Here is a 144,179-nt window from a genome sequence, read left to right on the forward strand (position 1 = left end):
CAGAGTGAGAATTAGCTATGCTCTAAGTTAGCAGACTATTATGAATCAGGGGGTTAGTTAGTTAGTTTTAATTTAATGTTATAATAGTATAGTAAATATATTTATATAGTACCTAGTATAATATATTATAATATACATAATTTTGTAGGACAAAACTGTTTCAAATTCATGTATATAACAGATATTTGGGAAATACTATTATTGGGAGTAAGTATTACACAATAATAATATGTAGGTTGGGAGTATTACTTACTATACAAAGAATTTTTGTACATTTTTTATAATTATGTATGTTACTGTTTATTTCAGAAAGAACTGACACACTAATAAAGAAAAGTAAGTAAGTTTTGAAAATCCCGTTGTAAAAAAATATAACGTCAGGTTGATTTGTTTGAAACTTTCGTACTGTACCAACAGTACAGTCTGTTAAATAATCATGAAACTAATTTAATTTGAGCTAAAAATAACAGCTTAGGATATATGGAAATTACCAACACCATTGCAAATTGAGCTCATATCGATGCGATTATAATACTAAAAGAGGGTTCATGCTAAATGCACGTTAGTCAGGCGTGAGCTATCACACTTGCCCCTTACATCGCCTTTATATTCATACCTACCTAGTACAAAGTACTAACCACGCTTATGTTTTAACCGACCTTTAAAAAATGGGGATATTAACTGTTAATGGCTGTTTAAACTGATTCCTGCCGCCGAATTCCACCTTCGCACGACACGCCACAAGTTAGGATATCATCCTCACCATCTGGATGTGTGGCGGTCCTCCACAGTGCGGTTTTCAAGGAGCTTTCTTCCACGTACTACAAAGCTGTGGAATGAGCTTCCTTGTGCGGTGTTTCCGGTACGACATGGGTACCTTCAAAAAAAGCGCGTACACCTTCCTTAAAGGCTGGCAACGCTCCTGTGATTCCTCTGGTGTTGCAAGAGATTGTGGGCGGCGGTGATCACTTAACAACAGGTGACCCGTACGCTCGTTTGTCCTCCTATTCCATAAAAAAAAATTAGTTACTGTAGAACTCCTTCTTATTGAACCGATTAAGTAAACTTTTACTTTGAAGAATCCGGGTTTTGATCATGGAATCTACGAGTAATCACGAATCGCGAATAAGAAAATAAAATCTGAAAAACCGAAAATGTGTATGTACACGGACGAGTAAAAAAAGAAGGACTCCGTGCCGTGATATTAGCAAGTGAAGCACCGTTTTGCTAGTGTGTGTGCGGTTACGGGGGATACTGGTTACACAATTTTTGCTCCGTTAAATAATCATATGTGGCCTCAAATACTTATATAGTATCGTTTTTACACTTATTCACAACACACAACAGCATTTTTAAAATATTTTATTGAGAAGCAAACAGTCACAGACGATGACAATTCTCATAATGGCTGCCTATCGGCCTGTAGTAGTGTAAGTGTGTGCGTGGGGCTATATATTTACACGTTAATCGGCTTGTTTTGTTGCTACACTGTTATGTAAGGTGACACGGAGTCCTTATTTTTTTTCTAGTCCGTGAGTATGTATTTAGGTTTTTAAGTGCATACAGCACTCCATTAGCGATAACATAAATCTTCTCAAAAACTAACCCTAATTCCCAATTACTACGTTTTAATACAAATAATATAGTTATACTAGTGGACCCAACAGACGTTGTTCTGTACACACGTCTTAAATTTGAAAAATCGGTCCAGCGGTTAGGAGGAGTTCACTAACATACACATGAGCAGGAGAATTATGTTATATGGACGGAATTAAGAATCTAAACCAATCTCAAATTCACTGAAACAAACAAAAAAATCATCAAAATCGGTCCAGCCGTTTGGGTGGTGGTTTAATTGTGAATTTAAACCATTCTCGAATCCCCTTGAACTCACACAAAAAATTTCATCAAAATCGGTCCAGCCGTCTAGGAAGAGTTCAATGACATACACACGCACACAAGAAATATATATATAAAGATATCTCACAAAATCCGACTCGAGCTTGACTTGTTTATAAAATATAAATTTGTACCTATAATAGAACTTACATTCAAACCAAGTTACAAGAAAGATAGTAAATTATTATATAATATTTCAAGTATTGGTATCAATTATCAGTTTTGAACGAAATTATTTGATTAGCCTATTTAATTCTAGATTGCTGTTGTTTAAAGTGTAAACAGATACCAATCGATCAATTAACCGTTTCAGCATTAATTCTATCTTTTATAACATGACATTTTATGCCGTTATTCTTTATTCAAAATTGATTGAACAACTTTATAAATGCATTTTGTTTTATATCTTTGTTTCTCGAGTTGACTTTCGTTGTCGATGGCACGATTGGTGCTCAGCGTGTCGTGCCAACCGCAATTAAGAACTTATGAGATTGTAATAGAGTTCATTATTGTTTGCTAATTACTATATCTAAACAGACGGTCTCTCATAAACTCAATGCGACTCATCCATGCAACAATAAGTACCTACTCTTTATATCTTCCTGTTGTCACTCAATTATTTCACACTACCCGCCCCGGCTTCGTGCACATAACATGTATGTAGGTACTATACTTATAAACCTTTCCTCTTGAAATACTCTCTCAATTGCTGCATTAAGATCCGCTGAATAGATTAAAATATCTAAGCGAACAGATACCGGAAGCGAATTCATTTTATACTTTGTAAAGATTGCATATTGTTATTAAATTAATTACTTTACAAAAAGGACAACCTCTGTGGTTTTGGTGCGTTAATTATGACGTGTTTAAGTTTTTAGGCTATTATATTTGTAGCTAACTCGGAGCTAATTACTATCTTTTTTGACGTCTACATACTTTATTTATGTTATTATTAGATAGTATAAATTATAATATAACTAGCTGACCCAGCAGACTTCGTACTGCCGCAATCGATAAATAAAATAACTTTTGTATCAAATAAACTTAAAACAAACAGAAGAAATCCTTTTTGATAAAAATAAAATACAAACAAATAAAAAAATGCTCGGTACGAATGAAATTTTATTATTAGTTTCGATTTATTACGCATTATATTCCTTACTTGCATAGATGGATAGTTTTGAGACAATTGACGACGGGCAATTGAACATAAAGTCCGGATGTGTAAAAACCAGTTGTGAGAGAGAGACCAGACCAAGATATTATCAGGGAGATTTTAATAATTAATTATAATATATAACTGGAGCCAGTTCTACTTCAAGTCATACTAATTGAAAAAATAGAAATCCATGTCAATATAATATTACCTAAGATCAGTTAGAAAAATCGTTAAATTTCCTTATTATTTAAAAAACTTGAAGGTTTGCGTTTTTATATCTTTGTTACTGGATCATAAAAACCAGCTGATTACGTCACAGTTATTTTATAACCAGGGTTAACAAATATAATTAATACTTTATAAAGAAAAAGAAAATACAATATTTTTTTGATTGGAGTTTGATTTTAATATGTGCATTTTACTAACGTTCAATTTAACGACAAATCACCAGAAACAAAAAACAATGTTTTATATCTCCATGATACGGAGACAAGCGACCCTTTGCTCTCAGACTTTGACTCCCAGTCCGCCCACCTCTACGCGGAATAACTCGAAACAGAATGTCAAAAGTGTCGAGTGTCAAAATAAATCGATGTGCCTTTGAAACTCCAGCTAACTTTTCCGGAAAATTCCGTTTAGTCACATGCTTGTGATTCGCTTTTCACATTGTTTGTTTCAAACAACACTCGTTTTATTTCAGGAATGTTTCACTACAGAATATTTGTTCTAATGTAAAATACTGGGAACACCCTTTGTTAAAAATACAGGATGCATTTATATTATATATGTAGTGAATGACAATATTATGTTTTTATGAATACGCTTGTCATTGTTGTGGGTACTCTCTGTTAAAAATAAAATAATAAATTTTAGAGCGTGCTCTGTGTCTACATGACATTAATACATACATACTTACATATAAATAAAATAGGAGTGTCTGTTTGTAATATTGAAATAACCGTTTTTTACTACATGTATGTGAATATATATACGGTACATAACCAAAATAAGATTATTTGTGTGTGTTTTTTGAGTGTCTGTTTGTTCCGGCTAATCTCTGAAATGGCTGGACCAATTTTGACGGGACTGATGATTGATTATTGGCAGGTACTTAGCTGATGTTACAAGGAGTAACTAAGGCTACGTATGTTTTAGAAAAATTCTTTTATTTAAAAAAAATAAAGTAATGTTGCAATGTCAAAGAAACGGTCTAACTCTAAAATTAATTTATATGGCAAAACAACGTGTGCCGGGTCAGCTAGTCTATAATATATTTAATACTTAAATGTTTCTTGATTTACTTATAAATTTTGAACGCATTTTGTTTAATTGTTGGTTTTTTCTCGCCTTCTTAGGATACTTTAGAATAATATTTATTGACAAAATGTAAGAAGGTTATAAGAACACTAAACGACACCGTCTGTCTAAACTACATAGTTACACAAATATGCTGTTAAAACTCCGAATTGGAAGTCGAGACACAACAGCCAATATGTAGTTAATAGGCACAGAAATATCTTCACTTCTATGAAGATATAAAAAAAGCATAAAAGGCATAAAAGGCATTTATTTTCTCAAAATTTATTCCTTTAGAAACTTTTTGATGTCATTTCTATTAATTTAATTTTTGATACTACTACCTCTTCGGAAACAAATAGCGCTCTGAGAGAGAAGAAGTGGCGCAAGAAACTCTCCCAGCATTCTTTTTTTGCGCTCTTTTAAAAAATATATACAATATTGTACAGTCATTTCTATCGCTATAAAATAATCACAATCTAGTCCCAGGCTGTCCGATCATTTAGATATTCAGCAGTGGAGTAATAGGATTTACGACAGAGCCATTTTTTTTTATAAAACATTCAAATTTATTTATAGATAATGCCTGAACAGTAGGTGGGACTATATTATAGAATTGAATACATTCACCCTTAAAGCTATTATGTATCTTATGAAGCCTACTAGAATTAGTGACAAGCAATCCCTTATTTCTAGTGTTATAATAATGAAAATCACTATTATGAGCAAAAAGGTGACGATTTTTGTCAACATAACTCATGTGAAACGATTCAAGAAGTATCGCTCTTTTCTAGCAAACAAAAAAGTTTTGCTCGACGAAAAAGTAAGCTGTCAATCTGCTTAGTCATGGTTTTCATACACCCCTTATGCAGACAACAAATTATATCGTATTTTGGCCACACAATGTGCAGACGCGATAAACTAATAGTTGTTGAAAATACCGAAGGCAAAATATCGTGCGTTTATTCTCCAATAAGATGGAATGACGACTCGTCATCCAAATTCTCGACGGTTGTCAGAGACGCACTGGACTAAATCGGGTGGAGACAGATCATCCGCTCCAGATGAACTCTACTGCTTAACCAGATCTTCAGACATGAGGGAGCGACCGCAAAGAGAGAGAGAGAGAGTATGTGGGAGGCTCCTTTGCACAGGATGCCGGCTAAATTATGGGTACCACAACGGCGCCTTTTTCTGTCTTGAAGCAGTAATATGTAAACATTACTATGTTTCGGTCTGAAGGGCACCGTAGCCAGTAAAATTACTGGGCAAATGAGACTTAACATCTTATGTCTCAAGCTGACGAGCGCAATTGTAGTGCCGATCAGAATTAATGGGTTTTTCCAGAATCCTGAGCGGCACTACATAGTAATGGGTAGGGCGTATCAATTACCATCAACTGAACGTCCTGCTCATCTGGGCCCTTATTATCATATAAAAAGTGATCCCTTGTGTAAGATAACCAGCCGCCCATGGATGTAAGCATATCACATAAAGGCAAAGAGATAATAAATGTCTAGAGACTGTAACCGATTTTTAGTGACAAGTCGTAAGGAGTAAAAAAAAATGTATGACTAAGAAGAAGGAAAGGGTTCCACCAAGAGTATCAAAAGACCGTCACTACTGGAGTTACCGTTCGTTGTAATCAGCATGGACTTTCCAGCTGGACTATGTCCAGTGTGAGTTTTGACCTGGTCACAAGTCACACACTACCCAAGCCTAGAACGAACCTTCATCTATGCTGCTGTACTCAGCACGTCGATATTAAACTTATATTAAAATAATAGTTAACATTAATAATGTTCCTTAATCTATACAAATATTATAAAGTGGTAAAGTTTGAGAGGTTGCAGGGGGTAATCTACTGAACCGATTTTGAAATTCTGTTTTCAATAGAAACCCACACTATTAGTGAGTGTTAGGCTATATTAACCCGAAAATTAAAAATACTTTTTATAAGTCGAGTTTGCAAAGTATCCAAGTTGATGAAAAAACGCTCTAACGAAAAAGCTTAAGAAATCGTTACCGATGAGAGATATATTATGATTGTTTTATATATATTATATATATGTGACAACATTGAAATACCAACTATTATGGTAACACTGGTAAATACGGAAGAAGTGGCCAAACAGCTAGTAATACTTAATATCAGCAAGCCATATATTTTCCAGTGGTCGAGGTTAAAAAAGCCTACCATCGTATGTGTCCGACCATCAGGTGAGTTTTACCATCGGTTGAATTATATTATTAGATGAGCCATACTATCAGGTAGGTCTATATCACAGTAAGACCGTAGTTGGTATATGCAGATAACTTTACACTTTAATCATTATATATAATATCTTTATCTATATATATAAAAATTAATTGCTGTTCGTTAGACTCGCTAAAACTCGAGAACCGCTGGACCGATTAGGTTAATTTTGGTCTTAAATTAATTGTGGAAGTCTAGAGAAGGTTTAAAAGGTGAATACATGTGAAAATGTCCCCCGTCGTTCACAAATCAAATCGAAAGATTAGTTTAAAATGAATAACTAATTAGAATCTTTATATCGTTAGAACTTTGTCCGGAGGTAAAAAAAAATTTAAGTTTTTATTCTTTTTACTTTATATGGCAATACAACGTTTGCTGGGTCAGCTAGTACATTTATAAAAGAGAATGTATGTTTGTATGTTCCCTAATAACTCCTAAACTCTGATCTCATTGAAATCTTTTGTAATAGATTCGTTGAAGCTCAAGGAAGGTTTACATATATAATTTATATGGCAAAACAACGTGTGGCAGGTCAGCTAGTTATATAATATAATAATATTGACACACTTTTACGCAAATTCAAAAGACTCGGAAACAAACATATACTATGTATTCATCATATAAATGTTTGCACCTACCGGGACTCAAACCCGAGACCTCCAGCTTAGTAGGTAGGGTCGCTAACCACTCGACTATAACGGTCCTCAAATGTCTATTATAGATATGTATTGCCAAACGTTCCATTCGTTCAATAAAACCACAATTATGCCAATGGAATGTGATTATAATTTGAGCAATTGTACTTGCAAGTGATACAATCGTATTCTACAATAAACACCTAAACTCGAAAGTACCCGGCAGCGTATAGCCCTTAAGGCTATCCCGAAAAATCTCCGAAATAGCGCATAATTGAAACCATTTCTAAACGGTTTGTATAAAACTTTTATTTTTACAAAAAATCATTATTTGTCTACAGAATATGAGAAGAAAATTCATTTTTCTTTACATTTCTATCTTTAATAGACATTGCGAAAAAAGTCACCAAAGTACCCCTAAATCTTACAGTTGGCGCCATGTTAATCATTCAATCTAGATTTAAATTGTATGAATAATTATTATTAACTGTTTACCAATACTATTTAATGCGACATAGTTTTGTTATTTTTGTAAAAAAAAATCTATTATGTTTGTAATAAATTAAAAATGCTTCTAATTCTGAATTAAAACTACATTGATGAGCGAGAGAGGTAACATAGTTCCGCTCGATTCCTTTAAGCCGGGTGCAGACCGAAAACTAAGCTATGCTAAGGCTAAACTAAGCTATGCCAAGCAAGCTAGGCTAAGCTAAGCTAGAAATAAATAGCATGCACACCAACAGCTAAGCCAAAGCTTAATCAGTGTTGCGTAGTTGCTGGCGAAGGATGTGCAAAGGGTGTGCGGGGTAGCGGGAGGAGCTTAGCTTAGCGCATCGGCATACACAACTAACTTAGCTTCGCATATTTTAGTTAGCTCATATAGCTTAGTTCGCATAGTTTGCGGTCTGCACACAAGTATGTAAAACTGCGTCAGCTATGCGAGCTAAGCTAAACTAACTTAGCTTAGTCTGCAACCCGTATAAGGCCTTTGGCTCGGTCCGCAACCCTTAATACAAGAAGTTGAAATGAGTAGGCTGAACATGAACAAACTGTTAAGAAATTAAAGCATTTTATCCACATTGATGCGTATCAATGTAGATATGAAAACTTTCCTACATGGTCTATTTAACTTAAAATAAAACAATACATATTAAATCGCCGTACATCGAAGTAATAACAACTTTCATTCGATTATACACTTTACAGATTGAATAATTACATTCCATATTCATGTCCAATAAATGAGAAACATATAAACATAATATAATATACAGTTTTTAATCACTGCACTTCGTATCCACTGTAATGAGGGATGGCTATTTGAGTTCAAAGCTTTGCCGACTTAATTAATTCAGGTAAATTTCGACGTACAAATACCGCCAGCGGATATTAATTTCAGGAAAAGCTGAAAGCAGGATAATATTATAGTTTTCCTCATTATATAAAGTTGGTACTTTCGTTTTGATGTAGTCAGTTTAGAATGTTTATATTTATTGACGTTATTCAGTTACTTTTGGGTTAGAGTACTGAGTGATTAGTAACATCAGCTCATCAGTATTCAAAAATTACAGGTACTGTAAGATTGTGATCGCGTCCATGAAGAATAAATATAAAAAAAATGTTATTGAATATGGATTGCATAATAACCCTAGCTTATAAAACCAGATTAATGGTACAGAGCTCCGTCTCTGCATGTTTATAGTCAATGCTGATATTAATATGTCAACTGAAGTTACAAGCCTACAATCTAAGTTGAATCTCTTAAATTTGAATCTATAAAAAAATTCTGATTTGAATCCTATAAACTTTTACAGAAAGAGAGATGCTTCGAGAATAGGATGGAACGGCCGTGCCGCGATTTTTTGCTCAACTTGGCGAGACATTGTATCTCTTCAAAATATGTTGAGTCTTAAGAGAAGTTTGCCTTCTACACGCACTTATAATAATGAATAAAAACATCTTGCCTACCCAGGTTATAACTGGCCTTTTCTACGTACTACATATGCTGTAAGATTTTAATCTACATGGACGCTGTCATTTTGAAGCAAAATTTGACTCTTGAAGCTGGTGGCATAAATGAAATGGTCGTGGAATAGTTGGCGATTTGTGTCGACACACTGGCTTCTTCTCAGGTTCGAGTCAAATTTGGTGATGGGAATGCTGCTTCTAGTGCCGATTAAAAAAGAGCACCAGTATATCCATCTTAATGGGTTTTATATTTTTGTGCCTTTTGGTGGTGCGATAATTAAGTGATCCCAGAGGAGCGGAGATGGTACAAATTAGATTATTTTTAAGTTTTTTATTTTAACGAATGGGAATGGAGCAACCGCCCTCAGGGTATTAAATAATACTTATCTCTGCATCTGTCTATGGAACCTAAGGGCGTATGGACATGAAATTTGGTGGGAATATTCCTTTCGCCGAGTTGAGGTCAGCTAAGAATTCGGATTTCACGAAAGTCCACCCGCAAGTTTTTTTTTATTATGAACAGAACAACGTCTGTCGGGTCAGCTAGTATTTAATATTTATAATATAAATGTTTATTTTTTTATGTTATCTTTGACACACTATCTGACAAACATGATGGACCCTTTTTGCCACACTTAGCAGGTGGACGCGTGACTACCATAAGAGCCTTTAGTACTTATTAATTATTGTTATATAAGTGTGTACTTACACAAATAATAATAATAATTATTATTTTTATTTTATCAAGAATTCTGTAATGTTGTAGTTACTATTTCCTATGAGGAAAGATTGTAATGTTTATAATAATAAAGATTTCTATTGTCTTTACATTTTTTCTGTTGTATAATATGGTCATTAATTTTAATGACAACTCACTGACTGTTAAGGGTTTTATCTATTTAAAATTAAACTTTTATTTTATTTAAAAAAAATATATCATTGGGATCCTTTGATATATTTTTTCTTTCTCTTCTTTTACATACTCCTCCTCTTTCTTTATTTAGAATTTTGTTTTGTTATTTTAAATCTATATTTGATATTTAAAATATATCCCCTGGTTTATGTCGCACTATTTTATAGCAAAATTATATTCTGTCAATGTGAGACCGCGATTCGTTGAATCGTATTAATTTTGTATTAGCCAACAAAACGGGTTGCGTTAACCCGAACGGCATTTTTCTTGTTCATCCCAGCGTTGAACTTCAAGTGGTAGAGGGGCATAAAGGAGCAAAGCGCACGCAGAGCTATTCATCCAGTACTCGTAAATGAAAACACAATAATATTCCATCCAAATTTTGTGCATGTTTGAAATAATGGATGTGGCAATGTGGGTAGCTCATACAGAAAAGGAATTTAATTTTTAACAGTTTATCATAATATATTACTGAAAGATAAAGGATTTTGTTAATTTTATATATATTATTAATATAATTAATTTTATGCCACATGCATAACCTCCACTCCATTCAAAACCTAAATACTCTCTTTAAAACTAGCGAAATTATAACAGCGCTAAGTAGAATTGTGCCCGTATGTTTAAGGTTGGCTGAAAAAAAAAATTGGAAACTGCCCAATATACATCCATCTCCAGAATACAGAGCGTTGAATTACTTGTGGCAATTATAATAACTAGTTTCAATATCTAATACAATAAGAAGTATACGATATATTATGATATATCATAAGATTATTATATATTATTTACATGAGGTTAATATAATCATTTATATCTTTAAAGCATATTTAAAATAACATAGCCACATTATTATTATTTCTTCTTTCTTGATTTTAAGGTGACTGATGTGCCACTAATATCAATAACATTATTATTTCTGGCTTCATAAAAATGACTGCAAGATTTTTGATATGAAAACTTCTTTATTGGGAAATCTTATATGCGTAGGGCAAAGTCGCCTAAACTATCTATGAATAAAAAAAAATTGTTCGAGGATTCAACTTGATGAAGTTTTCACATTTTCATAAATATACTCGCTTTTATAGTACAATAATTTAGACGAGTGTTGATAGAAAGATATAGTGTTTCAGAATTTGTTTACCAGTCTGAGTCGGATTGCTTTACAATGCCATAGGTTTTAATTTTTGTTGCATGTAACTTTGTAAAATGACAGTTTTATTACTTTGCTCCTTATAGTATGAGCTATCTCCAAGAGCCGTATAATTAGTGAGAACAAACAGACAGACAAAAATAGTTGCATTAAAAATAAGTATTTTGACTCTTAAAGCATATTTATGAGAAGCGAAATCATTGAATGATCACAATAAATATTTGATATGGTGCCGCATCCATTCTTGTAAACATTCATAATTCCCGTATGTTTATAGGTTCGACGACGTAAGTACCCGTCCTATAACAGAATTGGCCCACTCGACTACAATGCTCTACCCCGACTTCCCCAAGATACCACTTCAGCTATTTTTTAATATCTCTTCCTTTTTAACAAACATCAATGGTACGTTGAATAAAATAACGTATAAAAGAGTATTTAAAGCAAATTCTTGTTTATATACTAAATATATATATTTTATTGTAAACTTACGTTTGTACAAATGTTACAAAAAAGCATTTATTTTTTATAACATATTATAATCTTAATAAAACTTATAAGTGTTTATTTATTGAAGTTACAGCATTAAATAAAAATTTATTCTAATCGAAATAATGAATAAATAATAATACAAACATTGGCTTTACCGTGCAGACCCTTAATCTGGCCGTATGGCCATGAAACTATAGATAATCTGTACCATTTCCACGGAATATTTCGTCACTGCTGGTTTTAGCGATTTCTTAAGCGACTTGATGTGGGGGGAGTAGAGTTGGTATTGCTTCTATAACTGACTGTAATTTCTAGTCTAAAGTGTTCAGATCTAGGCCAAACGAGAGCTAGTCTTCAGCTTTCATAAAGTCTGGAACGTTAACTTTCAGCCAACCTTGAGTAGTTTGTGCCTTATGATCAGATATAGAGTATGACAGAGTCTAACAGTCCAAGAATTTTAAATAGAATATTGCTAATTTGGTTTCAATATACATTCTAAGGCATTGTCCAAATATTTGGCTGATGTCTTCACGCCTTTTGTACAGAAATGAGGCTTTGCGACTCCTTGATAAGACACCACTTTGTACTGTCTTCTATTATGAATTATTTTATGAATGGAAAGGATATTTTGTGTACTTTCCACCCATGCATATCGGGACAGCAAGGATTTATTGAGGGCATGTCCTATATATCAACGATGAGCATTAAACTTCAAGTCTTCTTTGATAATACGTGAAATAGCCTTAACGAGAATATTGACTTCTCACCATTTTTTTCCGAGTTCCGGCTCTTGCTAGCATCATTCTAGTTCCAACAGCATACGGCTGTTCTGGTCTTTTATGAGCTTCGATAGATGATGTATTTTTATACAAATTAAATATGTAACCAAAATTTATGAAAGACGAAGTGACCTCTCGGGTTCCGTGCGAGTGGTCTTACCAACCGAGCCAACCCTTCGAGTACGCCGGGGTCGTAAAAATGATTCCATCTACAGGATCTACTTTACAGTTGATAACCTGCTCAACTATCTAAACATATTGTTACTTAATATTATTAATCTTGAAAAAATATCTGAAATGACGAAAAGTGATCAAGTTTCTCTCATAATGAAAGCGTTCCAAATTTATATTTGAAAAAGTGTGTGTGAACTTATGTATGTCCTCAAGAAGTTATACTTATTTTTTCTGCTATTCTACGTTTGTAGAAAGAACAATAATGTAAAAATCTTTATTAAAATATTTTTTAAAATTATTAAAATTACTTTATTGAAATTAATAATTATTAAATAACGAATACGGCTGTATAGGCTTGAACCCATTGCCTGTCCTAACAATGGACGAAGAAACCAAAAAAAAATAAATAACGAATGTCGCAAACGTCAGAAAATTTTAGAAACCAACTTCACCGTGTTACTTTTGTGTTACAGTGATGATGAACTTAAAATGTCACTCTCATAATTTTTTCATAACGCGCCTAAAGAAGTATAACTTCCATAAAAAAATTTAGTAGATTTTCATTTGTAACAATATTTATGGTAAGACTAGTTAGATGTGCTTTTTCTCCGATTTTATCATAGAGACCAAGCAGGCTCTATTGATGGGATGTGATAAAATATGGGGTCCATTGAAAGGGTTTTTAGTTAAAAATTACCTAGCTTCTATATGGTAAAGTTTTGTGTCATAATTTCAGTTTAAGTCCTTCTGGTCATTATGCTTCTCACACATACCCAAGTAAATTTTTTCTATTTTGTTCCAGTACAACAGCTATTTTGAATTTGTCTGAAGTACCTTTTTATTATAACAAATTCAATACATATGAAAGGCACAAATTCACATCGCATCACATCTACAGATGCGTTTTCAATAAAGGCTGGGAACAAAATCGTTTTACTTTTTTTAACTATGCAGTAGCAAATAGGGCTGTGAAAACCGTAATAAAAGTCAGATATTGGCAATAAATAGCCAAGTTTCGGCACAGACTTTATTCCATTCTGCTCGAAGAGTTGTGTTGAGTAAAAAAGTGATCTAAACAGAACTTGCGAATTTGGCTTTGATATTTAATGCCTATCATATTTTATATATACAACATAAATGGATGTAATCTAATCATTTCATTTGACTCTCTACCATATTAGTCATCCATAACATAATTAAGTATCGAATTGCAAGAGAATCTCAACTCCATAAAATATACACGATTTTTTTTATGACAATAAGAAATGAGACGAGGAGAACGTTCGGCTGATGGTTATAGATACGCATTGAACATTAACAATGCAGTGCCGCTGAGGATTCTTGAAAAACCCACAATATCTACTACAATTGCACTCGTCACCTTGATACTTAAGATGTAAAATATAATTTTTCCAGTAATTTTACCGGCACCCTTCACACCGAAACACAATAATGCTTACACATTACTAATTCAGGGCAGAAATGGTCGGTATCCATTCTTCATTTCATCATTCTCAAATTTTAATGTTTAAAATTAAGTTGTTCTATAAAAATCGTCCTTATCACAAAAATCTATTCATTACATGAGAATTTTCAAAATAAATTCTCGTAATGTTAAAAACTTAAGTATTTTTTTACTCATCTGGCTGTTATGCATAACATAGCTTGTGCATTGTTTCTTATTCTTAACTCTACGGAGGAAAAGAAACTTACACTAAGTAGGTACTTGGGTACACAAAATAGATACAACCTTAAACCATATTCACTGGAAAATACGATTACAATTTAGAAAAAAGGGGGTAAAATATTCTCTTTGCAGAGAGCTGGTATAATGTTATTAGCAGTGGGAGGCTCCTTTGCACATGATACCGGCTAGATTATGGGTACCACAACAACGCCTATTTCTGCCGTGAAGCAGCAATGTATAAACATTACTGTGTTTCGGTCTGAAGGGCGCCGTAGCTAGTGAAATAACTGGGCAAATGAGGCTTCACATCTTATGTCTCAAGGTGACGAGCGCAATTGTAGTGTCGCTCAGGACATTTGGGTTTTACAAGAATCCTGAGCGGCACTGCATTGTAATGGGCAGGACGTATCAATTACCATTAGCTGAACGTCCTCCTCCTCTCGTCACTTATTTTCATATAAAAAGTGATGCCTTGTGTAAGATAACCAGCCGCCCATGGATGTAAGCATACCACATAAAGGCAAAGAGATAATAAATGTCTAGAGAGACTGTAACCGATTTTTAGTGACAAGTCGTAAGGAGTCAGCCACGTTTGGCATTAGCTTTTTAGTATCTTGAATATTAAACTAGCTAACTAGTAGCACACATTGACAAATCAAAATTGGGCACCATTATCGGTCTGTGAGGCCTTCTACTTATATACGTTTGGTATATTCTAAGTTTATGGGCTTAACATGTTACAGCGTAGTTTAGATGACAGAATAAGCAAAAGATAGGTCATAAATAAAATGACAATGAGTAGGTAGATATTATAAACCAAAGTCCACGGCTGTCTCTGTCTGTTCGCGATATACTCAAAAACTACTACACCGATTGTCATGTTGTTTTCACCATTGGATAGCATTGTTCTCGAGGAAGGTTTAAGTATACAATTTGTTAAGTTTATGTATACATATTTGTATAAAGTAACGAATTTGTGCGAGGTGTTGGTAATAACAAAATAATGTATGGTGGAATTGTGTATCTAATAAAAATCTATAGAAATGTCGAGGATGATATCTCTTAAGGATAACGTAAGATATCCATGTTAATACTCACCAGTGGGGGGCTCCTTTGCACAGGAAGCCGGCTAGATTATGGGTACCACAACGGTGCGTATTTCTGTCGTGAAGCAGTAATATATAAACATGGCTGTGCAAAGCGGTGGCCGTAGCTAGTGAAATTACTGGGCAAATGAGACTTAACATCTTGTCTCAAGGTGACGAGTGCAATTATAGTGCCGCTCAGTATTTTTGGGTTTTTCAAGAAACCTGTGCGGCACTTATAAAGCGCTAATGTAAAAGCTGTTTACACACATACGATATTAATCCTTATCATTTTATTACTACATGAAGTAAGTCATTCAGAAATGTATTCTTACACACTTCCGATGGCATTAGACTACATTATTCCCAAATACTTTTATCATTTTTTTTTGCAGAAAGGCGTCTGTTGGGTCTGCTAGTTAACTTTACTTTTGTGATGGGATACATCTATTATATGAGTAATTTATTATTAGCACTCTTTAAGGTATTTTTTTCATATCTTATATAATAAATTCACATCAACTTACAAGTAATAGGAAATAAGATTGAAATGGGTTCATTATAACCTAAATATATGGGCGGATTTGGTACGGCCGGACCACCGGACGGTACGGTGGGCTCTTCGCACCAATTAGTCCGGCGGGTTTTCCTCGGTACGGTACGGACAGTGATAATAATAATTTTGTTTTTCTTTTTTTTTATGGAAAAAGGAGGACAAACGACACCTGGTGTTAAGTAATCACCGCCGCCCACATTCTATTGCAACATCAGAGGAATCACAGAGGCGTTGCCGGACTTTAAGGAAAGTGTACGCGCTTTTTTTGAAGGTACCCATGTCGCATCGTCCCGGAAACACCGCACAAGGAAGCTAATTCCACAGCTTTGTAGTAAGTACGTGGATTTCTTCTCCTTGAATAGCTTTGCGCTTGTGCGACGGACAAAGCGACGCACACACAAATATTTTTATTGGCACAACTTGTTGTATACAACTGGCCACTATACCCACTCTTAAACAATTGACAACTAACAGCTGTGTTTAGCCACGCCTACACAGCTGGTTGAACGCTACTTCAGCGTTCGGTACAAACTTTTTTATCTGCTTTATTCCTTTTTATATAACTTATGATAAAATGTTTATTAATAACAGCTGTGTACCGTGTTTTCACTCACAGATTATATTTTCCGTCATAAAATACCAATTTTGGATACCAATGGAGTGCTTGTTGGGTATGGCAGAAGAAGCATAAAAGCAGAATTAACGCAGTTGAGATGCGATCACTGCGTAGTATGTGGGGTAAGACTGATTGATAGAATTACGAATGCGGTAATACGAGCGCGCTGTGGTCTGAAAGAAGATGTTGTGTCAAGGACTGAGAAAGGAATGCTGAAATGGTTTGGACACGAGGAGCGAATGAGTGAAGAAATAATGTCGCATCAAATATATAAGGCAAATGTGTGGGGGCAAGCCGGTCGCGGGATACCTCGTAGAACATTCGTCGACCAAATTGGGGCTGTTATAAGAATAGGAAAGATCCGAAGCACCCGGTACCGGCGAGCATGTATGAAAATAGTAATGATTGTAGAGAGAAAGCGCGTGGAGTTTGTAAGGATAGAAACAAGTGAATTCTATTGTCTCTGCCTAACCCCGACAAGAACAAGGCGTGTGTGTGTGTGTGTGTGTGTGTGTGTGTGTGTGTGTATACAAAGTGCAACAATATTGTATTGTGCACGCGGATAAAGTGGTTAGGAAGCGCTGTTAATTCCGACTCAGTTCTTAAAAAGACAAATCGACTTAACAGGGTACGTACGTGTAATTCGATGATGGAATACGGCGGCGGGGATGAGGCAAACAGCTCTTCTGAACACTCCCTGTGATGATACGGTACATGATGAAGTGATGTCGCTACGCATGTTGAAGCCATAGAGCAGCCTTAGAAATAAACAAATTAAAGTTAGCTAAGCTAGTTCGCACAATTCGATTTAAACGTTACAAGTCATTATTCATGTTCATTCGTGAATCGGTAATGTGTAAGCATAACTGTGTTTCTGTCTAATTGGAGGTGTAGCTAGTGAAATTACTGGGCAAATGAGACTTGAAAAATTATGTCAAATTAGGTTATTAGGTTTATTCTTAGGTTTTTCAATAATCCGGAGCGGCACTGCATTGTAATGGGCAAGGCGTATCAATTACCATCAGCTGGACGTTCTGCTCGTCTCGTCCCTTATTTTCATAAGAAAACACTAAGTAAATTAACATAATACGTATTTGGAGATATATTGCTTTACCATTAAAGCAAAGATGCTTAATTTATATTTGACTACATGAAGCACATTAGTATTATTTATTTATGCACGTTATTATCAAGGGGTTTGATGCGCATGGGTGACCTTTGAAGATCAATATTTTTCGGTCCCGAAATAAAGAAGATATTTTTTGAGACTTTTTGGTTATTTAAATCACTCTTTTTAAATCTTACCAGGACTAAAATTTGCCAAGAATAAGGCGATTACCTTACATTTAAAAGATTATAACGTTTTGGTTGCTCTGCAAAGATAATGTAACGTCACATTAAAAAAAATATGTTAACTTATATTGCCAAAGCACCAAACAAAAATTCAGTTACGTACACGCATTTTGTTTTAAGTGGAATTTCAGTAAACTGAGTTATTATGTACAAATTATGTTAGTATCTACCACAATGACATTATAAAGGAAATATTCGACTACAGAGAAGCACACTTTCTTTATCCCTTAGTCTTTTATGTTCATAACTGAAGAAAAAACACTTATCTGGCCATAATAGTAAGCGATACGCCACAACTAAGAATATCATCCCCACCATGTGTGGTGGTCCTTCACAGTGCGCTGTTCAAGGAGCTTTCTTCCACATACTACAAAGCTGTGGAATGAGTTTCCTTGTGCGGTGTTTGCGGGATGATAGGACATGGGTATTTCATTTTGTGTAGGTTATGGACTACACGAATAGGTTGGTAATAATGAAAGGTCTGAATTGTTTTAGACTGAAAAAAAGGTGTGTGTGTACTTATGTATGCACGCAAGAAGTTATACTTCTTTGACCTAACGAAACAAAAATAATTAAAATCATTTATTCCTCGTGCTATTTAGTAATTATTAAATAATTAATACGGCTGTATGGGCTTGAATACTTTGCCTGTCCTAATAATAGACGAAGAAACCAAAAAAAAAAAAAAAAAAACGAATGGCGCAAACGTCCGAAAATTTTAGCAACCAACTTCAACCTGTTACAGTGATGCGCGCGCATCTTAAAATTTCACTCTCATTATTTTTTCATAACGCGCCTAAAGAAGTATAACTTCAAAAAAACCCGTGACATGGCCTTGAGTATAGTAAGATAAATTTTGGGATGACTTTGGAGAACTCTTATTTTATGACCTTATGACAAGCGTACTTGTAATAAATATATCTAGTGAGTCAACTCGGCTACTAGTCGGAGCAACAAGGGGTGCGGTGTGGAGTTCCCAACTGCCCGCGATATCTGCGACCGTAGCGCTCCTATCGTACTCTCGGGTAGATAGATAGGGTTGTAGAAACAAGTTTTCTGAGACCTAAATATATAAGGCTTAATTGAATTATAAGTAATTTTGTATATATTTTATGAAGAAATATAGAAATTTGATTTTTTTTTTTCGATCGTACTCTCAACTTCGATCTTATTACTTAGTACCTACTTCTTACTTTAAATGATCGTCTTGACTCTGTTGTTGCATTGCTTCAATAGTACATTTTTGTGACAATTCCACCTTCGCACGACATGCCACAGGTTAGGATATCATCTTCACCATCTGGATGTGTGGCGGTCCTCCACAATGCGGTTTACAAGGAGCTTTCTTCCACGTACTACAAAGCTGTGGAATGAACTTCCTTGTGCGGTGTTCCGGGACGATATGACATAGGTACCTTCAAAAAAAGCGCGTACACCTTCCTTAAAGGCCGGCAACGCTCCTGTGATTCCTCTGGTGTTGCAAGAGAGTGTGGGCGGCGGTGATCACATAAGAACAGGTGACCCGTACGCTCGTTTGTCCTCCTATTCCATTAAAAAAAACCCTTCCATATTTTTAGCTACTTGATGTTCACGCATCGTTGTAGATTTTTAATGCCAGAACAAAGGAGTCCACCCAATATTTTTACACTTTATAAGACCAGCGAAACAGAAAATCACTCGACAAATTTTTAACGTTGCATGTAGGCAGTGGTATGGCACGGGACGTTGTTGGTTTTTGACGGAACGGTCTAGCGACCGTCATACCATACTTCTCAATGCAAATAATAATGCAAATAATCTTTTGCCTGAAATGATCCTAGCACTGCTTGGGATAATACGTTGTAGTGGGCATGCACCTTAATTGGGATCAGAGGCGTGCATTGGTTTTCTAGCAAGGTAGGCATTGTGGATCCAACTAGTCGTAGTTGAGCTTTAGAATAAGCAAAGATTGCTTACCGTAAGTGTTTAGTACCTATTTAGCGTAAGGAAAAATTTTATAAGTTTAATAGAAGTTTGGTAATAAAATAACGGAAGCAAATTAAACTAAATTAACTTTAACACTAGTTATATATATATTTAGTTTCATAACGACGTAGGCACTGCTTATTTGCCTACATTTTATGCACGCCCCTGATTAGAATAACTCTGAGATATCTGAAAATTTATTGAATTAAGCGTTATTTTGTGAAAATCAATAATTTTTATTCAAATGTGCGAGTCAACATCTCCCGAGGATGCCTCGAGTAGAGACGAAACACATGTCGATTTGATTAATAGACAAATATTAGCGGAATTTACACTCAATAAAAACTTACAACATTTGAATCTGAGATACCTATCTGATTTCGTACCCGCAATATATTTTTTAAGCGTTAGTCATAATTAATGGATCATAGACGCAATTGATTTGATCTCTATTATTTTATAAATGAAAAGCAACTGACTCTTCAGCAGACATTTTATTGTTATAATTATTTGAATGAGGCAATTATTTCAATCACATTCTTTCAATGTTAACTTAGTTAGTTCTAACGTTTTATCAAGTTTTTCACCAGTTTTTCATCTGCAGTCTTTACTGTCGAAATTTCTCCCGAAAAAATACATTTCACCGACGCTTTGCGATGAAGTGTAATAGCTTTCTGTATAATAGGTAGGTTGGGTTAAATTATGGGCGGAGTTTGGACAAGCAAATCTCATTGGCCAGATGAGGCAGGGAGAGTTTCGATTCAACCGTTGGGGTCGTTTCTTATCGGCATTACAAGTTCGGTCGGCGTTGAGCCCTGTTGTGAGTGCTGTTGTTTTTATGAAAAAAATGTTAGAATTCTATACGAATATTAATTCGGGATTGATGCAGGAAGCGATGCAGCCACCGCTCTCGTGTTCCGGAAGAGCAGGTTAGTACATAGTGTCAAGAATTTTTTTAAATATTGTGCTTTGCGAACACATTTTCGATATATTTGTAATTATTTGATCAACTTTTAACATCAAAATAATATATTAATAGATAACTGTTCAAATATTGAAGGTGCAATAATAAAAATTAATTTTATATGGGTACCTATTCTGCATATCAATCGAATTTTAACAGTAATTACTAATATAATCCCATTAAAGAATTTTCCATTATATTTCCACCAACAACTTTAATAATTACGTACCTATTATTATTTTCCCGGGAAACTAAACATACAAAGTTTGAGATAAAGCTTAAATTTTCTTTTAATTATTATTTCAATATTTGGCAATAAGTAATTTATACAGAGCCAAATTAATATTTTTGGTAAAAAAGTAGTTGTAGTAATGGTGTAGTTATCTATAAATAGCACCTCCACGTTGCTTGATAATGTAACACTAGAAATAAGGGATTGCTTGTAACTAATTCTAGTAGGCTTCATAAGATACATAATAGCTTTAAGGGTAAATGTATACAATTCTATAATAAAGTCCCAGCTACTGTTCAGGCATTATCTATAAATAAATTTAAATGTTTTATAAAAAAATGGCTCTGTCGTAAATCCTATTACTCCACGGCTGAATATCTAAATGATCGGACAGCCTGGTACTAGATTGTGATTATTTTATAGCGATAGAAATGACTGTACAATATTGTATATTTCTATTGAAAAGAGCGCAAAAAAAGAATGCTGGGAGAGCTTCTTGCGCCGCTTCTTCTCTCTCAGAGCGCCATTTGTTTCCGAAGCGGCAGTAGTATCTAGTAGTTATTTGAAATGACATCAAAAAGTATTCTAAAGGAATCAATTTTGTGAAAATAAATGCTTTTTATGCCTTTATGCCTTTTGGGATAGTTATAAATTAGAATATCTGTCCTTATAACAAGGCAACTTTGTTGTTCCTAATTCCTTTGTCATTTTATATAGTCATAGGCTTTAGGTCGCATCTATAGCTACGCAGTTAAGTATTCTACCTACAATTTACCTAATTAGTCTTTAACATTAGAAGGGGATGGTTTTCTCGGGAAATTATCAAAGATGTTGGGATGAATCAGGTTTACATGTTTTTTTCTATTGCGGTCTATGTTAGGAAGACTAAGACTAACGTTTCTAGTATTTTTAGGAGCTTAATTCCATTCACGCTAGCACCTTCAAAGTGCAAGGTCTTGTGATTTTGTATGACTGAAGGTTCTATGGTCATCTAGATTTTAATACTATATTGGCCTCGAAGAAACAAGTTGTCTTTAATAGAGGCTGGCAATATTTCACACTGACGCGACTCAAAATATCTGTCTAAAAAATGCAAGCCTAACTACTTGTATTGCCCTCATCTGCATATGGTGTATCCTAGTATCAACTCGAACCAATAGACCGCGTGTCACTAACTGACCAAGCCATTCGATAGTACCTATTCTTTGATCGGCGTGATTCCTGCACTACAAGGTAGAAACATAGCTAAAGATGCTCTTCCTTCATTGCGTCTTCTGCTGTAGATACGAAGGATGTTTCGAAGAGATACTTTTACTTATTCCTACTGGAAAATTCCGGCATCACATCACACACACGCAACTTTGATGATGAACTGAAATTCGCTTGAAAAATGGACGCCAAATATACACGAAAAGGCTCTGGTAATTAGGGAAGTGTTCTCAAATGGATGAGACATGACATAGTGAGACTTTTTGTCACTAAATGCTTTGGAACCTGTGTCTTTTTAGAGTCGGACCGTACCTTGTCAAGCCCGCTCCAATCCGCGATTTTGTATAGTAGTTTTAACTTCAGAAACAAATTTGTTTCCGCTATCTTCTATGCTATCCCGGGAGATGTTAGGCCAGTGTAAGAAGCAAACTCATTGCTATCGTCTAACTAACAAGTAATGCTCATTTGCAGCATATCACTGATATGCTGAAGAAACAGTGTAGGGCATAGAGCGCAACCTTGCGGGACGCCAGCGTTACTAAGTTTTGAGTCGGAGCATGTGTGTAATATTGAAAAAAACTATATTAGGTTTTTATTGGGGTGGGCACGCGTTACAGTGCAATTTTCAAGTCACTTTTTTTCACTTACAGTTTTATTATAGTATATTATTAACAATTAATGCCGCTGATTTGCAGCATATCACTGATATGCTGAAGAAACAGTGTTGGGGATAGAACGCAACCTTGCGGGACGCCAGCGTTACTAAGTTTTGAGTCGGAGCATGTGTATATTAAGAATATAATATGAGGCTTTTATTGGGGTGGGCACATGGTACAGTGCAATTTTCAAGTCACTCGCTTTCACTTACAATTTAATTATAATATATTGAGGAAGGAAGTACTATGCAGAGTTCATAAAGGCATCTGCAAATTCCCTATTACTCCGGTGTTGCAATAGATCACATATCGGTACGGTCGTTTGTATCTTATCATGTTCTCTAAAATACATTCCTGTCATAAGGTAAATTTCGCATAGTTTTATATATAGAACTACACCAACTTGGGTATGCCTACTAATTGGTTAAATCGAGTTAGTAAGTCTTTTGTTCGGCGATGTTATATGCTTTAACAAAATGATTCAAATTAATGTACAAAACAAATGTGTAATGCAATCGAACAACGTTACTTCAAATTATATGACTCACAATGAAACCATAGATTGGAAATGGAGCGACCGTCCCTACATACGCTATAAAATTGGAACAAAAAAAGAAAGACGCCGAGTTTCTTGCAGAACACCCGTTCTTCTCAAGTCAGATATACTTTTTGACTATGGTAGGTTTTTTAAATTTAATAAGTGATTTTAAATAAAAATATTCAAAATTTGAATTTGAACACATCAAACTGTTGCACTGTCAGTTATTCTATAAGAAAAAAACCAAATTGATACATAGCCGATCGAATGGACCGAAATAAAACAAAATTGTGAATTGTTAAATTTGCGAATACACAACCCAATTTCAACAGAGTGAAACCAATATTGACGCACTTGGGAAACATGCATTTTGACGTCATAAAAACAGATGCGCTTTTTTTTTCAATTTGCATCAGGTGTTAAAATGTTTGGTAAATCACGATTAAAGTGGAGTTTTTTTAACAGTTGTTGCAATGCGCAATATAACTTTATTATGCTAGTGATTATAATATAACTTAGTAGTGTAATAATATAATTTGTTATACTTCACACAATATATTGTCTAGTCGCAAATTATGCAAATTAAAGATAGCCTTGTACTTGGTGCTAGATTTTTTTTAATGAAAATAAAGGACGAGACGAGCAGGACGTTAAGCTGATGGTAATTTAAACGCCCTACCCATTACAATGCCGCTCAGGTTTCTTGAAAAACCTAAAAAATCTGAGTGGAACTACAATTGCGCTCGTCACCTTTAGATAAGATGTTCAATCTCATTTGCTCAGTAATTTCACTAGCTCCGGCGCCCTTCAGATCAAAACACAGTAAAGTTTACACATTACTGCTTCACGGCAGAAATAGGCGCCGTTGTGGTACCCATAATCTAGCCGGCTTCCTGTGCAAATGAGCCTCCCACTGGTAAAAATAAATATAATAAAATAAATTATAATAAAATAAATCTACTTAAACTTACATAAATACATGCAATCCGCAATGAATCTTAAGTTTTAAGTTAGGTACATGTTTAAGTTTGATGTGCTTAACATCACTACAACTTAACAACTTCTCTGCCGCGTCTGTCTGTCTGTTCGCGATAAACCCAAAAATTACTGCACAAATTTCTATTCTGTTATTACCAATGGTTAGCGTAGTCCTTGAGGCAGGTTTTGTAAATTATTATATGATTTATTAAGTTTTTATATACATTAAGGATATTTGTTGGAGGTGGCGGAGAAAATAGCCATCTAGGAGCTTTAAACTAAAACGCTATCAAATCTTTCAGATATAACAAAATAATGTATGGTGAAATTATGATTTAGTTATAACGCGGTAATATAAATAAATGCTGCTGACACAAATACGATATTAATTCTTATCATTTTATTAATACATCTTATACAGAAAATTCTCGTGTCATGGTGTTAAACATTGAAATCCTCCGAAACGGCTTGACCGATTCTCATGAAATTTTGAGTGCATATTGGGTAGGTTTGAGAATTGGACAACATCTATTTTTCATCCCCCTAAATGTTAAGGGTGGTCCACATGATTTTTTTTTTAAATTTGTTTGGTTATGAGTCAACATTTAAAAATACATACAACTACAAATTTTCACCTATCTACGATCAACAGTTACTTTTGTATCGCGATTAAATATCGGCAATACAACGTTTGCTGGGTCAGCTAGTAATATTATAAAATCATCCGGAATTTCTGTTTCATTTTTAAATCATCAACCTTGATAACCTACACATTTCCGATGGCTTTAGACTACATTATTCTCGAATACTTACATATTTTTTTTTATTGACAGAACAGCGTCTGTCGGGTAAAATTTGACCTGAATAATTAAATTATTTTTCACTTATAAGGGTCTTTACAGCCAATTTAGCTTTGCATTAATTAGTTTTCAATAACCTATATACCCAAGGGTAGATAGGTTATTGAAAACGGCCTTTAGACCCCTATAAAATAATATGTATAAAAAAACCTATTGAATCGATCGGAATAATACTTATACCATAAGGTGCAGTGTTTTGGAGAAGGTTTTAGTAAATGATATGTTGGTGATATAATACTGGTGATATTATTATTATTATATAATTGCTGTTCGTTATTCTCGCTAAAACTCGAGAACGGCTGGATCGATTTAGCAAATTTAGGTCTTGAATTATTTGTGGAAGACCAGAGAAGGTTTAAAAGGTGAATAAATAGGAAAATGCTGCTAAATTCAATAAAAACAACAAATTTGTTTTTCCTTTGATGTGTCCATACATAATTTCTATGAGAGAATTTATTGACGCACGGTTTGACAGTTCTGCTGTGAAACAATTTCATTACGACAGCAGGGTGCATATTTTACGAAGTAATTTTTGATGTTATGAAATATTATTGACAAATTCATATAAAAACATTATTTTATTTATTATATACAGAACAACGTCTGTCGGGTCAGCTAGTTACATATAATAATAATTCATACAATGAGCGGGCGCGGGGTATTCATTTATATATGGCAAAACAACGTTTGCCGGGTCAGCACTTGAATAGAATATTAAGGCCAAAGTAGTGCATAATTGAAACCATTTCTTAAAGTTTGTATAAAGTTTTTATTTTAAAACAATATTTATATGTCAAAAAAATACGAGAAGAATATCAATTTTTCCTTTACATTTCTTCAATAGACATTGCGAAAATGAAATCACCAAAGTACCCCTAACTCTTATAACATATGAAACAGTGATGTTTATACAGGTCAGTGATCTAGATGTATTAATGGTCTAAGCATATATTGATGAAAATATTACTTATCAATTAATGCTACTTTATACGTTATCTGATCGATATGTATATCAACTTATCGTCGCCCTGCTATTAGGTCCGTCACGACATATACCCAACGCTAAAGAAACTGTAAGCCGTACTGACGCAACAGGACGAGCGCGAGGGGGTGAAAGGGAGACGGGAGAAGGCATTACGTTCCAACGAGGTCCAGAGATAATGCAGACGTGTGGTAAAGACCGACACTCAAAATCACATGTCATATTTAATAAAAGAAAAGAGGGTTTATTGCTTGATTTATTTGTCGAAGTGTTTAAAATGGTGCACGATCTTCTTATTTTCAAAAACGGATATTAAAGATATAAATATTGATTAAGGATCAAGACTTTATTTGATATTTAATGTTTATTTAATATATTGGAATTAATTTTTGAATTGTATGAATATGATGTCCATTCATTTCATAGATCCTCACACTACTCGCTATAACTTCAACTAACATTACTCTTTGGGTGAGTGGTTCATAGTGCAGTTCAAGGAAACTACTATCATACCATACCACTTCTGGAGATTTTCCTTATTAATGATTGGAAACTTGAAAGTACTTGTTGTATAAAAGTAAGTGTACCATCAATTAATAACCATAAGGAAGTGAAAGGAAAGGCAGTATATTTAAAAGAATCAATACTTTGTTCACCATGTAATGACAACGTACTGAACCTAAAATTAAAATCATATCATTTTTCATATTGACTCAAAATTTAAATTTTTTGACACATAGCGAAACAAGTGCGCATGTTCATTTATAATTTGAATTAACGATTTATCAAAGTATTGAAAATGATAAATATATAGAATATTCGTCAAGATAATAAAATCTATACCAAAAATATCAGTGAATAAATAGAGGCTTTTGTTTTACTCTAACAAAGGCCTGGATTGTTGATAAACAATAGTGATGTGTTGGGAAGGTTCGGATTTAAAACAAACAAAATCGAATTATTTGCGTTTTCCAGAAATTTCGTAAATACGAAAAAACCCTTTTATTCCGTGAAATTTTTCTATGTGTGGAATTTCACAAAGGCTTTGGATTAAATGATATTTACGCAATCCGTGTGATGAAATTCGTTTTTCAATTTTTCATTGTTCAATATCTGGAAAATAAATAAATGATGTTGTATTAACTTTCAGTATAAATAAAAAGATACCATTCGTTTATGCTTCGGCGACATTGAGTGTATATCTCGATTAATACCTTAAATTGTCATAAAACACAAAATTAATAAATTGTTACAATAAAATATGGAAAAATACACACATCACTCTCGTAAAGGAGTGATTTTGAGAAAAAGCAGTGGTTCTTTTCTTTCAAAAAAAAAATCTGCTGTCCAAATTCGACGCTGTAAATGCAACCATATGGCCTTGTTTCAATATATATAATTTAATTCTTAATATTATTATATCTATAGAAAAATATTGTAGTTCGATAGCTTGACCTGGGTAGAATTTAATTAACTAAATGTAGGAAACTATTGACTAAAGACTTTCTTAGTGATAGTACTGATTGGGAATAGAGCGACCGCCCACAGGCTACTAAATAATAAACTTTATTTTACGTTTTTACATTATAATCATATTTTTATAAAAAAAAACCCGCTGAGTTTGTTGCGCCTGTTCTTCTCAGGTCTAAGGCATAAATTTGGAATGTGTGGTAGTTTGTGACTTTCAATAAGTGATTATATATCCCATTTTAAATAGAAATATTTGAATTTGAAGTCAATTAGCATTAACTTTTTTTTTTATGGAATAGGAGGACAAACGAGCGTACGGGTCACCTGGTGTTAAGTGATCACCGCCGCCCACACTCTCCTGCAACACCAGAGGAATCACAAGAGCGTTGCCGGCCTTTAAGGAAGGTGTACGCGCTTTTCTTGAAGGTACCCATGTCGTATCGTCCCGGAAACACCGCACAAGGAAGCTCATTCCACAGCTTCGTGGTACGAGGAAGAAAGCTCCTTGAAAACCGCACTGTGGAAGACCGCCACACATCCAGACGGTGGGGATGATATCGTAACTTGTGGCGTGTCGTGCGAAGGTGAAATTCGGCGGCAGGAATCAGGTTGACCAGAGATGACAGCAATACTCCATGTGAGGCCGGACCTGCGCTTTGTAGAGCGCTAGAATGTAGTGTAATGTAATTAAATCTAATATATAAAATTCTCATGTCGCGATGTTTGTAGTTCGAAACGGCTTGACCGATTCTCATGAAATTTTGAGTGCATATTGGGTTGGTGTGAGAATCGGACATCTATTTTTCCTCCCCCTAAATGTTAAGGGTGGTCCAAGAAAATTTTTATTTTTTTATTTTTTTGACATTTTTTTTAATTTGTTTCATTATGAGTCAGCATTAAAAAATACTATATACTAATAAATAGTTACTTTTGTATCGTGATTTTAATATCGGCAATATAACGTTTGCTGGGTCAGCTAGTACCACTATATAATATATTAAGTAGGTATATTTCCCAATATGGGACACCACTTGCAAAATCTAAATTTTTATACATCAGGTTGCATTAATTATTCTATGGATCTCTAAGTTTTTATTTTAATATAGAACAGTTCCTTGGATTTAAGTTATCACGCTGATGCCTAATTATACAATATGTAACATAAAAGTACCATAATTTACTTATAACATGTGGTATCTGCCTGTATAATTACCGTATAAATACTTAGAAACGAATAATAAAAGAATAACTGGTAACTACCGACAGACATAATAAAGAAATATAAAAGAAAAGTTTTCTGTTATAGATATCTACTGTGCAATTCGAATGGGTACCTACTATGTTAGGAGTATAAGTTATTTTTATATTGTCATTAAAATTGAAACTATGATTTTATTTATGTGGACTGTATTTTTCCAAAATTTACTTGTAGATGATGAAATGCAGACTTTTATGATCATCATAACTTAGGTAACTTAATTTAAAAAAATATCTTCTCAATAAAAATTTCATTGTAAAATAATGTGAAAAAGATTGGTAAGATTATAAAAAGTATCACACCAACTCCGTCCAACTATTTATTTTACTTTTGACATAGGCACGCCTATGAAGTTCCATGATTATTTATAAGACAAAAATAAAAAATACTTTATGGACTGCGGTGGATTTACAATAGGGGCAGTTGGGGCAAGTGCCCAGGGCGGCAAATCTTTGAAAGTGAAAAAAATTCTTTTTAGTCTTATCAAGATTGCTCAATATACTTAATTAATTCTGTTAATTAATAATTTTTGGTTAAATTGATAATTCAAGAAATTCAATTTATCAATTATTTGTAAATTCATGTTTATAGAATATATAGGTAACATATAATAAAGTTTCTGCAATAAATTAGTTATTTTAGTTTTCAAAAATAAAATATATAAACAAGAAGTTTAAGTAAAATTCCAGTATTGGGGCGGATTTTTTTCCGGTGCCCAGCGGTGCCATAAAGTTTAAATCCAGCCCTGTTTATGGACGTTGTTTTTTTTATATAATAGTGAAGAGTGCTCTAAGCTCGAATACTAATCGATATCGATATTACCTGTCGATACTTATTGAGCCCACAGATTATTAAACGAAGATTATTCAAGTTGATTCTTTATATTATAGTAAATTATTTTATATTTATTTATTAATAATTATTAATCAAATAATTATGGAGGAAATGGGAGGAGGCTTTTGCCAATAATAGTTAAACATATAAGGTTGTTGAGGAAAAATATTATTTTATTTTGTTATTTTATTCGAATCTAAATATTTTGGTTAAGTAAAACAATTTCAAAATTATATTATTTTTATTATTGTAGTATACTAGTATAGAATATATTACTAGGTATTATATAGAAACAGGTTATATATAGCAACTAAAACAACTAAACTAGTTATTTTGTTATATTTAGCAGTCAGATTTTTCTGTGCATATCTCTTGAATCCTCAATACATTTCAGATATACATAAGTAATTAAGTAAATAATTAGAATGTTTGGCGGATTTTTATTATTTAGATAACTACATTGTTTTATAAAGTCAAAGTTTTAAATTTGCTAGAAACATTTACAACTAAAGTTGTTATAAGTTTAAGACTTGGCACATGTTTTGTCTTGACAGACATGCACACATGTAGTATAACTTTTAGGTTATCAGGTAAATAGACTATGAAAAATCAAGTCCACATTTTTTTTTTCAATAAGGAATGAGACGAGCTGGACGTTGAGTTGATGGTAATTGATACGCCCTGCCCATTACAATGCCGCTCAGGATTCTTGAAAATCCCCAAAAAATCTGTGCGGCACTACAACTGCGCTTGTCACCTTGAGACATTGAGATATTAAGTCTCATTTGCCCAGTAATTTCACTAGCTACGGCGCCCTTCAGCCCGAAACATAGTAATGCTTACACATTACTGCATCACGGCAGAAATAGGCGTCGTTGTGGTACACATAATCTAGCCGACATCCTGTGCAAAGGAGCCTCCCACTGGTAAACACTAATTAACATTTATATACCTAGTAAATGAATAGGTTTACACTTATCTACGGATAATTACTTAGGCACCTATATTTAATCTAAAGATAGTGTGTTGTCATATATAGAAAGAGTCCCTTTCATCAATTCTAATAACACCATACTGGTCTGTGCCCACCTTTCGGCTTCATCACCAAATTTCATTGGTACTAAGAACTTTCATTCCCTTTGAATTTTGTGGGTTAAAGCAAAGATTATATACATAAAAGTACAAGTAGTTAAAGTTGCTTAACTTTCTTGTCACCGTTCTTAAAGTATACTAATACCTTCCAAAGTCAGCTTTACTTCACCAAATAATACTTTATTATAGAAATGCTATGCTGTTGTTGAAAAAAACCAATAAACCTCTTTTGTTTGCCTATAAATTCTGAGAAGTTTCCTCCATTCCTTATAGATCTATCATTACAACTGATAACCTTGAACTCTTGATATAGAACGCTGAATGTAGTACCTACCTACATACTATATTTCATTCGATATGAATACATATAAACAAAATAAATGTTTCGCGACGAACTTGATTGTCTACATTCCAGACCTTTCTATAATTAAGCATAAGTTGGTAGGTACTTATGCAGTCCGCGCCGGCAACGATGTTTTTACAATCATTTGGTATTTCATATAAGTATGGAAAAAGAGAAGGGACCCACTAGTTCGTGTACAGAATAAAAGCCATTCAAATATTAGCGATTAATTTTGAAGTACGCATTACCTACTTCATTATAGAAAGAAAATCAATATCTATGTTTCAATTTGAAGTAAAGCATTTCTTATTGACAAAGATATAGGATCGAGAATTACCCTCAACATATTTATCACGATCAAGAAATGTGCTAAATGCTTTAAGCGAATAGGTACCTACTAACTATTTATAGTTATCCTATCTACACTTCTCGTAGAGTGGCTTTGTATCGACGTTGCGACTCGGATGGAAAACCGTCATTAATTACATACAAATGTTCGAACAGTAAAGCTGAATGGAAATTCTTTTCTAACGCTTTTAATGTTTGTTTTTGTTTGTTAGGCTTTTGAATATTTTGATCGATAAGACACAGGCCAGTTACGTTTTATAAAAATATTATATCACAGATTTTACGTGTCATATTTAGCTAAAATTAAAACAATTTATTTTTATTCTCCTCCAAGGCGATTAATGTGCAATTCCCAACAACGGTACAATTTGTAGGTAGGTACGAGTCAAGGTCGACTGCCTCAATATACCTACTCGAGTAGCAAAACTAACTTTCTTTGTGAACTAATCTATTTAAATAATTTAATATAAAAAATATATCGGTGCTTTATGGACTAGAATGAAGATCTCGAAGTAAACATAAAAACTGGATCAGCAATGTGTTATAGTAATGAAGTAATGTGACGTGAACGGGTGATAACATATAAATTTATGCCCATTTACTACTGAAAATTATGAGCAAGTCGAGTATTTATGTCGTTGGCAGCAATTATACAATTTATTTAAATGAATAAATAAAAAATATATGTCATTGGGCTACTCAGATCTTAACGTCTTATCTCAAGGTGTATCAGCGCAATCGTGGTACCGCTCAGAGTTTAGTATTTTCAATAAGTTAGGTGAACGCCAGACTTGTCTCCTCTGATAATTAAAAAACGTAATAGGCGAATTCGTAGATTACAACAAAGCATTTGATACGTGGACCACAATGATATATGGTGGGCACTTGAACAACAAGGTGTACATCAGAAATTCATTCACGTCCTGAAAAAAGTATATACCGAGAGTAAAGCTATTATAAGACTGGACCAATTCAGTTCAGAGTTTGCCATAGAAAGAGGCGTCCGTAAAGGAGATCCAATCTCGCCAAAATGATTTTCATCAGTATTGGAAATGATATTTCGTAAGATAAATTGGGAGGAATATGGAGAGTACCTAAATCATCTACGCTTCGCTGACGACTTGATACTTTCCTCTGAAAATTGTAAAAACTTAGAGGTTATGCTTCAGCAGTTAGCAGAAGAAAGCATGAGAGTTGGACTCTCTATGAACACTGAAAAAACGAAAATAATGACCAATTCTGATAAAATTATAATAACAGAATGAACCCACAGAATATGTAGAAGAGGATATTTATTTCAGACAAGTGATAGCTACTGAGTCAAGAGAAAAAGAAATCAACAGAAGGGTTACAAACACTTGGAAGAAGTATTGGTCATTAAAAGAAGTGATGAAGAATATGGAAGTCTCTATAAAAGACAAGAGAAAAGTATTCAACTCTTGCATACTGCCTTGCCTTACGTATGGTTGTCAGACCTGGGCCCTTACCCAAAAACAACTAGATAAGTTAAAAGTTTGCCAAAATTCTATAGAACGAAGTGTAGTCGGGATAAAGCGCCAAGACAAAGTGCGATTGGATCATATTAAAGGAAAAACTAAGTTCAAAAGCATACAGAAAACAATACGCACTTTGAAATGGAGATGGGTAGGTCACTTTATGAGGGATGAAACACCAAAATGGACTAGAGCAATAACTGAATGGTACCCCAGAGGAGATAAGAGGAATAGAGGAAGACAGTTCGTACGATGGGAGAATGAACTGAAACAGATAGGAGGACCACTATGGGCTAGAACAACAAGGAACCGGAAAGAATGGAAGACCTTGGAGGAGGCCTTTGTCGAAGGACAAAAAGTTAACAGAAAGAGGACACAGACTGTTTAAAAGTTACTGCAAATAATTAAGTTAATAATATAGTTATGTAAGATAAGTTAATTAATTAAAATGTTTTATAGTATGTGTATTAGCTAGTAAGTAAATTTATGTTTTATTAACTGTAATAAAGGCATAAAAGGCATAAAAGGCATTTATTTTCTCATAATTGATTCCTTTAGAATTCTTTTTGATGTCATTTCTTATACTACTAGATACTACTACCGCTTCGGAAACAAATGGCGCTCTGAGAGAGAAGAAGCGGCGCAAGAAACTCTCCCAGCATTCTTTTTTTTTGCGCTCTTTTCAATAAAAATATACAATATTGTACAGTTGCTATAAAATAATCACAATCTAGTCCCAGGCTGTCCGATCATTTAGATATTCAGCAGTGGAGTAATAGGATTTATTTATTATTTATTAGTTACTATTATTTACGATTTATTTATTATTATTATTTACGAAAGAGCCATTTTTTTATAAAACATTTAAATTTATTTATAGACAATGCCTGAACAGTGGCTGGGACTTTATTGTAGAAGTGTATACATTTACCCTTAAAGCTATTATGTATCTTATGAAGCCTACTAGAATTAGTTACAAGCAATCCCTTATTTCTAGTGTTATAATAATGAAAATCACTATTAAGAGCAAAAAGGTGACGATTTTTGTGAACATATATTAAATTTTCATAAATGTACTGACAATAAACAGTCATAATATTTATTTCTTTAAATTTTTCTTTGAGAGACTGTCTATAACCAAGCTGATATATAGCACGAACAGCTCTCTTTTGCAGAGCAAACACTATATCAATGTCAGCAGCATGACCCCATAGTAATATACCGTACGTCATGATGCTGTGAAAATAACTAAAGTACACTAATCTAGCGGTCGCAACATTCGTGTACTCTCTAATCTTTCTAACTGCATATGCCGCAGAGCTGAGTCTATCTGCTAGATGGGTAATATGTGGACCCCACTGAAGCTTTTTATCTAACGTGATACCCAGGAAGACCGTAGTGTCCACAAGTTCCAATCTCTGGTCATTTATAAGTACGTTGGTTTGTACCTCCGCTGTGTTTGGTGTAATGAACCGTAAACACTTTGTTTTTTTACTGTTTAAGTGCAGATTATTCGTCTCAAACCAACGCACTATCTTTGAGAGTGCATTGCTTACCTCGTCATCAATATCCGCACGTCGCTTCACTTTAAAAATAAGTGAAGTATCATCAGCAAACAATACAATCTCATGGCTATCATCCACCACAAACGGTAGATCGTTAATATATATAAGAAACAAGAAAGGACCGAGAATAGAACCCTGTGGAACACCTATTCGCACAGGTTTACCCGAAGACCGTTTGCCATTTACATCGACTATCTGAACTCTTTCGCTTAAATATGATTTTAACAGATTTAGGGCTCTATTTTTCACTCCATAATGCTTTAGTTTTAGGAGTAAAGTTTCATGGTGGACGCAGTCAAATGCTTTTGACAAATCACAAAAAATGCCCAATGCATCCTGTGACTCTTCCCAGGCGTCAAAGATGTGCTCAATGAGTCTAGTACCCGCATTAATTGTTGATAAACCCCTAGTGAAACCAAACTGATTTTTGTTCATTAATTTACAAAAATGCATTTGTAGCTGTTGAAGCAAAAGTTTTTCAAAAATTTTACTAAAAACAGGCAGCACTGAAATAGGTCTGAAATTAGCAGGGTCAAAAGAACTGCCCGATTTAAACAAAGGTATAACTTTGCTGTATTTCATGAGGTCAGGGAACACACCCTCATCAATGCATTCATTAAATATTATTGCTAATTCAGGTGCTATAATGTCAAGTATGTATTTAACAATATTAGTCGAATGGCCCCATAGGTCTTTTGTATTTTTTAGGTTAATTAATTTGAAGATTTTTATTATATCGCTACCTGTAACATACTTAAATTTCTAGTCAGTAGAAGATACTGGTACGTGTAATTTAAGCATATCATATGCTGCTTTTGGCGAAGCGTTAAGGTATTTGGTCGTGACAATCGGGATTTCGGAGAAGTATTTATCAAATTCATTTGCAATTTCTATTTCCGAATTTATAACGCGATTATTAATATTTAAACAGATAGAGGTGTTACGGCAATTCGATCTACCAGTTTCATTGTTAATTACACTCCAAGTCGCTTTTACTTTATTATTACTGTTTTTAATTTTATCTGCAATGAAACGTGTTTTCGCTTCATGACAAACTATTTTAAAAAGCTTGGAGTATTTTTTTACATATATTTTAAATTCTTCACTATTATTGTAATGTTTCTCATAATAAAGGTCATATAAGCGTTTACGACTTTTGTGGATACCCATTGTTGCCCAATCATTAAAACTATGTTTGTTGTTTAATGTCACCGTTACTGGAGTAAAAATCCTGTCAAATTCCTCACAGAAGGAATTGAAGACTAAGTTATAGTGAAAATTAGCAGTTTCACCACAGTGTGAAAATGGTATCGTATTTACCAAATTATTTCTAAACCTCTCAAGACGGCTACCCGTAACTGGTATAATCGTCACCTTTTTTGGTCTGACATTGTCCAATCTTGTATTTACTTTTATAAGTTGCCCACTATGGTCGGACTGAAGATTATTAATTATGAGTTTACTAGTAATAGTAACATCTGTAAAAATATTATCTAAACAGGTTGCTGTTGTAGAAGTGATTCTAGTAGGTTCCCAAAATACATTGAACAAATTAAAACTTTGAAATAAATTTTTAAGGCTAGTACAATTGGCCGAAGGTTCAAGCAAGTTTATATTAAAATCTCCACACACTATAATTGACTTGCTAGTTTTGCTAAATTTTGATAGTACCTCCTCCATTCTATGTTGGAATTGTTCATATGATGCAGTGGGGGGGCGGTATACACTTACAATAATAAATTGCTCTAGTTCTATACAAGCTATCTCAATTAGTTGTTCTATAGAGAGATTAACAATATCTCTTCTATTTTTACATTTTAATCTATTATTAATAATAATTAGGGAACCTCCATGTATTGCCCTACTTCTACAAAACGAACTGACTACTTTATGTTCTCTAAAACTAAACTGGAGCTGATGACTCTTACGCCAATGTTCTGTAATACATAATATATCTAAATATAGCGGTGAAGAGCATTAATAAAAATAATAATAAAGGCTTTATTATTATTATTATTAATGCTCTTCACCGCGTTCGTTATCTATATATATATATATATATATAAATGAATTGCTGTTCGTTAGTCTGGCTCGTAAAACTCGAGAACGGCTAATTTTGGTCTTGAATTATTTGTGGAAGTCCAGGGAAGGTATAAAAGGTGAATAAATAGGAAAATGCTGCTAAATTAAATAAAAACAACAATTTTGTTTTTTCTTTGATGTGTCCAAACATAATTTCTATGAGCGAATTTATTGACGCACGGTTTGATAGTTCTGCTGTAAAACAATTTCATTACGACAGCAGGGTGCATATTTTACGAAGTAATTTTTGATGTTATGATATATTATTGACAAATTCATATAAAAAAATTATTTTATTTATTATATACAGTGTTCTGTATACGTCTGTCGGGTCAGTTTTATATAAATAAAACACTGTTAAAGGATTAAAACGCATGTAATTGTAACTGTATTTTTACATTAGATTTTTGCGTAAAAGTTACATTTTTATTTTGGTTAAACTGACATTTCAAGACCTTTCCAGATCTCGCCGTTTTGAGGTTAACTTTCACGCAAAAATCGAATGTAAAAACATAGTTACAAATCCACGCGTTTTAATCATTTAAAAAGTGTATTATTTAAATGCGTAACACTCGCGTTATTCAAAGATGCTAAAATACTCTTCATTTTTTCACATAAATTTTATTTTTAACTTGATTACTTATAAATTTAAAAATACAAATAATCGTAATAAATATATAACAAGAATATTCTGACTATGAAAAAGACGAGATTCAGTTGCCTCTTTGAGCATTTCGTATGAAATTAATAAGCAAATATTATTGAGATCAAAATATAATAATATCTTAGCACGTCGCTCGAAAGTCACCGATACATCGTGTTTACATTGTAATGTAGGTACAAAATGTGAACAAACAAGTAAGCAATTCTACTTGAGTCGCAATTGTCATACAGGCGCCGGTGCTAAAGCTTGCTTCGTTCGCTGCAGCTCTGTGTTTTATATACCTAAAATAATTTTTGCATTCGCCCTACCATACCGCGATTTTGGGTTTTTTACTAAGTCTGATATTAATATCTTGAAGTTTCTTAAATATAACAATAATAATAAACAATAGATTGACAATTTCATATAAAATTTTAACCTACCGACTTACGAACTTTGCGAATTGCTTTAAGTGAAAGTTATATTTTTAGTATTGTGAATAAGAAACCATGGCTGAAGGAAAACCTGATAAAATACAGGAAGAGGTAGGAGATCTGGAAGAATTTTTATTCTCTCTTGATATAAATTCGGATGAAGAATATTCTGACGATGAAGAAGAAGAAGAAGAGATTAAGCTGCCTTTTTGGGTACCAAACTGGAATGCTGATGAACATCGTATTCCTATCAAAATCAATGAGCTGGATCTCTGCTCTCTTACCTGCACCAGAAGTCATTCTCCACCGGTATCGCCAAATAGTCCAATGGTAAACATAAAGCCATTGCATCTATCGAATTCTTCACTGTTCACGATGCCGTCATCACCGCCAACTCCCTTATCATTCACTGTGAAGCTGATATGCCTGGCTACTGCATATAAGTTCATGCGTCTTTCTGGGTGGTACTATAAAAACTTAGACGCCCAGGGTGCATATACTCTTTTGAGGGAGACAAGCGTTGGTGTCTTTTTGATCCGTGATTCAGGAGATAAAAATTTCGTATTTTCCCTCTCAGTGCAGACCACAGAAGGTCCAACGTCGCTACGTCTGCAATTTGATGAGGGATTCTTTAGTTTTGTTTGTGATAGAATCTTGAGACGTTTCATGCCAAGATTTAGCAGTGTGCTAGAGTTTGTGGAGTACTATGTACGATTGGGAGAGCGCGGAACGGAAGATACTGTTTGGATTGATGGACAAGAATGTCAACACTCCCCTGTCTACCTCAAGGCACCTTTGAGACAATCGCCACCAAGCCTGCTGCATGCATCGCGCTTAGCTATCCACAAAGCTTTAGAAAGATCAGTGAACTCTAAACCCTCCATCGCCGCAAAATACAAGCTTCTTCCATTGCCAGAAACACTCATCGAATACCTCGGCGAGTATCCATACTTTGTCTAATAATATAGTTCTAAAGTGTGATTCGTTAGGCAAATAAGTTGATATAGGCATTTTAGTGATTAATAAATGAGTACTTTATTTTTTTATTATTTTTCAAGTTATCATAATTAAGGAAAATAGTATAGGTATGTACCTATCTGTGTCTTTAAGTTGATATCCTTAAATTGAAAGGAGGAAGGCTTCATAATTGATGGAGGATTATTACTATAATGAAAATCAAATTGATTAAGGATTATAATATATTAGACACGATGTGAGTGAAATTTGTTGTGAAGTGACAACCGGTGGCAAATGCATCAAAGATGAACAAGATCTTATAATCGAGGCAAATGGACGATAAAGTGATTCTTCAACAATAATTTGACTAAATTATCTAAAGCTTTCGATTGAATATCTTATGAGTAACGTTTGCTTGAAGGATTAGTATTAAACTTTGCGCCTTTCGTTTGGAAATAGTATGCAGAATGTAGCTGGGATCTTTATATAGTTTGAGAGGTAAGCATTTTTTTCATTATACTTATTTTGGATCAGTTGAAAGTCTTGTACCCTTTACCATCAAAATGGGACAACCAAACAGTTTATTTCTTTTTAAAATGACGATTTACAAACGTTTTAAACTTTCAGCCTTACTTTTGAAGAGGGTATTAAATTATATTAATAGTTTCTTCAAATCGCGACACTATGAGACGACGGTAGTGACACACCGCCAGGTGTTATGTGGTGCCTACCTCATTTGATGTTAGAAACGTTAGTAATTACTTATAATATCATTATAATATACAATTATGTTGGTAAAATACTTAAATAAGTGACGAAATAGGAAGTTTAAAGATGCAATAGTTTATCATAAATGATAATATATTTATTTAAAACAAACTTTCAATTTCATTCAACAATATTAAATAAGTAGGTAATATTTGTTATATATACTATATAAAAATATGTTTACAACAGTTTCACTTGGCGGGTCTAATTATAGCTAGGATCAATCCAGATAACCCCAAAGTGCTGTAAACAAAGACTCGCAAATTGATACATTTGAGAATGCCTACAAATTGAAGACTTTAATATTTAAAACATATCGCCATATTGTTTACGGACAGTAATATAAACTTATCATAATTTTATTGTAGTCAAATTAAATATTTCAGCTATTTAAGACTTACGTTCATGCTTTTTTTTAAATAGCAATAAAAAAAACAAGGCATGGCAATTTAGTAGCTGAAAACTTGTAACTTCAATTGTTTTTTAGCAAACAAGCAGCCTAAAATTGCTTCATAATCTCTGGCGCTTTGTCATAGTATCGTAAAAACTAATATGTAAGTTTTAATGTCATTCTCTGTGAGCAAAAAATATCTATTTTCATATCACTTTGGAACTTACCTACATTATATACGTTAAGAACATTTGTTTTGGGTGTTCGAATTCATTATGTGCATGTATTCGATAAAAAAAAGCAATGAAAACTTTTTCATGCGAATTTGGTAGGATTCCTTTCCAGTTAAGGCACGAATACATAATCGATTATCCGTGAGGGTTGTTTTACGCCGACATTTTGTATCCCGGTTGATTCGTGACCCGGGTGACCGAAGGCTCCACCCAACCGGAGGAGGGAGGGGGGTTGCTATACAACACCCTCTACCCTAAGAAATGACTTGAGACGTTTTATGTTATCGACTTAACTATAGCCTTGTGCGTTTCAACTGCTCTTTGATGAAAATTTTAAGGGAAAACAAAATTTTTCCGTTTTACGGTTATGACTATATGAAGACAGTAAGGACGATACAAAAGAGTTGATCAAATAATTACAAACCTATCAAATAATTTAATGTGTGTGCTCGAATTGCACAAATGAAAATTATAAAATTGTATCATGTAGGTGGTTTTCTGAATTTTTTCGTGTTATGAATTGTAAACATATCCATAAAAGTAACATGTCACCAAAATTTCTACAAGATAAACATTTCATATAATAACAATAACATACTGCATTTGCGATTTATCTAATATAATACGTAGGCATGATTTTATATCTTACTCAACTGGAATTTAGACGATATTTTGTTTCCTATCGCTTTAATGTATGAAAAATTAACTAAATGATTTCAGATTCTAAAATATAGTACAATTGTGAAAGTTGTTAACCCACGTGCTACTAAGCCAGACTTACTTGTTACAGAACTAAACCCTAGCATAAAACGAGAAAAGATCGTTGAAATATGCGAAGGCTGTGGCCAGAAGATCCAGGACCGCTACCTCATGAGGGTTGGGGAACTATCTTGGCACGAGCAATGTCTCAGCTGCTGTGTTTGCGGTTGTCCACTTGCTCACACCTGCTACACTAGAAATTCCAAACTCTACTGCAAGCCAGATTATGACAGGTAATAAAATATTATTATTAATTAATATTATTATAGCGTAGAATGCAACATTGCGACTGATATTACTTTAAGCCATGCCTTGCGTGCGAATTTGCTTTGCGTGATCCTTACAATGCCTAGAATAGCGAACACGTAGCGGAAATCGCAGTATTGGTACGCCCCCACAAGATGGACCGATGATCTGGTCAAGTTCGTCGACACTTCTTTGGGAGAGGCCTTTGTCCAATAGTGGATGTATTGCAGCTGATATGATCTTTACAATAAGTGTCATTATCATCTTTGTTATAGATTATTTGGCATCAAATGCACAAGATGTGGGGACAGACTTCTACCTCAAGAAATGGTTATGCGAGCACAGCAGTACGTTTTTCATATCCAGTGCTTTGTGTGTGTTATGTGCTGCCAGCCTCTCCAGAAAGGCGAACAGTACGTTATCAGGGCGGGTCAAATATTCTGCAGGCAGGATTTTGAAAAAGAAATGTATTTGATGCAGCACGCTGAAGACGATATGATTATAGATGATTCTGATAGACCACGCGATGGGCGACGGGGCCCTAAACGTCCAAGAACAATCCTGACGTCTGCGCAGAGAAGACAATTTAAGGCGTCTTTTGAAGTCAGTCCGAAACCCTGCCGCAAGGTTCGCGAGGCACTGGCAAAAGACACTGGCCTTAGTGTTCGAGTTGTGCAAGTATGGTTCCAGAACCAAAGAGCTAAAATGAAAAAGATACAGCGTAAAGCCAAACAAGAAGGTGATAAGGGTGTGGATAAAGAAAAGGAAAAGGATGAAAAGAGCATAAAACAAGAATCGCCTTCAAGTGATCATGGAAATTATTTAGGTCTCGACGCATCTTATTCAGCTTCCAGCCAGCCCCTGAATCCTAATCTGCCATATTCACCAGATGGTAAGTCTTTTTTTCAGAATAATAATCAACAGGTTTAAATAGAACTACGGATGACATTCATTTTTTTTTTCTGGTACTCGTGTGTGTACCAATTATTTTTTTGTAAACCTGTGTAAATATTCTTTTTATGACAGTAAGGGACGAGACGAGCAGGCGTTCAGCTCATGGTAATTGATACGCCCTGCCCATTACAATGCAGTGCCGCTCAGGATTCTTGAAAAACCCAAAAGTCTGAGCGGCACTACAATTGCGCTCGTCAACTTGAGACATAAGATGTTAAGTCTCATTTGCGCAGTAATGTCACTAGCTACGGCGCCCTTCAGACCGAAACCGTACAAATATATACAAAATACACACAGATATCACACCACACCAGATATCCCTCAGTCCTAATTAAATAAATAAAAAATGGGAACTTAAATTTTTTTAATTTTAAGTATTCTGTAGTATAGAAAGGTTTGATTATTGAAAATCTAGGTAAATAGAAATAAAGACAACATTTGTTTAGGTAAAATAGGCCTTAAATATTTAATAATTTCTAATTTTAATGGTAGTTTTGACATCTTGTAAAATAAACTGAAAAAATATTTCTCGCAATTAGTAATAGCTGGGCCCAAAATTGTTTAGTCGTATTTGTCAACATGTAAATAATAGTTAGTTAAATAGTTTGGCAGATAGTTAGATTTTCATACCAAGCGATTTTTTATCGTTTAATTTAAAATTAACTCCACATACATAAAGACGAGAGAGAGTTTCAGTAGAATACTGTTTCACTTCAAAACTATTACTAAATAATAACAACGAAGTAAGACAAACTTTAATAATAATAATAACTTTTTTTTTAATACCGGAAGACTCAGTGTGGTAGGTCCCTCACAAGATGGACCAATGACCTGGTCAAGATCGCCGGAATACGTTGGATGAGGGCAGCGAAGGACCGATCGTCATGGAAATATTTGGGAGTGGCCTTGGTGTGACGTCTTCCAGCTGATGATGATGATGAAGACGAACTTTTTAATTGCAGATTACCCGGCGCATTCCGGAGACAGCTTCTGCAGTTCGGACATATCTCTTGATGGCAGTAACTTCGATCAACTGGACGAGGGCGCTTCGGACACAATGAGCCTACAAAACCTGGAAGTTGCCCATCACGCTCACAACCATGGAAATCATGAACCTCTTAACTTAGGCACTGGTGCCGTAGTAAATCCAATAGATAAGCTTTACCTAATGCAAAACTCTTACTTTAGTACGGAACATTGATTAAGCCAGAGACGCGTAGCCCGGAGTAAGGCTGGGTTGCGCCTCGGTCAGAACTCTAGAGCCCTTACAGTTAAGTCTACATCAACAGCAACGAGTCACACAACAACAAACACTAACTCTTTTAGTTCGTATTTCGATTTTACAACTTATTCTGTGTCCTAATTATTATTAATAGGTATAGAACCATGAAAGAAGGCGCGCCAATATTCAAATTCAAATCAAATAAATTGCACTCCTATTCCACCTATATGCGTGTGCTATATTGAATTAGTTGATCTGAAAGAAGAGAAGTCACGCCTTTAAAGTTGGTAATATCTTAAAACTATAACATACACTTGGATTGGCTGATAGGTGGTTACTGACAGGTAATACACAACTTGAGGTTACATTTAAATTACAAGTCATACATCTCTTTCCTATATCCCAATATACAAAAACAAAATTGAATGCATTTGAATGTAAAAATGTTTAATAGACGTCTATGTATAGTGTATGTATGTAAATAGTTTGGATTTGTTGTAACAATATATATTAAGTCGATATTGTAATATGTGTCTATATAAGTAGTATTGTAAAAGATATAAATATTTCCAAAGTGAATCCAAAGGCTATATAACGTTTTGTTTTAACATTTTACGAAACTATGTTTCGATCTTATTACTTAAAACGAAGAACTATTCATAAGAATGTAGCAATCAATTTATGTGCAAATTATTAAATACTGACTAGTCATTCGTAACTTTTATGGCCACGCTGGCCTAAGATAGAAAACGGCCACATTCTTTTTTAATACATAATTTAAGAGTAAAATTGATAATATATATATTTAATTGTAAATAAAATATTGTACACTAAGCATTGCGATGCGACACTTTTGTGATCATATATAAAATAATCGTTGTTGTTAAAAAAGTTTTCAAAACTGACATACTTCAAAACATTGCCAAATTTAAATAATACCTTTTTTAGTTTTAATTTTTTAGGTTTTTGGGGTATCTTTCCGTCATTATGTGTTTTAAAACACTACTACTATCGCATTATTAAAAACCTTAGGTTTTTGGATAACCTTATCTATATGGATTATCCAATAAAACAAATTATCAAAGCAATATGTTGATAGTTCAATAAGTAAATGTTTTGTTCATTTAGAATATTAATAATTAGCAACAGATAGTTTTGCACGAGTCACTTAGTATATTTTTACAATTATCAAGTGAAATTGAAACATTAGAAAGAAGATCTGTTTACGAAACTCAAATATCAATTATGCAATATAAAAAAGTGAATACAATAAGCCTCTTGACCATGCCATCTCCGTCACACACTCTGAACTTCGTCAAGAATATACTTACACATAAATACCTCACAGTGAAATCCGAACCATGCACATGAACATAATATTATCAGATTTCTACTCACACAGAACTCGCCATGCAATCTTGTTGAATCCATTGCATTCACCAATATTCTAATCCTTTAAGTAAAGATTGTTAAGTAATCCAATCAATAAATTTAGCCACGCCTTACATCTTTCTCCACATTGTTAGTTATTTGTAAGATAGGTCATATCATATATTATTTGATAAGTAATACTTGTTTTAGTACCCAAATTAATATACCTACGGTTTGGGTACACTATACTTACTAATACCATCATCGCTATAGGGCATGATGTATATCTCAGTTTATATCTTTAGTTTTTTTTTCGGTGGTAGTTTATTAATATTAAAAATCCCTAAAGCGTCTGAATACGGCGTCCAATGACTTCTTCCTGAGGACGTCTATCTAGTATCAGCAGAACGTCTAAATATTTGAAATTGGAAGTGTGAAATAGATGTATAGAAGTATAGTTTAGTAAATAAGTACCTATGTTTATTTCACTAGTACTTTCGAATGTTTAAAAGTAATAAATAAGGGATAAAACAATTATTGTTGTTTGGAATTATTTCATATTTTACCTGTAAATAGTACCTAACTAATATTATCTTATTATGTGCTCTGTATGCGAGCCAACAAGAGTAAAGCCAATTTATGACAGTTATCGTCAAATTTGACCATCCTAAGACCCAAGATGTATGAGAGTTGATCCAACATATTGCAAGTTACCAAAACTTCAAAAGGCAAATTTTATGGGAAACTTGAACCTGAAATCCCTCAAGATCCTTGATTCTACATATTTAGGATTACCAATTAAATTAATATCAACTATTTGCCGCTTACGTATTAACAATTAATCCCAATAGCATTATCATTGTGGCCTAGATGAGGGAAATGTGTATCATTAGTTTTTCAATAACTATCCTTTAATGCAATCTTCTTTGCTCAATTAAATAGCTCCGGAAGTTCCCCGCCAATTTCCTCACCCTAGTTTTCACTCGTTTTGCAAATATTATTGGGCTGTCAGGTCGTATATGCGCTAGTATATTCTAAATCCAGCGATCCCAGGAAGTGTCAAGAAGTGGGACGCACCGTCGGGGATTAAACTATCTATAATAAGTGTACGCAGTTGTTGTCTAAAGCTATCCATCTTTCTATTTCACTATTTTATCGCACCACAATGCTACTGAATGCCCCTAAATGTGCGATTACATCCTGTTGATAGACTTTTAGGCAGCGGAACGATAGAAACTATAATTCAAAATCATAATTATCTGGCCATAAATACTGTTACAATTATAAATAAACAAAATATTACATTTGAATTTGGAATCTGTTTTTGTTTGACGTCAGAAAGTCGAACAGGCCGGATGGCATTTCTCCATTCGTGCTTAGAACGTGTGCCCCTGAGTTGACGCCGGTGCTAAGGCATTTATTCCGGTCGGTCGGCAGGTGATCTTCTCGTATACCTTACAGATAGATGGGCGGTGGCTATTGAAAGCAAGGGGGAAGGCCTGGTAGTTAGCCTGGAAATAGCGAAGGCCTTTGATCTTGTATGGCACAAGGTGTTTTGAGCTTGTGCAAGTGGACCTCCAGCTTTCTCACTGGGCGCTGCAGGTCGTTGTCGACGGATATTGCTCGAACCCGAAGCCCGTGAATGCTGGAGTGCCCCAAGGCTGTGTGCTATCTCCCACGCTATTTCTTCTGCATATCAATGATATGTTGGACACCTCCAACATATATTGCAATGCAGACGACAGCACTGGTGATGCCGTCTACACGGGCCATGCAGGTCTCTCTCGGGAAATCGTCGACCAGTGCCGGGAGAAATTTGTGTCTTCTATCGAGTCCTCTCTTGAGATGGTCGCGGAATGGGTTAAATTGTCCAATTTAACCCCCAGAAGACTCAAGTTTGCGCGTTTACTACTAAAAAAACCACATTTGTCGTATCACCGCTTTGCGACAACACTTCACTTACTGCCTCGCCTAGTATCAGAATTCTGAGTCTCAATATCTCGAGCAATTGCCAATTCCGCGGCCATCTGGAGAGCAGAGCCAAATTGGCTTCGAAGAAACTGGGCTTTGTAAATAGAGCACGGAAATACTTCAAGCCGGCCCACATTCTAGCGCTGTACAAAGCGCAGGTCGCGCGCACACATGGAGAATTGCTGCTATCTCTGGTCTAGCGCACCCCAATATCAGCTTGATCCATTTGACCGCGTGCAACGTAGAGCAGCTCAAATTGTCGGGGACCCAGTGCTCTGTGAACGGCTGGATCACTTGGCTTTTTTTGCGTAGAGATGTCGCTTCATTGTGTGTCTTCTACCGCATTCTTGCTGCCGAATTGCACCTTCGCACGACACGCCACAAGTTAGGATATCATCCCCACCATCTGGATGTGTGGCGGCCTTCCATAGTGCGGTTTTCAAGGAGCTCTTCAAAAAAAGCGCGTACACCTTCCTTAAAGGCCGCCAACGCACCTGTGATTCCTCTGGTGTTGCAAGAGAATGTGGGCGGCGGTGATCACTTAACAACAGGTGACCCGTACGCTCGTTTATCCTCCTATTCCATAAAAAAACTCCATACACTTGGTGTTAGTAAAATGTTTGTGTACCGGGCTAATAATTAATACATACAATGAGACCTCCTCTGTTTGTGACAGAAAGAGATCTGGCCGTCCACTTAGTGTTCGTACAAAAAAGGTTGTAAAAGCAGTAAGGTAAGTATTTTCAGAAATCCTGTCCGAAAGCAAAGATCTTATCTTGGGAGATGAAGATAGCACCTAGAACCATGTCGCGTATTTTAAAAGATGACTGAGGACTTGCAGCCTATAAGACCAGCCTATGAGACCTACGGGTCGCAGAAAAATATTGTTTACGGATAAAACATTTTTACAATTGAACAACATTTTAACAAACCAAATGACCGTATTTATGCTCAAAGCTCTAAGGAAGCTTCCCAATAAGTCGACTGACTGCAACGTGGGCACTATCCGACTTCAGAGACGGTTTGGTGGGGTATTTATTAGCTATGAAGGAGTGGCTGAGCGATACTTTTGTGAAAAAGGTATCAAAATATCGGCACAAGTGTATCAAGATACCATTCTTGAGAAGGTAGTGAAGCCTCTTAACAACACCATGTTTGATAACCAAGAATAGTCCTTCGAGCAAATATTATAATAAGTTTACGAAGTTTTTCTCCAAAGCTATCCACTTTCTATGACACTATTTTATCTGCATCACAATGACAGACCTTCAGACAACGGAACCATAGAAATCTTAATTCAAAATCATATATTTGTAAATTTTAAATTATTCAAAACCGTGGACTCTCACCTCAATGCCTTCGGTTCTATTTTCTCCCACCACTCACTAGTGTGTATTCGGTTTCAAATTCTTTTGCACGTCTATTTGATGGTTTTTAAGGTTAGCAATGTAATTCCTCTCCTACTGCTCTTGTAATTCATCTGATGTTTTAAGAGGATTTGGGGTCGCGGTGATCACATCAGGTGACCCCTATATAATATCCTTATTTATCATATAATTTTTATGAGGAAGTAAAATTCACTCTTCAAGTTATAAATCAAGTACACCCACGATTGCCATCGAGTATGCACTTGTTATTTGCCTTGTGGGGAAGATTACATCATCATCAGCCGGAAGACGTCCACTGCTGGATAAAGGCCTCCCCCAAAGATTTCCACAACGATCGGTCCTGCGCTGCCCTCATGCAACGTATTCCGGCGATCTTACCCATATCGTCGGTCCATCTTGTGCAACATCCTACCAACACTGCGTCTTCCGGTACGTGTTCGCCATTCGAGGACTTTACTGCCCCAACAGCCATCTGTCCGTCGAATTATGTGCCGTGTCCACTGCCACTTCAGTTTCGCAATCACTTGCGCTATGTCGGTGACTTTGGTTTGGCTTTGAAGAGTACATACATGGGCGGCTTAAATTAAATATTGATATTAAAATAAATCGGGAAAGTAAACAAATTACATTTTCATATTTAGACACTTTATTTTATCGGGCTACTGATACTAATGACAATGGATTCCGTAACTAAATTTTAGACACATAGATTATACAATAAACTTATGGTAAGTGGTTGGCAAGTAATTCATATCAAATTTAAATTCAAAAACACTTTATTCACGTAGGTCACGGAAATGACACTTACGAATGTCAAAAAATAAAATAAAAATATTGTTTCTTATTGAATTTACCGCTACTTCGTAAAGGGTTGAGCTAATGAGAAGAAGTAGCAAGAAACTCATTGCCACTCTTTTAAATCAAGATTTACATTTTCATTGTTTTTCTGATATCTTTATTTGACTTACACGAGTAAGTCAAATAAAGATATCAGAAAATATATATAACTTGGTAATTTCCATATATGTTTCTTAACAATGAAACAGGTAAGTACATAATACAACTACAAAATTATTATTATCATATGGCCTAGGTTAATAGATTAGTAATTAGTAGATTACATTTAGCATTATGTCACATGAATTAAAATCTATCGGAATGATTTACATAAGACAAGGGAGAAAAAAACATAAATTACAAGACAGATATGCATCATTGAAGTTTTTTCACGTTTACATCTTAATATATATATAAATTACGTGACACGTTGTTTGTCCGCGATGAACTCCTAGACTAATGAACGGATTTTCATGGGGATTACTTCATGGAGTGAAGTTTAGTCCAACTTGAGAGATAGGATAGTTTTTATTTCGATTTGGGACCTATCATTATTTTTATTTTCAATATTTGTTTTGTTTGGACATATTTTCTATGAGAGAATTTATTGACGCACGGTGTGACAGTTCTGCCGTGAAACAATTTCATTATAACAACAGGGAGCATATTTTACGAAAATATTCTTGAACAAAAAAACAATTCATAAAAAAACAGTATTTTATTTATTATGTACAGAACAACGTCTGTCGAGCCAGCTAGTAAATTAGTAATTCTTATGTTACCATACATTAATCCATCCATACTAAAGTTTTACTTATTTGAAGGTACAATGTCGTCTTTATTATTGGAATGGAAGTAAATAAATTGTTTTATATTAATGATTATTAACATAATAGCTTAAATATAGCATGGAATAATAAATGAATATTATGGGCTTATTCCTTAAATCCTATTAATAAAATTCTTAATATTAAACCTTACTGTCTTAAAATTGATAAAGCAATATATATTTTTACTAGTGAAATAATATAAATTTGAAAAATCGGTCCAGACATTAGGAGGAGTTCACTAATATACACATAAGCAGGAGAATTATATTATGTGCACGGAATTGAGAATCTAAACCATTCTCGAATCCACTAAAGGCACACCAATCTCAAATTCACTGGAACACAAAAAAATCATCAAAATCGGTCCAGCCGTTTAGGAGGCAAATGTGCTTCTAAACCATCCTCGAATCCACTGGAAGAGACACAGAAAGTTTCAGTGAAATACACACGCACACAAGAAATATATATATATATATATATGTGTATAAAGATATTTTGTCTGCAATGACATAACATATTCATCACCTGTTTGATAAGCTAACGAATTCTTAGCACATTTATTCGAATTTATTTCTTAATAAATCAAAAAAAGGTTATATATAAAAGTTTTGACGTACGACGTAAGTGTTTAGGGGTGATTTCACTCAAATTGGGTATAAAGAAATTAGGAATAGGATACCCAACATTGATTAAATAATGTGGTTTAACAACAATATTTAAGCTTAAAGTATTCTAACGACTTATTATCTAATATATAAAATTCTCGTGTCGCGGTGTTTGTAGTCAAACTCTTCCGAAACGGCTTGACCAATTCTCATGATACTGTGTGCATATTCGACCGGATATTTATGTATTTTCTTAATAATCACATGAAGACATATTATTTCTACGTGAATTGGCACGACCAACAACACTGTAGGGTAAATCAGAATCATGACGAATTCAAATAGGTTAATCTACATCGTGTTACTATAATAAATAATGCCATAATTGTTATAAATACAATATAATTATAATAACATTAAAAAAAAATAACGTTTATCACAAAAAATAATACGTCATTAGTTTAAGGATTGGTCTCCGCTGCGCTCCAACTAGATACCGTACCTACTACCTAAGAACAATAGCAATTTTATTACGGCAACTTTATATTGTAATGTTTTGGCTATTTGTAAAGATGCTTGTGTACGTGGCATCTCTCAAATTTTGTAACTTAATAAATGAAAATAAATGTAATTAATAACTTAACGTAACTAATTTGAAATTAATAAAATACAAAAAATTTATTGATGATATGGGATAACACCCCGTGTCTTTCTTATTTCTTGTAGTATTATTAATAAAAAGATTTACTACGCAATTAAGTTTCAATTATTAAAAAAAGTTTAACAGAACATGTGGCACGTCAACGTCACAAATTATTGGAGACTGGTTCGAGTACGCCCACTTGGGCGTAGTATTAGCTGTCGCACTTTGCGACTACGCCTGAGTCTCTAGTTGGAGCGGAGACCAATCCATAATCTAAGACGTCAATATAATAATGGTCGCTAAGGTTACCTACAAGAAATAATATTAAAAAGACATTTTAAGAAAATAATTTAGTAAATTAATAATTTTTTGACGATTTACCAATAGTAAATCAGGTTTATGTGACTATGTTTACTAAAATACAATATTTAATGTAGATTTTTATCGTAAATTATTAAGTAATATGCCTTACCCATTACAGTGCAATATAAGACCTAGGGTTACCATTTAGTAATTTGAAAAGTCGTGAAATTTCCATAAAAGTCGAGACGTTTTTCAGGTCTCGTTTAGATTTCGTTTCTCTTAAAGACTAAAAACTTATAGTACATTAGTTAGTAAGTAGTTTTATTACTAAATTTCATCTAATTAAAAATAAAATACGGACATGAAAAGAGACCCAAACTCTGGACTACAGTCTAAAAGACCGGACACATCCGGTTTATCCGGTTGAGTTTAGAGTATTCTGTGCAACTTACAATTATTCAATAAGTAACATGATTATTAATTAACTTTATATTATATACGCATGACAATGTTATCAATTAAGGTTAAGGTACAAATTTTTTTGGTAATTTTCGCACCAACATCAAGAGAGATTCAGCAAACGCCTGAAGACCAGATAAATAATAGAACTGCTAAACAGCTGAGAAAATGAAATCATACAATGCCTAAGTCTAAACTAGAATACGAAATAACTCCAAAGGATATAAGATTATAGAAAAACGGCTCAGAAACGCTAGGAAGAGAAACAATTGGAATTCTAACGAAATATTAAAAGAAAAGCAAGCCAATATTATATCAAAAAAGAGACTTGACTTGACTTGAACAGAAGTACTTACATTGGAAAATAGTTAATAGATATATGGGAGTATTTATAAAAAAAATAAGGAGATAGAATAAGGAACGAACAAGTAGTAAATAAATGTGATAATGTTAAACAAATTAAAAAACACCACAGTAGAAATGTAAGTAGATAGGACGCATGTTAAGAATAAAACGATGAGGTAGAAAAATATGGACTAGAATAAATTGGAAGGAGTAAGAAAAGGCCTTCTCACAGGACGAACAGACATCGATTAACTATTATCACTTAGATATATTACTCGAGTATATGTAAGTGTTTGAAGAAAATACTCATATTAGATATTATATTGGAACACACAATGCTATTAATAATATATTATCTTTAAACGAGCAATGCTTGTATATAAATATATAATCTGAATCTCGGAGCGGCTCCAACGATTTTAATGAAATTTAGTATACAGGTAGTTTAGGTTTTAGTTTGAAAAAATGTAGTTTTATCCGTGTTTTAATGAGAAACTGCTACAATAGCATTAGAATACAAAGGTAAATTTCGCCACTTTATACAAGACTTAAATAGCTCAGATGGGATCATTGGGTGATCCGGAAAGCAGAAGACCCCTCGAATCTAGAGAAGTGCTATTAGTTTTTTTTTTGTTCAAGTTTTGTACCTTCTGAAATATCGTCCAGGTACTAATGATATATATTATATAATTCTTGTGCTAAATATATTTGTCTAGTCGATATACATTGAGTTATGATATAAGTGAAGCTATAATATCGTATATTAATCTAATAATAATAATAATATACGAAAACGTAGATATTATATAGTTTTTAATCACAGAAACCACGATAATACTGCAATCATTTGTTTATATACCTACCTTATTTTAGATTCAATGAGAAATATACACTACACATTTATACAACAGTTCTTTACGTTTACAAGGACACCGAAAGTGATGGTGTTAAACCGTGTTAATTATTTAAAAGATACATTTGATTGCCCTGCGTGTGCACCCGCTCTGAAATTATAGAAGCGACTCTCATCGCTCCCGTAACTTACATAATACTGACACTAGATGCGGAATTGTTTGAACTAACCGGAAGAGAATAGAAATAAAATGGGAATCATTGATACTACATAATCCTTATCTTAGTTTATAGCAATTTAATAATTGTACTAAACATTTAAAATAAATAGAGCATATCAGATATCATAGGGCCAAATCTAACACAAAATTTATATATATAGAAAAATACGTATTCTTATTCAAACTCAAAGGTTTAACTCAAAAATATAAACAAAGGCAGATATCTAAACGATTTAATGCAATTTGATTGGGACACAGGGCGTTGGTTTTGCAACAATAGAAATAATAAACCGATTGTGAATGATTTACCTATCTTAACAGAAGGTGAAACCTACATCATATCAAATAATATCACAACACATTCTAAAAAACAGATATCTATTGATTTAAAAGTTACATTTAAATTGAGAAAACCAATGTTATTTAGGAAACTAATATGAAAATATTTATCTTATAAATCCAAACTATCAAAGTCTTATTCGAAAACATTTAATAAGTATACATCAAATCATTTAATAATAAAATTTAAATGATTTTCTATTATAACAAAATATTACACCTATAAATCGATACTTTCAAAGTTTTATACAACAACATCGATTTAATGAAATATTTTCGCGTCACAAGGTTTTGCCAAAATAATTTTATACTCATCCCAGATTAGAAATAGTACCTTAACCAATTACGGAACCTAAATCGACGAATTATGTAATAATAAATTTAAATGAATTTCTCTTTTATGAAAATACGTGTTCTTTTTAATCTATAATATTTTTTTTAAACATTTAATAAGCACGTGTGTTTCTATGACATATCATCAATTAATTATCAATATCATTACAGCATTGATTTAATGCAATTTATTCGCGTCAAAAGGCGATGGTTTTGCGTTAATAATTTAATTCTAGTCCCAGATTAGAAGAAGTGCCTTAACCAACGCCGGAACCGAAATCATAATGAATTATGTAATAATAAATGAATTTCTATTAGAAGAAAATATTATAATATAAATTCATTTATTATTATTTAATATGAAATAATAATTATGAAAGTATCGATTTATTGGTATACCAATAAATCGATACTTTCAAAGTTTTATTCAAAAATATTTAGTAAGCAAATAGTGTCTCTATGACATATAACTACAACATCGATTTGAAGCAATTTGTTCGCGTCACGAGGCGATGGTTTTGCAATAATAATTATACTCTAATCCCAGATTACAAATACTACCTTAACCAATTACGGAACCTAAATCGACGAATTATGTCGCAAAGGATTTCTATTATATGAAAATACTGATTCATTTAAATATAGGTATACCTTGAAAAAACATTAAGTAAGCAAATAGTGACTCTATCACTTATAATTACAACATCGATTGAATGAAATATTTTCGCGTCATAAGGCGATGGTTTTGCCACAATAATTATATACTAATCCCAGATTGGAAACTACCTTAACCAATTTCGGAACCTACATCGACGAATCATGTAGCAAATAGCTTTTATTATATTAAAAATACTGAGTCTTATAAATATATACCTTGAAAAAACATTCAGTAAGCACATTGTGTTTCTATCACTTATAACTACAACATCGAATTCAAGCAATTTTTTCGCGTCACGAAAAGGAAGAGGAAGATATTATACCTATAAATCGATACTTTCAAGGTTCTATTTAAAAACATTTACTAAGCAAATAGTGTCTCTATGACATATTACTACAAGATCGATGTATGCAATTTTTTCGTGTCACAAGGCGATGGTTTTGCCACAAAAATTATACAATAACCCCAGATTAGAAACAGTATCTAAACCAATTACGGAACCTAAATCAACGAATTATGTCGCTAATAATTTCCTTTATATGAAAATACTGGTTCTAATAAATCTTTACCTTGAAAAAACATTTAGTATGCACATAGTGTTTCTATCACATATAATCAATTAATTATCAATATCTATGTAATAATAAATGAATTTATATTAGAGGAAAATTTTTTACCTATAAATCGATACTTTCAAATTTTTATTAAAAACATGTAGTAAGCAAATAGTGTCTCTATGAAATATTACTACAACATCGATGTATGCAATTTTTTCGTGTCACAAGGCGATGGTTTTGCCACAAAAATTATACAATAACCCCAGATTAGAAACAGTATCTAAACCAATTACGGAACCTAAATCAACGAATTATGTCGCTCATAATTTCCTTTATATGAAAATACTGATTCTAATAAATCTTTACCTTGAAAAAACATTTAGTATGCACATAGTGTTTCTATCACATATAATCAATTAATTATCAATATCTATGTAATAATAAATGAATTTATATTAGAGGAAAATTTTTTACCTATAAATCGATACTTTCAAATTTTTATTAAAAACATTTACTAAGCAAATAGTGTCTCTATGACATATTACTACAACATCGATTAATTGCAATTTTTCGCGTCACAAGGCGATGATTTTGCAACAATAATTATACACTAATCCCAGGTTACAAATACTACCTTAACCAATTACGGAACCTAAATCGACGAATTACGTCGCAAAGAATTTCTATTATATGAAAATAGAGGTTCTTTTAAATCTATACCTTGAAAAAACATTTAGTAAGCAAATAGTGTCTCTATCACATATAACTACAACATCGATTTAATGAAATATTTTCGCGTCATAAGGCGATGGTTTTGCCACAATAATTATATACTAATCCCAGATTAGAAATACTATCTTAACCAACTACGGAACCTACATCGACGAATTATGTAGCAAATAGCTTTTATTATATTAAAACTACTGAGTCTAATAAATATATACCTTGAAAAAACATTTAGTAAGCACATTGTGTTTCTATCACTTATAACTACAACATCGAATTCAAGCAATTTTTTCGCGTCACGAAAAGGAAGAGGAAGATATTATACCTATAAATCGATACTTTCAAGGTTTTATTTAAAAACATTTACTAAGCAAATAGTGTCTCTATGACATATAACTACAACATCGATTTAATGAAATATTTTCGCGTCATAAGGCGATGGTTTTGCCACAATAATTATATACTAATCCCAGATTAGAAATACTATCTTAACCAATTACGGAACCTATATCGACAAATTATGTAGCAAAGAATTTCTATTATAAGAAAATTCTGATTCTAAAAATTCTTAAAGACCTAGAAAAGAAATTTAGTAAGCACACAGTTTCTATCACATATAATTACAAAACATTGATTTAATGCAAATTATTCGCGTCACACGGCGATGGTTTTGCAACAATAACTATACACTAATCCCGGATTAGAAATAGTCCATCTCCTATTCCAGAACCTAATTATGTCGTAAAAAATATAAAAAAAATTAAATTATATGAAAATAACGATTCTTATAAATCGGTACTTTCAAAGTTTTATCCAAAGACATTAGGTAAGAACATAGTGTCTCTATCACATCTCTATCATTACAATATCGATTTAATGCAATTTATTCGCGACACAGGACGCTGAGTTTGTGTTAGTAATTTAATCCTAGTCCCAGATTAGAAGAAGTGCATAAACCATAGCCGGAACCAAAATCATAATGAATCATGTAATAAATTTAAATGAATTTATATTATAGGAAAATTTTAATCCTAAATACCTATAAATCGATACTTTCAAAGTTTTATTAAAAACATGTAGTAAGCAAATAGCGTCTCTATGACATTTTACTACAACATCAATTTAATGCAATTTTTCGCGTCACAAGGCGATGGTTTTGCAACAAAAATTATACACTAATCCCAGATTAGAAATAGTACCTTAACCAATAACGGAACCCACATCGATGAATTATGTAGCAAAGAATTTCTAATATATGAAAATACTGATTCTTATAAATTTTTACCTTGAAAAAACATTTAGTAAGCAGTGTTTCTATCACTTATTCACTACAACATCGATTTGAAGCAATTTATTCGCGTCACAAGGCGATGGTTTTGCCAAAATAATTATATAGTAATCCCAGACTAAAATAATACTATCTAATCCTATTCAGAACCCAAAACACAACTTATTATTTCAGTAAATAAAAATTTTAAATAGTAAAATACGTTTTCTTATTAATAGATGACTTCAAAGTTTTATTCAAAAACATTTTTCAAGCACATAGAGGCAACAACATTGATATTTTGCAATTTATTCGCGTCACAAGGCGATGGTTTTGCAAATGAAATTGATAACCAACTTTTCCTACACTAGCGACATGAGATCAGATATGAAACTAAATAGCAGTCATTGTTTGAGCTAACAAAGAGTAGAACAGTATTTGAATTTAGAAAATGTGATCTCGTGGCATATCATACATTTTAGTACCCTGAAAACAATTTCCATAAAATTCAAAATACGGGGAAATAATCTGTTAAGTAGGAGAGTGACAGTTACACTCATTAAATTTAAGGCAGATTGTTGTTCTATCGTTGTTTAAGACAACATTAGTTTTTGAATTTTGTGAAAATTGTTTGTTAAGAAAGTGCCACAAAGAAAGAGAGGGTACTGACTGACTGTCATACCTTCTTGACCAAGATATAACAGCTGTGGGCGGTGGGTTCGTCACGTCCTACGCCAGTACTTCCGCTTGCGAGGGGTATGACTTAATAGTTTTCTGACTCCTTTCGATACGCTATAGCTTTAAGGGTTAATGTATACACTATAATAAAGTCCTAGCCACTGCTCAGTCATTATGTATAAGTAAATTTAATTTTTTTATTTAAAAAATGGCTATGTTGTAAATCCTACTACTCCACAGCTGAAAATCTAAGTGATCCGATAGCCTGGGACTAACTAGATTATGATTATTTTTATATCAATAGATAGCAATGACAGTACAACATTGTATATTTGATAAAAACAGAGCAAAAAAAAGAAGGCTGAGTTTCTTGGGCGGCTTCTTCTCTCTCAGAGCGCCATTTCCTTCCGAAGCGGTGGCAGTGTCTGGTGTATTAGAAATGACATGAAAAAGTATTCTAATGGAATCAATTTCGAGAAAATAAATTACTTCTATGGCATTATCTTTGCACCCATATTGAATATAGCTGGACAGCCTAGAAAATGTAGCTGTCAAAACGAAAGTAGAAATATTTAGTAACATTTAGTAGCGATTTTACTTGTTTAAAAAAATCGGGTTTTTTTTATTATGTAGTATGTTTTATTCTATATATATATAGATTCTATATGACTAGTAGTATTAGTATATATATATATATATATAAATGAATTGCTGTTCGTTAGTCTCGCTAAAACTCGAGAACGGGTTGACCGATTTGGCTAATTTTGGTCTTGAATTATTTGTGGAAGTCCAGAAAAGGTTTAAAAGGTTTTATATTAGTTTTTATATTATTAAATGAATTTATATAAGAGGAAAATATTATACCTATAAATCGATACTTTCAAAGTTTTATTCAAAAACATTTAGTAAGCACATAATGATCACTACAACATCGATTAAAATTTAAAGGCGATGGTTTTGCCACAATAATTATATACTAATCCCAGATTAGAAATACTACTTTAACCGATAACGGAACCTACATCGACGTATTATGTAGCAAATAGCTTTTATTATATTAAAAATACTGAGTCTTATAAATATATACCTTGAAAAATCATTTAGTAAGCACATAGTGTTTCTATCACTTATTACTACAACATCGAATTCATGTTTCGCGTCACAAGGCGATGGTTTTGCAACAAAAATTATACACTAATCCCAGATTAGAAATAGTACCTTAACCAATAACGGAACCCACATCGACGAATTATGTAGCAAAGAATTTGTTTTATATGAAAATACTGATTCTTTTAAATGTATACCTTGAAAAAACATTTGGTAAGCAAATAGTGTCTCTAACACATATAATTACAACATCGATTTAATGAAATATTTTCGCGTCATAAGGCGATGGTTTTGCCACAATAATTATATACTAATCCCAGATTAGAAATACTATCTTAACCAATAACGGAACCCACATCGACGAATTATGTAGCAAAGAATTTATTTTATATGAAAATACTGATTCTTTTAAATGTATACCTTGAAAAAACATTTGGTAAGCAAATAGTGTCTCTAACACATATAATTACAACATCGATTTAATGAAATATTTTCGCGTCATAAGGCGATGGTTTTGCCACAATAATTATATACTAATCCCAGATTAGAAATACTATCTTAACCAATTACGGAACCTACATCAACGAATTATGTAGCAAAGAATTTCTATTATAAGAAAATCTGATTTTAAAAATTCTTAAGGTCCTAGAAAAGAAATTTAGTAAGCACACAGTTTCTATCACATACAATTACATAACATTGATTTAATGCAATTTATTCGCGTCACACGGCGATGGTTATGCAACAATAACTACACACTAATCCCAGATTAGAAATAGTGCCATCACCTATACCAGAACCTAATTATGTCGTAATAAATATAAAAAAATTTAATTATATGAAAATAACGATTCTTATAAATCGATACTTTCAAAGTTTTATCCAAAAACATTTGGTAAGCACATAGTGTCTCTATCACATATCATTACAATATCGATTTAATGCAATTTATTCGCGACACAAGGCGATGAGTTTGTGTTAGTAATTTATAAGTCCCAGATTAGAAGAAGAGCATAAACCAACGCCGGAACCAAAATCATAATGAATCATGTAATAATAAATTTAAATGAATTTATATTAGAGGAAAATATCATACCTATAAATCGATACTTTCAAAGTTTTATTCAAAAACATTTAGTAAGCACATAATGATCACTACAACATCGATTTAAATTTAAAGGCGATGGTTTTGCCACAGTAATTATATACTAATCCCAGATTAGAAATACTACCTTAACCAATTACGGAACCAACATTGACGAATTATGTAGCAAATAGCTTTTATTATATTAAAAATACTGAGTCTTATAAATATATACCTTGAAAAAACATTTAGTAAGCACATAGTGTTTCTATCACTTATTACTACAACATCGAATTCAAGCAATTTTTTCGCGTCACGAAAAGGAAGAGGTAGATATTATACCTATAAATCGATACTTTCACAGTTTATTTAAAAACATTTACTAAGCAAATAGTGTCTCATTGACATATTACTACAACATCGATGTATGCAATTTTTTCGCGTCACAAGGCGATGGTTTTGCCACAATAATTATACAATAACCCCAGATTAGAAACAGTACCTTAACCAATTACGGAACCTAAATCAACGAATAATGTCGCTAATAATTTCCTTTATATGAAAATACTGATTCTAATAAATCTTTACCTTGAAAAAACATTTAGTAAGCACATAGTGTTTCTATCACATATCATCAATTAATTATCAATATCTATGTAATAATAAATGAATTTATAATAAAGAAAAATTTTATACCTATAAATCGATACTTTCAAAGTTTTATTAAAAACATGTAGTAAGCAAATAGTGTCTCTATGACATATTACTACAACATCGATTTAATGCAATGTTTCGCGTCACATGGCGATGGTTTTGCAACAATAACTATACACTAATCCCAGATTAGAAATAGTGCCATCACCTATACCAGAACCTAATTATGTCGTAATAAATATAAAAAAATTAAATTATATGAAAATAACGATTCTTATAAATCGATACTTTCAAAGTTTTATCCAAAAACATTTGGTTAGCACATAGTGTCTCTATCACATATCATTACAATATCGATTTAATGCAATTTATTCGCGACACAAGGCGATGAGTTTGTGTTAGTAATTTAATCCTAGTCCCAGATTAGAAGAAGAGCATAAACCAACGCCGGAACCAAAATCATAATGAATCATGTAATAATAAATTTAAATGAATTTATATTAGAGGAAAATATTATACCTATAAATCGATACTTTCAAAGTTTTATTCAAAAACATTAGTAAGCACATAATGATCACTACAACATCGATTTAAATTTAAAGGCGATGGTTTTGCCACAGTAATTATATACTAATCCCAGATTAGAAATACTACCTTAACCAATTACGGAACCTACATTGACGAATTATGTAGCAAATAGCTTTTATTATATTAAAAATACTGAGTCTTATAAATATATACCTTGAAAAATCATTTAGTAAGCACATAGTGTTTCTATCACTTATTACTACAACATCGAATTCATGTTTCGCGTCACAAGGCGATGGTTTTGCAACAAAAATTATACACTAATCCCAGATTAGAAATAGTACCTTAACCAATAACGGAACCCACATCGACGAATTATGTAGCAAAGAATTTGTTTTATATGAAAATACTGATTCTTTTAAATGTATACCTTGAAAAAACATTTGGTAAGCAAATAGTGTCTCTAACACATATAATTACAACATCGATTTAATGAAATATTTTCGCGTCATAAGGCGATGGTTTTGCCACAATAATTATATACTAATCCCAGATTAGAAATACTATCTTAACCAATAACGGAACCCACATCGACGAATTATGTAGCAAAGAATTTATTTTATATGAAAATACTGATTCTTTTAAATGTATACCTTGAAAAAACATTTGGTAAGCAAATAGTGTCTCTAACACATATAATTACAACATCGATTTAATGAAATATTTTCGCGTCATAAGGCGATGGTTTTGCCACAATAATTATATACTAATCCCAGATTAGAAATACTATCTTAACCAATTACGGAACCTACATCAACGAATTATGTAGCAAAGAATTTCTATTATAAGAAAATCTGATTTTAAAAATTCTTAAGGTCCTAGAAAAGAAATTTAGTAAGCACACAGTTTCTATCACATACAATTACATAACATTGATTTAATGCAATTTATTCGCGTCACACGGCGATGGTTATGCAACAATAACTACACACTAATCCCAGATTAGAAATAGTGCCATCACCTATACCAGAACCTAATTATGTCGTAATAAATATAAAAAAATTTAATTATATGAAAATAACGATTCTTATAAATCGATACTTTCAAAGTTTTATCCAAAAACATTTGGTAAGCACATAGTGTCTCTATCACATATCATTACAATATCGATTTAATGCAATTTATTCGCGACACAAGGCGATGAGTTTGTGTTAGTAATTTATAAGTCCCAGATTAGAAGAAGAGCATAAACCAACGCCGGAACCAAAATCATAATGAATCATGTAATAATAAATTTAAATGAATTTATATTAGAGGAAAATATCATACCTATAAATCGATACTTTCAAAGTTTTATTCAAAAACATTTAGTAAGCACATAATGATCACTACAACATCGATTTAAATTTAAAGGCGATGGTTTTGCCACAGTAATTATATACTAATCCCAGATTAGAAATACTACCTTAACCAATTACGGAACCAACATTGACGAATTATGTAGCAAATAGCTTTTATTATATTAAAAATACTGAGTCTTATAAATATATACCTTGAAAAAACATTTAGTAAGCACATAGTGTTTCTATCACTTATTACTACAACATCGAATTCAAGCAATTTTTTCGCGTCACGAAAAGGAAGAGGTAGATATTATACCTATAAATCGATACTTTCACAGTTTATTTAAAAACATTTACTAAGCAAATAGTGTCTCATTGACATATTACTACAACATCGATGTATGCAATTTTTTCGCGTCACAAGGCGATGGTTTTGCCACAATAATTATACAATAACCCCAGATTAGAAACAGTACCTTAACCAATTACGGAACCTAAATCAACGAATAATGTCGCTAATAATTTCCTTTATATGAAAATACTGATTCTAATAAATCTTTACCTTGAAAAAACATTTAGTAAGCACATAGTGTTTCTATCACATATCATCAATTAATTATCAATATCTATGTAATAATAAATGAATTTATAATAAAGAAAAATTTTATACCTATAAATCGATACTTTCAAAGTTTTATTAAAAACATGTAGTAAGCAAATAGTGTCTCTATGACATATTACTACAACATCGATTTAATGCAATGTTTCGCGTCACATGGCGATGGTTTTGCAACAATAACTATACACTAATCCCAGATTAGAAATAGTGCCATCACCTATACCAGAACCTAATTATGTCGTAATAAATATAAAAAAATTAAATTATATGAAAATAACGATTCTTATAAATCGATACTTTCAAAGTTTTATCCAAAAACATTTGGTTAGCACATAGTGTCTCTATCACATATCATTACAATATCGATTTAATGCAATTTATTCGCGACACAAGGCGATGAGTTTGTGTTAGTAATTTAATCCTAGTCCCAGATTAGAAGAAGAGCATAAACCAACGCCGGAACCAAAATCATAATGAATCATGTAATAATAAATTTAAATGAATTTATATTAGAGGAAAATATTATACCTATAAATCGATACTTTCAAAGTTTTATTCAAAAACATTAGTAAGCACATAATGATCACTACAACATCGATTTAAATTTAAAGGCGATGGTTTTGCCACAGTAATTATATACTAATCCCAGATTAGAAATACTACCTTAACCAATTACGGAACCTACATTGACGAATTATGTAGCAAATAGCTTTTATTATATTAAAAATACTGAGTCTTATAAATATATACCTTGAAAAAACATTTAGTAAGCACAAAGTGTTTCTATCACTTATTACTACAACAACGAATTCAAGCAATTTTTTCGCGTCATGAAAAGGAAGAGGTAGATATTATACCTATAAATCGATACTTTCACAGTTTTATTTAAAAACATTTACTAAGCAAATAGTGTCTCTATGACATATTACTACAACATCGATGTATGCAATTTTTTCGCGTCATAAGGCGACTGTTTTGCCACAATAATTATACAATAACCCCAGATTAGAAACAGTACTTTAACCAATTACGGAACCTAAATCAACGAATCATGTCGCTAATAATTTCCGTTATATGACAATACTGATTCTAATAAATCTTTACCTTGAAAAAACATTTAGTAAGCACATAGTGTTTCTAACACATATCATCAATAAATTATCAATATCTATGTAATAATAAATGAATTATAATAGAGAAAAATTTTATACCTATAAATCGATACTTTCAAAGTTTTATTAAAAACATGTAGTAAGCAAATAGTGTCTCTATGACATATTACTACAACATCAATTTAATGCAATTTTTCGCGTCACAAGGCGATGGTTTTGCAACAAAAATTATACACTAATCCCAGATTAGAAATAGTACCTTAACCAATAACGGAACCCACATCGATGAATTATGTAGCAAAGAATTTCTAATATATGAAAATACTGATTCTTATAAATTTTTACCTTGAAAAAACATTTAGTAAGCAGTGTTTCTATCACTTATTCACTACAACATCGATTTGAAGCAATTTATTCGCGTCACAAGGCGATGGTTTTGCCAAAATAATTATATAGTAATCCCAGACTAAAATAATACTATCTAATCCTATTCAGAACCCAAAACACAACTTATTATTTCAGTAAATAAAAATTTTAAATAGTAAAATACGTTTTCTTATTAATAGATGACTTCAAAGTTTTATTCAAAAACATTTCTCAAGCACATAGAGGCAACAACATTGATATTTTGCAATTTATTCGCGTCACAAGGCGATGGTTTTGCAAATGGAATTGATAACAAACTTTTCCTACACTAGCGACATGAGATCAGATATGAAACTAAATAGCAGTCATTGTTTGAGCTAACAAAGAGTAGAACAGTATTTGAATTTAGAAAATGTGATCTCGTGGCATATCATACATTTTAGTACCCAGAAAACAATTTCCATAAAATTCAAAATACGGGGAAATAATCTGTTAAGTAGGAGATTGACAGTTACACTCATTAATTTTAAGGCAGATTGTTGTTCTATCTTTGTTTAAAACAACATTAGTTTTTGAATTTTTTGAAAATTGTTTAAGAGAGTGCCACAAAGAATGAGAGGGTACTGACTGACTGCGCAGCTGTTATACCTTCTTGACCAAGATATAACAGCTGTGGGCGGTGGGTTCGTCACGTCCTACGCCAGTACTTCCGCTTGCGAGGGGTATGACTTAATAGTTTTCTGACTCCTTTCGATACGCTATAGCTTTAAGGGTTAATGTATACACTATAATAAAGTCCTAGCCACTGCTCAGACATTATCTATAAGTAAATTTAATTTTTTTATTTAAAAAATGGCTATGTCGTAAATCCTACTACTCCACAGCTGAAAATCTAAGTGATCCGATAGCCTGGGACTAACTAGATTATGATTATTTTTATATCAATAGATAGCAATGACAGTACAACATTGTATATTTGATTAAAAAGAGAGCAAAAAAAAGAAGGCTGAGTTTCTTGGGCGGCTTCTTCTCTCTCAGAGCGCCATTTGCTTCCGAAGCGGTGGCAGTGTCTGGTGTATTAGAAATGACATGAAAAAGTATTCTAATGGAATCAATTTCGAGAAAATAAATTACTTCTATGGCATTATCTTTGCAGCCATATTGAATATAGCTGGACAGCCCAGAAAATGTAGCTGTCAAAACGAAAGTAGAAATATTTAGTAACATTTAGTAGCGATTTTACTTGTTTAGAAAAAATCGGGTTTTTTTTTATGTTGTATGTTTGTTTATTACTTATTAGTAATAAAATACTTCGTATTTTATTATATATATATATATATATATATTGCTGTTCGTTAGTCTCGCTAAAACTCGAGAACGGGTGGACCGATTTGGCTAATTTTGGTCTTGAATTATTTGTGGAAGTCCAGAGAAGGTTAAAAAGGTTTTTTATTAGTTTTTATATTATTAAATGAATTTGTATTAGAGGAAAATATTATACCTATAAATCGATACTTTCAAAGTTTTATTCAAAAACATTTAGTAAGCACATAATGATCACTACAACATCGATTTAAATTTAAAGGCGATGGTTTTGCCACAATAATTATATACAAATCCCAGATTAGAAATACTACCTTAACCAATTACGGAACCTTCATCAACGTATTATGTAGCAAATAGCTTTTATTATATTAAAAATACTGAGTCTTATAAATATACATAATATATATACCTTGAAAAAACATTTAGTAAGCACATAGTGTTTCTATCACTTATTACTACAACATCGAATTCAAGCAACTTTTTCGCGTCACGAAAAGGATGAGGTAGATATTATACCTATAAATCGATACTTTCACAGTTTTATTTAAAAACATTTACTAAGCAAATAGTCTCTATGACATATTACTACAACATCGATGTATGCAATTTTTTCGCGTCACAAGGCGATGGTTTTGCCACAATAATTATACAATAACCCCAGATTAGAAACAGTACCTTAACCAATTACGGAACCTAAATCAACGAATTATGTCGCTAATATAAATTATTAGCGACATAATTCGTTGATTTATATGAAAATACTGATTCTAATAAATCTTTACCTTGAAAAAACATTTAGTAAGCACATAGTGTTTCTATCACATATCATCAATTAATTATCAATATCTATGTAATAATAAATGAATTTATATTAGAGAAGAGTTTTATAGCTATAAATCGATACTTTCAAAGTTTTATTAAAAAATGTAGTAAGCAAATAGTGTCTCTATGACATATTACTACAACATCGATTTAATGCAATGTTTCGCGTCACAAGGCGATGGTTTTGCAACAAAAATTATACACTAATCCCAGATTAGAAATAGTACCTTAACCAATTACGGAACCCAAATCGACGAATTATGTAGCAAAGAATTTATTTTATATGAAAACACTGATTCTTTTAAATGTATACCTTGAAAAAACATTTGGTAAGCAAATAGTGTCTCTAACACATATAATTACAACATCGATTTAATGAAATATTTTCGCGTCATAAGGCGATGGTTTTGCCACAATAATTATATACTAATCCCAGATTAGAAATACTATCTTAACCAATTACGGAACCTACATCGACGAATTATGTAGCAAAGAATTTCTTTTATAAGAAAATCTGATTCTAAAAATTCTTAAGGACCTAGAAAAGAAATTTAGTAAGCCGAAGTTTCTATCACATACAATTACATAACATTGATTTAATGCAATTTATTCGCGTCACACGGCGATGGTTATGCAACAATAACTATACACTAATCCCAGATTAGAAATAGTGCCATCACCTATACCAGAACCTAATTATGTCGTAATATATATAAAAAAATTAAATTATATGAAAATAACGATTCTTATAAATCGATACTTTCAAAGTTTTATCCAAAAACATTTGGTAAGCACATAGTGTCTCTATCACATATCATTACAATATCGATTTAATGCAATTTATTCGCGACACAAGGCGATGAGTTTGTGTTAGTAATTTAATCCTAGTCCCAGATTAGAAGGAGAGCATAAACCAACGCCGGAACCAAAATCATAATGAATCATGTAATAATAAATTTAAATGAATTTATATTAGAGGAAAATATTATACCTATAAATCGATACTTTCAAAGTTTTATTCAAAAACATTAGTAAGCACATAATGATCACTACAACATCGATTTAAATTTAAAGGCGATGGTTTTGCCACTGTAATTATATACTAATCCCAGATTAGAAATACTACCTTAACCAATTACGGAACCTACATTGACGAATTATGTAGCAAATAGCTTTTATTATATTAAAAATACTGAGTCTTATAAATATATACCTTGAAAAAACATTTAGTAAGCACAAAGTGTTTCTATCACTTATTACTACAACAACGAATTCAAGCAATTTTTTCGCGTCATGAAAAGGAAGAGGTAGATATTATACCTATAAATCGATACTTTCACAGTTTTATTTAAAAACATTTACTAAGCAAATAGTGTCTCTATGACATATTACTACAACATCGATGTATGCAATTTTTTCGCGTCATAAGGCGACTGTTTTGCCACAATAATTATACAATAACCCCAGATTAGAAACAGTACTTTAACCAATTACGGAACCTAAATCAACGAATCATGTCGCTAATAATTTCCGTTATATGACAATACTGATTCTAATAAATCTTTACCTTGAAAAAACATTTAGTAAGCACATAGTGTTTCTAACACATATCATCAATAAATTATCAATATCTATGTAATAATAAATGAATTATAATAGAGAAAAATTTTATACCTATAAATCGATACTTTCAAAGTTTTATTAAAAACATGTAGTAAGCAAATAGTGTCTCTATGACATATTACTACAACATCAATTTAATGCAATTTTTCGCGTCACAAGGCGATGGTTTTGCAACAAAAATTATACACTAATCCCAGATTAGAAATAGTACCTTAACCAATAACGGAACCCACATCGATGAATTATGTAGCAAAGAATTTCTAATATATGAAAATACTGATTCTTATAAATTTTTACCTTGAAAAAACATTTAGTAAGCAGTGTTTCTATCACTTATTCACTACAACATCGATTTGAAGCAATTTATTCGCGTCACAAGGCGATGGTTTTGCCAAAATAATTATATAGTAATCCCAGACTAAAATAATACTATCTAATCCTATTCAGAACCCAAAACACAACTTATTATTTCAGTAAATAAAAATTTTAAATAGTAAAATACGTTTTCTTATTAATAGATGACTTCAAAGTTTTATTCAAAAACATTTCTCAAGCACATAGAGGCAACAACATTGATATTTTGCAATTTATTCGCGTCACAAGGCGATGGTTTTGCAAATGGAATTGATAACAAACTTTTCCTACACTAGCGACATGAGATCAGATATGAAACTAAATAGCAGTCATTGTTTGAGCTAACAAAGAGTAGAACAGTATTTGAATTTAGAAAATGTGATCTCGTGGCATATCATACATTTTAGTACCCAGAAAACAATTTCCATAAAATTCAAAATACGGGGAAATAATCTGTTAAGTAGGAGATTGACAGTTACACTCATTAATTTTAAGGCAGATTGTTGTTCTATCTTTGTTTAAAACAACATTAGTTTTTGAATTTTTTGAAAATTGTTTAAGAGAGTGCCACAAAGAATGAGAGGGTACTGACTGACTGCGCAGCTGTTATACCTTCTTGACCAAGATATAACAGCTGTGGGCGGTGGGTTCGTCACGTCCTACGCCAGTACTTCCGCTTGCGAGGGGTATGACTTAATAGTTTTCTGACTCCTTTCGATACGCTATAGCTTTAAGGGTTAATGTATACACTATAATAAAGTCCTAGCCACTGCTCAGACATTATCTATAAGTAAATTTAATTTTTTTATTTAAAAAATGGCTATGTCGTAAATCCTACTACTCCACAGCTGAAAATCTAAGTGATCCGATAGCCTGGGACTAACTAGATTATGATTATTTTTATATCAATAGATAGCAATGACAGTACAACATTGTATATTTGATTAAAAAGAGAGCAAAAAAAAGAAGGCTGAGTTTCTTGGGCGGCTTCTTCTCTCTCAGAGCGCCATTTGCTTCCGAAGCGGTGGCAGTGTCTGGTGTATTAGAAATGACATGAAAAAGTATTCTAATGGAATCAATTTCGAGAAAATAAATTACTTCTATGGCATTATCTTTGCAGCCATATTGAATATAGCTGGACAGCCCAGAAAATGTAGCTGTCAAAACGAAAGTAGAAATATTTAGTAACATTTAGTAGCGATTTTACTTGTTTAGAAAAAATCGGGTTTTTTTTTATGTTGTATGTTTGTTTATTACTTATTAGTAATAAAATACTTCGTATTTTATTATATATATATATATATTGCTGTTCGTTAGTCTCGCTAAAACGGATAAGACGGATAAAACGGATAAAACGAAAAGGATGAGGTAGATATTATACCTATAAATCGATACTTTCACAGTTTTATTTAAAAACATTTACTAAGCAAATAGTCTCTATGACATATTACTACAACATCGATGTATGCAATTTTTTCGCGTCACAAGGCGATGGTTTTGCCACAATAATTATACAATAACCCCAGATTAGAAATAGTACCTTAACCAATTACGGAACCTAAATCAACGAATTATGTCGCTAATATAAATTATTAGCGACATAATTCGTTGATTTATATGAAAATACTGATTCTAATAAATCTTTACCTTGAAAAAACATTTAGTAAGCACATAGTGTTTCTATCACATATCATCAATTAATTATCAATATCTATGTAATAATAAATGAATTTATATTAGAGAAGAGTTTTATAGCTATAAATCGATACTTTCAAAGTTTTATTAAAAACATGTAGTAAGCAAATAGTGTCTCTATGACATATTACTACAACATCGATTTAATGCAATGTTTCGCGTCACAAGGCGATGGTTTTGCAACAAAAATTATACACTAATCCCAGATTAGAAATAGTACCTTAACCAATTACGGAACCCAAATCGACGAATTATGTAGCAAAGAATTTATTTTATATGAAAACACTGATTCTTTTAAATGTATACCTTGAAAAAACATTTGGTAAGCAAATAGTGTCTCTAACACATATAATTACAACATCGATTTAATGAAATATTTTCGCGTCATAAGGCGATGGTTTTGCCACAATAATTATATACTAATCCCAGATTAGAAATACTATCTTAACCAATTACGGAACCTACATCGACGAATTATGTAGCAAAGAATTTCTTTTATAAGAAAATCTGATTCTAAAAATTCTTAAGGACCTAGAAAAGAAATTTAGTAAGCACACAGTTTCTATCACATACAATTACATAACATTGATTTAATGCAATTTATTCGCGTCACACGGCGATGGTTATGCAACAATAACTATACACTAATCCCAGATTAGAAATAGTGCCATCACCTATACCAGAACCTAATTATGTCGTAATATATATAAAAAAATTAAATTATATGAAAATAACGATTCTTATAAATCGATACTTTCAAAGTTTTATCCAAAAACATTTGGTAAGCACATAGTGTCTCTATCACATATCATTACAATATCGATTTAATGCAATTTATTCGCGACACAAGGCGATGAGTTTGTGTTAGTAATTTAATCCTAGTCCCAGATTAGAAGAAGAGCATAAACCAACGCCGGAACCAAAATCATAATGAATCATGTTATAATAAATTTAAATGAATTTATATTAGAGGAAAATATTATACCTATAAATCGATACTTTCAAAGTTTTATTCAAAAACATTTAGTAAGCACATAATGATCACTACAACATCGATTTAAATTTAAAGGCGATGGTTTTGCCACAGTAATTATATACTAATCCCAGATTAGAAATACTACCTTAAACAATTACGGAACCTACATTGACGATTTATGTAGCAAATAGCTTTTATTATATTAAAAATACTGAGTCTTATAAATATATACCTTGAAAAAACATTTAGTAAGCACATAGTGTTTCTATCACTTATTACTACAACATCGAATTCAAGCAATTTTTTCGCGTCATGAAAAGGAAGAGGTAGATATTATACCTATAAATCGATACTTTCACAGTTTTATTTAAAAACATTTACTAAGCAAATAGTGTCTCTATGACATATTACTACAACATCGATGTATGCAATTTTTTCGCGTCATAAGGCGACTGTTTTGCCACAATAATTATACAATAACCCCAGATTAGAAACAGTACCTTAACCAATTACGGAACCTAAATCAACGAATCATGTCGCTAATAATTTCCGTTATATGACAATACTGATTCTAATAAATCTTTACCTTGAAAAAACATTTAGTAAGCACATAGTGTTTCTAACACATATCATCAATAAATTATCAATATCTATGTAATAATAAATGAATTTATAATAGAGAAAAATTTTATACCTATAAATCGATACTTTCAAAGTTTTATTAAAAACATGTAGTAAGCAAATAATGTCTCTAACACATATAATTACAACATCGATTTAATAAAATATTTTCCCGTCATAAGGCGATGATTTTGCCACAATAATTATATACTAATCCCAGATTAGAAATAGTATCTTAACCAATTAAGGAACCAACATCAACGAATTATGTAGCAAAGAATTTCTATTATATGAAAATACAGATTCTTATAAATTTTTACCTTGAAAAAACGTTTCTATCACTTATTCACTACAACATCGATTTGAAGCAATTTGTTCGCGTCACAAGGCGATGATTTTGCCAAAATAATTATATATTAGAAGAAGTGCCTTAACCAACGCCGGAACCGAAATCATAATGAATTATGTAAAAATACATGAATTTCTACTAGAGGAAAATATTTTACCTATAAATCGATACTTTCAAAGTTTTATTCAAAAACATTTAGTAAGCAAATAGTGTCTCTGTGACATATAACTACAACATCGATTTGAAGCAATTTGTTCTCGTCACAAGGCGATGGTTTTGCAACGATAATTATACACTGATCCCAGATTACAAATACTACCTTAACCAATTACGGAACCTAAATCGACGAATTATGTCGCAAAGAATTTCTATTATATGAAAATACTGATTCTTTTAAATCTATACCTTGAAAAAACATTTGGTAAGCAAATAGTGTCTCTATCACATATAATAACAACATCGATTTAATGAAATATTTTCGCGTCATAATGCGATGGTTTTGCTACAATAATTATATACTAATCCCAGATTAGAAATACTATCTTAACCAATTACGGAACCTACATCGACAAATTATGTAGCAAAGAATTTCTATTATAAGAAAATTCTGATTCTAAAAATTCTTAAGGACCTAGAAAAGAAATTTAGTAAGCACACAGTTTCTATCACATACAATTACATAACATTGATTTATTGCAATTTATTCGCGTCACACGGCGATGGTTTTGCATTAATAACTATACACTAATCCCAGATTAGAAATAGTGCCATCACCTATACCAGAACCTAATTATGTCGTAATAAATATAAAAAAATTAAATTATATGAAAATAACAATTCTTATAAATCGATACTTTCAAAGTTTTATCCAAAAACATTTGGTAAGCACATATTGTCTCTATCACATATCATTACAATATCGATTTAATCCAATTTATTCGCGACACAAGGCGATGAGTTTGTGTTAGTAATTTAATCCTAGTCCCAGATTAGAAGAAGAGCATAAACCAACGCCGGAACCAAAATCATAATGAATCATGTAATAATAAATTTAAATGAATTTATATTAGAGGAAAATATTATACCTATAAATCGATACTTTCAAAGTTTTATTCAAAAACATTTAGTAAGCACATAATGATCACTACAACATCGATTTAAATTTAAAAGCGATGGTTTTGCCACAATAATTATATACTAATCCCAGATTAGAAATACTACCTTAACCAATTACGGAACCTACATCGACGTATTATGTAGCAAATAGCTTTTATTATATTAAAAATACTGAGTCTTATAAATATATACCTTGAAAAAACATTTAGTAAGCACATAGTGTTTCTATCACTTATAACTACAATATCGAATTCAAGCAATTTTTTCGCGTCACGAAAAGGAAGGGGAAGATATAATACCTATAAATCGATACTTTCAAAGTTTTATTTAAAAACATTTACTAAGCAAATAGTGTCTCTATGACATATTACTACAACATCGATTTAATGCAATTTTTCGCGTCACAAGGCGATGGTTTTGCGACAAAAATTATACACTAATCCCAGATTAGAAATAGTACCTTAACCAATTACGGAACCCACATCGACGAATTATGTAGCAAAGAATTTCTTTTATATGAAAATGCTGATTCTAATAAATCTTTACCTTGAAAAAACATTTAGTAAGCATAGTGTTTCTATCACTTATTCACTACAACATAGATTTGAAGCAATTTATTCGCGTAACAAGGCGTAGGTTTTGCCAAAATAATTATATAGTAATCCCAGACTAAAATAATAGTACCTAATCCAATTCAGAACCCAAAACACATCTTATTATTTCAGTAAATAAAAATTTTTAATAGTAAAATACGTGTTCTTATTAATAGATGACTTCAAAGTTTTATTCAAAAACATTTTTCAAGCACATAGAGGCAACAACATTGATATTTTGCAATTTATTCGCGTCGCAAGGCGATGGTTTTGCAAATGAAATTGATGACAAACTTTTCCTACACTAGCGACATGAGATCAGATATGAAACCAAATAGCAGTCATTGTTTGAGCTAACAAAGAGAAGAACACTATTTGAATTCTATAGTTAGAACATGTGATCTCGTGGCATATCATACATTTTAGTACCCTGATAACAATTTCCATAAAATTCAAAATACAGGGAAATAATCTGTTAAGTAGGAGATTGACAGTTACACTCATTAATTTTAAGGCAGATTGTTGTTCTATCTTTGTTTAAGACAACATTAGTTTTTGATTTTTGTGAAAATTGTTTGTTAAGAGAGTGCCACAAAGAATGAGGGGGTACTGACTGACTGCGCAGCTGTTATACCTTCTTGACCAAGATATAACAGCTGTGGGCGGTGGGTTCGTCACGTCCTACGCCAGTACTTCCGCTTGCGAGGGGTATGACTTTATAGTTTTCTGACTCCTTTCGATACGCTATAGCTTTAAGGGTTAATGTATACACTAATAATAAAGTCCTAGCCACTACTCAGGCATTATCTATAAGTAAATTTAATTTTTTTATTAAAAAATGGCTATGTCGTAAATCCTACTACTCCACAGCTGAAAATCTAAGTGATCCGATAGCCTGGGACTAACTAGATTATGATTACTTTTATAGCAATAGATAGCAATGACAGTACAATATTGTATATTTGATTAAAAAGAGAGCAAAAAAAAGAAGGCTGAGTTTCTTGGGCGGCTTCTTCTCTCTCAGAGCGCCATTTGCTTCCGAAGCGGTGGCAGTGTCTGGTGTATTAGAAATGACATGAAAAAGTATTCTAATGGAATCAATTTCGAGAAAATAAATGACTTCTATGGCATTATCTTTGCACCCATATTGAATATAGCTGGACAGCCCAGAAAATGTAGCTGTCAAAACGAAAGTAGAAATATTTAGTAACATTTAGTAGCGATTTTACTTGTTTAAAAAAAACGGGTTTTTTTATTAAGCAGTATGTTTGTTTATTACTTATTAGTAATAAAATACTGACTAATCATATAGAATCTATATATATATATAAATGAATTGCTGTTCGTTAGTCTCGCTTAAACTCGAGAACGGGTGAACCGATTTGGCTAATTTTGGTCTTGAATTATTTGTGGAAGTCCAGAGAAGGTTTAAAAGGTGAATAAATAGGAAAATGCTCAGAATGAAATAAAAACAAAAATAACAACTTTTTCCTTTCATGTGTCCCCGTCGTTCAGAAATCAAATTGAAAGAATTGTTTAAAATGAATAACTAATTAAAATCTTTACATTTCTGAGTTTCTCAGGAGGTAAGAAATTAACTTAATTTTAGCTTACTATAGTTGGTAGATTAACTACAGTTATTAACTATCTATATTATTTTATGTAGATGTTTAATCTTAAGTCGTACTCTATTTCTCATTTACCTCAAAAAATTTTTATATTGTTTTTTTTTTCTTATTACTTTATATGGCAAAAATACAGCGTTTGTGGGGTCAGCTAGTATTATATAATTTATCTGAAATATTAATTATCTGCAATCTAAGACCATTTTCGTTTAGAATAATTTTTGACAAGAATGCATTTTATATTACAATCGTGATCTTTCATTAAGGTAAATATATCGATTGCGTTTTAAAATTTGTGTGAGAGTTATATAAAGATAATACAATATATAGTATAAAACAGGTAATTAAATATAATAATTTTAAGAATTCAATGCTACAAGGCAAGAACTCATTCATTTTTCCTCGAATGAAATCTATCTAAGGGCCAAGTGTTTAAGGGATAAAATTTAGAAGACTTAATTGATATCTATCCAGGCGATTGTCCATGATGCGATGCACAAATGAAAATATAACGCGTATCTATATTAAAGCAGATTTAAATCCTAATTAAATATCAAGTCTACTGAACTCAGACCTCTACTATATACCACTGGACTGGCGGGTGTCAAAGTGCTTTTGCGTCTGTTTGATATACGCCATTTTGGCGCTGTTGGCTATGTATCCAGTCTGCGGTAGGTACTAAAACTAGCGATGACAATCTCAGCAAACATCGATAGATGGTGCGAAACTATTTACAAAAAAAAAATGTGTACTTTATTACATTAATTCTTGAAGTACAAATAAAACAAACGAAATTAATTCTAACGTTCCTTCGCAGCCATTTGTATTATACGTCAAAATTAGTTCTCTGGACGCTCGCGAGTGGCGCTTCAAATAGGCAGAAAAAATTAGCTGTCAAACATATGGTGCAGCCTGTCCAGTGGTATTTATACAGGTGCTACTGAACATAATATTTTACGTTCGAGTACATTTTTTTTTTATTTTTACAAAAAATCTTCTTATAAGTTAGTTATTAACTTAGTAGAGGGATGATCCAGTGTAGCCGCTAATTTAACTAAACTCTATTTTAATTAAGTATAATTAATTACATTAATTTAATACATATTTATAACTTTTTTATTTTAGATAAATACTAGCTACTATTATAGTACCATTGTATCGCTCGGTTCTATAGAATATTTAAGGAAATTTTTTATATTTTAAAATTTAGTTCTATGAAGATGAACAATAGATAGGTTAATAAAATAACAATAATAAAGTGACAGAGACACATAAATTAGATTGGTATTGAGAGTAAGCGAGATACACTACAATATCTGCTATCCCTTTCCCGCATGCGATACTTTTGTTTGGACCCAGTACATCGGCTCACAACAAATACGTAATTGAGTGATTTTGTGTGAGTTCAGTTATTATCAAAATATGGTTGGTTATTGTACAAATCGTTCAAAACGAAAAGATAACACATGTCACAGACTATTGCTATCTCATTTACATGCACTTACAGCGAATCTAGTGTCCGTCTTCTATCTACGGGTTGCACAGACATCTTTAGAGTTGGATAGGCTCATGACAGATTTGACAAGTATTCTAAGATTCATCGTTTTCCTCTGTCACAGTACACCATAAATTTGAATATCATAGCGTATAAACCAATTTTATTTGTCAATATGTGGGCTGCTTTGCACAGGATGCCGGCTAGATTATGGGTATCACAACGGCGCCAATTTCTGCCGTGAAGCAGTAATGTTTAAACATTACTATGTTTCAGTTTGAAGGGCGCTGTAGCTAGTGAAACTACTGGGCAAATGAGACTTAACATCTTATGTCTCAAGGTGACGAGCGCAATTGTAGTGCCGCTCAGAATGTTCAGATTTTTCAAGAGTCCTAGGGTAAGGCGTATCAATTATCAGCTTAACGTCCTGCTCGTCTCGTCCCTTATTTTCATGTAAAAAAAGGAGCTAATATCACGCGTGGCTTACTTTTTACGGCTTGTCAATTAAAATCTGTGACATTAACAATAGGTTAGCTTTCGTTATCGATAGAGATGTTCATCTATACGCTAGTATAGTTAGGTTAGTTTCTGATCCTCGACACTTGCGAACTGCCATTTTAAAGATGTCACCCATTATTATTGAATTTATATTATTCCTTATATTTATTTGCTGCTGATAATTTTATTAAAAATATATTTGCAAATGAATAAAAATGAAAAACTACAGTACTATTACTAAACTATCAACAGCAAAATAAGTTCATTAAAACTAAAATTACAATATTTCATACGAAAATCGAATATTCAGTTATTGTTACAACATTTGCAAAACAAAAATTGTTGTATTCTTATGCCAAGCCAAGGAGAGAGTACCTTAAGGCTTCACATTCACAACAAACCTACACTTTTAAGGCAGTAAAGGCTTTTCATGTCACTTATCTAATTAACATATATCTTAAAGACTAAACAGTGAAAAATACTCAGATGCTATTGACAATAATTGTTTACTTTATCTTTGTTCACTTCATTTTTGCATATACAATTTAAATTAATATATAAATATCTTATATTAATATAAGATACTGAATAAATTTATTTACAATAGTTATTAAAAAAAAGTGTGTACAGTGCTCCCAAATTAATAATGCGAATACAGATCTTCGCTAATGGGCGTATTCCCGGAATCATTCAATCATAAGAGCCCTAAACAATGCACTTGCATTTTGCACCCTGTGCGAAAGAAATAGGAGTCAAATCATGTGTTCACAATACGAAAACAAATCGGGCGGTCGGCTGTGGTAGCCGGTCAGTCAGTCGTCTTTAAGTATCGGTGCCGACTGCACGTGTTCAGTCTATGTGGAATTGTATAGAGCTCCTATTACACACCCCTCTCGTTATTATTATTGTAATATAATTCTACTAAATTATGCAAAAGTAATGCATTTTACCACTCTATATAGATATCGTCTCCCGACGGTAGGGAAATACGAGTGTTGCCGAAAAGTGGCGAAGATCCGTATGCGCATTGTTAATTTGGGAGCACTGTATTTACTTATGTACGCACGCAAGGAGTTATTCTTAAACAAGGTATCAAATACAACCAATGAATATATTACTATATAACATTATTTTTATACATCATCAGCCGGAAAACGTCCACTGCTGGACAAGGGCCTCCCCCAAAGATCTCCATGACGATGAGTCCTGCTCTGTCCTCATCCAACGTATTCTGGCGATCTTCACAATTTTTATACAATTAGAGAAAATTATTTTATTATCTTAAAACTTGTATAGAAATATAAATTATATATTGAAAATCATTTAATTCTCGTCCATTGGTTGTGGTTCAGTAGACATGAGTTACAAGAGGCTCGGTAGCTGAAGTATGATACAAATGGTCTAGTTGACAAGCTAACGTCAGGGTGTCGAATTTTCATGACAGTGTGCGCGCGCATCATAAAAATTCACTCTGATAATATGTCCATAACAAAAGAAATATAAATTCAAATATGAAATCTATTTCCTTTGAACTTATAACAATAATGTAGACTATATTTCAGCGGATACACGGTTGTTTCAAGCGCGTCGTAGCTTCACTATTAGCTCGGAGTTTGATTGAGCGTATTTGGTCACATGGTTGAATAATTATTTGATTTAGGGTTATATATTCTCTTGAAAATCACAAACTACACATCGTGCAAGCCTGGTCTTTACATTGCAGTATCTTCATCTTGTCAGTCTTCATTCACCTGTTTAAAAACAAAATTCAAAGTGAGAATCTTTCTTATTTAATTATTGCCCTGTGCTTCCCCGGGGCATAAAAACAATTGGGAAGTCCCAGGCCTAAGGGCGTCGTGAGAGGCGATTTACGAGTTGTAGGCTCCTTTGCACATGATGCCGGCTAGATTATGGGTACCACAACGGCGCCTATTTCTACCGTGAAGCAGCAATTTGGTGCTGCAGAGAAGGGCTATTCGCGCTATTTATAACCTAGGTCCTAATGAATCATTGAGAGAAAAATTTAATGAAATAAACAGCTTGACTGTTCTCTACTCTCAATATACTCCTCATAATGTTATTTTTGTACATAGGCGCATAAATTAATTTAACCATAACGTTAACACTAGGAACAAACATAAACTTATGACGTCTACTACTCGGCTTAGTGGAGTTAGTAAGTATTTTGTGGAGCGTTGTAATATATGTTTTTACAACAAGATAATGTTCAAAACAAATGTATTACGAAATTCAAAAGAATTGTTAAAAAACGTTTGTGTTGTAAAGGTAACATAAATGACTTTCTTAATGATACCACTGATTGGGAATAGAGCGACCGCCCACAGGCTATTAAATAATAAATTTTATCGTACGATTTTACATTGTAACCATATTTTTATATAAAATAGAAGCTCTTTGGGATTCTTGCACCCGTTCTTCTCAGATCTGTAGCATACCTTTTGGAATGGGTGGAAGTTTTTGACTTTCAATAAGTGGTTTTATAAGAAATTTCGCATAATAATGTTTGAATTTGAATATGTTTCAAGTTGAAGAGCGTGATCGTAGTGCCACTCAGAATTCTTGAGATTTTCAAGAATCCTGAGCGGTACTGCATTGTAATGGGTAGGGCGTACGAGTTACCATCAGCTGAACTTCGTGCTCATTTCATCCCTTATTGTCATAAATAAACGATAGCTAAAGTAACGCAGAAAAAATATATAAGGCATATTATGTGTATGCCATAATTTTACATCACTAGCGTCTGCCACCTCTTCCATCTTAAATTAGTATCGCACTCACTCTGGAAGTCTAATAAATTTGGGGATAAATGAACAATTCATTAATCTCTCCAGCTTCCTCACTGGGCGTAGCATACAAGTCGTTGTCGACGGTTATTGCTAAAACTGAACTGAACTGCCCGTGAACTCTGGACTCTGGAGTGCCCCAAGGCTGTGTGTTATCTCCTACACTGTTTTTTCTGCATATCAATGATATGTTGGAGACCCACAACATACATTGCTATGCAGATGACAGTACTGATGATGCCTCATATACGGGCCATGTAGGTCTCTCTCGGGAAATCGTCGACAAGTGCTGCAATGAACTAAAGATCGTAGTTGTTCGATTTATCGTAACACCAGTCAACGACACACTTTAAGGGCTCGCTTCGTATCGGATTACTGGGTCCTCACCTTTTGGATCCATGGCGTTGCTCGACGGAAAGATTGTAAAGAAACTTTCTTCCACGTATTCAAACTATGGAATGAATTCCTTTGTGAGTTCTTTCCAGGACGATGCGGCATGGCTATCTGTAAAAAAGACACGTAGACTTTAGCGCTGACACCGCTCTTGTGATTCCTCTGGTGTTGCCGGAGAATGTGGGTGGAAGTGATCACTTAAAATCATGTGACCCGTACACTCGTTTATGATTAAGATTACCGTAACATATAATAACGTAACTATATTAGTTGGTGTTCAAACGCTGCCTCATACACCTCTTTATATATGTAATTCTTCTGTACGTGTGTTGACAGTGAACTCCTCCTAAACGGCTGGGCCGATTTGAATTAAATTTTCTACGTGTGTTCAAGTGGATTCGAGGATGGTTTAGATTCATAATTGAACAACCTCCTAAACTACTGGACCAATTTTGATATTTTTTTGTATGTTCCAGTAAATTTGAGAATGGTGTAGATTTTCAGTCCATATATAATTCACCTGCCCATATGTATGTAAGTGAACTCCTCCTAACAGCTGGACCGATTTTTCAAATTAAATACGTGTGTACAAGGCAACGTCTATCGGGTCCGCGTTATTTTAATATAAATAAAATTCTCGTGTGTCTTTGAACTCCTCCGAAACGGCTTGACCGATTCTCATGAAATTTTGAGTGCATATTGGGTAGGTCTGAGAATCGGACAACATCTATTTTTCATCCCCCTAAATGTTAAGGGTGGTCCACACGAATTTTTTTTTATTATTTTGACATTTTTTTTAAATTTGTTTGATTATGAGTCAGCATTAAAAAATACATACAACTTCAAATTTTCCCCCATCTACGATCAACAGTTACTTTTGTATCGCGATTTTAATATCGGCAATACAACGTTTGCTGGGTCAGCTAGTTTTAATATAAATTTCATATCAATTCGACCAAAAGATAAAATTCACTGCCAACAGCGCCACCTATGCGACCCTAACATAACTGTGTTCCTCGTAGTGGACAGCCCTTTCTATGCAGTCTCGTTTCAATTGGGCTAACGATCTTCGAGTTTTAGGTTCCTCACCTACACAACAATCTCTGAACACACACAATCTCTTATTTTATTATTATATAGTTCAAATCCAAACAATTAAATTATTTAATTGTAATAATATTATTTCCTTCTGTATTATTTTGGAATTGAACACTAATAAAATTTATCAAAAACTTACCGGATATATGGTTCTATTGTACACCATCGACCGACGTGTGTCTGTCGATTGTATTATGTGCACTTGAATGGTGCACTGAAAATATGTTTCGAGTTTTTAAAACAATCTCACATATATTTAAAGCATTAAACGGGATAAACTTAAATTTAACAATCTCTTTACGAAAGTAGAACAAAATAATGTAGATACGGGTTACCCGATAGAAAGTGATCACCGCCGCTCATATTTTAGCACCAGAAATTTCAGGAGCATTGCTGGCTTTACGGTCAGATTACACACTTTTTTATAGTGGCCATGTCGTATAGATAGATATATAATAATAGGGGTTAAAGTATGACATTGCCGTTTTATTTTAAAAGGTACTTCGAAATGACATAAAACCTCCTTGGTATGTAGTTCTTATTTAAAAAAAACGTGCAACATTCCATTATTGCCTTTCAGTTGTGTTTTTAAATTAAGAAGATGGATTCTTCGAAAATTTGAGTGATTTTTGAACACGAGTTCCGACGCGTAACTACCGCGGCAGAAACAGCTCGCAATATCAATGTTGCATTTGGAGAGGGGACTGCTAATGAACGCACCGTGCGATTTTGGTTTAAATAACAATGAATTGAAAGAGATGGTTGATGGCCGATGCGAGCCAAACTACCCAGGGATTTATGGCATGGTTTAACGTTGCCTTACCAACAATACTGACTCATTTGCGTCAAATCAATAAAATAAAATAATATTAAACATGGGTGCCACATGATTTGACTGATCTGCAGAAAGAAACGCGTGTTGAAACTTGTGTTGCCTTGTGGAATCGATACAGAAATGAAGGAATATTGGATCGAATTACGACATGCTATGAAAAGTGGTAACGATAACCATAAGCGAAAATGCAATGTCTGAGCGGCTCACACCAGGTCAACTGCCGCAACAGTGTCCTAAAGCAAAGCTTACCAATAAAAAGGTAATGGTATCTAACTGTTTGGTGGTCTCAGCATGGTGTTATTCACTTCAGCTTTCTCCCATCTGGTCAAGCAATAACGGTAGAAGTCGACTGTGCCGAACTCAGACCAACGATAGCAAAACTAGCACTAAAACAGCCCTGACTCATGAATCAATCTTCACAATCATTGCTCCATGACAACGCGAGACCTTCTACAGTACGAGAAACCGTTTTAACTCTACAGGAACTGCAATTAGAAACCATTCGTCACCCCCCGTATTCGCCAGACCTTGCTCCAACGCACTACCATTTTTTTGTGCTTTGGTAAATTCTTCTCAGGAGGCAGCACAAAATGCTTTCAGTTTGTCGAATCTATATCACCACAGTACTATCGCAAGACATAAATGACCTTCCTATTAGCTGTCGTACGATGGCAGGATCGAGAGTGAGTTAACAACAAAAGAACAGAAATAAGAAGAATACTCTAGATAATTAATTAAATTAAGATTTAATAAAATTCTAGATGTTTAAAGGGAGTAATTACACAAATTAAATTTAAAAACAAAATTTATGACGAACTCTAAAGTATATCCTGTAGACGAAGCCACAACCTGAGAGTTGAACAACGACATCAAGATTTATGAACTTCACGTCACCCGAACGGTTGGCTCAGTAGAAGAGCGCTCGCACGGAACGCTGGTTCGAGTCCCACATCGTTTATAGTCGTAGTCACAGAGTACCTACAGGTTATAACAATAAAAAATAACAAATTGTTTATACTAAATCTGTTGTATTAACATCGCTATAATAAGTAGTATACTAAAATTATAAAAAACAAATGAAAATAAGGGAGCAGACGAGCAGGACGTTCAGCTGATGGTAATTGATACGCCCTGCCAATACCGCTCAGGATTATAGAAAAACCCAAAAATTATGAGCGGCACTACAACTCGTTACCTTGAGACATAAATTGTCAAGTCTCATTTGCCCAGTAATTTCACTAGTTACGGCGCCCTTCAGACCGTAACACAGTAATGCGTAAACATTACTGCTTCACGGCAGAAATGGCTCCGTTGTGGTACCCATAATCTAGCCGGCATCCGGTGCAAAGAAGCCTCCAAATGGCAATTTAAAAGAATGTAATTACCTACCTAAGTTGCTGGTAATACTCGCAATGGTCTTCTATAAAAGTTGGCATGAATACGACCCACATTTGAATCAGGTTATCTCGCGCTGTGTTCTGAAAACAGTTTCAAAAATATTCATATATCGCAATAATTATAGATTCACCAAGGAAATAGGAGATACCCACCTGAAATCACATAAGGTTTTAAATGAAATGGTCATACCACTGCCATCCAGCAAAACCATCTATTCTGAAATCATTAAATAAAAAAATTACAATCATCTAAACAGCTGTTTAAAATTAGATTCCGTTGTTCGTAATAGTCCTGCCACTGAACCTTCAACTCAAATGTATTGCCATCAACTACAATACAGTTCAGAAGACTACACCAGAAAAAGTTTCATTTTGTTACAAAGACATCTACTTTCTCCTCTCACTGAGTATGACAGCTTGAGACGAAAAATGTCAGCAACAGCAAGTTGGTCGATATCAATAGTTTCGCACATGCGCCGTTAATGTACATTTGTACACCGTATCAAACCAAAATGGCGGATTTACTTTGGTTGAAGCAACACTCAGCTTGACTGAAATCTGAATTTAGGCCTTAGTGGCGAGCAACCTACGTAGTCATATTTGGCACATCAAAAGAAAATCCTTGTATGTTTTATTTTCTCAACTTTTACAATTATTTTATATAACTATATCTATATGCCAATTTTTTTTTATTTCATCAAATATGCCTTTAATAGTTTCTGAAATATTTGGATTTATGTCAAGTGTTAAGATAAGAGACAGACGCTGGAAGGTAGCGAACAGAAGACTAAAAATCAGACATTTGGGCGAAAAAAGGGACCGCTGTATTATAATAGTAATGTACAACCATTTGCTGAGCAAATTAATCACAAAGATATATGAAATATTTAAAGAATTCTTACCAATAAAATCTTAAACTAAACATCTTTACACTCGAAACACAATCAACACAACCACTCTCTACAGTTACGAAAGGACAATTGAGCTTAAGCCCGGGGCTTTAACATGGTCTGACGTAGGTAGCCTAGGTATTAAAATCAATACTGCAGTCTGTATTACCGCCAATCAGAATACATCTCCACATGCACACATGCCCAGTAAATTTCCGACTGCGCATATTAATACACACCAATTTTCCCATTCTTCACTTAAGTTTTAAGTGAATAAATGCAACATAAAGCTTATAATAAGAAATCTTAAATTTATCTTAATCCCCGCAGTATTACTGTAATATATGCTGGAATAGAAACAATATTTTAACAGATATACTATATTCACTTCAAAACCTGTCAGACTCTGGGTCTGGTGCCCGGCTTCTTCTGCAGGTTCCCCCACTGACCCGTATGGCTGAAGAATCACTAAAAAGAAGAATAGAGAACTAGTTTCAATAGAGGCAACTTACGCATATCCGTGTGTGACCGCCATGTTTCATGTCCTTCTTGCACCCAGCACCTCCACCACGCACGCTGCGACCCCGCTCTGTCGACAGTGCCGGTGATCATAACGGCACCCTCCTTCTTTCCTCCCTTCGCTCCATCCGTAGACTGCTTCATCTCATAACTCACCAGTCGCATCGACAGCGCAATATCCTGACGCACAGGATTGATCGCGCCAGCCGATTTACTTCGTAGTTTGGTGACAGTTTGGTTAGGTTCTGCTTATGGGATCCATAACAAAGTAACGGAAGTCTTCAATTCTTAGGAGCAAATTAACGATACTAGGCCGAAATTTAACAAAAAGCAATCGACTTCGAAAACACTATTCCAAAACAATAGATATAATATGCACTAAAAAGAATAAAAATAATTACGTATTTTTATACAATCTAATTCTAGTAAAGATTGTTATTTTTGGAGTCGGTTGTTTTTTTGTTAAATTTTTTTAAGGCCTAGTGAACAATGATTAGCAAAATTGTATTTTGTGTAATGTGTACGGCATACAATACGTGAACTACAAACTAAAACTATTTACACGTTATCACGGAAGTACCATATAAGCATATACAGATTATACTTTACATTACATCCAAAACAAATACGATGATGGGTATCGACTTTTAATGATTTATGAAGAGTGATATCAAGTTCTTTCTTTTGACTTTTGCTTCAGCAGCTACAAATTCATTTTTGTAAATTATTGAACAAAAATCAATTCGGTTTCACTAGGGGCTTATCAACAATTAATGCGGGTACTAGGCTCATTGAGCACATCTTTGACGCCTGGGAAGAGTCACAGGATACATTGGGCATTTTTTGTCCAAAGCATTTGACTGCGTCTACCACGAACCTTTACTCCTAAAATTAAAGCATTACCGAGTTTAAAATAGAGCCCTAAAACTGTTAAAATCATATTTAAGCGAAAGAATTCAGATAATCGATGTAAATGGCAAGCGGTCTTCGGGTAAACCTATAGGAATAGGTGTTCCGCAGGGTTCTATTCTCGGTCATTTCTTGTTTCTTATATATATATTAACGATCTACCGTTTGTGGTAGATGATAGCCATGAGATTGTATTGTTTGCTGATGATACTTCACTTATTTTTAAAGTGAAGCGACGTGCAGATATTGATGACAAGATATACAATGCACATTCAAAGATAGTGCGTTGGTTTGAGACGAATAATCTACACTTAAACAGGAAAAAACAAAGTGTTTACGGTTCATTACACCAAACACAGCGGAGGTATAAACCAACATACTTATAAATGACCAGAGATTGGAAGTTGTGGACACTACGGTCTTCTTGGGTATCACGTTAAATAAAAAGGTTCAGTGGCGTCCACATATTGCCCAACTAGCAGATAGACTCAGGTCTGCGGCATATGCCGTTAGAAAGAATAGACAGTACATGAATGTTGCGACCGCTAGATTAGTGTACTTCAGTTATTTTCACAGCATCATGACGTGCGGTATTTTACTGTGGGGTCATGCTGCTGACATTGATATAGACTCTGCAAAAGAGAGCTGTATGTGCTATATATATCAGCTTGGTTATAGACAGTCTCTCAAAGAAAAATTTAAAGAAATAAATATTATGACTGTCCATTGTCAGTACATTTATGAAAATTTAATATAAGTTCACAAAAATCGTCACCTTTTTGGTCTTAATAGTGATTTTCATCATTATAACACTAGAAATAAGGGATTGCTTGTAAGTAATTCTAGTAGACTTCATATGATACATAATAGCTTTAAGGGTAAAGGTATACACTTTTAATAAAGTTCCAGCCAGCCACACAAATTTAAATGTTTTATTAGAAAATGGCTCTGTCGTAAATCATATTACCTATTCTACAGCTGAATATCTAAGTGATCGGGCGGCGTGAGACTAGATTATGATTATTTTTTAGCAATAGCGATGACAGTAAAATATTGTATATTTTTATTAAAACGAGTGCCAAAAAAGAATGCTGGGAGAGTTTCTCTCAGAGCGCCATTTGTTTCCGAAGCGGTAGTGGTATCTAGTATATTAGAAATGGCATCAAAAAGAATTCTAAAGGAATCAATTTTGAGAAAATAAATGCCTTTTATGCCTTTATCGTTACCTAGTATAATAATTGATACTTATTTACATCGCAAATATGTAAAAGCTAATACTTTTCAGCTTTCCCGTACACGAGATAATGAAAGAGATTTGGCGTTAGTTGGTAGCAATAGACAGATGTGAGGAAACTTACAAACCAAATAAACATATTTATATTTCACCACTAAATGATTTAAGGTTTTTGGATTTAACCACATTTAGACAAAAGCTGTCATACAAATATATGCTGATGTCCGCTTACACTATATATACCAAAAAGGAATATATAAAAGATATCTAATTCTAATAGACAAATTTTATTTAATTCAAGGAACTTAACATTTAAATAACAAGTTTGACTAATTTTTAATTTAATAAATATTATATTTGAGTATTAGTTTCTCTCATTAAAGGTTACCTTAACTTAATCCAAATCCCTTTAGAATGTAAAGAAGCAAACAAATATAAACACAAGCCAATAAATAAACATACAAACTGTCACCTTTATAAAATGAGTGTGATTTTTGATTAAAAACGTAAAAAACCTTCTACTGAACAGATCTTTGATCCGAAAATAGGGACAGACTAACGAACATAAAACATATAGCAACCCTCCTTTTCGTCTGGGTTAAAAAAAATACCTAAATGCAACTTCACTGATGTCACTGTCCAAATCGGGTTCTAAATTCAAAATGAGTAGCTGAAACTGAAATAGTTTACATTGCTGCCTATTCACCAATAATATTTTAAACAACTGGAGTAAGCACAGAAATGTATAGATATAGATCATACTTCTAAGGTTATTATGATGTGGCATGTTTCAACTTTGATATTGTATGATGTGCATTGTCTATAATATGTATAGAACATCATTGCATCACACTTAAAGATATAATATTACACACAAATGTATAAGAAGGTATTCTAATCAGAGGTGATTTTGAATGAGCTTCATACCTTTTTAAATGCTTTTATATAAATGTCTTAACTAACACATATCATTACTTATTGCAAGACTAGTTATTTATTGAGAATCCTTATAACATATTATATTATGTAAATAAAAATAAAACTTATTTTAATGCAATTTCTATGCCATCAAAAAATAACTTTACATGGTTCACTTAGGGACAAAATTAAGAAACTTTGACTAATTATAATTCATAAACTACTGGTTCAAACTGAATGAAATTTGAACTATAAATGCCTGCATGGTTACTGAAAATTTAGGCTTCTAGTTTTAACAACAAACTTTTGCCACTATTTTATTATTATTTATATTTCGTTGCCACTATTTTTGCTCGACTTAGCGAGGGCACTACCATTCCCCCAGATTAATTCTACAAAAAATTTATTATAAAGAATGCTTTCATATCATAAAGCCATACATACCTAATTAAAAATCAAATGTGGAATATTTTTAATATTTCACACATTTTAAAGGTGTTTTGTATGGTATACTAACATGTAAAACAAGAATGTTAGAAAAAAAATATGAAAACCAGAAATTAAATAATATCCGAAAAAAAATAAAAAATAGAATTAGTTGTTCATGTTCTGATAAATATTTCACAACACAATTAACATGCAGAGACAGGTCAAAACAGTAATTTTGCAATGTTTTCACATCACAAGGGAATAGTATGCATAAACCTTGATTTAGATATTGCTATTAGTTGTATAAAAGAATACAGATACTATTATTAATACATAAGTTACAAAAACTTTATCAAACAGCTTAAACAAAGCACACAGAAACAACAACATCCACTTTATAATTATTATTTACATCAGTAGGCAATTTTTTTACAATAGAAATGATTATATCCTTTTCCTGGACAATTTGGATATTTTTTTAATAAGCATAAGTGACAAGACAGGCAGGACATTCAGCTGATGCCTAATGACCCTGCCCATTACAATGCAGTGTCACTCAGGATTCTTGAAAAACCTCAAAAATTCTGAGTGGCACTACAATTGTGCCCGTCACCTTGGGACATAAGATGTAAAGTCTCATCTGCCCAGTTATTTCATTAGCTACGGCGCCCTTTAGACCGAAACAATAATGTTTACACATTACTATTTCACGGCAGAACCATTGTAGTACCCATAATCTAGCCGGCATCCTGTACAAAGGCGCCTCCCACTGGTAAGTGTTAAAACCAAAATTTTACATCCATTCATTCTATAATAAAATATACAAATTCATTCTCTGATTCAATATCTGAAGAAAGGTTTTCTGGTAAGTACATAATAATTTTATATTTAACTCAACTCAAATGCATTTGCATTGCGTTATAGCATACAGAAAATATTACCTTACACAAAATCCATAGTGGTAGTCTTCATTTCATAGCATATCAATATTTATTATTCACAGTTTTTCGGCATCGCGCTAATAAAACACATTTAATTAACTTATTTCCAACTTACATACAAAGTTATATCAACAATAACAAACACCTACTAGTTGCCTACTAGTACCTATATTATATAATGTACTCTGTGCCTACTAGGCTACTGTACACTGTACCGTGCAAACAGAATATAACACTTCGTTCTAGTGTTGTATAGTAGTAGTACTCTGTCAAACTGACGTCTGACAGGCTTCAGGCAGCAGGCCCAGGCTTAGGATTTTCAGAGTGAGCGTGGCAGTTCCTAGATTTTTATTTATTTATTTCATTGGATAAAATGATTTGGCCTCACAATGAATATAAAATTATTGCCAATTTACCCAAATTATATTTTGTAGAGTGATTAATTAAAAACGAATAAATGCGTTTTTCCTGCAATTTATTGATTTGGCATTTCATCATCATCATCATTTCAGCCGGAAGACGTCCACTTCTGGACAGAGCCCAAATATCTACGACGATCAGTCCTTTGCTGCCCTCATGCAACCTATTCCGGCAGTCTTAACTAGATCAGCGGTCCATCTTGTGTGTACCAGCACTGCTTCTGTCGTTATTATCTGGACTATGTAAGTGACTTTGGTTCTACTACGGATCTCCTCTCCATTACCGTCTGAGTAACAATGAGCTGTCTCTTAATGCCCATAGTAATTAGCGACCACGCCTGTGTTCCATACCTGTGTCATCACACTGGTTAAAAACTTTCGTCTTTAGAGACAATGGATTACGGACGAGATTATACGGAGCTTCACTAACGCAATCCGAGCAGGATTCAACGAATGACATCGCTGTAGGTTGTACCAGCTAATAGTAGTTGTACCTGATTAAATGGATTATTTTTCCAGAATTTCTATTTTCGTCTTGACCATGTTCATGTCATTTTGCAGAAAATATACTATTTGTGCTGGAAAATAAAAGGACTATTACATTAAAAATATTATCAAATTTTTAAAATTTAAAATTCCTGGCTCAAATTACAGACACAATACTAATTATTATTAACGAAAGTGAGTCAGTGAAAGAATTCTTGCTATTTAAATTATTTGCATTGTTATATAAGTTAAATAAAGTATTACAGCCTGGGAAGAGTTGCCATGATTTCTTTAAATTTTGTACGACATCGCCTGGTCTTTGTGCTTACATATTACACTGACGGACTCATAAGTTACATCAAAGTTCTGGATTAATTGCGAATTAATATTTTTGCAAACGTTTCAAAATAAACTAAATGACTGAATGAGATTGTCCATTAATTATTAAAAAAAACAATTAGAGAAAATTTATAAAATTTATAAAAATATATAAGCATCATGATTATGTGCAGCGTTTTTGTCGAAGAAGAGAGAGAGAGAGATTGAGAGAGAGTGAGAAAGGGCGAAGGTAGCATGAAGCACATAGCCATGGAGCAAGAGTAGGGAGCAAGCGAGTGAGAAAGTTCAATAGAGAAAGTCATATATATCGAACGTCACATCACGCACAGTGCCATGGAGCGAGAGGTGGGAGAGATCAAGTAAGAAAAAATGAGAGGGACTAAGGGAGGGACTCGCGACAAAATACATGCTGTTAATTAATGTATTCGTTTAGTACTTAAATATTATATATATATAACTTTAGATGGCAATTCTGTCGCATAATGTCTTGTGTAGTAAACACAGTATTTTTTAATTATGATTTCAACATTATGGATACAGTATCCGAGGTTCTCGAGGGAGCAGAGAACGAATTTGGGATCATTTTTGAAATTGAACTTCTTTGTGCGCATGAGGGTAAAATTTTTACGAATGAAAGGCAATAAAGTTTCACGAAAATGTGGGACGATTTTATCCAAGAAGAGGGAGAGGGTGATTGAGACCGATTGAGATAGAGTGAGAAAGAGCGAGCGTAGCATGAAGCACATTGCACATCTTGTAAGTAGATCAACTCCGCTACTAGCGTTGTATCATGCAGGTTAAGCACGCGGCCATGAGTAAGTAGAACATCAAACAATTTCTAATATTGACAAGAAACATTTGGTTTAGAAAACAGATTAGGATAATTAATATAAGTGAGATTTAAAAATCAGTTTTCCGAAGAAGTTTCACTTTTATTATAAGGAAACTTAACAAACATTTCACAAGAACTGAATAATATAGGAACATATACAAAATAAAAATATAAATGTGTCGTAGCACATGTTCCACATAATCAGTAATCACAAATAACAAAAATCAAAGCGGTACGTAGTCACAAATGCAAAAATTCACAGAAATAACTAGATTGATTAACCACAGGTATGCAGGTATGGCCGCGAGTAAGTACTTAGAACATCTAATAATTTCGAATATTGACAAGAAACATTTAATTTAGAGAAAAGATTAGAATAATTAATATACTTAAATGAGATTTAAAAATTAGTTTTCCAAAGAAGTTTCACTTCTGACATGTGTACTTTGTACGCACGCCATTTTTTTTCAAGGAAACGTAAACATTTCACAAGAACTGAACAATATAGGAACATATACAAAATAAAAATGTACACATGTTCACATAATCAATAATCACAAAAATCAAAGCGGTGTAACATAGTCACAAATGCAAAAATTCACAGAAATAACTAGATTAATTAACCACATTGATACAAAAGATCAAACAAGTTAAATTAAATTAAATTAAATTAGGGGCAACAATAACAACGATTTCAATTTGAATTCGAAATCGTGTCTTAACGCAGCACGAAAATATGTCGATGTCAAGAAAACAATTGTTAATGAGATTTACACATCCTGTGTAATGGCCCGTGAAACGCAATGTTGGGGACGATACCTGACCTGAGACTTGGCTGGAACGTGAAAGCCTATGAGAGCGAGGAGCTCAGAAGAAGTCAGCTCACCAGTACATATCTTTTGTAACGTTAGGTACTCAGTCTGTTGTAGTGCGGCGCTGACATAGCTGAAGAAAGTTATATTCAATTACTAAATCATTGTAATGAGCTTGGTTTCCTTTCACACAATTTTCAAAAATATGTTTCTTTCAAAGGGTTTTTGAACATTGATGGATTTATGAGTCTGTCAGTGTATTTCCTATTATTAACTAATTTTATTTCAAAGATTTATTTCATTTGGTTAAGCATGATTTTCAAAAGTCTGAATCGAAAAATATTATATACCTAAGTAGAGAGAAACAACAATGTTGGCAATAAAATTATTAAAACTTTCGTGAGACATTGTCAACTTATTAATACGGATTTACTTGCGATTTATTGGTGTCGGTACCGTCTAGTTTTGGACCATTCAGAGGTCCTTCATCAGGCTGAGTGGAGTGGCTTCGCAATGACGTCCCGTCTCTTACTACGGACTTGTGCTCGTAGTGCGCGGCTGGAAAGGTCGGGGGCGCGGGGTGTGCCGGTGGTGATGATGAGCACAGTATCACTGACACTTTGTCACTTTTGGTGTCCACGGGTTCACAAAATGTACTCACAATGTCCACTACGTGATCATCGGCACTATGGGTCTTATTGCGATATGCGTTTAACAACACGGGTTTCCAAGTAGGTGGCAGAGTCCAACCCTTGTTTCTATTGAAATAAGGTCGACGGTCGATTTCTATGGGTTGCAGAAGCTTGCGAGTTTTTTCCTATGTATCTACTTATACATAGACGTTTTTGGCATGGCGCTAGTTTTGCATAATATATTCGGACTACTAAGACTAGGCTATATGATGTAAAAGTGTATAATGTAAAGTGTAATATATTATATAAAGTTATTAATACCATAATTTGAAAGTTTAATTTAAAAACATTTAAGTGAGTACGTAGAGGCATCAACATCGACGCAATTTAAAATGGCGATGATTTGACATAAATCAAAATAGTCTTATAAATAATTATACCTTATAAGTACATATACTTAGCCCAGAGTAGTAATAGTAGTTACACAAATGCGATGTGACATTCAATCCAATATATCACGAAAAAATTTTAAAATAATTTTATTTAAACTTAAAACATTTAGTACGCACATACCAATAGGTAACAAAATCAGCTTTATGCAATTAATTGACGTCACTTTTGGATGGTTATGCATGAATGTAAAAGATTTGAATACAGAATCAATACCAAAAACAATTATATAACTTAATAAATTATTAAAATTAAATTAAAATTTGAAAAATTTAAATACTTAATTTAAAACAATGGGGATTTCCTTACTCATACGTAATATCAAATTTGAATTTAAAAGCATTAAGTAACCACATAGAGGCTACAATATTGACTTTATGCAATTCAAAGGAATCAAAATTACAATGTAGCAGACTACGACAGGTTTCTTTACATGGATTTACAATAAATTCGTATTATCAAATTATTATTAACGAAAGTGTGGCAAAGAATTCTTGCTATTTAAATTATTTGCATTTTTATATAAGTTTAGTCGAAGTGTTTTATTGTGGAAAGATTTGCCATGATTTTTTTAAATTTTGTACGAAATCGCCTGGTCTTTGTGCTTACATATTACACTGACGGACTCATAAGTTACATCAAAGTTCTGGATTACTTGCGAATTATTATTTTTGAAAACGTTTTAAATTAAACTAAATGACTAAATGAGACTGTCCATAAATTATTTAAAAAAAAACAATTAAGGAAAATTTATAAAAAATTATAAAGAAAATATAACATATTTATTTTGAAGTGAAACTTCTTAAGGCGCATGAGGGTAAAATTTTTACGGATGAAACGCAATAATAATAATATTAGCATCACGATTATGTGCAGCGTTTTGTCGAAGAAGAGAGAGACAGTGATTGAGAGAGAGTGAGAAAGAGCGAACGTAGCATGAAGCACATAGCCATGGAGCAAGCGAGTGAGAGAGATCGATAGAGAAAGTGAGATAGATCGAACGTCACATCACGCATAGTGCCATGGAGTGAGAGGTGGGAGAGAGCAAGTAAGAAAAAATGAGAGAGACTAAGGCAGATCGAGAAAAAATACATGCTATTAATTATTGATGTATTTGTTTAGTAGTTAAATATTATAACTTAAGATGGCAATTCTGTCGCATAACGTCTTGTAATAATACAGTTTGTGTAAATACAGTTTTTTTTAAATTATGATTTCAACATTGTGGATACAGTATCCGAGGTTCTCGAGGGTGCAGAAAACGTATTTTGGCATCATTTTTGAAGTGGAACTTCAATGCGCATGAGAATAATTTTTTTACGGATGAAAGAAAGGCAATAAAGTTTAGCGAAAATGTGGGAGACCGATTGAGATAGAGTGAGAAAGAGCGTAGCATGAAGCACATTGCACAGCTTGTAAGTAGAACAACTTCGCTACTAGCGTTGTATCATGCAGGTTAAGCACGCAGCCACGAGTAAGTAGAACATCTAATAATTTATAATATTGACAAGAAACATATGGATTAGAGAAAAGATTTGAATAATTACTATAAATGAGATTTAAAACATAGTTTTCCAAAGAAATTTCACTTCTGACATGTGTACTTTGTACGCACACCATCATTTTTTTCAAGGAAACTTAACAAACATTTCACAAGAACTGAACAATATAGTAAAATATACAAAATAAAAACATAGATGTGTCGTAGCTCATCTTTCACATAATCAATAATCACAAAAATCAAAGCGGTACATAGTCACAATTGCAAAAATTCACAGAAATAACTAGATTGATGAACCACAGGCATACAGGTATGGCCACGAGTAAGTAGAACATCTAATAATTTCTAATATTGACAAGAAACATTTGCTTTAGAGAGAAGATTAGAATAATTAATATAAATGAGATTTAAAAATTAGTTTTCCAAAGAAGTTTCACTTCTGACATATGTAATTTGTACGCACACCATTTTTTTTTCATGGAAACTTAACAAACGTTTCACAAGAACTAAACAATATAGGAACATATACAAAATAAAAATGTACACATGTTTCACATAATCAAAAATCAAAGTTGTGTACAATAGTCACAAATGAAAAAATTCACAGGAATAACTAGATTGATTAACCACATTGATACAAAAGACTAAACAAGTTAAATTAAATTAAATTAGGGGCAACAATAACAACGATTTCAATTTTAATTCGAAATCGTATCTTTACGCTGCACGAAAATATGTCGATGTCAAGAAAACAATTGTTAATGAGATCACATTACACAGCCATTACACGCCCGTGAAACGCATTGTTGGGGACGATACCTGACCTGAGACCTGGCTGGAACGTGAAAGCCTATGAGAGCGAGGAGCTCAGAAGAAGTCAGCTCACCAGTACATATCTTTTGTAACGTCAGGTACTCAGGCTGAGTGCCTAACGTTGAGGCAAAAATGGCAATGAGCATAGGTCCAAGAAAAGTATGTATGCACGCAAGAAGTTATACTTCTTTGGCCTAACGAAGCAGAAATCATTAAAATGATATATTGCTCGTGTTATTCTACGTTTTTAGAAAGATCATTTTTGTAAAATCTTGCAAAGATGGCTTTTCAATTCATTTGTAAAAAATGAATACGGCTGTATGGGCTTGAACCCTTAAATACTGCTGTAAGGGCTTGAACCTATGAATACGGCTGTATGGGTTTGAACCCTTTGCCTGTCCTACTAATGGACGAAGATACAAAAAACAATAAAAGAACGACGCAAGCCTCAGAAAATTTTAGGAACCAACTTCTACCTGTTACTTTTGTGTTACAGTAATGCGCGCACACTCTCATCATATTTTCATAACGCAAGTAGGTTTTTTTGAAAAAAAAAAACCTATGCTTCAATTTTTTTTTATTGTATAAACGAATTTTTGAATAAACATCCAAAGGCTAATGCTTCTTACATTTATCGTTTCTCTTCAAAAAAACTTAATTGTCCAGACCCTATATAAGTATACTTGTACCTACCTATTCAATTTAAATTAGTACAAAAATTATATGTTTGTTTCAAATGTAATATGTTTCTTTCAAAGGGTTCTTGAACATTGATGGATTTTATGAGTCTGTCAGTGTGTTTTCCGAATTAAACTTGAAATTATGTAAATTTTCCTGCATAAGAAATTTTATTTCAAAGATTTATTTCATTTGGTTAAGCATGATTTTCAAAAGTCTGAATCTAAAAATATTATATACCTAAGTAGAGAGAAACAACAATGTTGGCAATAAAATTATTAAAACTTTCGTGAGACATTGTTAACTTATTAATACGGATTTACTTGCGATTTATTGGTGGTGTGGGTACCGTCTACTTTTGAACCATTCGGAGGTCCTTCATCAGGCTGAGTGGAGTGGCTTCGCAATAACGTCCCGTCTCTCACTGCGGAATTGTGCTCGTAGTGCGCGGCTGGATAGGGCGGGGGGCGCGGGGTGCGCCGCTGGTGATGAAGAGCACAGTATCACTGACACTTTGTCACTTTTGGTGTCCACGGGTTCACAAAATGTACTCACAATGTCCACTACGTGATCATCGGCACTATGGGTCTTATTGCGATATGCATTTAACAACACGGGTTTCCCAGTAGGTGGCAGAGTCCAGCCCTTGTCTCTATTAAAATTGGGTCGACGGTCGATTTTTATGGGTTTCAGAAGCTTGCGAGTTTTTTCCTATGTACCTACTTATACATAGACTTTTTGGCATGGCGCTAGTTTTGCATAATATAATCGGACTACTAAGACTAGGTCAATATATGATGTAAAAGTGTATAATGTAAAGTGTAATATATTATATAAAGTTATTAATACCATAATTTGAAAGTTTAATTTAAAAACATTTAAGTTACGTAGAGAGAATTTGAAATGGCGATGATTTGACATAAATCAAAATAGTCTTATAAATAATTATACCTTATAAGTACATATACTTATCCTAGAGTAGTAATAGTAGTTACATAAATGCGATGTGACATTCAATCATATATATCACGAAAAAATTTTAAAATTATTTTTTTTAAACTTAAAACAATTAGTAAGCACATACCAATAGGCCACAAAGTCAGCTTTATGCAATTAATTGACGTCACTTTTGGATGGTTATGCATAAATGTAAAAGATTTGAATACAGAATTAATACCAAAAACAATTATATAACTTAATAAATTATTAAAATTAAATTAAAATAAAATTAAAATTTCAAAAATTGAAATACTTAATTTAAAACAGTGGGGATTTCCTTACTCATACGTAATATCAAATTTGAATTTAAAAGCATTTAGTAACCGCATAGAGGCTACAATATTGACTTTATGCATTTCAAAGGAATCAAAATTACAATGGAGCAGACTACGACAGGTTTCTTTACATGGATTTACAATAAATTCGTATTATCAAATTATTATTAACGAAAGTGTGGCAAAGAATTCTTGCTATTTAAATTATTGGTATTGTTATATATTAGCATCACGATTATGTGCAGCGTTTTTCTCGAAGAAGAGGGAGAGAGTGATTGAGAGAGAGTGAGAAAGAGCGAACGTAGCACGTTCAAGTAGCCACGGAGCAAGAGTAGGGAGCAAGCGAGTGAAAAAGATCGATAGAGAAATTGAGATAGATCGAACGTCACATCACGCACAGAGCCCTGGAGCGAGAGGTGGGAGAGAGCAAGTAAGAATAAATGAGAAAGACTAAGGGAGATCGAGAAAAAATACACGCTATTAATTGATGTATTCGCTTAGTAGTTAAATATTATAATTTAAGATGGCAATTCTGTCGCATAACGTCATGTGTAGTAAATACAGTTTTTTTAACTATGATTTCAACATTATGGATACAGTATCCGAGGTTCTTGATGGTTCAGAGAACGAATTTGGGATCATTTTTGAAATGGAACTACTTTGTGCGCATGAGGGTTAAATTTTTACGGATGAAAGGCAATAAAGTTTCACGAAAATGTGGGACGTTTTCATCCAAGAAGAGGGAGAGGGTGATTGAGACAGTTTGAGATAGAGTGAGAAAGAGCGAGCGTAGCATGAAGCACATTGCACAGCTTGTAAGTAGAACAACTACGCTACTAGCGTTGTATCATGCAGGTTAAACAAGTGGCCACGAGTAAGTAGAACATCTAATAATTTCTAATATTGACAAGAAACATTTGGTGTACAGAAAAGATTAGAATAATTAATAAAAATGAGATTTAAAAATTAGTTTTCCAAAGAAGTTTCACTTCATACATGTGTACTTTGTGCGCACACCATTTTTTTTCAAGGAAACTTAACAAACATTTCACGAGAACTGAACAATATAGGAACATAAACAAAATAAAAATATAGATGTGTCGTAACACATGTTTCACTTAGTCAATAGTCTGAAAAATAAAAATCAAAGCGGTACGTACATACGTCACAGATGCAAAAATTCACAGAAATAACTAGATTGATTAACCACATTGATACAAAAGATCAAACAAGTTAAAATTAATTAAATTAGGGGCAACAATAACGACGATTTCAATTTTTATTCGAAATCGTGTCTTAACGCAGCAGGGGAGCATGAAAATATGTCGATGTCAAGAAAACAATTTTTAAAAGATTTACACATCCTGTGTAATGGCCCGTGAAACGCAATGTTGGGGACGATACCTGACCTGAGAGCTGGCTGGAACGTGAAAGCCTATGAGAGCGAGGAGCTCAGAAGAAGTCAGCTCACCAGTACATATCTTTTCTAACGTTAGGTACTCAGTCTGTTGTAGTGCGGCGCTGACATAGCTGAAGAAAGTTATATTCAATTACTAAATCATTGTAATGGGCTTGGTTTCCTTTCACACGATAATAATATGCGTAAGAAATTTCTTGAACATTCTCGACTCTTTTTTCGTGGATTGAGTAAAAGGATTCCATATTAGGCTTGCATATTCTAGTTGGGGCCGCACAAAGGGCTTGTACAGATATGTGGAAGTAATTTTGTCCATAAATTGCTTGAATACACGTTTAATGAAACCCAGCACCTGAAGAGAGTTACTTACAAACATATGGTCGGATCTTTTACAAGAGCTACTGACGTCCGCTTCCTGATTGCCTAGCTTAAAGTGATTGGTGATATATTTTTTTATAAGAATGGCAATGAGCATAGGTCCAAGAAAAGAGCCCTGCGGTACACAAGATGTCATGAGAACTGCAGAGGAACTATATCCATAAACAATTACCGTCTAGTAAGGTAGGCCGCAAACCATCTCAAGTGGTTCACTATTCCTAACATTGGATTAAGCGAAAATTATACTTTAATGCATGGTAATTACCAAACGCACGTCGCTGCACAAGTTCGACAATATTGCGGAAAGGTTGGGATACGTACCATAAATTCATCAGCATGAATCGTCGAATGACGCAAACCTCAGAAAATTTTAGGAACCAACTTCTAGATGCAAAAACATTGATTTTATGCAATTTGTTCGCGTCACAATACGATGGTATTGCATAAATTGGAATTTATATTACAATGTAATGTAGCAGACTAGGACAGGTTTCTTTACATGGATTTACAATAAATTTCCAAAATTGAAATTCTTGATATATAAGATTCTGGACGTTTTTACTCATACATGGTCTAAAAGTTAAATTTATAAATATAAAGTTAGCACATAGAGGCTACATCATTGATTTTATGCAATTTATTCGCGTCTCAATGCGATGGTAATGCATAAATAGGAATCAATATTATAATGTAATGTAGCAGACTAGTACAGGTTTCTTTTAATGGATTGACAATCAATTTAAAAAATTAAAATTCTTAATATATAAGATTCTAGAGGTTACTACTCAAACATGATCTCAAAGTTAAATTTAAAAATATAAAGTTAGCACATAGAGGCAACAACATTGATTTTATACAATTTGTTCGCGTCACAATACGATGGTAATGCCTAAATAGGAATCAATATTACAATGTAATGTAGCAGACTAGGACAGGTTTCTTTACATGAATTGACAATAAATTGTAAAAAATTTAAATTCTTAGTATATAAGATTCTGGACGTTTTTACTCATAGACGATCTAAAAGTTAAATTTAAAAATATAAAGTTAGCACATAGAGGCTACAACATTTATTTTATGTAATTTGTTAGCGTCATTTATTTAATATTATGTTACAATCTAGAACTGGTTCCTTAATTAATGTCAGAACCCAAAACACACCGAATGGTATTAGAATATATGCTAAAAATTTTAATTTCTGAAATAAGGATGATTTCTGAGATAAGGAATTCCTTAAATATATTTTCAAAGTTGAATTCAAAAACATTTAGCAAACACATAGAGATATCAGTTTTTACTGTGTGCAATTTGGTCGCGTCTCAATGCGATGGTGTTGCTTAAATGGAAATCAATAATATAATATTATATTGTAATCTAGAACTGGATCCTTAATCAATGTCAGAACCCAAAACTTACCGAATGTTATTACAACAAAAAATTTCAAAATTGAACTTCAGAAATAAAAGCATGGACTTTCTTACTCACACATTATCTCAAAAATGATGTTAAATACTTATACTTACTTCTATATGATCTTCAAGTTAAATTTCAAAACATTAGATTAGCACATAGAGGCTACAACATTGATTTTATGCAATTTGTTCGCGTTACAAAGCGATGGTTTTGCATAAAAGGGAATCAATAATATAATATAATATTACAGACAAGAACTGGTGCCTGCTGCCGGAACTCAAAACAAACCGAATGTTGTAACAAAAAATGTTCAAACTTGAATTGCTGAAGTAACAATGAGGATTTTCTTACTCATACGTAATATCAAATTTGAATTTGAAAGCATTTAGTAAGCACACAGTGGCAACAACATTGACTTTATGCAATTTGTTCGCGTCGCAGTGCGATGGTAATGCATAAATAGGAATCAATATTACAATGTAATGTAGCAGACTAGGACAGGTTACTTTTAATGGATTTATAATCAATTTCAAATATTGAAATTCGTAATGCTTAAGATTCTTGACGTTTTAACTCATACATGATCTCAAAGTTAAATTTAAAAATATAAAGTTAGCACATAGAGGCTACAACATTGATATTACGCAATTTGTTCGCGTCACAAGCGATGGTGTTGCATAAATGGGAATCATTTATTTAATATTATGTTACAATCTAGAACTGGTTCCTTAATTAATGTCAGAACCCAAAACACACCGAATGGTATTAGAATATATGCTAAAAATTTTAATTTCTGAAATAAGGATGATTTCTGAGATAAGGAATTCCTTAAATATATTTTCAAAGTTGAATTCAAAAACATTTAGCAAACACATAGAGATATCAGTTTTTACTGTGTGCAATTTGGTCGCGTCTCAATGCGATGGTGTTGCTTAAATGGAAATCAATAATATAATATTATATTGTAATCTAGAACTGGATCCTTAATCAATGTCAGAACCCAAAACTTACCGAATGTTATTACAACAAAAAATTTTCAAAATTGAACTTCAGAAATAAAAGCATGGACTTTCTTACTCACACATTATCTCAAAAATGATGTTAAATACTTATACTTACTTCTATATGATCTTCAAGTTAAATTTCAAAACATTAGATTAGCACATAGAGGCTACAACATTGATTTTATGCAATTTGTTCGCGCTACAAAGCGATGGTTTTGCATAAAAGGGAATCAATAATATAATATAATATTACAGACAAGAACTGGTGCCTGCTGCCGGAACTCAAAACAAACCGAATGTTGTAACAAAAAATGTTCAAACTTGAATTGCTGAAGTAACAATTAGGATTTTCTTACTCATACGTAATATCAAATTTGAATTTGAAAGCATTTAGTAAGCACACAGTGGCAACAACATTGACTTTATGCAATTTGTTCGCGTCGCAGTGCGATGGTAATGCATAAATAGGAATCAATATTACAATGTAATGTAGCAGACTAGGACAGGTTACTTTTAATGGATTTACAATAAATTTCAAAAATTGAAATTCTTAACATATAAGATTCTGGACGTTCTTACTCAAACATGATCTCAAAGTTAAATTTAAAAATATAATGTTAGCACATATTTATCGAGGACCGATGACAATACACTAATTTGATGGGATTAGTCCATTATTCAATTTTCAAAATAAGATTTTTGCCAATATATATTATTTTTAAGTAAATAAATCACTAATAAGTGCCATCTAGTACTTTATTGTAAACTACAAAGAAACCGCGTGACATGTCAAGACAGTTCCACAAAATTATAGTTTCTAATTCGTTTAGGAGCGAATAGATGGCGGTGAATTGTATTTCACGCCATCTAGCAACATTTGAATAAACTCTAAAGGCAACTATGAAACTATATCATGGAACGTACTCGTATACAAATAATTCTGTAATGATGAAGTGATGTTTTAATTTACGAAAAGATGGCGCTGTTTAAGTAATCTGTTTCCATTATAAATTATTAATGAGTGATTTAACTGTGCTAGTTATTATTAGAGCTTCTAGTTCGGTGATCTCCGGCTATCTGAATTAAGTGATCTTTCAATATAACTAAAATATTTTTATTCGCAAATATTAAAATCCCTTCATTCAATCTAAAAAATGAAAAATAAATAATAGTTTAAAAAAAAAACTAAAAACAACGCTTTATATAAAATTCAACTAAAAAATAGAAAGTAAATTTTGATAAATTTAAATTGAAAATATTGTAAAAAAAATATTTCATTATAAAAAAAGCGTGGGGTGCTTTTTAAGATATTATCAAAATAATAATTCTTTTACACCCCACGGTTTTTTTAATGATGTAATATATATTTTTTACACTATACGGTTAGGGTACCCCTCCGCATCGTCCCATAAGGACCTTCGTTCCAATAATATAATTTACTGTTGCAGACAAGAATTTGTTTCTAATGCCGGACCCAAAACACACCGAATGCTATACCAAAAAAGGTTCAAATTTGAATTTCTGAAATAAGAATGATGAATTTTTCTTACTCATACGTAATACCTAATTTGAATTTGAAAGCATTTAGTAAGCACATAATGGCCCAAACAGTGAGTTTATTTTATGCGAACTGAATGGTATGACAATTTATTTTAAAAATTGATTTTCTGAAATAAATATATGGATGTTCTTACTAATACATAATCTCAAAGTTTAATTAAAAAAAAAATTTAGTAAACACATAGAGGCAACAACATTGACCTCATGCAATTTGTTCGCGTCACAATGGGATGGTGTTGCATAAAAGGGAATCATATAAATATTATGTTGCAGACTAGAACTGGCCGGTAGAGTCAATGTAATAAAAAGGGAAACTCACAGGATTTTTGGAGTTTACTTCTTAAGAACTTACTCGTCAAACGGGATAATAACGTTTCTGGTGCGCATCATTTCTCGCGCACCTTTCAGTTGTGTGTGTGTGTGTGTGTGTGTGTGTGTGTGTGTGTGTGTGTGTGTGTGTGTGTGTGTGTGTGTGTAGCCAGTATACACAGTATACTCCGTGATAGCTTACGCATGTAGTATAACATACCTACGAGCTTTTAAAATTGGAATTTTGAGTTCCGCTTTTAACAGGAGTTGTGTTTGGGCATTGCCTGACATATTTTGAGCGTTAAAGATTTATTTGATTTCTTAAGAATTTTAACACGATATTTGTTCCCCCAAATTTTTAATTTTTGTAATACCAGCAATTTGTTCGAAATTTTTGAAGTAACACTTCTTTAGGCGCGACTTTGCGGTACAAAAGTCACTTGAAAGAATTTTTTAAGCCATTATAACTTAATGGTTTTAAAAAATATTTCAAATTCCATCGTTCTTGAGGAGTTAACTCCAGTCGTGCGTCGGAGCTGACACACATACCTATTTATTTTATAAAATATCAACGTAAAAGTATACATAAAAATTAAGTAATAATTAAACTGTTGCGAAAAACAGAAAGTACTCTAAATATACAATACATCTATTATTAAGTAACCTTAGTTTCTCAGAAATACTGTAATCTAAATTAAAACTGAAAAAAAAAAACTGATTTTATATGTTAGTTTAATAGTCTTGCCATAAATACTGAAACTTTAAACGTTGAGGCTAGTTATCAATAAAAGTACGCACTTTTTTATAGGAAAATTCTTCTCTGCCAATCCTATGGATTGTTTACGGACTCCAAATTTTCATGACGTTTAGAGCAAGCCGTACCTTCTAAAACTGACCATTAATCATAGTCCAGTGAATTAAGATCAGCACTAGACGACAGCCAGTCTTCAGCTCTGATGAAGTCCGAAACGTTCTTTTCCAACCCAGACTGCGAAGACCGAGCTTTATGACCCGCCGCCGAGTTTTGCTGGTAGGACCATTCTTGGTAATTGAACATGGTGTTGTTAAAGGGGTTCACTACCTTCTCAAGAATGGTATGACCGATTTTTTTATACCTGTTTCACAAAAGTATGGCTTAGTCACTCCTTCATAGCTAATACCCCCCACCAAACCATCACTGAAGTCGGATAGTGCCCATGTTGCACTCTGTCAACTATTTGAGAAGCTTCCTTAGAGCTTTGAGCATATATGAGGTCATTTTGTTTGTTGAAATGTTGCTCAATTGTAAAAAAAATCTCATCCGTAAACAAAAAAAACTGTGATCTCCCTTTGCGTATCGCTTCAGTAGTTGTTCGATGTTACCACCCTATTCTTTTTTAAATTATCAGTTAAGAAATGACCAGTACATCTCTTATAGGCTGCATGCTTATACCCTGCAAGTCCTAAGTTATGTTTTAAAATACTCGACATGGTTCTTCATCTATCTTCACTGCTCGAGATAAAATCTTTTGCTTTTGTACAGGATTTCTTTGAATTCTTTCCCCTACTGTTTTGACCACCTTTGAACACGTACACTAATAAGTACACTTTTAACTTATTAATATATATTGCCAAACTTTAACAGTTTGTTGGCAAGTTAATGCGCTTAAAAAACATTTAATTATGTGTACATACTTAACTACTACTTACGTTAATCTAAACTATTAGGACTTACAACTAAACATTATTAGAATTATTACATTTACTAAATCTATATACTAAATTAGCATATAGCATTGTTGAATAACATTGAACAACGTGGACGGCCAGATCTTTTTCTGTCACCAATAGAGGAGGGCGAGTTGTAAAAATTGCATTTGGCTCCATACCTGCTTTGTGTAATGCAATCACAGTGGTTCGGTTCTCTTTATCACCCTACTCAATTTTAATATCGCAAAATATTGTATAATGTATCGGCGCCAAAGTGAGACAACTCAATGAACAATCATATAAAAATGACAGATTCCAAAAGTTAGATTTTATTAATTTTTAATTGTATCAGTATTTATGGCCAGACTTAGTACATTAGCACTTTTCAAGCAATGTGTTTAATATTTCATTTTAGCAAATAATGAGATGTACTGCCGTAAAATTAATAAGAGTATTTAATGTAGACAAAATAACATTCGAATAATACTTGCACGTCATATTCATATAGATTTGTATTATGGTATTTGATTGAGCTGTGAATTGAGCATATTTGAAATTATGGCTACGTGATTGAATGAATTAATTAAGGAGCACTGGCACAAATGAGTAATAAATAGTCTATACACTACACGGTCAGCTGCTGAGAACTATAGGCGCCGCCCGATCGTCACTCGACATGCAACACACAGACGAAAAAGTTTGAGACGATGTAATAAAAGTTTCACTTTAATAAAAAGTTCACATCACACAGAACTGGGCCCTTAGATTGCAGTATATTGTCCTCTTCAATGTCTTGATTGTCATTAACCTATTTAATAATACAAATTGTTATGAAAAACATCATATTATTTACAAAATAACATTAATAGCTCAGAATAATTACGCTCAGAACGATATTTTCATTTATAGTTCTTGTCAATATAGAAGTTACATCAGAATTAATGTGTGCGTGAGCGTCACGTACTTACATTCGCCAACACACACACAGACAGCCAAATAATGTTGCAAGTAAATAGACATTTTAGACAATTTCAATTTAAAATAATACGAAGCGTAAGTTACAAATTTTGAAAGATGCCATTGAGTGTCAAAATGGCACGCACACATGCATCTAATAGGTGCCGTAATAAGGATGCTATTGTTCTTAGGTAGTGCGGTATCTAGTTGGAGCGCAGCGGACACCAATCTTTAATCTATGATTATGTAACTAGAGGCTTTGAATGACCAACTTTAAGTCGATATTACTAGTCACAGAATATGTCATTTTTGAGCAGGGCGAGCAGAGTTCCCACCGGGTAACTCCAATTGATTTCTGTGATATATTGTTTCCCTGCCACTTCTGGACCGATTTTAAAAATTTTAGAACTCATAGAAAGCTTCCGAAATTTTCTAGGTTAGGATCTCAGGAACTCTTAATTATTATGGAATGAATGTATTCCGATTTCCATATCCATTTCTGTGCCCCTGACAACATTTTTTTAATGATAATAAGGGTCGCGACTTATATAAGAGACTTATAAATGAAATTGTTTAATTGAAATATTTTTTTTTCAGTGTGTTGTTTTTCCACTGAGCAATTAAATAAAATTTACCCCAAATCTTACCGGGTATAAGCTGTTGTTATTGTACGCTGCGACCGATGTGTGTCTGTCTCTTGTATTTCTTCATACTTCATCCTGAATCCATTTACTGCAAAACTATTTGACATTAAACAAAATACTTTTATGAAATAGGAAAGAAAGAGTGTATATGTGACCTGATGTTAAGTGGTAAGGTAGTCGAAAACATAGCAAAAGATGGAAGTACCTAGGGAGAAGAAGTATTTGAAAACATAGCAGAAGATGAAAGCTAGAAGCAGTGAGAGGAACGTAGGGAGGAGAAGACTTAAAAGAACATTCGATCAGACAAACCAGTGGGAGGCTCCTTTGCACAGGATACCGGCTAGATTATGGGTACCACAACGGCGCCTATTTCTGCCGTGAAGCAGTAATGTGTAAGCATTACTGTGTTTCGGTCTGAAGGGCGCCGTAACTAGTGAAATTAATGGGCAAATGAGACTTAACATCTTATGTTTCAAGGTGACGAGCGCAGTTGTAGTGCCGCTCAGAATTTTTGGGGTTTTTCAAGAAACCTGAGCGGCACTGCATTGTCATTGGCAGGGCGTATCAATTACCATCAGCTGAACGTCCTGCTCGTCTCGTCCCTTATTTTCATTTAAAAAAAAACATAGGATTCGCCAATAAGTGTGATATAACGCAACGTACTAGATTTCCAGAGCAAATAGATCACAAAAACGTATAAAATAGTTAAAGAATTCTTACCAATAAATTAGATGAGGCACCAATACGATCTTGAACTAAAAATAAAATGAGAAAACTATGAAGGAACACAATAAACACAACCTCTCTCCACGAAAACGATGTAATAATTGAGCTCAATCCCAGGGATCGCCCAGGGATCGCCCAGGGCTTTTAGAACGCCTGACGTAGGTAGCCTAGGTATAAAAATCAATACTGCAGTCTGCATTCCAGCCAATCAGAATACGTCCCCTCATACCACTAACACCCTATTCCCACCTACATGCACAAATCCCAAAATCAAATATAATCTGAGCATATTGATTGATATCACTTTATTAACTCTTTATATTTATATACGACCCCTATAGCTCAGTGGTTAATCACCCTGCCCACTGAGCTAGAGGTCCCGGGTTCGAATCCCGGTAGGTGCAAGCATTTACATGATAAATGTGAATGTTTGTTTCCGAGTCATAGATGTTTATTTGTATTTATGTATGTTTAAGTAAGTATACTGTATTAAATATATCGTTGACTTGTACCCATAGGCTATGGTTATATGCTAGTTTAGCGCGAGATAATTTGTGTAAGAGTGTGTCAATATTATATTATTATAATTATATATCCAAAAATCTGACAAAATGGAATCTTAAGAACTTCATTCTTTATGCATTTTTAAAGTCCGCTATAAAATTCAACATTCACATACACACTTACACAAACACACACATACACACATCCACACCTTATTAGTGTTAAGTAGTTACCTACTTAATGATTATAGATAATATGGCAGATCAGGATCTTCTGATACAGGTTTCAACTAAAAGAAGGTTCCAACCAATTATTATATGATGTAATAATGGGAGGTTCCTTTGCACAGGAAGCCGGCTAGATTATGGGTACCACAACGGCGCTTATTTCGACCGTGAAGCAGTAATATGTAAACATTACTGTGTTTCGATCTGAAGGGCCCGTAACTAGCGAAATTACTGGGCAAATGAGAGAGAGAGATGAGACTTAACATCTTATGTCTTAAGGTGACGAGCGCTATTAAAGAGCTGCTAAGAATTTTTGGGTATTTCAAGAATCCTGAACGGCACCGCATTGTAATGGCGTATCAATTATTATTATTTTCCCTTATTTTTATTAAAGAAAATACTTTTGGTACCAATAAATAAATTTGAATTTGATTTATCATAATCTCTGCAAATCTATTCACACATTAATTATTAATTTTACGACCCACATAGCCCAGTGCTTAGATACCCTGCCTGTGACCCGTGAACTAGGAGCCTGGGTTCGAAACCCGGTGGGTGCTAAAATTTATATGATGAATATGGATCTTTGCTTCCATATCATGAATTATATAATGTATTTATGTATTTTATTTTCTTTTTCTTACAACCATCAGATACCACAGGCTCTGCCTAGTTGGGGCAAGATAATTTGTGTAATAGTGTGTCGATATTAATATTATTTTATATTATCTTGTCCAATGAGGCATAGCCCTATGACTCATTAGCTCGATGAAGATTTATTTAATTCAATATACCAACTTAAATATACATACAAACAATTATGACTTGGAAACAAACATCTATATTAATTATACAGACGTTGGGCGTAGAAGGAATACGAACTTCTGGTTCAATATTCATGATTCTTTGGGCCGTCTTTGCTAAAAATAATCTTAATATATATTAGTCCGAGTGCGGCACTGAAAATTTCGGGAATCAAGGTAGTGACACAAAATTACTATTTAAAAATATATTTATTGCTTTTTGAAGTATTCTCCGCGAAATTTGACACATTTTTCCATACGATGGAACCAATCATTGAAGCAACCATACCATTCGGAAGTTGGGGTCTCCAAAATGGCCGTTTTGTAGGCGTCCACAGCTTTTTCAGGTGATGAAAATCTCTGACCACGCAATTTATTCTTTATTTAGGGAAAGTATAGAAATCATTTGGGCTTAGGTCGTACGGCAGATGGTCTAATAATTTTATGTTTTCTTGCTCTAAAAACTCTTTTGTTCTGTGCGCGGTGTGAGAACTCGCATTGTCGTGATGGAGGATGATGTGGAGTTTGCAGTTCTCTTTACGGAGTTCAGAAACGACCTGTGGCAAACAAATGCTAGCATACCATTCTGCATTAACCTTTCTTTGTCCCTCAAGAGGAATAATCGCAACATGGCCGGTTTAGGAGACAAACGTGGCCACCATTTTTTTGCAACACTCCGTGAACGAACAATTTTTGTTGGCTTTAACTCATTTTCGAACACCCAAACTCGTGACTGGTTTTTTGTTTCGGGTTCGAACGCGTATATCCAGGATTCGTCACCTAATACGATGTTGTGTACAGCATTTGAGGATCCTGCGTGGAATCTTTCGAGAGTTCTGACGCACCGCGGTATGTCACATGTCGATCTTTCTCAATCATCTTACGCACAGCATCAACGTTTTCTTTGGTGACTGCAGTTTTTGGACGACCTTGGCGGGGATCATCACTGAGCTTGACACGTCCACGTTAAAATTCAGCAAACCAGTGATAAAATGTGGTTTTAGATGGGGCTTCATCACCAAATGCAGAAATCATCCGGTCAACACACTGTTTTTGTGTTAAACCACTTCGAAAGTCATTATAAATCAACGCTCTAGAATTTTCTCAAGTCAATTCCATTTTCTCAACGACTAAAGAAAAAATTTGTGACAAGTTTCTTTGAAAAGACCTTGTGACAAGACGGACAATCTTTTTTTAAATAAATAAATGGTATTCGAGTTTTGAAACCAAGCAGTATTCAATTAAAAAGATTTTAATATGACAGGAACAGTGGAATTATTCCATTCCCGATACTTTTAGTGCAGCCCTCGGTAACGTGACACGTTTTATGTCCGCGATGGACTCCTAAACTAATGAACGGATTTTAATGGGGATTACTTCATGGAGTGAGTTTAGTCCAACTTAAGAGATAGGATAGTTTTTATTTAATTTAATTATTCTTTACATAATATAGAACGTCATTGACAGCGAGCATATTTCACTAAATAATTCTAGATGTAATGAAATATTATTGACAAATTCATAAAAAAACAGTATCTTATTTATTATCAATGATATTATATACAATAAAGAGGTAGATATCGCACTAGCGCGCGCAAAATGTTGCAGACAAATTCAGACAATTGTCGTAATTTCATTTAGTCGGCTAATAGCAGCGAACTAAGCCGAACGTTTTCGTGGCGTGACAATAATAATCTAAAATGCCAACCTGTTTCTTAAGAAAATGTAAAAACTATGTTTGCAAGATATATAAGGGTGAAGGTATTTCATACCATACGAAATTATATAAAAGAACTTCGTATTTGTATTTTATCACGATTTTATTTCTTATTTACAAATAAATCTCGAATTATTAACGTGGTGGTTCGAGCAAGATAGAGAATATGATGTCAACTGCAGCACGACACGGACAAATAGTATGTGTCATAGATTAATCAACCAGAAGTGAAATCGCAGGCAGAATACATAGCGTTCGTAACCGCTTGATTGCGAAACTTGAGTTTTTTAGTTAGTCAGGGAGGGTCTTTCTTAAATAATATTATGATGATTATAATAACTTCTGGCTTTCAAAGAGTTATAATAAAGGTGGTATAGAATGAGATTAGTAATAGTAGGCTATTTGATATTTTATTAGTACTTAATCTTGGAATGTATGTAATGTACCAGGAGGTCTACGCGCAAAATCGACAACGACACATTTGGAACGATACGATAATACTCCGAATATATCTATTACATATTTATTTTATATTATTTACATTATTATATACCTATTATTATATTTATATTTTAGAACAATTTAGGAAATGATGTAAAAAAAGCGTTGTTGCAGTGAATGTAATACGAAATTTAATATTTTTTAATAAACAAGTGCGTATAGCTGAACTATCAAACTACAAAAACAAGTTTTAGGGTAGATAGCGGCCGTAGACAGTAAGTGCTATCTGCTTGCGTAGGAGTTTTTTCAGTAACACTGCCCTTTCGGTATATGCTAACTGCAGAAGAATCAATGGATCATTTTCTGTTTCTCCCATTATCTTATTGTAATAAACCCTCAACAGAAATACATTCATAAATAATATAATATACAACAAATAATAATTGTAAACTTAAAACTTTTTGGGAGCCGTCGTTAGTACAATTGTATAAATGGAACCCTTATTGTTAATACATTTCGGTTTTGTTTTCATATGTCTGTATGTTTTTTATTATTTACTGTATAAATAATTTATATCATCACTATGGCTATATGTTATAATCAATATTAAATAATTATTTTTTAAATCAATAACACCTAATTTACCTAATTTAAATGCATTTTTACCACTTTAAAACTTTTAAAACTCATGAATTAATCGTATTTTAGGGATAAATCATGGTGTACGGTAAAAAATCATATCTGGTGAATGATTCTGTGTTCTTGCTATGCAAATACGAAGTAATTAGCAAATTAGACTTATATCTTTTTCACTTGCGATAATTGCATTTACTATCCTTCTTTGACGTGTAATCGTAATGTAGTGTGCTATTGCAATGTTAAATTATTCATGTGTGCGTTTGTGTATCATTTACAAACACCGAATGTTGTCTAGGTAACCAATCTATACTTTTAAATATCAATGTTTATTATGCACAGAACAACGTCTGTAGGGTCAGCTTGTTTTATATAAGTTTTGAGCAAATTAATGCATTATGAACCTATACAGGATTAAAAAAAATACCCCGGAATATTTATATATTAATATTTTTGAGTTTCAGTGAAACTGAAGTAAACTAACTAATAATTAGTCTAACTAAGTGTAGATCTACTAAATTTTGCAATGCAGCAATGAACTTACAGACAGAAATTCTACCACAGATCGCACCCTTACTGTATGTCATTAAGGAGTTCCATTGATCATCATATTCGATTATGATGATAACTTGAACATAACGACGTTACGAGTATCGTTTATTTGCCCCTAAGAATTGAAGAGTTCCGTTACTTTATCTATTATTATTAGAGAAGAAAAAGCTAACCAAACTCTCACCAAACTACCTTTGAAGTATATCATTTCCGATATAAAAAAATCCAGGTTCCATCTGGATGTGTGGCGGTCTTCAAGGAGCTTTGCGGTTTTCAAGGAGCTTTCTTCCTCGTACTACAAAGCTGTGGAATGAGCTTCCTAGTGCGGTGTTTCCGGGACGATTCGACATGGGTACCTTCAAAAAAAGCGCAAATACACCTTCTTTAAAGGCCGGCAACGCTCTTGGATCCTCTGGCGTTTCATGAGAATGTGGGCGGCGGTGATCACTTAACACCAGGTGATCCGTACGCTCGTTTGTCCTGCTATTCCATAAAAAAAAATAACAAAAAATTTTCTATCGAAATCGGTTGAAATTAAAGACTTTTATGGTTTTCTCATGGATACCATTGACAGATCTGGTCCAAATGCAATGAAACTACACGGGAAGCATCAGCTTTCAAATAAAAAATAATTATCAAAATGGGTTCACCCAGTCGAAAGTTAGTGAGCAAGCATAAAAAAACAAACCGACGAATTGAGAATCTCTTCCTTTTTTCAAATTGGTTAAAAAAGGGAAAGCATCTCTATTGAAAACATGTCTAATCACTCACAGGCCATTAGTGCCTTGATTTGCGTCTTCAAAGTAAAGGATTCAGGGTAAGATTACCTGGCTTACCACCAGCAGCATCTTACGAGGAACGGTGAGCGGGGATAAATACATACTGACACTCCTTAAAAATCATCTTCTGCCTTTGCACTAATTGTCTGCAATTTTTATATGTATATGTGTGTATCTGAGTGTGTCAATTAACAGGCCAAGTTTATATAATAGCAAATCAATTCTGGTATTTCAACGCGATTTCATTTGATTTTCGGACCGAATAGCGAATTCTACGTTTACGTATGACATTATAAGGCAAACGATGATTTAGTACAATGGTCACTTTATGAGCCTGTATGGCCTGAGGAGTAGTCTGCCTTGCTCACTCACAAGTGCATAGCCTCTATCCACTGAGGCCAAACCAAACTCTTTTGAATTCCGTTTGTGATCGAAATAAGTGATACTGTAGATCCGTGTGGTTGGAAGTTTCCATTGGGTTTCGCTGCACTCTTTATGGTATGGACTTAAGCTGGCAATATTTTGATGCAGTTCATCAACGGCATCTTTGGGCATCTCTATATTTGTAGCTTGTGCGAGGAGTACTGTCACGACGCACTTTTGCACAGGATACCGGCTAGATGATGGGTACCACAACGGCGCCTATTTCTGCACTGAAGCAGTAATGTGTCAACATTGCTGTGTTTCGGTCTGAAGGGCGCCATAGCTAGTGAAATTACTGGGCAAATGAGACTTAACATCTTATGTCTCAAGGTGACGAACGCAATTGTAGTGCAGCTCAGAAATTTTGGGTTTTCCAAGAATCCTGAGCGGCACTGCATTGTAATGGGCGTGGCGTATCATTTTTATAGAAAAACGCTGCCCTGTACTTACTGATAGAGTTGGTTGAGGTTGAGGACTGAGCCCTACGGAACCTGGGCATAGGTCTGATGGTTCTGCGCGAGGTGCAAACTGTTTGCTTTTAAACATCGGTAGCTACGGTTCTAAAATTGATCTTGAATGGCATGAGCTTTCTTTCTTAGTACAGTGGCTGGGGCGTCCTTGATAGCTACTACATTCTCACGTTGGGACATGGAACTGTATGTGCCCAATCGTATTGGTATAATATGTATGTTTATTTTGTGTGAAGACTGTAGTGCTGTTAGACTCCATTCTTAATAATAAAATATATAAAAAATGATAAAAAAATAAAACAAATTGTATTTTCATTAATAGACACTTTATTTTACGGGACATTAATAATTTCGACATAGATTTTCGAAGATGTTAGATACACACATACATATAACATATAGACGATCAGTTACGACTAGTTACAATTATTATTTTATATTATATGAGAAATACACTTGTACAGAAAATATAAATCACTTGATGCATTTCAAAAATGTTTCTTTATAATGAAACAGATTTTATAAGTTAGTACAATATATAACATCATGATTATTATCCATATTATAGAGGAGAAGAGATTACTAAATACTATTACACAGTGTATTAGTAACACACATCACAGAAGTAAGAATATAATATAATATTATCTCGAAATGATTCACATATGTCAAGAGAAGATATTATGAGTATTTTTTTATTCCGTGTTTCATATATAACGAAATGACAAAGACATTCTATGAAAGACACATAAATATATCAAAGTACATATCTTAAGGGCTACGTGCTACACTATAATCAGCGTGGGGGCCATAGAAATGTAAAGTTTCTGTTAACTTATATCGAAGTCCCATTCAATCGAATGCAATACCAAAATACTGTAGTACTATTGTTAATTCTTCTGGCTATCGTACCATTAGAGCATAGACCTGAATTTAAACCTCTTCTCTCTGCAATCAAGTACTTATTGAAGGCAGGTACGATTGAAGTAAGGACCGATGTATTGAATAAGGTTATTAGAAACACTGTCATTTCAGACCCACCCACAGCTGTTATGAAAAGCGATTATCGCCCTACACTATCACAGAAAACTGCAAAATTATTCTCGTATGTTTAAATGGTATATAACGACTTTACTTATACTCAGACACCTCTACCGTTCTACCAAGCAATGCATCGTTATACTGTTTTTATTGAAACAACGAGTAATATTCTTATCTTATGATTAATTACTATTACTACTTTTATATTACTTTAGTAATAAGATACATGATGAATAAATTTAATAAAAACCTTGTTAAATTACTAACAATATTATTAAATATACATTTATAGGTTTTTTTACAGTACTACGACGATTTATGATGGTCGATAGAATATACCTAAAAGAAGTATGAAAATATATGTCTTATAAGAAAATATATACTAATTTTATAATTTTTGGCAACTTAGATTTAGTATATATTATTATTTATCAATAATACTTTAATGTTTATCTCTCTCTTATCTCGATAACGCTCTTGAACTTCAGACATCAGATCTCTGATTAATAATAATTTTGCAATATTTAGCGGCATACAAAACTTTTAGTTTTCTGTTGCAACACACACACATTATTGTTTTGCAGTAGAAAAAGGGGGGGCGCTGAAATTCGTGTAACCATGCGGCATCCCGCGCAAACGAGCCTCTGGTGAATTAAATGTAAAAATTTCAAAACAATACAAAGCATTCGGTGTAGTTATGAGTTTTATCTTTAAGTTTACATTAATTATGATCTCTCTATATATATTGATAATCATTATTAAGTATATTATATTAACACAAACAAAGAATTAATCTACGTACTATTTTTATTTAAATCGACTTTAACGATTAATTGAAGTTTCATTCCTACAGCCGGTGCACCCCGCGCCCTCCGCCCGTTTAAGTCGCTCACTACGAGCGCAAATTCGTATTGAGAGACTGGACGCTACCGCGCACTAACTTCATCCTGATAAAAGACTTCCGAAACTAGTCGACGAATCGCGAATAAAGCCGAGTGAAATAAATAATGTTAATTACTCGCTAAAGTTTTAATAAATCAATCTGCATACCCAGCTAATTTTAAATGAAAATGATGACAAAAGAATAAACACACAGGTTTTTTTACAATAACCAATTTGGTGTAAAGTCGCGTAACATGAAGCATATTTAAACTAATCAAACACACCAAATAAAGGTAACTAAACTAAACATTAAAAAATAAGTATTTTCAACCACATTTTGATGATATTGCCATTTTTAAACATGAATAGTCCGACATTCAAGCGGTCTACTTATGACGTAATTGTAATGTGATTTTAGCGTTTTTATTGCCGATCTCAAAAGCTGGTAATAAAGACTTATTTTAATATTTCGATACCTTATTTTAAATTGTTAATGTGTTTGATGCCGTTATCATTTTTAAATACATTATCTTTAATAATTATAATTTAGAATTATTTCTATTTGTGACAAAAAAGCTAGCTACCAGTAAATTTATCCTGATAATATGTAATGCTCAAGTAAATTGCATTAGTGTGCTATGGCATTTTAATTAAGTATCGTGGCATTACAATAATTTTTTTTTTTTTTTTATAGAATTGGTTATTGTTTTGAAGATACGTCGATTTCGTTCAATGACCACAAATTATTTCCATTATAAACCGAATTAATAAAGGCAGAGGTTTGCTCACTATTTTTGTATTTATTTGACAGTTAATTTTGTTTTTTTTTTTTAATATTATATTACCTTATTTAAGTTTGTTTCCATATTTGGTGAGAGAATACGATCAATTGTATATTAAATGTTTATGATGATTTTTTTTTAAATTGATTTCAAAGTATTCAATAATATCGCATTGTATTGAAACAATGAATAATTTATTTTTCTCGTACCAAAATTAACACTTTATATAGTAATTAACGAAATTTGATAATAATTGTGTTGTTTCTTTCAGTATAACCCACAGTAGGCATTATACGATAGAAGATATTTCAAAAGATGAAAATTCTTAATTTTTCTTTTAAATTTAAGTGTATCTACTCAACTTTATTTATGGTTGTTATTTTTTTTTGTTTAAAGTTTTCATTTAAATGTATAGCTTAGTAAGCTTTATAAACGGTTCACATTTTTTTTCACTAGCAATTCACAATTAAACAATGTTATCTTATATGTGTAAAATACATTAACTTTAAATTAAAATATAATATATTTTAGAATTGTTACACAGTACCTGTTATGTCATTGCCAAGCAACAATATTGTATATTATTCTATCGATGCTATTGGCAAATTCATATACAATCTTATTACGACTAATAATAAATTTAAAACACCATTATTGGTGTACATTGAAAATGATGTATACTATTTTTAATTTAATAAAATATAATTATACAAAAAACACTATTATATTTTTAGTTTGGTGCATTTACAAAAACATCAAAAGTGATAGTGTTAAACCGTGTTAATTATTCATAAGATAAAATTATCTGCCTAGTGAGGAGAGAGGGCTCACCTCTCTGGAAGAACAGAAGCGATTTTGATCGCTCCCGTATCTCACCTACTGTGCGGACACTAGATGCGTAACAAAAAAAGCCATTTCACGACTAAAGATCATCACATACATACGCTGCGGCAGGTTATACAGAAGACGGAGGAGTATAACCAGCCACCTTGCTTGGCGTTAGTGGACTATGAGAAATCAGCGCAAGATGCGTTATGGCGACGGAGGAGGGGAGGCCTTTGTCCAGCAGTGGACGTCTTCCTGCTGAAGTGAAGAATATGTACGTTCGGACATAACGGCAACACTACTGAATATATTTAATTAAATTTCGCATGAATATTACGAAGCCAACAAAGAGGCAAATGCAGACATGGTATTTTTGCTTCTTAATAGCATCCACGTGGACGACGTCACAGACAGTATCTAGATAAAGATATGACAAAATCTGGAACACGACAGACATCACAGTAAAATAATTGTGCGATATTTTTTGCCATTGTACTCCTAAACAAAACAATAATTAAATTAAAATTATTTGTTGTAGACTTGTACTAATAAACTTAACTATACAAGAAACTTGTACACTTAATTGACAAATTAAAAAATATTATGTCACTCTTGTTGGAAACTGTTTTTGGTCGGATTTGCGCACTTGCTATCCCTTATGGTGGAGTTTCAATCTATTTTGAATAGATATGTTTTGCATATTAACAAGAAAGTGATTAAGTAATATATCTTCCAAATTAAATGAGATTTGAGAATCATTATTTAGGTAAATTTTATATCTGTCATTAATTTGGGAAGTTATTTTTTAATATTTCTTATCACTTTAGATTACTTGACATTGAAAGAAGGCTACTTAAAAGTCTTATCAATCTATCTTTACTTATTTATCTGTCATTTTGTATCTTGTTATTGTAAAGTGTCCAATTTTTTAGTTAAATAGAACAATATGTATTTGTTATTTTCTTTTAATGTACTGTTTCTAACATACAACATTCCTACGAATACTATGTTATTATTATATAATGTTGTGGTTAAATAGAAGAGTAATGGGAATCAAATTTATATCCTTTAAAGACATATCTACGATACACTTACTTGTACTTAAAATGTTCCCTACAAATAAAACAAAATTATGTTTGTATTATTTTTAAGTAGAGCGATTGAAGAATATAATAATCGTTTTTATTTTACCAATATTTTGACAAGCAAGATTTTTAAATAGTACCACCTAACGACATAAACTAAGTATATTTTAAGAGACGGGTTATATAACTTAACACTACATAGAGCCTTATACCTATATCCTTATACTTATGCCAATATTCTCTTAAAAACGTTTAAAATGTTACTAAAGTGAATTACATATAACTGATACTACGGAAGCATAGTGAGGTGAAGACCTAATAAAATACCTAAACACTGAAACATAGAGACACAAATAACTCTTTTACAAAGTAAATGATATGATAAGACGATGCAGAACATTACTTATAAGTACATAAACATCAAGTATACCTATTCTAGAGAGGACAAGATCAAAGAAAATGAGAAAAATTGACACAATTGGCGAAGAACAGTTATTATTACCTAAACGTTTATCATGCAATACTACCAATAATACCTAACCTAAAAACATTAATATAAAAGACCGCTTGACATCACACAGTTTTGGTAACGAAAAAATTTAAATGCCTGAATAAATTAAAATTTAAATACCTGCCCCACACTGACAACATAAAATCAGAACTAAAGTAATATTTAGAATCATAACAACTTATGAGTAATTAAAGAGTAAAATACTTCTCGAATTATATATAATATATAAAGGGATGTTAGCGGCCTATAGTGGCGTATCATATATTTTAGTACCCTGATTTCAATTTTCACAAAATTCAAAACAAAGGAAAGCTAAACTTAAGTTCGAGAGATGGAGTTATATTATAGCATTATATTTGTATGAATTTCGCGAAAATTGGTTAGGTTGAAAATGCCACAATGACTGAGAGGGTACTGACTGACTGCACAGCTGTTATACCTTCCTACCCAAGGTATAACAGCTGTGGGCGATGGGTTCGTCACGTCCTACGCCAGAACTTCATATGCAAGATTGTTAAATATATAAACTACGAGATAATATGAAAAATATGTTTACGTTTTACAGCACTTTATGATTCTCTAACTCGTTTCAATCAGACATGAATCATGCATTGATCAAGAATCATATCATATTAGGTTCATATCCTACTTCGAATACATTTCTATAATTTATTAATTATGAGCCAAGCTTTCTTGTACATTTTGCTCTTGTAAAAGAAATTGTCGTAATTTCGTTTTGATAAACGTAGACTTTTAAAATTTTCTAATAGGCGGCGGAATGTTATTCCAAATTTAAATGCCGAGTAACGTAAGCTTCTCCTAAATGACGCCTGCGACGACCAGCTGAACAGAACATTGCCGTGACGCACAGGACCTAAGACTAGTCGGTCTTGATAGTTTGTCATAGGGGTATTTTGGCTTTTCGTATTCTAACACACCAAACGGAAGCCAAGCTAATTGAAGTTTTCGCCGATGTTTCATTTCTTGACATTCTTTCCTACATGACTTTAAAAATAGATTAACTATATATATTATGTGACTTGTGTTATTTATCTCTTTTTGGTCGCATTCTTCATTTCTGGAGGTCGTGTCCGTAATCCAAGGTTTTCGTAACGTTGGTCACTATAGCCTTCCACTCCTTTCGGTTCTGGGCCTTCCTTATTGCGGTCGTAAGTGGTAGGCCAGTGAGTGTCTAGCAGCTACGTGATCGTCGCGTGATTTTTTGCCCTCCACCTTGCTTATGACTATCAGTATGTCTTAATTACTGGGAAGGCGTCTGGCAATCAGGCAGGCCCACATACCCCAAGATCTTTTGATAGAAAATTGTGGACAATCTAGTGCCAATGCTGTTGCTCCAGGATAGACTTGTTTGTTCTCTTAGCCGTCCACGGTATGCGAAGCATCCTTCTCCAACACCATATCTCAAACGTGCCAATATTTTTCCATTCTGCCGCTGGGATCGTCCACGCCTCAGAGCCTTAGAGGAAGATTGAGATGACTCAGTTAATCACGAGTATCTTTTTGGTTGTATAAGAGATCTTCCTGCTTTTCCAAATTCAGATCAGTTTACACATCGCGCCCTTAGCTATTTGAAGTCGTCTTCTGATCAAGAGAAAAGTTAATAATTTGAAACGTGCTTAATTTAACATATTAGAGTTTATTTAAATATGCCATATCGCACATTCTAATCACTATTCGGTAATCATTCATCTATTGTAACACGACACCTACAACAACATACAAATAATACAACATACACACCAATGTAACAAGGCACGATATCGACCTCAAATGTGAAAGACAGTACTGGCACACATTACATAGTATAGTATATAGTCTATGACATCAGATATTAATGAATAACTACTCAAAGATTCCAATGGATGGTACTGTAAATAAGCCTAGTCTTCCATAACGTCTTTCTCTTACTTATTAATGTACGCCTTATTGTTAATTCTATCGAGTATATATTATGTATTTATTTACAGAAATATATTCAACTTAGAAATTGATACACAGACATTAAGTTTACAGAGGGATTATCCATCTAAATAAGTGAATTTATTGTTACACTAATAATATCCTATGATCCTATGATCATAAGAAGTAAAATCATGATTCATTTGAATCCATTTGATATTACTCACAATAATTAATTAAACTAATTGATAATTCTATCGAGTATATATGTATTCTTTATAGAAATATATTCTACTTAGAAATTGATACATAAACATTAAGATTAGAACGATTATGCATCATAGCTGCAAATACCATAAATACGTGAACGCTAACATTGTCCTATAATTAATTAGTATCTTTTAAAACATGGTTAGAAGGCTTTATTTATCCTATACCCGCTAATAATTATATAATAAATTGTTTATTTGGATAACTACTTTACTATTAATATAAAAAATAGATAAAATATAAAAGAGATATATAGAGAGACACATAAATAAAAGAGATCAAAATTTAGTATTATCGCACCGCTAGTTATAAGCAAATATATGTGGTGGTACAACTATCCCAGACTAATATACCTCTTGCACTTAGTGCTTTTGCTACCGTAATAATAAAATTTTAACTTTAACAATATATAATCATACTTCTAAAGATTAGACATCTTTGAATAGAACAGACAGGATAATTATTTAATTAAATTGAGATTGCAAATATTAAGTAAGGCATAGTTGCAAAGCGACAGTTTACCAAACAATCTGTAAATGTATACAACCTTATAAATGAAAAACTGGAATCTACTTCCAAATAATGTGGTATGTAGGAGATTAATTAATATCTGGTTGTATTCAATGAATTATTTTGAAATGGAAGCGCTATGTTACTATATAGAGTAAATGTTTCAGTATACCTACTTAAAACTACAGGTAGGTAAATATAAAATAGTTTTTATTAAAGTTTTTTATAGATTTTAAATGTGATTCTAAAATTTTTGGTACTGTTTCAATTTATTGGAATAATAATTATTTTTAATTATTTTTTCTAATAGCTGAAGAAAATTACAAATTGATTAGCTGGCTCGGCAAACGTTGTTTTGCCATTTAAATCATTAATAGAGATATTCGATTAATTTAGCTCAACTAATTTTACAACATCAACATGTACAAAAAACACTTTTCAAACAACCGGATGAATTACAAGAGCGTTGCAAGCTTTTACAGTTTTTTATGGTCAGGAAGGCGAGAGTTGAGTCGAGTGTTTGAACTCTGTCCAGACGAGTTGATGCGCCCGAATTGCAAAACACGCATGAGTGTAATGGAATGATGGATAATGCAATCGTTTGACTCAACATGCGTGTCCATATTATATTCATACCGAAATTAATTTTACTGTGTTTAGTATTTGCATGTCGTATTTATCTGGAAATGCCAATAAATTATGTTTTTCGTAACGTACAAGATTCCAACCCCGCCCGTACGGTGAGCTCCAACCAAATTATTATTGAATAACATTGAGCCCCCCTTGATTTAATGTTCATGTTGAAATAATCAATATCAAGGCTATTTACAATTTATAAGTATCAAAATAAATCTTTTTTTTTCGATATATTCTCTGCAGAACGTCTAATTCTACTTTTTATTCGTTTTGTCTTTTTTTATATTTTTTTCAATAGTTAATTGCTTTTTACTCTTTTTTGTAGTTTTAATTTTCTACTTTATGATATGAGAATAAGGCTTTACCATTTAAATAGAGGAGGCATTTGATTAATTTAGCTCAAATAATTGTACAACATCTACATGAACAAAAAAACACTTTTCGAATAACCGGATGAATTACGAGAGCGTTGCCAGCTTTTTAGAGTTCTTTATGGCCATGAAGGCGCGAGTTGAGTCGAGTGTTTGAACTCAGTCCAGACGAGTTGATGCGCCCAAATTGCAAAACACGCATGAGTGTAATGGAATGATGGATAATGCAATCGTTTGACTCAACATGCGTGTCCATATTATATTCATACAGAAATTAATTTTACTGTGTGTAGTATTTGAAAGCATGTCGTATTTATCTGGAAATGCCAATAAATTATGTTTTTCGTAACGTACAAGGCTCCAACCCCGCCCGTACGGTGAGTTCCAACCAAATTATTATTGAATAATATTGAGCCCCCCTTGATTTTATGTTCATGTTGAAATAATCAATATCAAGGCTATTTACAATTTATAAGTATCAATATAAATCTATTTTTTTCGAAATATTCTCTGCAGAACGTCTAATTCTACTTTTTATTCGTTTTGTCTTTTTTTATATTTTTTTCAATAGTTGATTGCTTTTTACTCTTTTTTGTAGTTTTAATTTTCTACTTTATGATATGAGATTAAGGCTTTGACCATTTAAATAAAGGAGGCATTTGATTAATTTAACTCAAATAATTGTACAACATCTACATGTACAAAAAACACTTTTCGAATAACCGGATGAATTACGAGAGCGTTGCCAGCTTTTTAGAGTTCTTTATGGCCATGAAGGCGCGAGTTGAGTCGAGTGTTTGAACTCAGTCCAGACGAGTTGATGCGCCCAAATTGCAAAACACGCATGAGTGTAATGGAATGATGGATAATGCAATCGTTTGACTCAACATGCGTGTCCATATTATATTCATACAGAAATTAATTTCACTGTGTTTAGTATTTGAAAGCATGTCGTATTTATCTGGAAATGCCAATAAATTATGTTTTTCGTAACGTACAAGGCTCCAACCCCGTCCGTACGGTGAGTTCCAACCAAATTATTATTGAATAATATTGAGCCCCCCTTGATTTTATGTTCATGTTGAAATAATCAATATCAAGGCTATTTACAATTTATAAGTATCAAAATAAATCTTTTTTTTTTTTCGATATATTCTTTGCAGAACGTCTAATTCTACTTTTTATTCGTTTTGTCTTTTTTTATATTTTTTTCAATAGTTGATTGCTTTTTACTCTTTTTTGTAGTTTTCATTTTCTACTTTATGCTATGAGATTAAGGCTTTGACCATTTTAATAAAGGAGGCATTTGATTAATTTAGCACAAATAATTGTACAACATCTACATGTACAAAAAAACACTTTTCGAATAACCGGATGAATTACGAGAGCGTTGCAAGCTTTTTAGAGTTCTTTATCTCCATGAAGGCGCGAGTTGAGTCGAGTGTTTGAACTCAGTCCAGACGAGTTGATGCGCCCTAATTGCAAAACACGCATGAGTGTAATGGAATGATGGATAATGCAATCGTTTGACTCAACATGCGTGTCCATATTATATTCATACTGAAATTAATTTTACTGTGTTTAGTATTTGAAAGCATGTCGTATCTATCTGGAAATGCCAATAAATTATGTTTTTCGTAACGTACAAGGCTCCAACCCCGCCCGTACGGTGAGCTCCAACCAAATTATTATTGAATAATATTGAGCCCCCCTTGATTTAATGTTCATGTTGAAATAATCAATATCAAGGCTATGTACAATTTATAAGTATCAAAATAAATCTATTTTTTTCGATATATTCTCTACAGAACGTCTAATTCTACTTTTTATTCGTTTTGCCTTTTTTTATATTTTTTTCAATAGTTGATTGCTTTTTACTCTTTTTTGTAGTTTTAATTTTCTACTTTATGATATGAGATTAGGGCTTTGACCATTTAAATAAAGGAGGCATTTGATTAATTCAGCTCAAATAATTGTACAACATCTACATGTACAAAAAAACACTTTTCGAATAACCGGATGAATTACGAGAGCGTTGCCAGCTTTTTAGGGTTCTTTATGGCCATGAAGGCGAGAGTTGAGTCGAGTGTTTGAACTCAGTCCAGACAATATTCCACAAAAAGTGTTACTATTATACATTACTTATGTGATGTGATTGTCTATCAAGTTAGTAAATATTCATTAGCAATCCATCAATACGCATTGATCTAGCGTTGTCCTATTATACTTTGTTATATATATTCACATGGTAACAATAAGAATTCAAAAGAGCAATTGTTGAGTTTCTTGTTACGGTTTATATACATACTGAATCATTAGTAACGTTAAGCGCTGTATTTGACAAACTCCAGTGTGTTTTTTTAAAATTGCATTTCTGTATGAATATAATATGGACGTGTACGTGTGGTGTCGCACCAGAATAGCACCACCCCTTCTCCTCCCGTGGATGTCGTAAGAGGCGACTAAGGGATACAAACAACGGAGGATGGGCAGCAGCATCTTTCGTTAAGAGCACACCATTTACTGCGATCGCCAACACGCCTACCAAGCGTGGCGATTGTGTCACCAAATCCCCAAAAATAATAAAGACACTATAAGGTCCCGTTCCTCCGTCCTCGACGGTCCCGTTCGTGGTGGCCACGGTAGCAGCCACGTAAGCGACGGGGCAGGGGGTGCTAAGAATCCACGGATGCGGCAGTGCTACCACAAACGAAGACCATTGGCGTTGGCAACACACAACACTGCGGACCGACTAGAAGTTGGAGGAATTGGAGGAAGCTGTGAGCAGATTACGATGGGGTGTCGTGTGGTTATCTGAGGTCCGACAGGGTTCTACTTCTAGAAGGGCGACCAACTGTCCCATGGTGGTGTCGGGTTCCTCGTTCACATGTCTCTCGTCAACAACGTAACTGAGGTGGGGAGCGTGTCGACTAGGGTAGCGTACGTAATACTCAGAATTACTGATCGATATTCGTTGAAGGTCATACAGTTACTTTACGCTCCAACTTCGACTTCAACACTCAGACGAGGAGGCCATGTACGAGGACATCTGACATACTGCCCCAACGACCATCCGTCCGTCGAACTATGTGCCCTGACCACCGCCACTTCAATTTCGCAATCGTTTGGACTATGTCAGTTACTTTGGTTCTCCTACGGATCTCTTCATTTCTGAGGCGATATCACAGGGAAACTCTGAGCATAGCCCTTTCCATTGCCCTCTGGCAACACACTCTGGTTGAAAATCTTCGTCTACAGACACTGTGGTATTTGGGACGAGAAGATTTTATGGAGCTCCCCGAACGCTGCCCATTCAAGTTGGATTCGATGAGTGACCACTATTGCGAACATGAACCTGCCTAACTGGATTATTTGTCCGAGGTAGACGTTCTCGTCGACAATTTCCAGTTTCAAATTGTAATGGGAGTAAGTGCGACATGGACATCTGACTTTTGACATGATCTTTGTATTGTCTATATTCAATTTAAGAACTTCTCCTTGGGAAGCTATATTGACGCCATCGAGCTTTGGGCTTAAGTATTCCATGGGCTCTGCCATGAACACGATATCGTCTGCGAATCGAAGGTGAGTTATTTATTCGCCGTTGATGTTGATGTCCAGTCCGTTCCAGTCCAGAAGTTAAAGACATCTTCCAACGCAGCGGTGAACAACTTGGGCGATTTGACATCGCCTTATCTGACTCCCCGCTGCAGTCGCATAGGCTTCGAGATTTGTTCCTGGAGACGGACTGACATGGTGGCATTTCTATACAAAAACTTCAAAGCTTCGAGATATCGGTAATAAATGTGGCACCTCTGGAAATTCTGGAGTACCGCCCAGGTTTCGATTGCATCAAAGGCTACCTTATTGTCCATGAACGCCAAGCATAGTGGCATGTTATACTCTTCTGTCTTCTGAATAACCTGCCGCAGCGTATGTATATGGTCTATGGCGCTAAAGCCTTTTCGGAATCTAGCTAGTTCGGGAGGCTAAAAGTCGTCAAGCCTGCGCACAAGACAATTCGTGATATCCCTAGAAAACTTATATACATGGCTCAGAAGTGTTATGGGCCTATAGGGCGATAAAATGCATTTCATTAACTATAGTTCATCAAATGCATTTTATCGCCCTTTTTGAAGAACAGCATTTCTATACTTCTGTGCCATGCTTGCGGCGTTTTGCCCTCGAGGATGACGGAATTGAATAGTTTCTGGAGGGTCTTAAGTACAGGGGTACCACCAGCTCTCAGAAGCTCAGCTGTATTTCCATCATCACCCGGTGCCTTGTTGTTTTTAAGCTGTTTTAGGGCCATACTAATCTCGTACAGGCCTACGTCTGGGATAACTGGGATACACGGTATAGTATTGGGTTAATTTGGCTCTTAGGTCTTCTTCGATTGGTTTTGGTCTTAGTTTGGTTTGGTGCCGTGTATAACTGTCCGTAGAACTTGTAACTTCCCTAAAAAACTTGGGCTTAGACGAAACGACCCTGCCGACACTGGCCTTCAGCTTCGTCAGTTGGCTCTGCCTATGGCCGCCTTCACACAATCAGTTGTGTGGCGGCGTATATCGCGAGTCAATGACTTGGAGATCTTTCTATTTATCTTTTTCTTGCCTATACTGGGAAGCATCGTCCGGGGACTTAAGGGTCATTTGGCGTCTTACATCCATCAATTTGCCCTATACCCTATATTCTGAGATTTTTCCGGTTCTTTTTGAATAGCTGGCCTTGAAGAACATTCGAAGCTGTTAAAACACAGCTGAAACGAACCTATTATTATACTCGTCCACGTCAACGCAGTCACCGAGGCATTCGAAGCGGTTTTGCAATTCGAGTTAAAAGTTTTCGGGGCTTGGGATCTGAGTGGATGCGGGTCGGAGCGTACACTTCACCAGTCCAGTTTTGAATTTATATTCAATGTGCCTCTTACTATGCGGTGATCACTCCCAGTTTACACTGAGTTGATCACGGAGACATCATTGAATATATGTCTTTTGGTCGACATAGTGAAGTCGATCTCATTTTTGGTAGCCTCACCGGGGCTGATCCAAGTCAATTTGCGTCATTCTGGCTTCATGAACAAGGAGTTCATCATATAGAGATCCTCCTTCTCCACGAACTGAGCAAGCATCTGGCCTCGGGCGTCCTGATTTCGATAACCAAATTGCCCCACTCTCAACTCATCGCCGCTACGTTTGCTTTGAAATCTCCCATGACAACGTTGAAGTGGATCTTTGGAGTGTGAATGGCTGTTGAGATGTCCTCGTACATAGCCTCCTCGTCTGTACGCTATCCTAGTCGATGCGGTCCCCACGGTGTTGACGAGAGACTTGTGAACGAGGAACCCTGTCGGACCCCAGATAACCCCACGACACCGCATCGTAATCTGCTCACAGCTTCCTCCAGTTCCTCCAACTTCTCGTCGGTCCACAGTGTCTTGACATTGTATGTTGCCAGGGCCAATGGTCTTCGTTTGTGGTAGCGCTGCCGCACCCGGGGATTCTTAGCACCCCCTGCCCCGTCGCTTATGAGGCTGCTACCGTGGCCACCACGAACGGGACCGCCGAGGACTGAGGAACGGGGCCTTATAGTGTCTGTCATATTTTTGGGGGTTTTTGTGCCATTGGCAGGCATGTTGGCGATTGCAGTAAATGATGTGCTCTTAACGAAAGATGCTGCTGCCCATCCTCCGTTGTTTGTATCCGTTAGTCGCCTCTTACGACACCCCCGGGAGGAGATGAGGTGGTGCGATTCTGGTGCGACACCCCACGTACACGTCCGTATTATATTCAAACAGAAATGCAATTTTACTGTGTAGTATTTGAAAGCATGTCGCATGTATCTGGTGAGCTCCAACCAAATTATAATTGAATAATACTGAGTCCCCCTTGATATTATGTACATGTTGAAATAATCAATATCTAGCCTATGTTAAATTTAGGGTCATATTTTATTCATGGGATACTTATCCCAACTTACCTGTCGGAAAGTTGTGGTATAGTATACGTGTATGCGACCTCGATACTGTCCTAATCCTTACCCCCCTGGCGGTAATATCTTTCATTCCCTATTTCCCACTTTAACTTACCAATCTTCCTTTTCACACCACCTATGCTTCCCTTTCCCTATTCCTAACCAACGTCTGCCGCGCAGATAGGTGCATGGCTAGGGGCAAGCCTAGTCGTTAGCGTGCCACACTGCCCTGGGACTAGGCGACCCAGAATCAGGCCAGCCTTACCTTGACATGCGGGGCTCTGCTAGGGTGGACAAACCTTCCCCTTGCTAGTCGTGGGAACGCAATGGAGAATATTAAAAATAGGTAAATTCACCAAAATGGTGGCGATGTGGTTCGCCACCCATCACGTCTCGTTTCTCGCGGGGGTGAAAAGTGGCCCATGGAGAGTCGCTTTGCTACGTTAAATGTAAGAAAAGGAGTGGATGATAAGGGATGATGTATGACAGATCATGGATGAACGATCGATAGTGCGTCAACGAAACGAAGAGAAAAGTATGTGACACCACGGTTCATGGTCCCTACACGTCATACTGGTCTGGCTGTCAGGAAGTTGGTGTGATTCTTTCCGTTCGAATAGTAGAATGTGTGATAGAGAATGAAAGTGTTAGCCCAAGACTCCTTTGGATAAGGTTAAAAGTCGGACTCACTCGCTTGTTTATCCTCGGGGTCTATACACCGACGGATCTGCGCGGAGGTGGGTCATTAAAAGCCAAAAAAGAGAGAGAAATTTTGGCAATTTGGAATGACAGAGGTCTTGAATAAATGAACGGGGAGTGATGTTAGGGGATTTTAATGGGTGGGTTGGAGTAAAGCGTGATGGGTATGAAGGAGTTCTGGGTTCGTTTGGGGACGAGAGAGTGAATAAAAATGGGAAAAGCCTACTTGAAGTGCTTAGAATGGAATTTTTGCTTGGCTAACAAAATGTTTAACCACAAAAAGATCCATTTGTATAAAAGAGATGAGTGTGGGTCTAGAATTATGAATGATTATGTAATTGTGGATGAAAGACTGAGGAAGAAAGTGCTAGATGCTCGGGCATACCGCGGTGTAGGCCTCGACACAGACCACTTCCTGGTCATAGCCCGAATGCGTGACCTTTTTAAACGGTGGCGACACCGACGAGCTGAGCCTACGAGTGTTCTGGACAGAGTAAAAGTGGAAAATCTACAAGCAAAAGAAAGGAAAGATGAGTATGCAAAGAAACTGAAAGAAAATTTTACAGGCATAGAAGAGATAGGTGTGTTTGAAGATTTGTAGGAGATTTAAAAAGGGGTCGTGGATGTTACTGTTGAGGTATGCGGGGTAGCTAGAAGAAGGAAAGGAAGAAATAACTATATTTTAGTTCTTTCTGGATGGATAAAGAGGTACAAATGGCGGTGCAAGAAAAGAAGAAAGCGTGATTGGATTGGTTAGCAACAAAAGCTAACTAAAAAGTTCAAAAGGCAACAGATTACGAGATAAAGGAAGCAAGAACGAAGTATAAAAGTTTGAAATCATCAGCGAAAGAAGTTGTGTCTAGAAAGAAAGAAGAACGAAAGGATGATTTTGATAGGAGGCTCACTGAACATTTCCAGTCAAACATAACATAAAGTTCTTCTGGAAATCCATCAAAACAGCCAGAGGAAAAACTTCTACCTTGGAGCTCAGCATAATCAGGAGTCAAGATGGGAGATCATTATAAGACTCGAAGAATGTGTGCTAAAGAGATAGAAAGAGTATTTTGAAATTTTGTTTGAAAGAGAGGAAGTGCATGAACAACATTCGGCACCTTCTATTGAAAGTGATATCATAAATGTTGAGGAAAGGGAGATAAGCATGGATGAAATAGTGAAAGCATTGAAAAGTATGAGAATAGGTAAGGCTGCACAGGGTATGACAGGATTACCGTGGAGATGCTGAGGGCTGGACAGGGTATAGTGGCTAGCCAGCTGTACCGGCTTTTCAATTTATGCTGGCGAAATGGGCAAGTACCAGGAGACTGGTGCAAAGCTGTAATCGTGCCATTGTATAAGGGAAAAGGGTCACGGCAGGACTGCAGAAATTACCACGGTATAAGCCTTCTCAGCGTCGTCGGAAAGTGTTGATTGAAAGAGTTGTGAATGAAACAGACGAAAAAGTATGGGACGCACAAGCAGGTTTTAGAAAGGGAATGGGATGTACGGATCAGGTCTTTTCCTTGCAGTGCATAGCCGAAAAGGTTTTGGCCAAAAACCAGGAGGTTTATTGCGCGTTCGTGGATCTAGAAAAGGCCTATGATAGAGTGGTGAGGAATGAATTTTGGTCAGCATTGTCCGCGAACTGTGTGAGTAATGTCCTCATACGAACTTTGTAATCTCTTTATAGAGATTCGAGTGCTTGTGTAAGGATAAACAGGGCATACACTAATTAATTTAATATCGAAAAAGGTGTTAGACAGGGATGTGTAGCGTCACCGTGGCTGTTTAATCTGTTCATGAACAATTGCTTGACAGATTTAAAAGAGAATGACAGTGGGTTGAGAATAAATGAGTTACTCGTCAAATGCTTTCTCTCTGCTGATGACCAAGTATTACTTGCATCTTCGGCCGAAGAGTTGCAGGAGATGGTAACTGCTATTAGTGGAACTTTTGGAAGAAAGGGAATGAAGATGAAAGTAAAGAAGGCAAAAGTGATGGTGTTTGAAAGAGATTCCCCGTTCATTTTGGAATAGGTGGTAGTTTTTTGAAACGAAAAAATTGAACAGGTGAATGAGTTTGTGTATCTGGGTTCTAAGTTTACAAGAAATGGAAGATATTGAAAGAAGAGTGAATGTAGGAAACATGGTGAATGGAGCTTTGCATTCTTTTATGAGCAGGCAAAAGTGTGTTGGTTCCAACACTCATGTACGGAAGTGAAAGTTGGATATGGCAGAAGAAGGAAGGAACATGAAAGAAGAATAAATGCAGTTGAGATGAGAGCGTTGAAAAGTATGATAGGAGTTAAAATTAGTGACATGATAAGAAATAGTGAGAGAAGGTAACGTTGTGGTCTGAAAGAAGATGTTGTGACAAAAATTGAAAAAGGCATGCTGAGATGGTTTGGACATGCCTAGAGAATGAATGAAGAACGATTGACGAAGAAAGTGTATAAGGCTAGTGTGAATGAAAGTGTTAGAAGGGGAAGACCTAGGTGGACGTTTCAAGATCAAATCAGGGACGTCTTGGAAAAAGGCCAGGTCAAGAGTACCCTCAACCAAAGAGCATGTATGAAAGGAATAATGAAAGTGGACGAAGCGATATAAGTATGTAAGGATCGTAGCAAGTGGAAAGAAGTGGTCTCTGCCTACCACTACTGGAAAGAGGCGTGATTATATGTATCTATGTTTGTATGTTAAATTTATAGTACTAAAATAAATATATTTTTTTTTCGATATATGCACTACAGAACATCTAATTCTACATTTTTTTCGTTTTATTTTTATATTTTTGATTATCACTATTAATTGATTTTTAACTTTTTTGTAGTTTTAATTTTCTACTTAATGATAAAAGATTAGGCTTTGACCATTTAAATCATGGAGACATTCAATTAATTAAGCTCAAATAATTTTGCAATATCTACATGTACAAAAACTCAACAATAAAAAACTTAAAAAAGCTGGCAACGCTCTTGCAATTCATCTGGTTATTCGAAAGTTTTTCGGTGATCATTTATTAATGTGACTTCGTTAATTACTACTCAACTGGCTAAAAACCATTTATTTTATATAATAAAGTTTTACGGTTATTCATATCGTGCGGTTATTAAGTTATCCCAACATCATTTATCTGTTTGTATCCTCTGAAAAAAATCAATCAGCTATTCTAAAAAGCTAATTAAAAACACACTGGAGTTTGTCAAATACAGCGCTTAACGTTACTAATGATTCAGTATATATATAAACCGTAACAAGAAACTCAACAATTGCTCTTTTGAATTCTTATTGTTACCATGTGAATATATATAACAAAGTATAATAGGACAACGCCAGATCAATGCGTATTGATGAATTGCTAATGAATATTTACTAACTTGATAGACAATCACATTACATTAGTAATGTATAATAGTGACACTTTTTATGGAATATTGTACTAAACGATTCAAATCCAAAAATCACAGTAAAAGACTAAAGAAATGGAAGGTGTTCGTATTTGACCTTGTAAAATCCAATTTATTAATATATAAGTTAAGTTGTCGTAAGATGGGGCATCCAAATTATTCATACATTTGTAAATACAGTGCACACTGTATATAACGTCAATCGATTTAACGCTTAAGTCCCTAAAGCGCCGAAATCAATTGGCTTTGGTTGGTTTAGCTTGCTTAGCTTTAGCATACAATATTACAGTCATAGCACAGACTCTCAATAACGACAACACTGGAGTAATAAAATGTACCTTTAAATTTGCTAAAATAAGTAAAAACTCCACAGCTTACACAGTACATTCTTCTGGTGACCATGACTAATAAGTCGGAGTCAAGTAATCATATTCTTAGTTGCTCACAAATTTTCAAACTGTAAACATGCCTAGTAAAAGAAAATCACTATGTATTGACGAAAAAGTTTTACTGATACGCGCAATAGAAACGGGAGAGAAGATAAGTGATGTTACGAAACGCTTTGGATTTAGTCGCTCTACCATGTCCACAATATAGTAAATCAAAAAAAAATCTCCAAGCTGAGGACGAGATGAAATCTTCCAAAAAATTAAAGAAACCTAAATACGAAGATTTGGATCAAGCTGTACTATCATGGTTTCACCGACACCGTTAGAATAATATGCCTATTTCGGGGCCGCTCGTGAAAGCTAAGGCGGAGAATTTCGCTGAAGAATTTGGCTGAACTTCTATCAAAGCATCAGAAGGATGGCTCGGAAAATTCATGCAATGTCATCATATCAACTATGGTTAAATAAGTGGGGAAGAACGACGTGTTGATACAAATGTGACTCATGATTGGATTAATAGAGTTTGGTCAGAATTGACAGAACTTCTCAAGTGAAATTTTCAATGCTGATGAAGCAAGAATTTTCTATAAGTTGACTGCAGATAAAACTCTGAAATTTAAAGGGTAAAGTGTGTGGTAGGAAAGCTTTCCAAGGAACGTATTACGGTGCTTGTGGCTGCTAATATGGATGGCACAGAAAAAAAGCTAATGGTAATAGGCAAATCGAAAAATCCGCGCTGTTTTAAGAACATTAAGAAATTGCCAGTGACGTATAAAGCTAATAAATCAGCTTGGATGACCAGTCAACTTTTTGAAGAAAAAGAATTGCGAAAGTGGGATGCAGAATTATTAAAGGGACTTCCTCCAAAACTGACTAGTGTCTTACAGCCAATGAACCATAGTGTGATTAAAAGACTCAAGGGTCACTACAGAAGGAAATTATTGATGGAGCTAGTCGAATCTAAGGTGAAAACTTCAGTCAATATGCTGCATGGTTCCATATCGCAAGATATGAATAAAGTAAGTAAAAAAATACAACAAAATTACTGGTGCAGCAGAAGACGTCAGACAAAAATAACAGACTCTACGCAATTCAAATTGGATTATTGTTTATGTACATCACTACTAACGCTAGTCTGAAATAAACTTTTTCTTCTTTAATTCTATTTTGTTTTTGTGAGGTTAAGTAGACAATATAAGTAAAATTATTTGAGCTTAATAAATCGCATGTTTCCACTATTTAAATTTTAAAAGTTTTCTCTTCTATTTTATATCATTAAGTAGAAAATTTAAACTACAAAAATGTAAAATATAATAAAAAAAAAAATATTAAAATTTATTTAAATACTACAAAGTTGTAGATAGGCTAGATAATGATAACGTGGGTCACACTATAAGTTTTGCGTAACTTAAAAAACATCATGTTATAATCTAAATATTATGTGTACGAGGGCGGCACTGAAAATTTCGGGAATCAAGGAAGTGACACAACATTACTATTTAAAAATGTATTTATTGCTTTTTGAAGTATTCTCCGCGAAATTTGACACATTTTTCTATACCATGGAACCAATCATTGAAGCAACCATTCCATTCTGAAGTTGGGGTCTCCAAATGGCCGTTTTGTAGGCGTCCACAGCTTCTTCAGGTGATGAAAATCTCTGACTACGCAATTTATTCTTTATATAAGGGAAAGTATAGAAATCATTAGGGCTTAGGTCGGGGCTGTACGGCGTATGGTCTAATAATTCTATATTTTCTCGCTCTAAAAACTCTTTTGTTCTGTGCGCGGTGTGAGAAGTCGCATTGTCGTGATGGAGGATGATGCGGCGGTTGCAGATCTCTTTACGGAGTTCAGAAATGACCTGTGGCAAACAAATGCTAGCATACTATTCTGCATTAACCGTTCTTTGTCCCTCAAGAGGAATAGTCGCAACATGGCCGATTTTGGAGACAAACGTGGCCACCATTTTTTTTGCAACACTCCGTGAACGAACAATTTTTGTTGGCTTTAACTCATTTTCGAACACCCAAACTCGTGACTGGTTTTTGTTTCGGGTTCGTACGTGTATATCCAGGATTAGTTACCTGATACGATGTTCTATACAGCATTTGAGGATCCTGCGTGGAATCTTTCGAGAATTGCGACGCACCAAGTAACGCGAGCCGGTTTTTGTTCTTCACAGACCAAATGCGGTATCCATCGGGAAAACAACTTTTTTACACCTAATTGTTCATGAAAGATTATTTGTATTTGACTCTTGCCAATGTCTAAGATTGCCTGAATTTTGCGGTATGTCACATGTCGATCTTCCTCAATCAGCTTACGCACAGCATCAACGTTTTCTTTGTGATAACTTTCAACGTGACTGCAGTTTTTGGATGAACTTGACGGGGATCATCACTGAGCTTGACACGTCCACGTTGAAATTCAGCAAACCAGCGATGAATTGTGGTTTTGGATGGGGCTTCATCACCAAATGCAGAAATCATCCGGTCAACACACTGTTTTTGTGTTAAACCACTAAAGTCATAATAAATCATCGCTCTAGAATTTTCTCGAGTCAATTACATTTTCTAAACGACTAAACAAGTTTGACAAGACCTTGTGACAAGACCGAGAATCTTTTTTTAAATAAATAAATGGTATTCGATTTTTAAAACCAAGCAGTATTAAATTAAAAAGATTTTAATATGACAGGAACAGTGGAAATACTCCATTCCCGATACTTTTTAGCCTATGTTTTGTTATTCAAAATACTCTTCTTTAAATTTTAATCATATTTTCATGCGATCGAACCATTTTTTAAAACAGGAGGACCACAGATCTGAAAGCATGTTTTCTACTTGCTGATTGAACGCTATCACTGCCTCTTCTGAATTGGTAAACCTCGTATCAAATTTCTGATTTTGGGGAAAATACAGAAATCAGTTTTGTTGCACGTGTGTGAAAAAGCGTTGTCATAATGTAGGAGAACGCGGCTGTTTAATCGTCTTTCGCGAACTTTGTTTAACACCCTGGGTAAACTAATGCTAAAATACCATTCGGCATTTACACTCTTTTGATCTTAAAGTGGAATTGTGCAGATGAAAGCTGAGCTGAAAAGCTGAAAAAAAAAATGCGATCATTTTATTGGCAACGTTTCTCGCCTGCCTCTCTTTTATTGGCCTGTTGTCATTTTCAAATACCCATTCACAAGGTTGTAGATTGTTATCGGATTCAAAACAATAAATCCACGTTTCGTCTCCTATGACAATGTCATAAACAGCATTAGATTGTCCGTGGTCGTACTTCATTAGCATCTGTGAGCACCATTCCATGCGAGTCCGCTTTTGCTCCGCTGTCAGTTCATGAGGGATCCAACGACAACAAAGTTTCCGAACTTTCAATTCATCGTGTAAAGTTTTCTGAATTTGGCTCATACAAATCCCCAATAGTCCTAGAATTGTCTCATAGATAATCCGCGGGTTTTCTTCAATTAGCCGCTTAACAGTAGCCACATTATTTTGAACGCAGTCGTCAAGTGAGGTGCTTCTCACCCAAAAGCATTTTCAAGACGAGCGGCACAGTCTTGCGGAGAGAGAGAACTTTTAAAATCATAAAAAAATCATCGCTCTTAAATCTTTTCGACTTAATTCCATTTTCCAAATTCCAAAAAACAATTGACAAATAATGTCCCGCCAATTGATTTATTTTATTACTAAGAAAGTTGCAACGTTTCAAAAAATATAACATTCGAAATTCAAATAGTTCTGATTAGCTAGAAATGCAAAACTTTTAGTGTGCTCCAATGACGTTCTATACATATAGACAATGCAACTCGTAGAAAATCAAAGCCGAAATACGGCACATGCCACAAATGACACACTATTTCAGTTTCAGCTGCTTATTATGAATTTTGAAACCGATTTGGACAGTGACATCAGTGGAGTAGCAGTTAGGTATTTTTTTAAACCAGACGAAAACGAGGGTTGCTTTAAGTTTTACGTTCGCCAGTCTGTCCCTATTTATCGATTTAGATCTGTTCAGTCGGAGGTTTTTTACGTTTTTAATCAAAAATCACTTTCATATTATAAAGGGGAAAGTTTGTATGTTTATTTATTGGCTTGTGTTTATATTTGTTACTTCTTTACGTTCTAAAGAGATTTTGATTTAATATGTTAAGGTAACCTTTAATGAGAAAAATTAATACTCAAATATTATATTTTTGTTCACATAAAATAATTAGTTAAACTGGCTATATAAATGTTAAGTTCCTTGATTTAAATGAAATTTGTCTGTTAAACTTAGATATCTTACGCCTAAAACTAAAATAATAATCATTGTTCACCACGCCTTTAAAAAAAATAACAAAAAAACAACCGACTTCAAAAAAACTATTCTAAAACAAAAGTTTCATACATAGTTATAAGTGAGATGTGCTTAAGTCACTTACGCGACGAGTGGAGACGAGAGGCGAGAGGCGAGAGCGGGGCCGCGGCGGTAGGACACCGATTCAAATATAACAAAAATCGATACAAGAATGAAATTTATTAATTAGATTGAATAAAAATACGCAATTATTTTATGCTTTTTAGTGTATATTATATTGATTGTTTTGGAATAGTGTTTTTGAAGTAGAATGTTTTTTTGTTAATAGATATTTTATTTTTAGAATTTGAACTACACCATTACTTAATTTTGCAATGCAGATATGAACGTAAGCGCATTGCAATATTATTACAGACTGTTAGAATTTCTGCCACAGAGGGCCGCACCCTTACTGGAAGCCGTTAAGGTGTTCCATTGATCATCATATTTTACTACGACAATTACTTGATCATAACGACGTTATGGTTGGTGACTCAAATATCCGCACAGCATAAAATAGACTCGGCCTGGTATCGTTGCTCCTAAGAATTGAAGAGTTCCGTTACTTTGTTATGAATCCCATAAGCAGGACCTAACCAAACTACCTTTGAAGTATATCCTTTCCAATAAAAAAAGAATTATCGAAATTGGTTGGCGTGATATTGAGTTCAAACACTCGACTCAAGTCGCGCCTACATGGACATAAAACTCTAAAAAGCTGGCAACGCTCAATGGGGGCTCAATATTATTAAATAATAATTTGGTTGGAGCTCACTTGTACGTTACGAAAAACATAATTTATTGGCATTTCCAGATAGATACGACATGCTTTCAAATACTACACACAGTAAAATTTATTTCTTTATGAATATAATATGGACGCGTATGTTGAGTCAAACGATTGTATTATTTACATTCCATCACACTCATGCGTGTTTTGCAATTCGGGCGCATCAACTCTTCTGGACTGAGTTCTAACACTCGACTCAACTCGCGCCTTCATGGCCATAAAAAACTCTAAAAAGCTAGCAACGCTCTCGTAATTCATCTGGTTATTCGAAAAGTGTTTTTTGTGCATGCAGATGTTGTACAATTATTTGAGCTAAATTAATCAAATGCCTCCTTTATTTAAATGGTCATAGCCTTAATCTCATATCATAAAGTAGAAAATTAAAATAACAAAAAAGAGTAAATAACAATTAACTGTTGAAAAAAATATAAAAAAAGTCAAAACGAATAAAAAGTAGAATTGGACGTTCTGTAGAAAATATATCGAAAAAAATAGATTTATTTTGATACTTATAAATTGTACATAGCCTTGATATTGATTATTTCAACATGAACATAAAATCAAGGGGGGCTCAATATTATTCAATAATAATTTGGTTGGAGCTCACCGTACGGGAGGGGTTGGAGACTTGTACGTTACGAAAAACATAATTTATTGGCATTTCCAGATAGATACGACATGCTTTCAAATACTACACACAGTAAAATTAATTTCTGTATTAATATAATATGGACGCGTATGTTGAGTCAAACAATTGTATTATCCATCATTCCATCACACTCATGCGTGTTTTGCAATTCGGGTGCATCAACTCGTCTGGACTGAGTTCAAACACTCGACTCAACTCGCGCCTTCATGGCCATAAAAAACTCTAAAAAGCTGGCAACGCTCTCGTAATTCATCTGGTTATTCGAAAAGTGTTTTTTGTGCATGCAGATGTTGTACAATTATTTGAGCTAAATTAATCAAATGCCTCCTTTATTTAAATGGTCATAGCCTTAATCTCATATCATAAAGTAGAAAATTAAAACAACAAAAAAGAGTAAATAACAATTAACTGTTGAAAAAAATATAAAAAAGTCAAAACGAATAAAAAGTAGAAATAGACGTTCTGTAGAAAATATATCGAAAAAAATAGATTTATTTTGATACTTATGAATTGTACATAGCCTTGATATTGATTATTTCAACATGAACATAAAATCAAGGGGGGCTCAATATTATTCAATAATAATTTGGTTGGAGCTCACCGTACGGGAGGTGTTGGAGCCTTGTACGTTACGAAAAACATAATTTATTGGCATTTCCAGATAGATACGACATGCTTTCAAATACTACACACAGTAAAATTAATTTCTGTATTAATATAATATGGACGCGTATGTTGAGTCAAACGATTGTATTATCCATCATTCCATCACACTCATGCGTGTTTTGCAATTCGGGCGCACTTATAAACATGTCACTTCGTCAAGAACTTTTCTAAACAATTTATTTTATACTCAAGTTTTCCGTTGATTCACATCGTGATTCAAATTCTATATAAGAATTTTTTTGATGACAAAAATAGTTAAACATAATCGAAAAATTCTCTATACCTTTCTAAGTAACCTCGCATTCGATGAAAATACTGAGGGTGAGATCTATGGAGCGTTTTCAACTTTACTTTCGTAAATTTTAGCTGAATTCAACCTTAACTGATTTGATATTTATAGCCACTTGACAGCTGTTATTATAAGCTTAAGCTAAGACAACTCAATAAAAAGGTCAAACGCGATTACATAGTACATGTCAATTATTATTAAACGAAGTGTAACTATACTAAGATTACTATATTAAAACAGTACCAACAAATTTATTGTATTATTAGTTTTATTGAAATTAGTGGAAATCGATGAATGATTTATGCGAAATGCAGACTTGTTAACTTATTTGGTATGAAAAACGGAATGCATCTTTAGATGCGTGACAGCTATGGGTGACAGCAGACAGTGTATTTTACGGGATTTCCAAATTACGACCAACAGCTGTTGTGATGAAATATTCGCTGTGATGAAAGGTTTCAGCCTGTGAGAATAAGGACTAAGGAATAATAAAGACTAAAAATAAATAAGGACCCACTCTTTTCACAAAGTTAATAAAGCGAATAACTTTATTTTTATTGTTGATATTTGGGAAGTTGCATAGTGCTGAATTGGGACTGTATGATGGATTAATATTTTCTCCATACCCTTCACAATTCAATTCGTCTGTCCGTCTGGCGGCATGCGCTGAAAGGGGCGCTGCTGTCGAACTTTTTCGCTACCTATATTAATATGACGTAATTAAAGGTCACAGCTTTATAGCTTTCTAAAACCTTTCAAGTTGTAATTAAACTCATACGGCTTTACAAATAAACTTGGTATAAAGTTATAACTGATGATAAACAAAGAAAATGCAAAATGTTTACAATGTCGTTGACAACACTGTCAATACAATGATAATTCTGAAGTTTACCGAAATTTTACCGATTTTGCCTTGCAAATAAACACGAGAAACGTTTTACGTCCGAGCAAACCATTCGTAAGCAAAATGTCTATTTGTAAACATTTTACATATTCTTGGTTCATGCTTAGTTATAAATTTATGCCAATTTTATTTGTAAGGCCGATAACATTTAGTTGCTTGACCCCAATTCTTATTTATAATATAATGAGAATGTTTTTATTTATTATTGGAGATTATGAAAATTCCATTTTTTACTGCATTTTTACTAAGTATTATAAATTAATGCTAATTATCTTATTATCAGTAATTAATGTAAGATAAATAGTGTGTTAACATATTTGTTCAAAGTTATATTTGAATATCAAAATTTCTGTAATTATTATACCTACAATTTGAAAAACTAAAATTGTTATACTCTAATATAGTCAGAAAGAAAGACTACCGAATAAACCTACGCATTTAAGGCAATAAAGGCTTTTCATTTCACTTATCTTATAATATTAAAAACATGCTTATATGTAGAATAAGCAAATAAAGATGACACTTACTACACTGCATTCGATAGTAATTATTTACTTATTTCTTTACATAATTCTATCTTCTATTTTATATTCATAAACGTGTTGATGTAATATATTATTTAAATATCCTAGGATTAATATCACTGAACAATGAAATCTATTTGAGTAAAACTTATAGACTATTTACTGTTCGATTCAGTTTTGTTACAGCCCCCTTATATCTTCACTATAAGTTCCGGTGTTTGATTGTGCGTAGTTTTAATTGTGGCTACATGACAGAACTATTTTATTTAAGACTTAAGACTAATATATTCAATGTAAATTACAAAGAGTACCATCGTGCAGAACTGGGACATCACATTGCAATATCTTGATCTTCATTCACCTGTGAAAAAAAAAATACAATCTATAATGAAAAAACCTTTGTTTCTGTAGTTTATACATGTGGACCAATATAATACTAAAATATATTATTATACAGCCAATTTCATTAGGGAACTCCTAACAAATTCTTTACTCCATAATGATTGGGAATTTAAAATATTTTTTAGAAAGTATATGAATAAAAGTTGGCCTTTTGTTCATATGGCCTTCAAAATTTATTTCAGACATATGATAATGATGTCTTATCTAAATCGACACCGTTCTAACGTCAGATCCAAAAATTAAATTGTATATTTATACTATTTTTTCAAAAACTTACCGGATATAATCTGTTGTTACTGTGCGCCGACGATCGACGTCTATCCATCCCTTGTATTTCTTCATAATAGATCCTGAAGCGTCCACTGCGCAAAATATATTTTTGACATTACAAAACAAAGGAATTAAAACATTATTTTTTAGAAAATAAGGGACGAGATGAGTAGGACGTTCAGCTGATGGTAATTGATACGCCCTGCATATTACGATGCAGTGCCGCTCAGCGGCACTACAACTGCGCACCTCACCTTGTCCAGTAGTTTCACTAGCTACGGCGCCCTTCAGACCGAAACACAGTAATGCTTACACATCACTGCTTCACGGCAGAAATAGGTGCCGTTGTGGTACTCATATTCTAGCCGGCATCCGGTGCAAAGGAGCCTGCCACTGGTAATTGGTCGTGAGTCATAACTGTCGTTCATACTTTCCAGCCACACAAAGAATCATAGGAGAGTCGGAGGTCTTTTAGAAAGGTGTTCTCGCTTTTTTAGGCAAATGGCAAAAAACGGAACCCTTACAGATTTCTCATGTCCGTCCGTATGTTACAGCCACTTTTTTCCGAAACTATAAGAACTATAATATGGAAACTTGGTAAGTAGATGTATTCCCTAAACTGCATTAAGATTCTTACACAAAAAAAAAAAAAAAAACAATTAATTTTGGGAGTTAAACGTAGAACTGAAGATCAAAATTTTTTTTCATCAAACCCATACGTGTGAGTTATTTATGGATAGGTCTTCAAAATAATATTAAGGTTTCTAATATCATTTTATTCTAAACAGAATAGTTTGCACGAGTGACACTTCCAAAGAGGTAAAATAAAAAATTGATAAAACTAAAAAAAATATATGATGTAGGTACATTAGCATGCAAACTTCCTCCGAAAATTGGTTTGAACGATTTTAGTAACTCCGACTCACACTTGGCCGCTTTTTGAAAGTGTGTCGCGACAGTCTGAAGACAACTGTGGAGGAACGCATACCGAAACATTAC

The 144,179-nt window shown here is 33.6% G+C and overlaps 1 protein-coding gene, 7 long non-coding RNA genes and 1 pseudogene across 8 annotated transcripts; 1 reads left to right on the plus strand and 8 right to left on the minus strand.

Moving 5' to 3' along the window:
• Positions 1 to 20,796: 20,796 nt before the first annotated feature.
• LOC126978295 (LIM homeobox transcription factor 1-beta) lies at positions 20,797 to 45,403 on the plus strand. The gene is made up of 4 exons (XM_050827044.1): positions 20,797 to 20,916; positions 41,108 to 41,309; positions 41,598 to 42,214; positions 43,239 to 45,403. The coding sequence occupies exons 1-4, from the start codon at positions 20,826 to 20,828 to the stop codon at positions 43,475 to 43,477; spliced, it is 1,149 nt and encodes a 382-aa protein (XP_050683001.1). The 5' UTR covers positions 20,797 to 20,825; the 3' UTR covers positions 43,478 to 45,403.
• Positions 45,404 to 48,856: 3,453 nt separating this feature from the next.
• On the minus strand, positions 48,857 to 59,562 carry LOC126978319 (uncharacterized). Its single transcript, XR_007732603.1, has 2 exons — positions 59,341 to 59,562; positions 48,857 to 54,014 (listed from the first exon to the last, which is right to left on the minus strand). It is a non-coding gene; the product is annotated as an uncharacterized LOC126978319 (long non-coding RNA).
• An 84-nt stretch (positions 59,563 to 59,646) lies between these two features.
• On the minus strand, positions 59,647 to 62,732 carry LOC126978317 (uncharacterized). Its single transcript, XR_007732601.1, has 3 exons — positions 62,584 to 62,732; positions 60,935 to 61,245; positions 59,647 to 59,776 (listed from the first exon to the last, which is right to left on the minus strand). It is a non-coding gene; the product is annotated as an uncharacterized LOC126978317 (long non-coding RNA).
• Positions 62,733 to 62,959: 227 nt separating this feature from the next.
• On the minus strand, positions 62,960 to 76,137 carry LOC126978311 (uncharacterized). The gene is made up of 3 exons (XR_007732591.1): positions 74,037 to 76,137; positions 64,428 to 64,587; positions 62,960 to 63,267 (listed from the first exon to the last, which is right to left on the minus strand). It is a non-coding gene; the product is annotated as an uncharacterized LOC126978311 (long non-coding RNA).
• LOC126978318 (uncharacterized) lies at positions 67,770 to 74,002 on the minus strand. The gene is made up of 3 exons (XR_007732602.1): positions 73,682 to 74,002; positions 71,500 to 71,635; positions 67,770 to 67,833 (listed from the first exon to the last, which is right to left on the minus strand). It is a non-coding gene; the product is annotated as an uncharacterized LOC126978318 (long non-coding RNA).
• Positions 76,138 to 76,948: 811 nt separating the features above from the next.
• Positions 76,949 to 82,283, minus strand: LOC126978323 (uncharacterized). The gene is made up of 3 exons (XR_007732607.1): positions 82,222 to 82,283; positions 80,979 to 81,095; positions 76,949 to 79,538 (listed from the first exon to the last, which is right to left on the minus strand). It is a non-coding gene; the product is annotated as an uncharacterized LOC126978323 (long non-coding RNA).
• On the minus strand, positions 82,272 to 86,476 carry LOC126978320 (uncharacterized). The gene is made up of 4 exons (XR_007732604.1): positions 85,717 to 86,476; positions 84,468 to 84,531; positions 84,307 to 84,395; positions 82,272 to 82,296 (listed from the first exon to the last, which is right to left on the minus strand). It is a non-coding gene; the product is annotated as an uncharacterized LOC126978320 (long non-coding RNA).
• A 20,277-nt stretch (positions 86,477 to 106,753) lies between these two features.
• Positions 106,754 to 108,569, minus strand: LOC126978329 (uncharacterized). The gene is made up of 3 exons (XR_007732613.1): positions 108,482 to 108,569; positions 107,765 to 107,857; positions 106,754 to 106,968 (listed from the first exon to the last, which is right to left on the minus strand). It is a non-coding gene; the product is annotated as an uncharacterized LOC126978329 (long non-coding RNA).
• Positions 108,570 to 126,598: 18,029 nt separating this feature from the next.
• On the minus strand, positions 126,599 to 129,936 carry LOC126978914 (uncharacterized; annotated as a pseudogene).
• Between the last annotated feature and the right edge of the window lie 14,243 nt (positions 129,937 to 144,179).

This window comes from Leptidea sinapis, chromosome Z, assembly GCF_905404315.1.
Source record: "Leptidea sinapis chromosome Z, ilLepSina1.1, whole genome shotgun sequence".
NCBI classification, from domain to species: domain Eukaryota; kingdom Metazoa; phylum Arthropoda; class Insecta; order Lepidoptera; family Pieridae; genus Leptidea; species Leptidea sinapis.

Excerpts from the sequence above, each read along its gene's own strand:
- LOC126978295 (XM_050827044.1), top strand. The coding sequence starts at position 20,826 with ATGAAAAAAATGTTAGAATTCTATACGAATATTAATTCGGGATTGATG. Across the intron at positions 20,917-41,107 it reads CTCGTGTTCCGGAAGAGCAG|AACTAAACCCTAGCATAAAA; the intron begins GTTAGTACATAG and ends TACTTGTTACAG. Across the intron at positions 41,310-41,597 it reads TGCAAGCCAGATTATGACAG|ATTATTTGGCATCAAATGCA; the intron begins GTAATAAAATAT and ends TCTTTGTTATAG.